Source organism: Telopea speciosissima, chromosome 9 (assembly GCF_018873765.1).
Source record: "Telopea speciosissima isolate NSW1024214 ecotype Mountain lineage chromosome 9, Tspe_v1, whole genome shotgun sequence".
NCBI lineage: Eukaryota > Viridiplantae > Streptophyta > Magnoliopsida > Proteales > Proteaceae > Telopea > Telopea speciosissima.
The window spans coordinates 2641168-2754724 of record NC_057924.1 but is presented as its reverse complement, the minus strand read 5'-3'; the positions used below and the strand labels follow the sequence as shown (position 1 = coordinate 2754724).

General features: G+C 38.7%; 7 protein-coding genes and 1 long non-coding RNA gene across 13 annotated transcripts; 3 read left to right on the top strand and 5 right to left on the bottom strand.

Moving 5' to 3' along the window:
* Positions 1-4758: 4758 nt before the first annotated feature.
* On the bottom strand, positions 4759-5514 carry LOC122640013. The gene is made up of 2 exons (XM_043833090.1): positions 5290-5514; positions 4759-5204 (listed from the first exon to the last, which is right to left on the bottom strand). Exons 1-2 carry the CDS (start codon positions 5441-5443, stop codon positions 5044-5046), a joined length of 315 nt encoding a protein of 104 aa, XP_043689025.1. The 5' UTR covers positions 5444-5514; the 3' UTR covers positions 4759-5043.
* A 241-nt stretch (positions 5515-5755) lies between these two features.
* Positions 5756-14004, top strand: LOC122640012 (transcription termination factor MTERF9, chloroplastic). 4 transcript variants are annotated; one of them, XR_006329613.1, is made up of 7 exons: positions 5756-6120; positions 11040-11115; positions 11198-11379; positions 11473-12162; positions 12849-13299; positions 13414-13458; positions 13864-14004. XR_006329613.1 is itself a non-coding variant. In XM_043833089.1 (5 exons), the coding sequence occupies exons 1-5, from the start codon at positions 5803-5805 to the stop codon at positions 13164-13166; spliced, it is 1584 nt and encodes a 527-aa protein (XP_043689024.1). In that variant the 5' UTR covers positions 5756-5802; the 3' UTR covers positions 13167-13484. The 4 variants fall into 4 exon arrangements, 1 of the variants encoding a protein (XP_043689024.1); XR_006329614.1 differs by lacking the exon at positions 13864-14004 and having other exon boundaries at positions 13414-13484; XR_006329615.1 differs by lacking the exon at positions 13864-14004 and having other exon boundaries at positions 13397-13484.
* Positions 14005-17909: 3905 nt separating this feature from the next.
* On the bottom strand, positions 17910-22759 carry LOC122640010 (zinc finger CCCH domain-containing protein 18-like). The gene is made up of 8 exons (XM_043833086.1): positions 22618-22759; positions 20544-21494; positions 20290-20457; positions 20019-20198; positions 19421-19497; positions 18893-19060; positions 18652-18778; positions 17910-18519 (listed from the first exon to the last, which is right to left on the bottom strand). The coding sequence occupies exons 2-8, from the start codon at positions 21479-21481 to the stop codon at positions 18450-18452; spliced, it is 1728 nt and encodes a 575-aa protein (XP_043689021.1). The 5' UTR covers positions 21482-21494; positions 22618-22759; the 3' UTR covers positions 17910-18449.
* A 13539-nt stretch (positions 22760-36298) lies between these two features.
* LOC122639781 lies at positions 36299-43934 on the top strand. Of its 2 annotated transcripts, none has more exons than XM_043832740.1 (4): positions 36299-36377; positions 36477-36553; positions 42680-42872; positions 43423-43934. In XM_043832740.1, the coding sequence occupies exons 2-4, from the start codon at positions 36500-36502 to the stop codon at positions 43551-43553; spliced, it is 378 nt and encodes a 125-aa protein (XP_043688675.1). In that variant the 5' UTR covers positions 36299-36377; positions 36477-36499; the 3' UTR covers positions 43554-43934. The 2 variants fall into 2 exon arrangements, with proteins under 2 accessions (XP_043688675.1, XP_043688676.1); XM_043832741.1 differs by having other exon boundaries at positions 36335-36358.
* A 2182-nt stretch (positions 43935-46116) lies between these two features.
* Positions 46117-57007, bottom strand: LOC122639780 (probable LL-diaminopimelate aminotransferase, chloroplastic). Its single transcript, XM_043832739.1, has 11 exons — positions 56951-57007; positions 56734-56820; positions 56543-56619; positions 55639-55706; positions 54256-54372; positions 53352-53414; positions 53140-53244; positions 52999-53049; positions 47430-47750; positions 46610-46816; positions 46117-46533 (listed from the first exon to the last, which is right to left on the bottom strand). The coding sequence occupies exons 2-11, from the start codon at positions 56808-56810 to the stop codon at positions 46240-46242; spliced, it is 1380 nt and encodes a 459-aa protein (XP_043688674.1). The 5' UTR covers positions 56811-56820; positions 56951-57007; the 3' UTR covers positions 46117-46239.
* On the bottom strand, positions 49520-52875 carry LOC122639783. Its single transcript, XR_006329570.1, has 2 exons — positions 52574-52875; positions 49520-49622 (listed from the first exon to the last, which is right to left on the bottom strand). It is a non-coding gene; the product is annotated as an uncharacterized LOC122639783 (long non-coding RNA).
* A 4690-nt stretch (positions 57008-61697) lies between the features above and the next one.
* Positions 61698-68760, top strand: LOC122641027 (pentatricopeptide repeat-containing protein At5g65560-like). Its single transcript, XM_043834343.1, has 3 exons — positions 61698-64878; positions 65033-65140; positions 68475-68760. Exon 1 carries the CDS (start codon positions 61928-61930, stop codon positions 64682-64684), a length of 2757 nt encoding a protein of 918 aa, XP_043690278.1. The 5' UTR covers positions 61698-61927; the 3' UTR covers positions 64685-64878; positions 65033-65140; positions 68475-68760.
* A 3812-nt stretch (positions 68761-72572) lies between these two features.
* Positions 72573-109122, bottom strand: LOC122640483 (putative DUF21 domain-containing protein At3g13070, chloroplastic). 2 transcript variants are annotated; one of them, XM_043833698.1, is made up of 14 exons: positions 108433-109121; positions 106280-106377; positions 106068-106161; positions 102561-102638; positions 102266-102369; positions 100188-100269; positions 91744-91883; positions 91581-91659; positions 91421-91484; positions 82645-82736; positions 81782-81847; positions 80249-80365; positions 75354-75533; positions 72573-73567 (listed from the first exon to the last, which is right to left on the bottom strand). In XM_043833698.1, exons 1-14 carry the CDS (start codon positions 108997-108999, stop codon positions 73385-73387), a joined length of 1944 nt encoding a protein of 647 aa, XP_043689633.1. In that variant the 5' UTR covers positions 109000-109121; the 3' UTR covers positions 72573-73384. The 2 variants fall into 2 exon arrangements, with proteins under 2 accessions (XP_043689633.1, XP_043689634.1); XM_043833699.1 differs by lacking the exons at positions 106068-106161; positions 106280-106377 and having other exon boundaries at positions 108433-109122.
* Between the last annotated feature and the right edge of the window lie 4435 nt (positions 109123-113557).

The following is a 113557-nucleotide window of genomic DNA, read 5'->3' as shown; positions in this document are numbered from 1 at the left end:
TTTTTTTGTTTTTAATCATTTTTATTTTGATTTGATGTCACTTCTCTTCCCTTTATTTCTTTTGCAATCATGGTTTCCTTGTCACCAGGGAGTCAAGCCATCATTTTCAACTAGTCTCAATGGATTCCTTTATATTGCGATGAAAAAGATACAAGAACCTGATTCAAGCCATCATTTTTCAACCAGGCTCAATGAATTCCTTTTCATTGCCATGAAAAAGATAAACAAGGGAACCTGATTCAAGCCATCATTTTTCAGTTAGCTTCCATTAATTCCTTTTCATTGCGATGAAAAAGATAAACGAAGGAAACTTGATTCATCGCAAAATAATTTTGGGTCTTATTCTTCTTCTTGACTGAATTGATCAACATGGAAGGATGACAGCATAAGTGTACTGTAGCTAAATTTTTTACAAGCCCAACCCTAGGAAACCAGTCTTTTTTACTTTGAAGTTGCCTAAGGTGCACTGCAGTTGCAGATATGCTGTACTCCAAATGAACCAGTCAGTCAAAAGCAACCAACCCATTATAGATGTGATGAGGAAAACCAAGGCTTTTACCCCCAACGGATGAAGGAACTATCAAGACAATTTGTTATTTCTAAGGCTGGAGACCAAATATTCTAAAATCAAATCACTGTGAAGCCCTTAAGATCCAATTTATGAGTTATCTCTGGTATTCAAAATTCCTAGCAAACACAGCCCTCTCCCTTTATCCAACAATTATAGCTCTATTATCACTTTCAGAAAAGATAGAACTTATTCTGGTTCATCATACAAACGAATGAGACAGGACTAAAACCATAAAACAGCCACTTGCCAATCCCCACACCTGTTTCTAAATCAGCTGTACACAAGATTAAATGGTTTTAACCCTACAAAATGGTAATCGAGAATCAAAGGGAATCAAAGAGTCTCACTTCACTCAAAATACTGCAAAATGAATCCTTATCAAGTATTTCAAAACATGTCAATCTGATGTTGCTTGGAATTTGATTCATGAATTCCAACTGAACATAAAAAAATTCTAGACATGTCTAGAGAAATTCATGAAGGCAATATAAAGCTAAGAACACCTAGTACATGCTAGCACACAAACACAGACACACAACCCAGAGAGAAATAATTAGATGCAGTTCACTGCATTGTTTCCAAGGATTCTCTGCACACAGTCTAATGTCCACGAATAGGATTCTGGTTTGTGTAGAACTTTTTTATAGGATAATTAACACAAGCTTGATGAAAGTAAGACAATAGCAGCAGCAACAACAACACAGCCTTATCCCAACTAAATGGGGTCGGCCACATGGATCCTTGCTCTCCAATCAGCTCTATTAGAAGTCATACATGATACGAGGCCAAAGCTAAGCACGTCTTTCCTCACCACTTCTCCTATGGTTATTCTAGGCCTGCCCTTGGCTCTTTTAGTTCCCTCAATCTGATCAAATCACTCCTCCATACTGGGGCATCTCAAGGCCTCCGTAGAACATGACCATGCCACCTCAAACGACTCTCTAAGCTTATCATGAATTGGAGCTACTCCCAACCCAGCTCTAATATGGTCATCCATAATTTATCCTTTCTAGTTTTCCCACACATTCATCTCAACTTCCTCATCTCCGCTACACATAGTTTATTTACATGACACTTCTTAACTGCCCAACATTCTGCACCATACATCATAGCTGATCGAATAACAGTCATATAAAATTTTCCTTTCAGTTTTAAGGGAATAAGCCGATCACACAATAATCCAGACACACCTCTCCACTTCATCCACCCTATTTTAATCCTCTAGGCAACATCCTCCTCTCTCACCTTCTTTATTTACGATTGATCCAAGATATTTAAAATAATCACTTTGTAGAATCTCCCTCTCACCAATAGTCACTCCCTCATTATCCGCCCTAATGCGTCTAAAGTTACACACCATATATTCCATCTTGGTTCTATTTATCTTTAGACCTTTTGATTCTAAGGTTGATCCATAGCTCCAACTTGGCGCTAATCCTTGCTTTTGTCTCATCCACCAAAACAATATCATCCGCATAAAGCATACACCAAAGAACCTCATCTCATATGCCTCTAGTTAAGTCATCCATGATAAGTGCAACGAAATAAGGGCTTAAGGTTAATCCCTGATGTAACCCAATTTTATTTGAGAATTCACTACCTTAACCCCCCCCCCCACAATTCTGACACTAATCACCACACCATCATACATATCTTTAATTATGTTCACATATTTAAATGACACCCTTCTCTTCTCTAGTATATTCCAGATTAACTCTCTAGGGACTCTCCAAAGTCTCCTAAGTAAGAAAAAAGCTTCCATCATGGATCTTCCTGGCATAAAACAATTGGTTCTTTGAAATAGTAGTTTCCTTTCTTAGGCGGCTTTCAATAACCCTCTCCCATAATTTCATCGTATGACTCATTAATTTATGCCTCTATAGTTATTGCAGATCTGAATTTCACCTTTATTTTTGTAAATCGGAACTATAATGCTTCTCCTCCATTCATTTGGCATTTTCTTTGTGGTCGTAATCTTGTTAAAAAGCTTCGTTAGCAAAGATAAACCACATATTCCTACGCTGTTCCACACTTCTATAGGAACCCCGTTTGGGCCTGATGTCTTGCTTACTTTCATCTTTCTTAAAACTTCTTTTACTTCAAACACCCTAATTTTGAGTATATATCTACGGCATGTGGTGTCAGGATCAGTAATGCAGCCTTCCAGGGCCTCATTACTTGAGAAGTCTTCATTAAGTAGGCCACAAAAATACTCTTTCCATCTCTCTTTAATGTCCCCGTCCCTTATTAGTACTCCACCATCTTCACTTTTAATACATCTAACATGGTTGAAATCTCCACTCTTCCTTTCTCTCATTTTAGCTATCCTACATATAGCTTTTTCCCCATCCTTTGTGTTTAGATTATTACAAAAATCTTTATATTTCTTCACCCTTGTTTTCCCCACAATCTTCTTAGCTTCGTTTTTGACAAATTTATATCTTTTTAGATCCTCCCCTCTTTAGTCCTTTGCCATGTCTTAAAACTAGCTTTCTTAGTCTTAATGGCTGCTTGAACCTCATCTTCGCACCACCAAGTCTCCCTAGAGGCATGACGTATACCTTTCAATTCCCCAAGAACCTCTTTAGCAAACTTCTTAATACAAGCCATCATGTCGTCCCACATCGTATTAGTGTCTCCCTCAAAGTCCAACATTCCTTGTTTGACCACTTTATCAGTAAATGAAATCAAGGACTCTCCTTATAATCTCCACCATCTTATCTTAGGGAAAATAGGCTCTCCTATCTTATGCTTCTGCGTAATGAGGCACATGTCCAGGACCACAATTTGATGTTGAGTGGTTAGGCTCTCTCCAAGTATAACCTTACAGCCCTTATAAAACAATCTATCAAAACTTCTAGTTAGGAAGAAATCTATTTGATTGATATGATGCCCACTTTTGTAAGTAACTAAATGCTCCTCTCTTTTCGAAAAAAAAAATGTCCACAATGGATAAATCATAAGATACTGCAAAGTCTAAAACTGAGACCCCCTCCTCATTCTTTTCTCTAAATCCATAGCCTCCATGTACACACAACCCCATAGCCTCTACGATCTGTCCCAACATGTCCATTCAAATCACCCCCTATAATAATCTTTTCTCCCTTCTAAAACCTTGTACTAATTCATCCATGTATTCTCAAAATTGTAACTTACTACTTTCATCCAATCCTACTTGGGGTGCGTAAGCGCTAATTATATCGACAACCTCTTTCTCCAACACAAGCTTGATGGATATAATCCTATCTCCAACTCTTTTAACATCCACCACATTACTCTTTAGATCCTTGTCCACGACTATACCCACTCCACTTCTATTACTTTGATCTCCCATACTATGCCCGCTCTACTTCTACTACTTTCATTCATCGTTGTGTTCCCAAAATTGTAACTTACTACTTTTATCCAATCCTACTTGGGGTGCATAAGAGCTAATTATATCAACAACCTCTTTCTCCAACACAAGCTTGATAGATATAATCCTATTTCCAACTCTTTTAACATCCACCACATTATTCTTTAAATCTTTGTTCACTACTATGCCCACTCCACTTCTATTACTTTGATCTCCCGTATACCAAAGTTTAAAGTCATCCAACACCTTAGCTTTCTTACCCTTACATCTTATCTCTTGAATATTGACGATATTAATCCATCTTCTCCTCATAACATCTATTAACTCTAGATTCTCACCCGTTAAGGATCCAATGTTCCAAGATGCTAATATGATCCTACGCTTTTGGACTAAATTCTTAACTTGCAGTTGTCCACTATACAAGAGCCCTTACCTACTTGACGGCGCATCAATTACAGGGGCTGCTCTTAAAAAAGGGTCGCTAGGACATGATACTAAAATAGTAAAGTACTCATGAAATATGATCCATGCAAAAGGTGATTGGCTGAATATAATAAATGAGACACCAAGTGGCCTAACTACATAATGTGTGGTGATTTGATTCATTAACAAAACATTTCAACAGAAATTTGGAGAGCTTGAAGCAATGCAATACATGTCAAATCCAGACAGTAAGGCTCTGAGTTTAAATAAAGAGAACTTATCCTTCTAATTACATTTTGTCTCTTGTTTCCCTATATTTCACATCAATCATTCAGTTCCTTATGATCAATGTGGATGAAAAGCAAAACCACCTTAGAACAAAAGGGGGGGGGGGATAAAGACAAATAAATTGATGGCTCAATCAAATAAATAATTCAGTACTATCTTTCAATACATGTTGACTGTGTGCTTGTGGAAGATTTCACACTTAATGAAAGTACAGATGAAGTCATTAAAGGAGTCCAACAGAACGGAAGCTTCAGACATTGGTTAATCACAAATAACAGGAAATCAAACCTCAACAACAAAGCCAACAGAGAAGAAGAATTTGATTATTGACAAAACCAAATGTCTCAGACAGGGGATGAAACCCAGAAATGCACCTACTTTTGTTCGTCTAAAATTTAATTAACGACTAAAAATTGTTCAATTTCTTGTACCGGGCTACCTCTTCGTCATTAGGGAAGAAACCCATAAGCCTCCCAGCAGAGTTCTGGTAAGCATACATAAACCCACCCATGAGACCGATCAGACCTCCAGTTACCATTGAAGGACCTCTAATGTTGGGCTTGATTCCTGCAAATCGATCCCCATTAAATAAAATAGAAGAAATCTGAAATCCCAGAATCCATACAGATAGACAATTACATAAAATTCTAACCAGAAAGGTATCCGACAGTGACGGAGACTCCAGTGATGGTGACGAATCGAAGGTAATCAAGTGCACTGAAATTGGCAACAGTCTTCGTGAACGGAGGGTTTCGATCCACTACTGGATACTCGGGCTTCACCGACGCAGTGATATCTGTGTTCATCTTTGCTCGCCGTGTTCTCTCTCTTGACGGATTTCGATTTTGATGGAGTTCTCTCTCCCTTGTGGAGAAAACCCCATCAAAATACCAATCTGATAAAGACCAAATCGAACCAGAGCGAAACTGAAACCAAAATTCGCCGGTTTAATTTCAGTTTAGCCCAATACAAACCTGAACCGACCAATTATTTCCATTTTAGGGGTATTTATGTAAATACACGAAATGGATAAATCACCCGCGTAGTTGCAGAGCAAATACTAGAAATCTAAACGAGAAGCTTAAAGCAAAGGGAATAATGGAGCTAAGTTGATAAAAGAAGATAAATGAGATATTCCGTTTAGGGTTTTGGGATATTCTCTTCAATGGCCGTTACTTGTCTAGACTTCAATTTCAGCTCCAATACTTTATCTTCTTCGGCTCCGTTCCTCTCTCGAACTCACTTTCTTGGCGAGGTTCTGGTGAAGAATGGTGTCGCTGGAAAGAGAGGAAGTAGAAGAAATATTAACAATAGCTTTGTTGTTCTCTCTACGCATTCAAACCCCAAAATTCTCAAATCAAATAGAAAATCTCGGTATGGACAGAGGCTCTCTCCCTATGATGATGATGATGATGATGGCGGTGAGGTTGGTGTTGGTGTTGCTAGTGACGATGAATATTCAGAGGATTCTACACCCTGGGATGTGAGCTCCTCTTTGATTTCTACACTTATTTCCTTTTCCCCATTTCGATGCTTCGTTTTGCTACTTCTGGCTTAGTGTATTGGCTTTGTGTTTCTTATTTCTGGTTTATACTACCCACTGTTTCCATTAGCTGCTTAGCTTGTGCTTTTAAGTTAGTTTGTCTTGATTTTTGCATGGAAATGGCAACTGATGGCTCTTCTCAAAGGAAATAATTTGAACTATTTACCCTCACACACGACATTGACATTCTTGAGCCACTCCTTCCTGGACTCGAATTTAATTTGGGGATGGTTATGCTGTTTTTTCGGAATCAAGTAAAGGTTGACTGTTTTATCATTTTGGTACAAAACAAGTATGCCTACTCTGGAAACTTCTTCTTTCTTCTGTCGGCTGTGTTTAGTTCCTTTTCTGTGAAGATGTGGAGGAAGGGATTTCCATCACAGTGTTTCCCACATTTTTTAGCGGGACTCTGTTTTGGAAATGGCCTTCCCAAACTCATTCGTAGGATGGCTGTTCCTTTCCCTGTGGGAAGGCAACCAAACAGACAATCCAAAATTTTGGATGTGGCTTTCTTTTTGTAGTCTTTTCAGGCAAGTAACCAAAATTTTGGTATAAAATATTGCTGGTTCTGGTGAACTGGAACACATTTTGTCCAGACTGGGGGATCTTTTAATCTTTAGACTTTTTTTTTTTGGTTAGACCTGCTCACAGAATTTTTTATTTATTTATTTTTTTTTTTTGGGGGGGGGGGGGGTGGGGGAGAGAGGGTTGGGGGATGGTTCATTTTCAAAGTCAATATCTCTATTAAGGGATTGTACGTTTTAAGAGCCTTAACCGGATGATGTGAGAACTAAGACTTCCAATTGCCTCTTTGTATTTTAGTAAATTGTCTTCCCATATCAACAAGAATTTTATGAAACACATCGAAGTGAACCCCGATTCCATTGTCTGTATGGACTTACCCAGTCCCTGATCAAATCATTAGCAACATATCATTACTTTAAACTCAGTTTTCGCCCCCCCCCCCCCCATGGGGAGACTCACTGTAAGCTCAGTTTAATATGCAGAGAGAAAGTTTGTAATATAAGAAAAATGCTATCATTATTGTTTATACCGCATCGGATATAATTAAATATCATTTCTTCTCGTGACGTGTAGATACTGCCATGTATCTGGTGACTGTTCTCCATGATGGTCAAACCTAGCTACAAAATCGTTGACCACAAGACGTGTTTGCTGTGGAGGAAAGATTCCTCAACCGCCATGGGGAAAGTTCGTTGATCGGCGACTTCGTCGATTACCCTCCAGTACCGGCCCAGGGAAGCGAGGAGTTCAGGAGAGAGCATCCTGGACCGTACCTCGTTGGATATTTCGTTCGGTGATGAGCTTAGCATTGCGTGCGAAGGTTTCGGGTCATGGGTAATAAACCATGACAGGGGAAAGGTAAGTTCTAGCCTCAAGACTTATTAATTATTCTTCCCTTGGTAACCTCGGGCGGGTCCGGGCTTGAACCGCTCGAGCTATTTCATGAGAGAAGGGAATAATTTAAGTTCGGGTCCCGTGCCTTTAGGAAGTACATTGGGGACTTATACCCATCTCTTATGAACCCATCTAAGAATGGGCTTTTCCCTAATTGAGGTTGTGGGCAGGCCCATTTAACCTATTGACCCAATGATGGGTTATTCCATCCACTTACCCACATAGGACTAATGGGTTGACCCATTAGGCCTCATGACCCATTTGACTAGAGGTACCCATATACCCATTTATTATAAATGAGTCCATGAGGGAGAGAGAGAACATCACTTCTCCTTCATCACCCTCTTCTACCCTAAATCGTGGAGGAGAGAAAGAGGAGAGAAAGAGGAGAGGAAGAGAAAGAGGAAGGAGAGAGAGGCTTGGAGGAAGGTGGAGACCCCATCTCTTGGGCCATAAATCGTGGAGCTCTCATCTTGGGGAAGGTAAGCTATTGAATCTTCTTCCTTCTTCTATTTTGGATTTTAAAAGGGGTTGGGTAATGGGAGAGATTGACCTGGATCTCTCTTGAACCTAGGGAGTAGATGGAGCTTTAAAGCCAAGCTATGGTGGAGTTAGTTCACTCCATTATGAGCTCTAATGTGAGGGTTCTCATTGCCATTTGGGAGATTTAAGGTTGGACCCTAATGAGCTTAGGATGGAGTTTTCTAAAGTCCTTGTGCTTTAAAACCACTTGAAATGGGGTCTCAGAGGGAATCCTTCGGATTTTGGACACGAGGGTGTGAGGGTTTACATGTGGTTTCGGCACTACAAGAAACCACTAAAATTACCTTCCCGAGAAGGATTCTGTGAAGGTCGGATTTACACTCGGATTGTTTTACGAAACCACATCCGCATCCGACCTACAAAAATTGTCCTGAGCCCTGTGAAGCTCGGATTTACACTCGGATTGATTTTAAAACCACATCCGCATCCGACCTTGACTAAACTGTCCCGAACCCCTGGTTTCCTAGGATTTACATGTGGTTGCGGAATTTGGGCACGAAACCACTCCTGCAACCACTTCGTCTCGAAACCTTATACTTAAGTGTTTATGGGAGACCTTTTGGGGATCCGTTCCTTTCGCTCGTGTAACCTTATTCCACTCTTTGTATAGGTTAATATATTCACTTTTGTGGCTTATTGCTTGATCGAGGCGACAACCGATAATCGTGATGCTTGGCGTATACGTTGTGAGTGGGTTTGGTTGTTTGGGCTTGTTATTATTATTCCTATATATTATGTACTCATTATAATTAATAAGCATGTTTGCGATATTGCATAATTTTATATCTATTTGTTATAATGTTGATTGGTAATGTTGTATCTTGATGGGTCTCGGTGCGGGTGGGTGCAGTCTGGGCCCCGAACTCTATAAACATTTATGAAGAAATTATGTTGAATGTCATGTTGAATCAGTATGCGCGTGCCGTCTTGCGTGTAACCGGGCACTAAACCGGATGAAAAGTTGATGCGCCGGATTACCTCTCGGGACGATAGGACTGCATGTAGTATATTGTGGCTAGGATTTCACACCCTTATGCTACGACCCTTACCAACAGGGGTTTAGGTGTTGGGTAATCGACACCGGATTCGTGGAGGTGGGAGAGGCGATCATGGTAGTATTGGTTATCGAGGGTGCCTGCCACGAGTGGTCTTGGAGGCTTCGATCGGCGTAGGTCCCACGTGACAATTGAGGTTTCATTGTGGCGATAAGTTAAGTGACCCACAGTGTCTCCCGAGTTGTCAGATGGCATATGCCATTGACTTAGTTTGTTTGTTAGGTGGAAAAATGGACTTAACATGTGCACGCATCATTGGACTATGTGAATTGCGTGTTTGTGCATTCCCATCCCCTCACCGGCTCGAGTGGAGCTAACCCCTCGTCTGCACACTTTTTAGATTATGGTGCAGTGACGGATATCTCGCGGGACTTGGAGTTCACCCTCGGGATACGATGAGATCGGTGAGGAGGAACCGGAGGCCGTGTTTGAGGAACATGGCGAGGTGTCCTTGCGATGATTGTGCCTACGGGCCGTGAGGATATTCGGGACTCGATCCCTTTTGATTACTTTTGAGGCTAAGGCCTATGGTGAAATACTTATCGTAATACCATTTTTGATAGTTATTAGATGGTCATTGGAAATGTAACTAATTCTGTATTTATCATCTAGTTTTGAACATCTTGTAACTATTCGATTTATACGCTCCATGAATACTACGATCCTTGGAATGTAATATTCCTCTTTTCGCATTCTAATGTTATATTGTGTTAATATTGGATATGATGTATGCGTTGGGATCTTGTGTCGGTGATCCGGCGGTTTAGTAGGATGACACGCGTCGTCCTAGTCACCCTTTATATGATATTATATTCCTTGTCTGGAATAGGGGCGTGACAATTATCAACCTAAAAGAACTTCTCAATAATCAAATTGTCATTACAATTCAATCTTCTACTCCCCAAACAGCAATATAAATTTCAGCAATGTACATCCATGTGTCTTTACAATAATTTTATTATGCACATTGTTTGTTTAGCCACTCTATTCACTTACATTTATTTTTTTTAAATCGTTCTCTTGCATGACCTCTATCCACTATGTTTTAATTTCACATTATTTAGCATATGTGTGACTACACAAATCTCACATTTTTTTCTCCATTTCACTATTTAAAGATAAAACTTATTACTTGTAAAAGAAAACTGGATAGTTGGAGATCAAACTGATGGAAATGAATATCACTATAGTAGAGTGCATGAGGACTTAAGATTTAAATGAAAATAATGGGATTCTTCTCAAGTTGAATTGTATTTAAACATAATTTAGACCTTTTTGCTTAAGATTCAAATATTATTCCAAGAAAAAAAAAACCATTAAACAAATCTGTCTCAATCAGGATCCTATCTCAATATCTTCTAACTGGGTGTTTCTTGAAAGGACAGAGTGAAAGTTCATGGCTACTTCTGAGGACAAAAATGGCTGGGGTTTAGATCTTACATATGTAGGGAACATCTGGTCCCCTTCACTGTGGGTTATGTATACATATAGAGATGAGAATCTGTTTACGTGTTTCTGAGTAGTTTCCTTGCTCAGTTCCTTTTCCCTTTACCTTGCCTTTAGTTTTTAGCTGGTTGACTTACATGGTACTTTATATAATTTATTAACTGTAAAGTTATTAAGATTACTCTTTCCTTGGACTTAGCTGTTGATTGCTTCAAGCCTATATTCACCTTTGAGTTTTGGCATTACTCCTCAGGAGTTTCTAGATCAACTAGTCAGAGGTAGGTTTAAGACTCTTCTTAAATTGGGGGGCGCAGGGGGAGTGGGGGGGGGGGGGGAAGAAATGAAATATGAATTTGTTTTTATCAAGATTAAGATTGTCTTTCTCTCTCCCCTCAGGATGAATTTGCAGAAATTGAAGAGTTCAGTGTATTACAAAGCTTTCAATCAGATGATGAAACGAACACAAAACAAGGTATTCTAGAGAGTAGAGACCCTTTCAGAGGTGTTTGTTCAGGGATTTGATGACAACTAATTCTTTACTTGTTTTCTTGTAGGCCACCGCAGACAACCAAAGAGGGAGTGGGAGAAATCATTGAAATCCAGGCAACGTTTGAAAATTACGGGCAGCAGATTGGATACTGGAAATCAGAACAACACTCAAGTGAATAGAAATTACCATGATGCTTCAACTGGAATGAAGGAAATAGATTCCATTGATATAGATGGCCGAGGAAAGGTATCATCTGGTAACATTACACAAGCCACTAAATCTCTTCCTGAACATGAACGAATGGCATGAAATATCTTCATTTGTTTATGTTGATTGCAGCTGAAGCTCGGAAAATCTACAGAGAGCAAGTACCGCCAAATGTCAGAAGAATTAGATGTGGATAAGAAATGGTATCCGCTTCTTGATTACCTGAGCACATATGGACTAAAGGATTCACACTTCATCCAAATCTATGAGAGACACATGCCCTCCCTTCAGATTAATGTGGCTTCCGCACAGGAAAGGTTGGAATTCTTGTTGAGTGTTGGTGTCAAACATAGAGACATCAGAAAGATGCTTCTAAGGCAACCACAAATTCTAGAGTACACAGTGGAAAATCTGAAGTCCCATGTTTCATTTTTGTTGGGTTTGGGTGTCCCAGACTCCAGAATAGGGCAGATAATTGCTGCTGCTCCCTCCCTGTTTTCTTATAGCATTGAACACTCTCTAAAACCAACAGTCAGATATTTGGTTGAAGAGGTCGGTATTAAGAGAGCTGATTTGACCAAAGTTGTGCAATTGAGCCCTCAAATTCTGGTACAGCGGATTGACAATTCATGGAATGCTCGCCTGGGTTTTCTTTCGAAAGAGCTAGGGGCACCTAGGGATTGCATAGTTAAAATGGTCACTAAACATCCACAGCTTCTTCATTACAGCATTGAAGATGGAATACTGCCCAGGATCAACTTCCTTAGGAGTATAGGGATGCGTAACTCTGATATTTTGAAAGTATTAACAAGCCTAACTCAGGTTATAGTTTGCCCTTCTCTTATATTTATTGGATTTCTATTATTCCCATTATAGGGTAGTAATGCTTGTTTTGTTTTGTGGAACATAGTATTTTTTTGTGTCTTTTTTGGTAACTAACAAGATTATACCGTCCTTGTTTTAAGTCCTTTTCAAGAAAGAGTCCATGATATCATTTGTGTTTCTCAATGTACTACCAAAATTAAGAGAACACTTTTTGAACTAGTTCTCTTGTTGGAGAGAACAACACAATCTCCTCAGATATGTCTGCTCTTTTTCAGAAGCCCACACTTTCAAGGTGTAAATTAAACTCTTACAATAATTTTTTATTTTTTATTTTTTGCAACAATCTTTTCCTCATTCAGATCATGTGAAATAGCTTGAGATTATCGCTTAATCTATATTTATAATTTCATGAATTCTTTTTTGGTGAGGATTATATTTTTAATGAAGTGAAAAAATAATCGACATTCTTTATTGTTATATCTATTTCTAAGGATTGCAAATTTTTTTCTTGATGGATCTTAGAACGAAATTTCAAAATTGGGATTATCTTATTTTTTTAATATAACTAATTGAAAAAAGAATAAACTTTCTGTAAGTCCATTTTTTCTATTCTCTCCTTCGTATGTGCTTTTCTTCATAAATCTGAGACGTAGGCTAAAGACAAACTTCTGACGTATTTACAGGTACTATCTCTTTCATTGGAGCAGAATCTTAAGCCTAAATATTCTTACTTGGTCAATGAGCTTCAAAATGAGGTGAAGTCCTTGACCAAATATCCCACGTACTTAAGCTTATCTTTAGATCAGAGAATTCGACCTCGCCACCGGTTCTTGGTTGCTCTAAGAAAAGCTCCAGAAGGGCCTTTTCCTTTGAGTTCATTCGTTCCCACGGATGAATGCTTTTGTCATCAATGGGCTGGAACTAGCTTAGACAAATATTTGGCATTTAGACAGAGTTTACCACTCAAGGAGTTCGCAAAGAAATATGAGAAAAAAAGATAGTGAATATACAATGTGCAAGTTGGTATCAGTTATATTACCTGAAGGTATTTGAAGGGACTTGGAGGGATCTCAATCAATTTCTGCAACTTCTATGAGTATTATACAACAATATTCAGCTCCATGGTTAATCTAGGTTTGTATCTCTATGATGAACTTTGTGTGGTTACACAGCTAGCTGGATTTACAGACCTAATTTTTCGTGGTTTTTGTTTTTCTGACACTGTTGTCAGCACTTCAATATGTGCAGATGCTGCTCCAGATTTATGTCATGGGCAAACCTAAAATTATCAGTGTACAGCATGTAGAAATGGGTTATTCAATTACAGTCGGTGAATGAAACCAATTCCTTTTTATTTCCATTTAAGATCAGAAGATTAAGAGAGAAAATACCTTGGAGAAGGAAATCAAGGTATACATCAGGTACAGCATAAGCACAGCTATCAATTGCATTCCAGTAGCACATATGTGGGGGGTTGAATCAATTTGGTCAGTCCACCCAACCTGGTTTCACACACCCTGCATGTGCACCACCTGAAACATCTCTCTCTCTCTTTGGAGTGGGTTTAGCTGAACTATGTTCTTCTAAATATAGAACCTTTATGTTTCACCTGTAGGGACTACAGTAATAAAACATACAGATATCAAAATGCTTGGGATGAAATCTTTATTTTCAGATTCTAGTTCTGTTTGATCACAGGCTGTAGCTGTGTTCTGCTTGCAATAACTTAGTGCCTCTCATTTATAAGTTTTGAAGCTGCAAGTTGGGCGTGACACGAGTTCCTTGGTTAAAGGGTCTTAACATGTTTTTTTCTAACTGTTCCTTTTTCTTCTTTTTTTCAAATGTTAAACTTACTACAATCTTACCTTTTTTCCTCGATTGTTGTGGAAGAGTGCCGTCGCCTGACATATCAACTTTTATAATTCAACATAATTTTGTATTTAACGGAAATGTATTGAAATGTTCCATTTTTATCTGATGTTATTGATGGTACCAACTGATGTAAAACATCTGAAACTGTGTTATTTAGATGCTTCCATCTAGTAGCCATAATTGTGTTGAGACTTTGTTTAAAATACAAACTGCCTTATCTGAGTCATCTCCTTGTCATGATACCTAAAAGTTTTTCCTCAGCTATTTATGGTCAGATACAACAAATAATGTTCCACCATTGGAATTACCTCGAAGACTCTCCTGGTTTGCCCTTTTTTTCCTTGTTTGGGATCAAGTATATTTGCTCTTCATATTGGCCAACTGATCAATGAGAAACTTGTGGATTGGTCATCATTCCCATAGTGTAATGGGGCATTCTAGTGTAGCCAGTCCTGATGTGAGTTTCTTCCTAGTATTACTGCCTTTTACTGGTAAACCCACTACCAAGTATGAAATGATACCAGTACCATTGCTTCAGATCCCTACTCTTGAATTTACCTCTCAAAATCTGAACTGCAGTCTGGCAACAGATTTTCACAACTGTCTCTTCTTGGAATCGAAGTGCCTCTCTCATGGTCTATATGGAAACGTTTCTATTCCAAATTAGTATTTCTGAGTCAGAAATACTTTTTTGTGTTTTCTGTTCATTTGGAAACTTCAATACAAAAAAAAATGTTGTATGGTAAAACTGAAAAAAAAAAGTATTTTTGCCAGTATGGAATGCATGTTAATAGAAGTATATCTTCTGTTCTGCGGCTGCGGTGGTGATGGACGTGGAGATGGTGGTGGTGGTGATGATGGCGGTAGAGAGAGTCAAGCTCGAGACTGGGTTTATTGTGTTGGTTTTTGTTTTTATAAACAACATTAAATCTATTTCTCCAATGACCAATAAATGTTTTTTTTTTCCCACCCAGTTCATTCCAAAAAACACAAAAACAGGCCGGATGTCATATACATGTTCTGTTCCAAATTTATTAAAAAAAAAACCGCAAAAAACATGAGAACTGTTTCTTTTGAACATTTCCATGCAGACTCCCACTGTCTGGAGTGTCATTGATCTAATGCCTGGTAATTGTGTTTTCTTCTTTCAATTTTATTTGAACATCATATTTTTTGATTGGTTTTAACTTCACTTGGGTGTCTTGGCAATTTTTTCTGTGTTATATGGAAATACTATCCCACAGATTACATGAATAAAATGTTTTAATACAGTCTAATCTACTCCAATCACACATCCATCCCTGCTATTTTTATGAATTTTCTGATGCCAAGGATCCTGTGTGACATGTTCATATAAAGCAGTAAACAACATCATCTTTGAGGTTTGCAAAAGCCCTTCCATATATTTTTGCTATTCTTACCAAGCACGCTAGAACCTTATCTAATCTGGCATGGGATTTAGGGCACCAAGCCTATTGAGAATTATGATATTAGTTGAGGACCTTTGCTTGCACATGTTTCCAAGTCCATATTAGGTTGCTGGTCAAAACTCTGACGCCCTTGTAGAGCTGACCTATATGGATCTGTATGGCATCGTTAAAAACACTGTTCTGTTATTTTAGTACTTCTTTGGAACAAAACTGGACAAATCCTGTATGTGTCGCCTGGTTCCCATTTTTTTTTTTTTTTTTTGTGGATTGAACGGGTAAAATAAATAGATTTGGTACAGTTTTGGAAAACACCAAAGAGGAGCTCAGAAAAAACAAAACACAAACTGAAAACAAATATGTGCATGATACAGGTTTGATATTCATGAATCAGCACCACCTCCACCACCACTACGATAGAATAGAAGAAATTCTCTTTTAATGTGCAATACATACATCTTTCTGTTTTTTCCCGTGACAAAAACAAATTTTTTCACCATACAACATTTGTTGATACAGAATTACTCCAAAATCACTAAACACAAAATACTGTTTCTGACTTAAAAACAAATATTTTGGAACAGAAACGTTCATATATAAGCAATACTATCTCCGACTCTAATACATATGAAGATGCCCGTTGCCATATAGGGATATGCATCTTCAATATGAAACTAGGCGAGGAGATTTCGACCTCAACCAGATCTATCATCTTTAAATTTGTATACGGGTTTATATCTAAATGGAACAGGGTTTAAAAACACGGAATCTGGATCCAGCGGATCAGATTCTAATCGGATGAACCGGCCAATCTGATCTCAATTCTTGAAATCCTGATATAGAATTACGGAAAAGATTCTTTGCATTAGGTAGCAATCGTAGTTATTAAAAAAAAAGAGGAGAAGAATAGGCACACCGCCTGTGTAAACTAACAGGCAGCACCAACGGGCTGGGAGATGGGGTATCATGTTGGAGGGGCAGTGGAAGGGTCATCTCAAATGGAGAAGAGAGAGATAAATACAATGGGTTATAGTTTACGACATACCGGCGGTGTGCCCAAAAAAAATTTTTCCTTCAACCATGATTCATGTGTTTTGACACTTCGGATGGGATTTCTAAAATATAATGGAGTGGGTATTTTAAACTTTTCACAATAAGGCGTGGAAGTAATGATGAGAACACAGTGGTGGTTGAAGGAAAACTTTTCACATGATATTTTAGATTGACGAAAGTTTTCATGTTTTCATTCACCCTATGTGAAGAGAATAACACCACTGGTATACCATATAGTGGTTTGCCCCATATAAGAATAGGGAAAAGTTTTCATACACAGCTGTGTAAACCGTGTATGTGAGAGGGTCTCTCACAAAGAATTGGAAAAGTTATAAATCCCCACCCATTAATTAATGCCTTGAAACTCCCACCCTCTCACATACACAGTTTACACCACCTATGAAAACTTTTCCCATAAGAATATATGAACTACCCTTGTCACTATTCTAGGAGATCCATCCAACCACTAGAACCTCTAAGTGAAGAGATTCTCTCTTCATCATGGATGACATAAAACTCGATCCTTTTAGATTTGATTATAAAACAAAATGTTTTGGTCAACTCTTTTTTCTTCGGGTTTAAGTGTTTAGCCACACTGCTTCCCTAAAATGGAATCTCCCACACCAAGCGAATGAAGACCCACATGTGAACGAGGAAAGAAAGAGTGAAAGCATGCTTGCATGGTTCAAGTAAGATGACTCACAATGGATTCCATCTCTGTGGATTCAGATTCCAATTCAGCTGGAATGGGGCAGAAACAGCTTCAACACCAAGGTTGTGTTTCATATGCATTCTAGATTGATTTTACATACCCAATTTCTCTAACCATATGATACCAACATCATGACCATCATTTTCCCTTATTTTAATCACAAGATTTATTTTTTCTCACAAGAAGAGCATTTAATCGTTATGAAAATATTATTTAAGATCACAAGTATAATGGAATTATGGAAGAGGTAGAGGGATGGATAAGAGTTATGGAGAAGTAATGGTGAGCATGTTCATATGCATAGGGTTGGTCCCCTCATGCACACCATCATTGCTATATGCTACACTGGTCCCCCCCCCCCCCCTTGAGATTTCAATCTAGAAAGCCAAATATATAAAAATACAGTTAAAATGCCTATATCTGATAGTCAGGCCCACCTAATACTGTAGTGTAGTCAACCCCATATATTATTATGAAGAAGCTCATCCATACAGAATTTATGGATGAAAATATCTATTTTTGCCATATGGAAGCTTCTTTGCACTCATGTTGACAAGAGAATCTCTTAAACCATGAGATCTGACCATTGAGCAAATCATTGACAACAGAGAGAGAGAGCGAGAGAGAACATCAAAATCAAACCACAGAAGAGATTGAAGACAAGAAGATGCTAAAAGACATTTTTGGTATAAAGATTCTACTACCACTTTGTTTGAAGTAAAATTATTTCCATCTGTTTCTAAGTGTTGCAGAGATTCTACACTTTCTTCTTTCTCTGAACTCTGCATATTCTGTAGCTTTTTTCTTCCACTAAGGCAGACTATGATACATTCTCTTCTAAGATCCAGACCTTTTGCTTGCTTTCTGTGATTATATATATATTTTTTTTAAAAGTGTAGAAACTTGTTACATGTAGCTTTCTAACTTTCTGTATGATTGGTTCCTCTATTTGAAACCTCCTCCTCCACCCCATTGTATCAGGGAGAAGAAGCTTCGATCTTTCTGACTTTCTTCCTCAGTATGAACTCGTACAGTACTTGATGGCTATGCTTGAGATGAATGCAGGGAGGGAGGGTAAAAGGAAAAAACTAAAATGGAGTTTTGGTTGGGAAACTTTTTTACATGTGGGGGAAGGGGGGGGGGGGGCTATTGTATTGCATTCGAAGCGTTAGACTCGAAATCCAGTACTCTACCTCTATATCTTGTCTCTGTTTCTGAATCTATATCACTGTAGAAATACTGCTTGGTATTGCAGATGCAAATGGACTCTCGGGGAGATTAAGTCCTTGGCTGCAACAGAAATCAGAATGACAAAACATATGTATCAGAAAAAAATTGAACACAACAGAAACAATTGAACAATTCTTCTAATAATTTGTGCTACATTACTTGAATGCAAATTTTGTTCTTATGAAAAGTTACCTCTCCTGTTCAGTATAATTTGTGATTGTGTGCCTTGCTTTGTCATCACTAGTTGAACCATTGTTTAGAACATTCAGCAAGTAATTGAACCGATCAGCTGAAGTCAACTCTTTGTGATCTCCAGAAGCTTTGGCATCCAACAACAAAAGAAAAATCATTAAGGCAAGTAAACAAATAAACATTTAAAAGCACTAGCAAGAAACAAATTTGAACTATCTCCAGTGTAAAAACTAAGACAGACCTTCTGACAGTTTCAATTCATCCATGGAGTAACCAAAATATGGCTGAGTCAATTGTTTAGCCACCAACTGCAATTCAGTGAGACGCCTTCTCTCAAGTTCAAGAGCTTGTTCATGCTCTTCCATAAGCTGCTTCCTGAACAGTCTAGAATTCCCGAAGATTCTGGGCACTGGAGCAAAAAGATATTAAGATGTTAAAGAAATGAAAATACGCTACAAGATTGAAAACTACAGAACTACTGATGCAACATAGGCATGCAAAAAAATACGAGGTGAGTACAGTAGATCTACCATCCAATTACTATCCACAATGAATCTCCTATGCAATGATTGCCTAAACTGACACCCTAAGCATCCAATCTCTACTAATGCAAGCTTTCATCCATGAAAATTAAATGTTGCAGTTTAGATATCAAGGACTTATGTAGGTAATAGATTAATATTCTCAAAATTCTCCAGAGAGTACAGCATGGCATTTCTTAATAAAACAATATAAAACAGGCAGTAACTTCATCAGGTAATCTACTCACTTGACTGAAGCTCAGGATCCATTTCAAAGAAGTGAGATGGGTAGTATGCCGGAGAATCAATTTTCTCAGAATACTTTCTGCATTGAGAAGAAAACTGTAAGAAGAATAATCTCAAACTCAACCCCAAAAAAATTAGGGAAAGGAACACAACTAAAGAAAAATAGGTTTCATCACTGTAATTTCAACCAACACAGATTTCCGTAATAAATTGTTGGAATATGGTATGCTTAACTTCCTATACTCGATGCAAGTAGTACAGATGTGGCATGAACACATGTAAGGACTTATAAATAATAGTGCCACAAGTTACTTTACAGAACAATAGCCCAAAAAAGCAATATGTGCCCATTTAAGGGCCAACTATGAGGTTAAAGAATTCTCAGAATTGATGTCAATACATATCAGTAGCATTTCAGCCAACGACTAGAACTCAGAGAAAGAATGAAAGAAATTTAAAGAAAAAAATCAATATTAGGTAGCCAATGCCTACAAGAATGCTGCTCCAACTCCTGCTTCATTTGAACTATTAAGAATTCATCGGTTCCGCGTAAACATTTGAAGAGTCAAGAGAACCATTTAAATAGGTGAGTGATTTTACCTGTCTACAAGTCTGGATTTTTCCCTATAGGGTTTCACAAGAACACGAGCACCGCATACAAAATGGGGGTTCCCCTTAGTCAAAATTATCTTCACGGTCTCTGGATAGACAAAAGTCACAAAACCGAACATTCTTTTCTGCTGACAGGGAATCCTAACATCTTGAACAGGCCCAAAGCTCCTATAGACAAAAAAATTTGACAGAAACACAATAAGAAACACAAACAATGACAAAATGAAAAGAAACCTGCAACAGTATCAAAATCTCATACTTAAAATAGTTGGAAACATCTTCCTCAGTAAAAGTGCTCTCAGCGGGAAACGTCAGATAAATCTGTCGAGACCCTGCAACAATTACACCTGGATCACTTCTCTCACCCCTATACTCCATGTATCTCGGGGCGTCTTCAGCCAAGACCACCGAGTGCTGCCCATGAGGTCTGTAACCCAATTATAGAAGTCTAACTGTTAGGAGTTTATCTCAAAGAACTCATTTATGGGACTCCATGAAAGATCAGTACTACACCTGTCAATAAGTCGAATGCTATCCTTCAATCGCGCAAGAAGCTTTGTCAAACTGTAACCAGCCTTCCCATGCCTTTGACTCTCTGTGAGGTAACCCTCTGCCTGTAGGGTCCTCCCATACTTTTCATAATACATCATTGGAAGAGAAGCAATCGATACAGGGACGCCCCGTCTGGATTTCAAGAGCTCTGTAAGCTCCAACTCTAATTTCTCAAGCGAACCCGGTGTGAACATATGATCATCATTAACCAGCTCATTCGGATTTGAGCTGAAGATCTGAGAGAAGCTATCTGAAAAGGATTGGCCATGGAAATACCTACAGTTGGTTCCATGCTTACAAAACCCTTTGTTGAAGTAGTGGCAAGCCTTCACCGGGAATTCAGGAAGGCTTGGAGATCTCCGACTGGTTCTTGCACTTAGAGTGCCCAATGAGGGTTCAGGATAATAATAATTGCTTGAAAAATCTGGTGCCACGTTGTTAACAGCTTCTAACTGATCCTCCAAGCTCAAAAACTGAGCTTGATTGTGGAGATATTCATCAGAGAGAGAATCCCCATATGTAGGTGGAATAAAGTCCATGTTTTGTACTCCTTGCTGGTCAGTTGTGACCTGTGGTTCCCAATAAGGAGCAGCAACCCTAAATGTGGCCGGCGATGAGAACGGTCGTGAAGAAGCTGGTGAAAAGGGAGTGAACTGCAGGGGCAGATCTGAAATGGGTGTTGGATTCATAGAACCAGGCGAGAGTAAAGCTGGTCCAAGTTCAGCTTTTGCCTTATTGATTAAGGAATGAATCAAACTGTCAGGACCAAAAGCCAACCGTATCATCTCCCGGTCCCCATGATCTTGAAGCAGTAGATACCCAATAATCTTAGAAACATTATCTGGTTCTAGTTTCTGGATTCTGTTGAAAACAACTCGTGTAGACTCTGAAAAATCCATGTCCTCAGTTCGGCTTCTGCAAGTCAATTTCAGTACAGAAGAAAGATGAGTGAATACCATACAACAAGAGAAAAACATGACAAATTAATCACACCAAACAATTAAGTGAGACCTGTAAATAGTTGGTTTTAAAGGAGTACAACCCAAAAGTCAAAGATCTAGTAAACGGAGTACAAGAACAGTTTTAACAATCAAAACCCTAGAGAAAGAGAAAGAGAAACAGCTCAAAACCTACAAGACCAAAGATAATTGTAGGGAAAGAAGACCCTCCCACTACTATTTTTCTTCATTGTTTCGCTCCAAACCAGTATCACTTCATTCTTCTCAATTGATACCATTAATAGGGTTTGAAAGCTTCTCCAAAACCAGATAAGGAAACACAGTCGCAATAGCAAAACAGAAAGAAAATCCAAGAAAAAAAGGTGGGGAATCACCAGTTTTAGAACAGTAACAGCTGCCCAAATAGACATTCATTTCCCTACTTGGCAGCCAAAAAAATTAAAGCCATACAATTCAACGGATTTGAGCAGAGAAATTCGTTAAAAAAAAGTAATCTCTTTTCAACCAAACCAGAGAAGATAGAGATAAACTTTTAAGTATATGAACTTTTTCCCAGCACCAGAAATAAGCAAAGACAACAACCATTCGCTGACTGAGAAAAAAACCCAAACGAATACTGTCCCTAATCAGCTTTGAAGAGAACCAAAAATCAAAAACACATTTTCTAAATGAAACCCTAGAGAAGTGAAACTTATTATCAAGAAAACAAATTTATCATATTCGAGCTAAATGAAAAGAGAAGTACTTAGTTGTTTTCCGTGGTTAAAGAATGAAACCATCTTGAAAACCTTCGTTGAAGACGAAAAATTGGGTAAAACGAAAACCCTCGTTTTTTTAGTTATATGAATAAAAACCCATATCCCAAAATACAACTTTTGCAGTAAATCTACAGGATACACTTACAGAGCAACCATGAACACTCGTTTCAAGCTATCATTAGAACATAAAAACCAGTTTCAGAAGACTTTGAAACAAAACTAAAAATAGTAACTGACCTCCAAAACTAATTATGAAAAAATTTGCAGATAAAAGTAAAACAGATTTTTCTAACCATGTGAACATAGATCTATGATTACCCACCAAATCTTACAGGCTTTTCCAAGTTCCAGATAGAAAAACAAGTCAGACGAACCAATCCAGAGCCTCGAACTCCATCAATACTTCTTCTTTTTTTTTTTTCTTTATAAGTTTCTTAAATGTCTCTTCCCTCTCTATTCTCTTCTCTCGCACCTCTATCGCTATAGACTCCTACACAGAAACAACATCTTAAAAAGGTTAAAATGACAGAAAGATAGCTTTAAAGGCGCCTGTCTAGAGTTTAAATTAACAAATAAATAAATAAATAAATAAAATGATTTAATCACAATTTCAGAAAAAGAATAAAAATTTAGTTTTTACAGGTTTTACTTACCTATAATAATTAATTAATTAATCTCACTTCAGATTCTTAGATCTTTTAGTTTTCAGAAGAAAAAAAATTTTTGTTTTTTTTCAGCAAATTACAGGTCGTATTTGTCGTTACAGAAAATTACGGGAATTAAATTAGAAATGGTCCTGGATTAGCGAACTATAGCATAACAGTTAGCTTTGAATTTACAATAGTACCCCTATTTAATTCCCAAAATACTAACCAAGATTTCTCCTTTTCTAATAAATCAATTTCAAAATGGAAAATACTAATGTGGGTTTATTGTTAGTTTTTGTTCAGTTTTTCTTTTTTTCTTTTTTAGTAAAAATTTATGTGATTAAATTTGAAATTTTAGAACTTGTAAGCCAAATGCCATGGTTATTGGAAGAGAGAGAGAGATAGAGAGAAAAAAGCCAATCAGCCAGTCGAGGCTGAGTATGATTATGGTTGATTCAGTTTGGATGATCTTTGTATGAAAACTAAACTAAGGTTAGGCCCTTTTTGGGTCAATTTGACCAATTATTCATTGTTCTTGATCAAATCCGGTTCAATCCATCACTCAGACCAATTTGAATCCAATTTTGGGATTTTAAACCCATAAGAGAAGAGAGGGAGAGGGAGAGAGAGAGAGAGAGAGAGAATTGTGTTTTAAAAATCATGATCAATTCAATCGATATAAAGAGTAATGTTTCAAAAATCAGGATCATGGACCCATTGAGATCGATTTTGATTTTGGTCTATTCAACTTTGGACAATTCCTAACATGGAAACTAGGGTTAGAGCATTTTGGGGTCAATCTGATCTATTCCTCACTAGTCCATATTGATTCCACTTCAATCCATTGATCGGACCAATTCAAATCCTGATTGTGGATTTTGAGATAAAGAGAGAGAGAGAGATATTGATGGAGATAGAGATGGAGATGGAGATCGAGATGGAGATGGTACAAAATGTGGAAAATTTAAGAACTTGCTAGAGAGATAGAGAGTGTTTTGGTACAAAATCAACTTATGTGGAAAATTGAAGAACTTGTAGAGGGGGAGGGGGTGAGAGAGAGAGAGAGATAAAAGTGTGAGTTGGTACAAAATCAACTTAGTTTTGTTTTATCATAAAAAAAGGTCCATCAAACATTGCAACATAACATGGCCACTTGCATGAAGTGGGATCCACTCTTCCCTAGTTTCAGAGATTTTGTTCAGTTGTGTTGGACACGTGTAATTAAATCCAACGTTTGATAAACGAGGTTTAGAGGACACATGTCCCACATGCAACCTCTCTCCTCCATCATTTTATGAGTCCTACCAAAAAAAAAAGCATTTCTGTTGTTCTTTACAATCCGGTCAAATTTAAATATATATATATTAAAGTATTAATTGCGGTAAGAGAAAAATAGAGAAATAAAAATTAAAGAAAATTAAAGAGATAAGGGTATAAAGGTAATTGTGATTGAGTTAAGGGTATTATGGGCCAAAAATTGTAGCACCTTTATCCTTGGGTGACCGATTCAACCGGCAGGAAAGGAGGAGATTACCGTCAACGGAATGATAGGAATATATATATATACAAAGCGATGCGATTGATGAGTAAATGATTAAAATCCCGTTTAGGTCCCAAGTTTTAGGACGTTTCGCATCTCCGTTAGAACCGGGCTTTTCGGTTATCATTATAATCTCTTCAACGCCCCTCTTCCACATCTTAGGGTTTGACTTGTGTTAATTTATACATAATACCATACTATTACTGATGAGAGAATGAAATTTCCATACTCCTACCCTTTTCAAGAAATTCTCATATGATGATACAATATGATCATGATTTCAAGATTCAGAATAGAACTGGTCGAATCAGCCTATTTGGATCATTCCTTGATCGATCCCTATTCTTGACATTCTAGAGCCATTGATTCTAAGGTTTTTGGGATCGATTGAGTTCTTTGAAAGTTAGAAACTATACCAAGGTGGACGATAGATCATTGTTGAAGGAATGGTAGTGATTAGTGACAATGACAACAAATGATTGAGATGCAAATTGCCATATCCAACTTGCACCCCCAATTTGGGCGAGCTCAGGTTTGGCAAGCCAAACTCGCAACACCTAGTTCGTGTTGTATTGTTCGTTCGATCCATATCGATCAGATAACAGTATTGGTCATGACCGATCCAATATTGATTCCTAGGGACGTCAATTGGTCGGGTTGGATCGATTTTGGTTCGATTCAACCAATTTCAATATGAGAATGAGTGAATCCAAAACATGATCCAATAAGGATGTATCGGTTTTGATCATTTTTGTATTCAATTTGGTTTCAGTTTTTCTTCTCGGTTTGATTTCAATTTACCATGTAAATATATACTCGTAAGAATAAAATTTTTATATGAATTTCAAGTTGCTATTGATTTCTTATCAGAATATTTTGATTTCGGTCAGATTTTTTAAGTTAGGTTCAGTGTCTTATCGCTTTTGGTGTAGTCTTGTTTAGTCTTGGTGTCACAAAACCTTTCCCCCAAAACATGATCCAATAAGTTCATATCTGTTTCGGTTAGATTCCCATGGTACACACTCTCTCCAAGTATATGAAGGCTGGAAATTTTTATCCTCCCAATGGTCATGCTTTATGTATTCCTAATTTAATAGCAACTCCCCCCCCCCCCCCTTCCCCTCTCTATCTCCCCCATTAATAATTTAACAATTATTTGTTTTCAGATAGTATTAATAAGCTTACTTTCTTTTTATTTTTTATTTTTTATTCTTATTAACTTATCTTGCCCCTTTTCATAGTTATCCGTTCCAGAAAAAAGTAGATTACACTTATAAAGATGTATTTTGGTATTACATCATACTTTCGGGTCATGTTTAACAGTCGGGTGGTGTAGAACCCGGATTAAACAATTGACTCTTTAACTTTACTGCATTACGTTATTCAAATTTATTATTTTTTGTGTGATTATTATATTAATATTTAAGAATGATCGATTGCTGTGTTGATAAGTGCGTGACGGTATTATTCCGTGTTTTAAACAAAACCGGTTTGGGCTGAATGGTGTCAATTTCCGGACAAAATTAGTTGGACCAACAGAAAGAAACCGGAAAAACCCGGACTGAACCGTTATTAGTGTACCGCTTATTTTTGGTTTGGACTTTCATGAAACCAATAGAAATTGAATTGGACCGAACGAACAGAATGGATGACCAAAATCGGAACAGAGTTGAAATTGGAAAAACCCAATATAAACTGTAAAACATTGTAAAGAAAATCAAATCGGACGAAACTAAAACCGAATTGAATGATTGACACCCCTAATTGTCAGTGTCTATATCGGTAATTTCAATATAAATCGGGCAATATTAGTTAGTATCGGATCGTATTGTACCTTTTAGTCGATAAAACTGATCAATATCAATATTGTTTCGACATAGATCTCTGACAATATTAATATTTATCGACGAATACATCGATACAATATCAATACTTAGAGCCATGATCTCGAATCAATTGATAATGAATAAATGGAAAAGGGGAAAAATTAACAAAACCTGAGTTTTTTCCTTTACCCACAACGTATAGGCAGTGAAAAAGGGTATTTCATTGTCTAGGAATCCAATCAAAGCATTTATATCACTACAGTGTAGAGATTCTATCTTCACCTTGATTGAAGAAAACTTTATCAAATACGAACTATGGTAATTATAAAGAGATTGTTGTCAGACTGCATGGTTCTTACATCAAAATGTGGAAGCTACTAAGAGTATGCGCAGAGACATCTAACAGGGGTGGGATTTTTCATTTCATGAGAATAGAGACAGGGACGGGGACGGGGAAATCATTTCCCTCTTACTCTTTTTGTGTATGAGCGCAGGAGCCACATAGTCTAGTAGCCTTCTTTTTCTCAATAATTAAATATGAATAAGAAACTAACATCACCTTACTTTGTTGATTCTCCATTCAATAATATCCAATAAAATAATCCCCAAAAATTTCCTATGGTTGTCATGTTTGTAGAGTATACCCTATTCCCTTTTATGCCCAATATATAATTCAAAATGTACATTTAATTTTCAACATTTTCACAATAGGGAATTAGCTTAGGACTTAAGTTTAGCTCAGTGTTAGTCTATCATAACCATATTATAGTAAAATAAATTAAAAATAAATAGATTCTTTCCCAAAGATAAATTAATCTAATGACGTTTCATCATTAAGGACCATGGCTTGACTTGGACGTTTCATGCGTAGAGGATGAGAAGCCAATCTAACATTGATGTTTTTTTTTTTTTTTTTCAATGCTAAGTAGCTAATAGGTCCACACTCCAATTGAGTGAACATGTAATGTTTTTTTGTTTTTTTTTTTTTAAATATTATTTATGTCAAGTAGCAATTAAGTCCACATCCAATTGAGTAAACATGTAATCTTTCTTTTTTTTTTGTTCCTATAAAGATCCGGACCTTTGGCCCGACTAGTCCCATGGGCACGTGCATACACCCCTCTACACATTCATTGGATCAACAAACTCAACACCAGATCCTATGAGAACCATAGAAGTCATGGGGTTGGTTCCAAGGGGGTAGGCGGAGTTGAACTCAGACCATATATCGATTTAGGCACACTGCCTTGCCAACTAAGCTACGCCCTTGGGGTTTAATCCATCATCTAATTATAGATTATTTTTTCTATCCAATTTAACTTCGCCATATGTCAATATAATGTTTTGAAATTATTTGAATCGTACCGAAAAAACTTAGATCCTTGAAGTTAAAAAAAGGTAAAACACTAAAATGATAGATCATATGATTGAGATTAAGCTTACTTAAAGGGTTTTCCATTTATCTTATAATCAAAATGATCAAATAATATTTTTATTTTTTATTTTTTATGGAAGATCAAATAATATTTTCACACTATAGAAATAGTTAACAGATATAAACCATCTAATACTACTGGTGATAGAAATATTTTTTTCTAAAATTTTTTTTAGGGCACAAGAAAGCCCCGCTAGGGAGAATATAGTTAGCGTCATTGGACAAAATGATACATATTATCTTAAGAAGATCCTCAGAAAAGGAGGTCATCCAAAAACCCAGAGAGGGTAGGAAAGAGCCCACCTAAAAATGGAGGAAACCCTACTAAGGCCAAGGTCAAGAGCCAATTTTAGGCCCATACGAATATCCAAAGCTTCTCTAACAAACTTGTTTGGAAAAGCTTGAGAGAAAACACGGGTAATTAATTCAAATGCTCATTTTATAGAGTAATTATAGTTTGAGAGAAAAGAATTCACTCATCTAAGGTGATTTGACATTATGATTGGACTCATAGAATAGTTATTATCATCATTAATTTACACATTTTTTTAACGAAAGTCTAAAATATCATTTTTTAATCCAATTTAGAGAGGTTTATCTCGTAAATTATGAGGTTCCCTCTCCACCATGGGTGAAAGGAAAACTTGGTCCTATAATTTGTAAACGATGCTCTATATCCACAAGGGATTTAAAAAAGAAAAACTGGGCCGATTCTGTACAGAAACTAGGGTTAGGATTTGAATACCGATTCCATGTTTTTAAACATTGGTGTCCACCATCTTCTACTTTTTATGACAAGGTGCTTTTTGCAATGCTTCATCACATGATTTCACCTAATCAATTCTAGCTTTCAGGCAATATGTGGTGCACGTACACACTCAATTAAGGCAAAAAATGAATGACAAGCAAGCACACACACACGCACAGAGAGAGAGAGAGAGAGGTGGAGGTAGAGATAGGAGTAAAAACAAAGATGGTGGTGGTGCCGTGGTAGTAATGAAGGTGGAGGTGCCCAAGAATTGGAGGGGATAATTATTCAAGTAGAGATTGGAGTTAAACTGCCCTCCATCTACTCTTCAACATTACGTGAATGTCGTTGACACGGCATCATGATCCTATTTATGATTTGAGATGTTGACAGTCGAGAGAGAGAGAGAGAGAGAGAGAGAGAGAGAATGAGAAACATATGCTTTGTCTGGTACTCTAGCAGAACTCGTTCAAGATTTATATGCTTTGTCTTGTCCCTTCGTGCATGTATTTTATGGATCCGACTCCTTTGTAGTGCGGGGGTGCACTATAGATCTTGTGGTGTGGCACCTGAACTCGTCACATGGATGAGTTTCCATTTGGACGGCATGGGTCGAATTGAAAATCTAGATTTCAAAATTAAGAAATCCTCTTTCAGCTTGATCCGCACCTTTCAAATGGGAGCTAATCTACATGGCGAGCTCTGGTACCATGCCACAAGATCTATAGCGCACCACGCGCAATAGAGGATCCCAATCCGTAACTTGTTCATTCATGCATTTGTCCTAGTAGTTGGGTAGGTGGGTTGATACATTATCATGTCTCGAATCTCGATCCATGGATGCCAAATCAAAACGATAGGAATCATAGGATGAATACCAATCATATGTAAGTCTTGTCCCTTGATGTCGATGGTTGCTCAAAGGGGTCCTTAATTTGTAAGTGCATATATCACTTATGGGAATTTTTTATGGACTAAGTTTTCCAAATATCTTAGGGTTCATGAATGCTTCTTAGATTTTAGTATATTCCTAAAATACCCTCTCGATACCTTTTCCCATCTTCTCCCATCTCGCAATGAATGTGGTCCCATTCAATCGGGAAACAACCTTTCTACGAAGTGGGGGTTGTGTGCACAGCAGGCCCCACATGACACACATGGCACCTACAATGCCACATGATGAGTATAGCAGCGTTGCAGTTAGAACAGCGGATAATGATCCAGAGACTTAGGCAGTGTTCTCTCGCCCATTATTTTTTTTATTTTTTTGTATTTTGGTAAAGGTAGTAATAATAGATTTTTTTTTTTAAAGAGGTATCTTTATCCCCTCAATTTACCTACCCCTCAATTTCTTCAATTTCATCTAATAGGAAGTAGAAATGATCATCCTGCCCCCTGCCCGAACACACTGCCTGAGTAAAGTCCACTTCTCTTTATTAGAGGGAATTGATGAACTTGACGGAGAGGCAGATTGAGGTGATAATTAGTAATAGAGTAATATCATGAGAAATAAAAGGTTTTGATTTATTTTATATGGTCCCACACTCCCACCAACCAAAACTTGTAAAACGCATTGGTACAAGGGAGGGGGGAGTAAAAGCACAGGTGGCGAATGATGGAGGTCGGTGTTATCGAAAGTCTAATCTTTCTTTTTTCATGTTTTAATGCTCCGAGAGTTGGGTCCAGCTTATATGTCATGTACCCATAAGCCAAACCAATAATTTAGAATTAGAAATCAATCCCCTCGTCTCGTCTCTTCCTCCCCTTTCCTAATCCTAGGGATGTTCAAGTTAACAAATGGTCCCCACTCTCTCTCTCTCAGGGTTCCTCATCTCAGATCGGATCGGTATTGGCCAAGACTCATCCAGAGACTGATCCGATACACCTGTACGGATAAAAATAAAAAGATTAAAAAAACAAGGGCAAATGTATCATATTTTACCCAAATTTAAGGAAATACCAATCCAATCCCAATACCGAGATTATGAACCATGCTCTCTCTTTTTTTGGAACCGATTTTACTATGATTTTAGTGTACAGTATCGGTCATATCGGGCGGGCTAGCTGAATTCATGTTACCTTCTAAAATATTTATATAAGTTTTTTTTAAATCATTTTGCCCTCCTCTGTTCCAATATCATCGATACAATATCAGTCATTGGTCAATATCGATACAATCCATAAGGCTGATCCATCCTAATACTTAAAATCGATAAGCTTGTCCTAAATGGCCAACTTATTTGTACCAGTTAGTAGGTTTGACAAGAATTAAAATTTTAAAAGGTAAAAGCCAAATGTCTCAACTGTTGGATATGTGTGTCCATCAAACTCGGTTCGATTCGGTTCGGTTCAACCCAATTTACCTTTGTATTGAACTTTTATACATTTTAGTTTAATATTATCACATGCGATATAAACTTTTTGAGCATTATGTGTCTGTATGTTATACTTAAAATGGTAGTCACGACTAGGGTTTGGGTTGGGCACCCTTATCATATGGTCGTCGCATTGGGTATGCCTAGACATGTGATGTCAGGGTACGAATGCAAGTACTCACATGTTGATGTGTGTATTGGTGAAGAATCTGCTTTGTCGATTCCCTCATGTATTACTGCCAATGTAGGAAATGATAGACATGTGTCACTAACACCCTTTTACCTGAGGGAACCCTGTCACTGCAAAGTGTGACCGCATGCTTTGATTCATCTATGACTGAGACACAAATGAGTCAAAGCCGGTGTTCTGGGAATGCGTGAACGCTTTGTGAGTGAAGGAGTTACTCAACATGGTTATCACTGTCCGATTGGGGAACACCAAGATAGAGATTGTCTATGTATGATCGGATCGGAATCTGGATCCAATGTCGTTTTAGAAATGGTTTTGCAAAAATCTATTTTACATAAAATAATAGATTCTTTATAATTATTTGAATAAAGTGTTTTATCGAATTTTACGGGACCCGATCAGATGCACATACGCTCTTATATGGACATGTACTATGGATTGGGGTTTGGTAGTACATGTGTGCATGTCCTAGATTCCAAAATGATGGTATTGATTAGTAGGGGGTTGTATATGATAAATTGTTATCATATAGGGAGTTATTTAGAATTTGCTATTTTAATTGGTTCTTTATTTAATTATTGGATATGGTGTTAATTGTAATTATCCATAAATATTAAATAAAATAACTAATTAATACTTTCCCTATTAGATTCTGCTTCTTCACCAAGTAAAGGACTCTGAGATAAACAGATAAAGCATATCTCAAATAAATAGATAAAGCCAATCAGGAGAGAGAGTGTCAGACTTTCACAGGGATTCTTCCCATCAGGATTTTGGAAACCCATCTATAAATAGAAGCCAAAACACAAGAGAGGTAGCAAGGCTTCCACGTTTTTCACTGCCACCCCCTCCCACGGTTTTGGCTCTCCCTCTCTCTCTCTCTCTTGTGATCTCTTCTTCTTGCTCTCTAGTTTTGAGAGCTAGGGTTTTAGAAACCTGAGTCTGACTAGAGATACATTCGGATTGGCTTGGAGAACCTTGGTTGCACCAGTGGAGGTTCAGATTTGTTTGCTTGGAGTGCTTCTTGGAGGAAGAACCACTGTCTATTGGAGGAGCAACACTTGAGGCTCACCAGGTTAGCAACATTCTGTTAATTTCTTTTGATTGTTATTAATTTTTAATATTCATGGGATGGGAAAGAAACCCGGATCGATTTATTTACGCTGTGCATTCGAGCATGGGATGGATCTCTCCCTTCATGTGATGGAACGGAGATGTTTGTTTTATTTCTGTTCGGATCCCATAATTATGGGGAACATGAAATAATGAATTTAGGGTACACCAGGGTTTCATGGGCAACCATGTAAAATCCTAAAAATTGAAATAGGGGTACCTATGGCTTCTCATGGATTAGCCCTAGGGTGCGAAACCCTAATTTTCAGTATATTGATTTTTCAAGGATGTAAAACCCTAATTGATTTATAATCGATTTGCCTAGGTGAACCGCCCTGATCCCATGGTTTGTAGTTTTGGCCTACACCAACATGACATGTTTTAATTCAATTAGAGTTGGCAATCAATGATAGCGTATATGATTGAATTGAGAATGAAATTTGGTTGGTTTCAACGCAAATTATTCTCCATATTTTTTTTAGAGGGAGGGATTCCTAAAACCTTGATGACAACATGTACTTTTTTCCCCATGTTTTTAATGATCATTGCCACATCATCCATCACACCGGGCACACCACATCATGTGGGATTCAATCTTAGATCTCCGTGTTAATAGTTGAGATCTTAACACCAGGCCAAGGGTGATCCCCTTTCTCCTGAAAATTTTTTTGTTGCTATCCAAATTGCAAGAATGTTCATGCCACCAAGGCTTGGAGCCAAAGAAATGGAATAATTTAATTCTCCTTTGGGTTTACAAATGCCTTCTTAGGTTTTGGTATTTTTCAAAATACTCTTTTAGATTCCATTTCTTTGACTGTAAACCTGATAGTAAGAACATTCTTGCAACTCTCTCTCCCCCTTCCCCAGGTCAGACGTACGCAGCCTTAACCTTGTTTCCAAAGAAACTATTTCCAAGACTTGAACCCGTGACCAAGCGTTCAGCAAGTGAGCACTTGATCAACGTGCTTGGACCTGATTAAACATCTATTTTATCACATTATAAATTTTATTTGGGTTTAAATTTTACATGCAAGTAGAAGATGTTGGAGTCAATTTTTTCACAAATTTTGGGTCCCATTGAAATTATCACGTGGTAGATATTTGGATTGTCTTGATAAGATTATAAAGGCGTGTCATTCTATAATATTTAATCATTCATTTTGGAACCCCGTGCTCTTGGTATGTCCTTTTTTAACTGTGAAGCATTATTTTCTGGCATACTAAAAATAGTGAAATTATTTTTATTTTTTATTCTTAATCAATTACAATGATCATTTAATTATTATATATAAAATATAAACTTACATTTTTGTATATTTGAGCAACTTCTTCCATCCCAATGGGATTAGAATTTTGAGAAATTAATGGGTCTGGATCATCTATCACATAGTCCATTTATATTACTCATTTATGCAAGAAATGCCTTCGTCTCCTAAAAGAAGTTTAACCCAACCCACGCCCTAAACCAATATATGATGTGGACTACAGAGATTAATCTACACCAGTTCTCACCAAATATGAGGCTGGATCAGGTTCTAGTACGAAAAACCATTCTCATACTCCTGGAGGCGCACATATGGAATCCAAGAGAGTGAGTGGATTCCATCTGTGTGCCTCCTGGCGTACGAGAACCTGAACCATTCTCATTAAATACAACACAAAACCATAAAAGATCAATTGAGGGATGAGGCATATGCACCACAAAAATCGTGTGGTTGCATTAAAATTAATGCAACCTGATAATAACTAATGGAATATTTGACACCTCAAGGGGTGTCAATAAAAAATTCCATTTATAATATCACATGTAAGGCTGGCTAGTTTTGTAGAAGTGAAGGGAAATCTTTGTTGTAATCGAAGTTGATGAAATTGAAGTGATCTTATATTAGGGCATCCTTCATATGGCATCCTCTTATTTTACCTCGGTTTCTTTTAACCACATTTCCAGGGAGATTAACAGCGTAGCTGACTCCTTAGCTCGGAAAGCCTTGTCTTGTGCGTATGAGACAAGTTGGCATCCTTCCACTCCTTGGTTATCTGATGCTTGTAACTCAGATATCTCGCATTTCTCACGCTTCAATAAATAAGTTCACTTCTTATAAAAAAAAAAAAGAGAAACAGAAGTGATCTAATATTTTTATCCACTTAACATATATATTTTTTTCTTTCAATGAAGATACAATTTAGTCATTTCACATGTATATTCGAAAAATACGCATAAAAATTAACAACTCTAAAGATTGTAAAAAAAAAATCTTTTGATAAATCCAGCGTTAGACAAAAATTATTCTGAAGCAATGGAGCTTTTATAAAGCACAAGGCCTAATGCTGACAAGTTATGAGAAAAACTGCCATGTTGTCAGAGTGCAATTTTTCTCTCATATATTTTTTTGTTTCAATATTTTCTCTCTCCTACTCTAAATATATAGGCCTCATAAGAATGATTCCTTTTTCAAGACATCTATTGGTATAGCTTTAGCATACAGAGATTCCTTCCCCACATTGGGAGAGTGGGAAACCCTCTCCAATAATGTATTATGGGAAGGAGTTTGTTGATAAGCTGTGTGATCCTTACACTAATGCGGGGGCCAATGGGAGTGTGCGCACCGACATCCAAGAGGAGGGACAGAGTGGTCATTTCATTGCCTCATCTAAGAGGGCGTAGGAGGTGTTGTTGCCAAAAAAATTTCCCATGACATCAGTGTACTGTCACTCTCTCACATGGGTTTTTTTTATATTAATTTTCCTTTTTTACCTTAACCATGCAAGGCCCATATGGATTATACTCCCCGCCACTGTTGGTACAGCGTGGAAGATTCCCCCACATTGGCATCTTGGGAAGGAAGGCTGGAGATGATCTAACTTGCTGTTTTGTAAACTGATTTGCTTTATACTCTTAATTCTAAGTCATTGGGGAAGCGCCTTTGGCGCGGTGGCGATGACCATCGAATGAGCTTGGTCTAAGTCCAGGGCGTTGAGAGATTTGACTCCGACCATCACACCCGCATCCGCACCCACACCCACACCCACACTCGATTAGTAATGGTAGTAGGTATTAGTAGGTTAATAATAGTGGCTCTCTTGGCCCTTATTTGTTCTCCTGTCTGGTCCATTTTGAGTCTTGTACCCAAAAAAATAATAATTTTGAAGTTACTATTTTTTAATAAGAAACAAAGAAAATAATGTAAATAAAGGTTTTCCACAGTCAGATCGGGTCCAATCGATTCTGATCCAATTCTGATAATATCGAGCGGAATTGACCGAAATCGATTCGATCCAATTATGATCAAGGTTTTGCAAGGGAATTGGCCAAGCCAGATTGACTAGAATTGAGATCAACCTTGACTGATTCTGATTTGAATTGGTATTGTTAGATATCTATAACACAAACCAACCTTCAGAGGGGGTTTGGATGAACCAAAAGATAACAAGTAATGAAGTAAAACTGCTATTGCTAGAGTGTCAATTGCAAATCAAAAACTGAATCGAACCGTTTAAATTGGAACCGATAAATCGTTCAATAATTGATTCGTTTTGGTTTTAAAATAGAATATCATTAATTAAACAAATTGTTTGGTTTTGAATCATTACACGGCTAATTTTAAATCGATTAAAACCGGTATGCTATTGAACTGATTATATATACTAAATCCATTAAAAAAACATGTTAATCATGGCATTCTATATACACTTTCTAGTTTTCTCGTAATGGATTTTCGTCTTTTCATGGGGGTGCATTGGTCATTTTGCGAAGCCTAGGTAATGTTCTTTTCCATCTAATTTATATATTTCATACTTTGAACCAAATCAAAATCAAACCAATTAAATATAATCGAATCAAACCGAACCGAACCGCACTAATAAAAGAGTGGGTAGAGATAAAAAATAATTTATTTCATAATAATAATAATCCTTCACAGATATTTAACAGTAGTTGATGCCCCAAATTCCGCTAAATACTGGAACTCTTGAAGCTGGCAAAACCCACCTCCATGATCCTAAAAAATATAAGCGGTGGACCCTCCGTCTCCCTCCATTAGAGAAGAGAGAGAGAGTAGAAGAGTACACAAAGAGCAAGAAGCCCTGTGGAGACTTCCCATCACTTCACTTCTCTTGTCTTCTCTTCTTTAGTTCTTCCCCTTAGTCTCTGTGGAGGACCCATCTCAAATGCAGAGAATTTTCTCAGTTAAGAAGTTATCAGACGGTATATAAATTGATTTTCTTTTTCAATTTTTCTAATTGATCTTTGTTCTTTTAGAGCTGATTTCTGATAAAGAAAAGCAATTTCACCAAATCTTTATAGGTTATTGACTGTCGATTCGAGAAATGAATAAAGGGCGGCCACCGGAGCCTCTGGACTTCTTCATATGGACTGTTGAGGTATGATCATCATGTCTCTTTTTTTTTTTTAACTGGTTGAGTCGGATGCGGAACATTAGAGTGTAAGCAGATCTTCTTTAACCATTCACTTTGCTGTTCAAACTAATCATAAAAGTCGGTCATAAGGATCGATTATGAAATTGGGAGATCTCAAGTTATCAGCTTCTTTCAGTAAATCATCTGCTTTTTTTGATATTTAACTATGATCTAGATTATCATAAAGTGCGTAAAGTTGAAGTCATAGCACCCTCTGTTGATATGAATGCTCTGTTTGGTGTCGGTCGCTATGTCTCTTCGGATTTTTAGTTATGGATATCATCTACTGTAGTCTTTTTGTGGAAAACCTGTAAAGTCTGTACTTCAGTAACCATCAAGGAGGGAAATTTGGCCTAATTTGCTTCCCCTGATTAATCTAACCATTGAAATGGAGAAATTTATTGTATTTTTGAGTGAGTAAATGGAGAAAATTGCTGCATCTTTGATGGATTTGGTTGGGGTTCTCGTTTTTCAGTAGGGATGAGGCTATGCATTCGATACATGTTAGCTTCCTGTCAAATTATTGCCACTCAACTATCTTTTTGGACAGTTAAGATAATTAATGACTCATGGGTGAGATTGTAAGAATAGTAATTGAAATGCCAATCTTTGGTTGAATAAATCCAAGTCACAGCATAAGAAATAGCAGAAATGTTAATAAATATACTAACAACAAAAAAATAAACAGAAAAACTTATTATCAAAGCAGCCCATCCCCATTGTGCCATGTGGAATGATGATGTGGCAATTATGACTGTTCGGATAGCTGGTGCATGGTCTGGATTAGCCATGTCTCAAAACATAGAGCATGATTCAATCAAATACCCTCCTGTTTATTGGCATGCACCTCATATATGTCCATGCACACCTATGCTACTCCGACCACTATTGTGCACTCTCCCATAATCCTTTAGCAAACTTTTTTTGGGCTGAAATTTTACATGTGAGCAGGGGACCTTACAGTCTATCTTTCCAAAAAATTGCGGCCCATCCAATCTGCCACATGGTAGATATTTGGGCTATCTTGATAAGGCCGTTCTGAAAAATTTTACCTAGAGAAAATGATAAATTTCCAAAAAATCAACCTAGGAATCCAAGAAGAGGTCTCAAAGAATCTATCACAAGTAATATTAAAGGAAAATAGTGTTCGCTCGTGGATTTGTATGTCATGGACAGTTGGGATTCTATCCAATGTCCATACAATGAAACCACTCGTTTATTGGCTTGGACCTCAATGTATGGATTTATTAGATCATGCATGACTGCACACTTGTGGGGCTAAGAACCTACCCAAAATCCCCTCCCCCTCTTCCATTCAGTTATTTATTTATTTGGATAACATGGATGCATATGGAATTGGATGGCCATTTCTTTCATAGGGTCTATATCTTGGAGACTTGGACTTCTAATCCCGGAAAATTAGAGTTTTTGTCAAACATTGATTCTTTACCTGTGTTTAAAGCATAAATTTTCATCATTAACTTTGGTTCACGAGATCCAAATCTGGTGACAAGCTTAATTGGATAACATTTTAATAATTCCAAAATCATGCTAAATGGGTTAGTATTGAGGCGCAAAATATTGGCTTTTCTTTGAATCTCTTAACACCTTTATATGGACGGTCAATGGAAGAGTTTGAAGATACATACTAGAGGAAACTCAAGATTTAAGATGTGGAAAGTCTCACTTTTGACTTGAAATTCATATAGCAAGGGAACACGTAAGTTCAGTACCTAGAGTTTGGAATAATCACTCAATTCCTTTGTTCCAAGGGGTAAATTCACCTTGTTCCGGGAACTCAGCTCATTGGAATACTCTCTCTCATTCTAGTGATGGGTGAGCAGACTTTACTTGAGGGAAACAAAATTGTTTCATGGGTGTTGGGAGTCTAGGCAAAGGTGACCTTTCATAGAGTATGTGTTTCCTTCCTTTCATTTTGGTCGGGTAAGTGCGAGGTGGTCGTTGGGAAAAAGGAGGTCGTGGTCAAATGCATCTCTTGGGTTTGATAAAAGAGAGTTTCCTTTGTTTGTTTTTCAGGTAATCTGTACTTCTTGGGAAAGATTTTAGTCGAGCAAAAGAATGTCAGACATCATTTCAACTCTTAGAAACAAAATTGTGGCAACAGAAACTAATAGAAGGATTAAAATTGGTAACCATAAGAAATAAACGAAATTGACTATATTCAAACTCAACTCCAGAACCGTATTAAACCCAAAATAATAAAATTATCCCAGTTGAGAAAATAAAATAAACAAAATCCGGTCTCAATACCCAAGATAGTTGCCTTCCATAAAGTTTATGCTGGGCGCATTGCGGTGTCCAGTAGATCCACCGAGGAACTCATGTCTCGAAAATGGTGGAATTAATTTCTGATGTACAATAACCTAACATTGAGAGTGGTTATGGTACTTGCTCGGTTGAGTTTTATTCTACTTTAACTTTTCTTTCATGCAAGCTCAATAGAAATGAAAAAGAACAATAAATCAAATGGGAAAGAGAGGAGCTAGCAAGAAGGATCTCCATATAGTCTTTATTGACTTAGAGAAAGACTATGATAGAGTCCCTAGAGATTTAATCCCGCTTGTGCTTGCAAAGAGAGGGGTGTCAACTAGATATGTAGAGGTAATTAAAGATATGTACGAGGGTGTGGTGACCAGTGTAAGATTTGTCGGAGGCCAAGCAAGGAATTCCCAATTAAGGTTAGGTTACATCAAGGATCAGCCCTAAGCTCTTATTTGTTTTATTTGTTTGTGCTTATCATGGATGAGTTAACCAAGAACATCTAAGACGAGGTACTGTGGTGTATGCTCTTCGCCGATGATATCGTTTTGGTGGATGAGACAAAAGCAAGGCTTAACACTAAGTTAGAGATGTGGAGATCGACCTTGAAAACAAGAGGCTTTAAGATAAGTAGATCAAAGACGGAGTTTATGATGTACAACTTTAATCACACTATGATGGATGATGACATGATGAAAATTGAGGAGAGAGAGATTCCGCCAAGTAACTATTTCAGATATCTGGGGTTTATCATACACAAAGAAGGTGACATAGATGATGATGTTTCACAAAGAATTAAAGTGGGATGGATGAAATGGAGAGGTGCGACCGGAGTACTGTGTACCGACACATTCCTTTAAAGCTTAAAAGAAAGTTCTACAGGACTGTTGTCCGACCTGTTATGATGTATGGGGAGGAATGTTGGCAGTTAAGAAGTGCCATATAGCGAAGCTATGTGTGGATAAAGTGAGGAACGAATGTATTAGAGCTGATGTGGGAGTTCCCCCGATCAGCTCCAAGCTCCAAGAATGTCATCTAAGGTGGTTTGGCCATGTGCAACGGAGGCCTGGGCACAACCCAGTAAGTAGGAGTGATCTGATTCTGATTGAAGAAGCCAAAAGAGCTAGGGGCAGGCCTAAAATGACCATAGGTGAGGTTGTGAAGAATGATATGCATAATTTGGGTCTTGCGCCAAGTATGACCTCAGATAGAGTCTATTGGAGAGCAAACATCCATGTTGTTGACACCATGTAGCTGAGATTTTCCTGATTTTCTGGGCTATCCTCTTACTTCATTTTTTTCATTTCCCATTTCTCACTTTTCTTAACTCATTTCTTCATTCCTCTTGCTTTCATTTCCCTTTGTGTGGATATCAGTTTTCCCTACTTTGTTTTGAAAGGATCCTTGTAACCGACCCCATTTAGTTGGGATAAGGCTGAGTTGTTGTTGTTGGGAAGAGAATAATTCTTGATCTTAGGTGTAGACTAACAATGAAATTGATATGTGTAACTTCTCAAAGAGCGCAAACAAGTTGCAGCAAATTTCTCCAAGGTTCATCCATAAGGAGATTAGAGAGTACAACGCAAAGTCTTCCATAATAGTGACTTAGGAAGATAATGGAACTTTATGGACAGGCAAACCAAAAGAAAAATTACAAAAGAAGTGAAAAACATAAGATGTATTGCGATATCCTTTTTACTAGCTTTCTACTACTGCACTCTGTCCACTGGAAATGTGCATACTGCAGTGGACTTCCTTGAGATGTGGGGTTGGGCACAAAAGGTCTACAGGTATGACCTTAGAAAATTTCTGAGTAATTCATGTATTTGTCATATTTTTAAGAAGTATCTTTTTAAAGACACAGATTTGATTATGGTCACATTAACTTCTGTCAGTGAGAGTTCCAAATTACTCTTATCTCATATTGTATTCTCCTGTCCCCAAATTTACAGTCTATTGGCATCTAACTGAAAGAGGAGGGGAGGGGGACAGAGAGAGAAAGCTAACTGCATTAGGTTCCCCTGATGTTGGACAATCGCAAGTAGGGGTTGCAATTCTCAGTCTTTCTGAACCTGGCCCTACTGTATTGGCTGTGCTCAGGCTGTCTCTGAATGAATGCGTTTCCACTTTCTTCAGTCTCATCCCAAACCCACAAAAAATCTGTCCTAACCTACTGAGCCTTCCAATTGGCAATAATACTTTTTATCAATTCAAATTATTTATTACTTTTTGTTATCTTTATGCAGGACACTTGAAACCACCTGAATATATATATACATGCCCCCTGCCTGGTTAATATGGTTTATAAAAGCCTAAAATTCTGCTAAAACCCAGCAAGTGCAGTACCACTTTATGTTTCAGGCTTGGGTGCATATACACTGAATTTATGGACACCAGAATATCCATATTTTTGGTCAGATGAGTTCCTCCTGATGTGCCACTTCAAATAATAAAACAGGGTGTTCCCAGTGCACGAGGCTCCTGCCACTGTGGGGTCTGGGAAGAGTCATAATGTACGCAGCCTTACCCCCGCTTTCGCACAGAGGCTGTTTCTTGACTGAAACTCGTGACCACTTGCTTGGTCACAATGGAGCAACCTTACCATTGCGCCAAGGTCTGCCCTCATGCCACTTAAAATTATGTTGAATGCATATTTGGAGGTTGTGTTTAGCTGAGCTGCTACCCTGATTGGCTACCATACTCTATGAAGGTGGCTCTGATTTGTCTATAGTGTTTAGATCCAGTTGTTAACAAACCATCATAGGGATTTTTTTTTTTTTTTTTTGGGGGGGGGGGGGCGCTCTTCATCTCCGTTTGTTTCCAGTTTAAAGGCATAAAATGAAAAATTTCAAGTAAAATCCCACTTTTTGTGTACTGATTATTCCTGAGTATTTTCCTTTTACATGAATTTTACCTAGAAACAAGCAGGGGCTTGGCTTTTTTTGTTTCTTCAATTAAGCATTAACGTATGATTGTCATGCTCAACCTTGTTCTTTTGTCCTGCATCAAGACCCAAAATATTCTCTATTTGATTTTTTTGTTTTTTCCTTCTATATAGAAAGCCTGACTTTCTGTTCCTTTTATATGAGTTACTCAATAAATTTCCTCAATAAATCTCCCCAGGGTTATACTTTAATAATTGTCTTATTTCTTTTCCTTATCCTGGTTTTAGGGAAATGTACATATCACTCATCTAATATCTAATCTAATAGTTACATTTTAATGGGAGTCTTCTACACATCAGCCTTATATTTTCAGGGCTTTTCCTAGTGTAGGTTGTATTATGATTTGAACAAATGATTTGGCTTGCATTTAATCTAAATTTAAGTTTGAATAGGAGTGAATTGTGATATCAACTCCAAATATCCAACGATGGTAATATTAAGTACTATAATGGTCACATGGTAGCTTTGTGACATGAAGATGGTTTGGGTGATTCAGAGTCAAATATGAGGTAAAAAAAAGGAGGGGGTGTTAAAGTTTAAACTGAAGGCTTGCATGATTGATGGTGGGAAGAGCTGGTCAATGGGGAAATAGGCTGAATTCCATTCAACCACCTGGACTGCTAGCCTTGGCTGAATAGAGAAGAGAGGTATTGAATGCAAGGTGGTAGGGGCCCGTCACCTATCCTCACTGAAAAAGATACTGCTGAGTTAGGTTTAGCTTGTTGACGGAACTCGAAGCTATTATAGCAACCGTAGCAACACTAAAACATTGCAACGCATTTTAACATTATGTTAATTTTATTGTTAGGATAGTGCAACCAAAATATTAATATAATGACCCAACATTGGGGAATATGTTTTTCAGGATGTTGGGTTGTGGTTGGAAGAGATAAATCTTGGTAGCTATCGCCAAGTTTTTGAAGATAATGGTGTCAATGGAGAATACTTGGAGAGCTTGTCCATGTTCACAACTGAGCAGATTCTCAGGTTTATAAGACGATGCCACATGAAATGGGGAGACTTCATCACGCTGTGCAAAGAGCTTAGACGCATTAAGGGTTCTCTCTCTCTCTCTCTCTCTCTCTCTGCGCACACACACACACACACACTGGTTTCTGGAGAACCATGGTATTCATTCAGCCATTGGTTGTTCACTCAGTGGTTTCCAAATGGTGATAACAAAAGCTTGTACCACTAAGCAGACCATCCTATGGTATATTGGGTAAATACCCTTGATTGGGAATATTTTATGTTTAAAGTCAGTTTTAGGATTTGCTTTCTGTCATATGACCATTAGATATGAAGCCACTGGTGCATTATACCTTCTACTTTGAGAAAGAGTTTCGAATTATATTATTTGGGAAAATGTATCATAACCAATGGGAATTTTTATCCTTCCATCCACCAAATGATGACAGGTTTAATATCGAAACTTGATAACCTGTCGTATGAGGTTGGACAAAACTGAGTTAAAAGAAAATGTAGGGCTTCAGAATACTTGTATCCAAGTACACTGTATGTTCTTTACCAAGTAAGGACGAAATTCCATCCCCTGGTATGTCATAGTACCTCAACTCTCCTGCTTAATACCAAGTGTTTCAACTGCAGTGGCTTGCTTGAAAGGGGAGCAAGAGGTCCGTCGGCCATGGTGGGCTCCATCCTGCCTCTCAGTAATCTTCATTAAAGCGGCAAAGCGCAACAGACACTCTCGGGTTGTTTCCTTAAAGCTGGAACCATGATGTGAAGTCATATTTGTATGTATTTAATTTTCTTTTCTTTCTGTTTTAAAGTTTGAAAAAAAGGGAAAATAGGGGGAAAAAACTCTTTAAGATCTTTGAAAATTAGGAACAGCTTCTGTCAGTAGTATAAATCTCCTTTCTATACCTTAAGCCTCTGTCTATTTATTTGTGTTCTTTTAGTTGTTCACTTATGATTGTTCAGTGTTGTTCACTGATCAAAGAAAAAGTCGGTGGTGGTGGTTTTGAAGAGCTAATTGTCGATTTCTGATGGTGCCATTGACGAAAAAAACCCTTCCAAAAACTCCTATCATTGTAATAATATTCTCCATTGGTTAATGCATGTTATGAATAGAAAGTTGAATGCTGGATTTTGTAGTACCATATGATCAAGTAAGCATTGTTACCAAGCTGATTGACTTATGTTTCAGAGTGGTGGGCAGTGCAGACAAGTGGGTGCTGGATCTGAACAGAACCTTCATGTCATGTTCTGGTTGTGTGGGTTCAACTTTGAAGTGAATCTCATAATTATTTTCCAAGACATTATGTGCAGTAATAAAATCATGGGGGGAGGGGAGGGGGTCTAAATGCAGGTGACATGTATTGGAATCTCCCATGCCAACCCAATGGGTGCATGGGAGAGAGTATTTCATGGTTAGGGAGGAGAGTGTGTGTGTGAGAGCGATGTACACACCTCCTGGTCGGTCCACTTAATTTGTCACATGGAAAGCTGATTTGACATGCAATTATTGAATAGAAAGTGCTTGGTCTAAATTGAGAACATGTCGATATGTAACCCCAAAAAAAAAAAAATTCAATAAATGTTTTGGTATATTTTTGTTGTATTTTTAGCCATTCATTTATTTTTATAATGAATCTTTAAAGTTTTATATTGTCGCGAGACCAACTTTGAGTGGAGTTCAAATTTGACTAGTAATCAGTGTATAATGGGACTTGTACCAAAATGATACTGTACATCATATGGTCTACCTTGAACTGAGTGATGAAGATTCAGCATTCTTAGGTTTGAAGATAACTGAGTGATGTAGAAGATTCAGCATTTCCTGAACAAGAGTGTTCCAAAATGGACATAGGTCCATAACTTCATGGAAGAACTTCCGAGTGCACAACGTGTCTTCATCTTTCAGTAAGATTGTGAAGTTGTTAAGGTTTTTAGTTCTGTTGAGCATCATGGTTTACCCTTGGGTTGCAGAATAGTTGAATCATTTCAAGTTTATACAAGTGGCATAAATCCTAAATGGCTTATAGAGGGAAAATAGTTGCAAATTTCTGGAACCAAGGACAGCCATTTTCCTTGGCTTTAATGATGTTTTTAACTGAATTATCTGATGCTAACATGATTCAGCTTAAGATATTGAAAACCTCAAAAAAACGTCATTCTTAGAGACCTCTCTTCTGTCATTTCTATCCATTGGTAGATGTCACGAAGGTTATCATACTATGTGGGAATTTTTATCACCTACGGCTCCCCTGCCCGGTACGGTTCCCTAGTGCCTCTAATAAAAGAGAGTGGATCTCACCTGAGCAATGTGTTTGGTCAAAGGGTGGAATAATCATTTCAAACCCCCTATGAGAGGAATCGCACAACCGTACCAATCAACGACCCTCAGGGGATAAAGGTCCTACTGTGTGGAGTATCTGCTGTGACCTAAATGATATAGTACTTCTCCAAAGTCATTTGGTGGATGTGATTCATTTGATTCAAAGTAAAGTAAATTATTAAATGGAAAAAAGATCGATCCGGGAGTGTAGCCTCCGCCAGCACTCCCATGATTCTATCTCTCTCCTCCCCATGTGACAAGACACCTCTACCCCCTTGTTTTAAGGAAGAGAGAGATAGACACATGGGAGTGCTGGCGTAAGCCACACTCCCGGACAGAAAACTGCTTCCCTTATTAAATATGGTAAAAGTTTTAGTTGGCTTTTACAATCATGATTATGAAACTTTCTTTTCTTTTTTTTTTTCCTTGACTTGAAAGCAATTTCAACAGCCTAGACAACCCCAAGTCCCCAACCCCTTTTCGAAAAATGACACATACCAACTTCATTAAGATATGTGTTGGCCAAAAATCCATGGTCAAGCACACCTATTTTCACCGCAAGAAAAGACGATGTGGCGATTTTGCAACTGTTGAATAGAGAGGGTTGGCCTGATGTAACCTTACACTCAATTTCAGGTAGGTTTTGGCATACATCCCCGTGTATTTGTGCACGCTGACTGGGATTTTGATCACTACTAGCTCTCTCTTAGTTATTTAATGCTATATTTTCCCACTTACCAAACCCCATTTGAGCTGAAACTTATATGCGAGCTGGGACTTGAGGTTTAATGTTCACAAAATTTCAACCCCATCCAACTTGCCAAGTGGCAATTATAGGCATGCAGGCCAAGTTCTAGTCTGCCAGTGCAGGAACCCCTTTTTCTGTAAAATTTAGTAATATTCTGTCTATTCTTATCCATAGTAGGAGAGTGTATCCAGGTATTTATAACACCTAATTTCTGGCAAATATTTTGAATCTGAAGTATTGAACATTAGAAAACTAGAGGAAATAGTTTAGCAGCAGTTTTAATTAGAAGAGGAAAACTGTGAAGAGACAAAAAACTAGACTACTGGAGACTATTATTAGCTCCATCCCAAGATACCATTTCTATCAAGCACAACTAAGCTCACTTGTAGAGCTGCTTGAATCTTTTACAGGCTTCTAAAATATTGCCCCTGTGACCAAAGGCACTAAACCTGATGAAGCCCTCACCTCCGGGGCCAAAACCACTGCCTGGTGTTGTAACTACATGGGTCTTCTCAAGAATCTCAGCAAAGACATCCCACGAGCTTCGACCAGGGAAGTGGACCCAGACATATGGGGCATTTTTCCCTCCATAGACCTTAAAACCAAGGGAGGTAAATGTGTCCACTATTATTTTGGTGTTCTCCTTGTAGAAACCAATCACATCAGACATATCCTGGGGCAAGAAAATCCATTACAAAATGTAGAGATGTCGTTAAAATGTAATGGAAACAATTACCACAATAACTTACTTTAAGACCTTCTGGAGAAAGGGCGGACAGTGCACCAGCTTGAGGAATAATTGATGCACCATTGAAGCAAGTACAGACAATGCGGTTGAAATCCTTGGCAACAGGAAATCCATCAGAAAAGGATAGCTCTTTGGGAACCACAGTCCATCCGAGACGCACACCGGTGAATCCAAGAAACTTTGAAAATGATGAAGTCTCAAGTGCAACCTGTAATAAATTGATTCTCATCTTAGTTTCAAAATTTATCAAGGGGTAATTTCATCTGGCAGAGGCCCTTAGGAATGCTGGTGAAAACATCTACAGCACTCACATACAGGCAGTCTTCAACTGTTCCCTGGGTCCCACACAAGTTAAGGTCTGAATTAGGATAACCTGATCAAGTCATCCTAACAATCAGATCAATTCAATACCTCGAAAGCAATAGCATGTATAGGGGGTCATCCAGGGAAAACATCAGTGTTTGAATCATTCCAAAAGATGGTGGAAATTGTGGTGAATGCACCTAGGTGGTAGAATAACCATCCTAACAGGTAAATCTTTCACATGAATTTTGCAACCCTATTTGAATCATTTAGAGAGGCAGAGGTAGTGACAAATAGGTTGACCTTCAACCTTTTTACCACTTAAGGTAGGTTTGACATTAAACTATAAACCTACCCCCCAGCAAACCCATTCTATTCTAAGTTTTCTGGTAACAATTTTCATGCAGATGACAATTGGCTAAAAAAAATACACCATTAGGCCCTCCCCCCCCCCCCCCCCCAAAAAAAAAAGGAATAGTAAAAAGGGAGGGAAGTACAGTAAACATTTTCCAGTTTACCTCCTTTGCTCCAGGAATTTCAAATATAGAATGAGGGCTGTCATCTGATATATACAACGCATACGCAGAATCAAAGATTATGATTGATCCATTGTCCTTGGCAAACTGTACCAGCCGTGTCAGCTGCTCTCTTGTTGCAGAGTAACCAGTAGGATTGTTTGGTGAACAGAAGAAGATGATATCTGTTCGAGGAACAATTGATAAATCAGGGAAGAAGCCATTCTCCGGAGAGCACCTCATGTATTCAATGTTTTCATACTTCTCAACATCCTTCTGGAACAGGCCAGTTTGGCCCATAATCACACTTGAGTCTACATATGCCTGTGAACATAACAGAGTTCCAATATTTAAATAAGTATGCATAAGTAGTTTAACACTACAGTGCGGCAACAAACAATATGCTTCAGACAAGATGGTGCATCAACATGAGAAGAATGCAGGGGCTACAGACCACTCAATATCTGGGAGATTCTCTACCCAGAAACCAGCCGACTAGATGATCACAACCATCTGATTGACTTTTCCTCCTAGGCCCACCCATTTGACGGTCCGTAAAGAAATAGATGCATCAAAGGGTCATATTCAGCTGTATCTTGGGCTCAATTTGAGCTGGAGAGCAAAACCACTGGAAATGCCCAAATCCAAAGAGCCTCTGATTTCAAGAACATGAAAAAATAACTTATACCATGGATTGTCTCCTTCCACTTATAACATGAAAAGAAAATACATCTTTTAGGGTTTCAGCACAAAAAATTTGGACTGTGCAGTACCGTTTTCTTTCCTTTATTTGTGTGTGTGTGTGCATGAGAGAGAGAGAGAGAGAGAGAGAGATTGGCTATTTGACGCAGATCAAATAGCAGGATTTGGTGCTGGCGGGCTTACTTTGCTTATATCTCAGGCTATATTCAATATCTGTGATGATAACCAGTACAGGAAACGATTCTTCAATGTTGGCAGTAAAAGCAGAATTTGACAGACGGAACATCCAATAGAACACTCGAGAAAAAAGAAAAGGAAGGTGGGAAAAAAATATAGGGGAGAAAGGAAGGGGAGCCTGTCAACAATGGTGCCACAGGAATAAGGGATGAAGGAGAGATCACAGGTGAGATAAAAATAATAACATAGAAAGGGAACCATTTGGAGAGAGAGAGACAGGAGAGAGAAGAGAGAACCAACCAAATCTTCAATAAAATCCCAAATTCTATTCTAATCGAATCGTGGGGTGGCTGCTAAACGCCTTACATACTTAAAGACTTGTCTTAGACTCACAAAAGGAAAGTAAGTAAAAGCAGAAAAAAAACTCTATCCTCAAACTGTAGGTTAAGAAGAAGTTTCCTAACCTAATCAGAAAAGCTGGAACATAGTAAATATAGACTACACATGAAAGGACTTTACAAGATTGAGTCCAATCCTGATTGACTGATTGATTACATTACCAGATAAGAAATAAAATAAAAGAACCAATCTAAAGAGACCTACGGTCTGCTGAAGATGAGATTCAGAAAATTGAGAACCCACGGAGCCGTGAGTAGTGTAGACACTTCGCATGTAATGGGTAAACCTCATCGGATTCACAAAACCAGATCTGAACTATCTCTTGGACCAAGGCCATGGTTTGAACCAGAATTTGAACCAAACCAGACCGACCCAAACCGATCCTGCATTATTATTGTGGCAATGTTGCTTTTCTGAAGCAATTCCGATACATGATAGTTGAGTTAATTGCCCACAAGTTAGTAATTCCATTTCACCCTCAGTCCTACGCCATGTGGTAATGGAAGTCAGTTTTATAGCCATGTTTGTGTAAGAAGAGCAAACAATATTGGTGGGCTATTGGTTGCAGAAGAGAAGTTCCAAAAAGTACAGGCAATAGGCTAATTATCTAACCCTCCCCCCCCCCCCCAAACCCCCCAAAAAAAGAAAGAACAGGCAATAGGCTGATATTGGCAGGGAACTGCACATTTGGCTAATCCAAAGGATCTGATCTGCTATGTCATCCCTAGAAAAGGCAAAGACCCCTACCCTCAAGGTTTCAGTGTCTAAATTTTTATTTTATTTTTTTTTGGTGGGGGGGGGGGGGGGTGGGGGGGGGGGGGAGGGGGTTGTACTTCAAAAGCAACACTGCAACAGTTTGTCGGTGTTTAACAATACAATACCACCGCACAGATGTTAGCAGAAAGGCCTAGTCATCACCTAGGGGTGTCAAGCAGTCGGGCTCGGTCGGGGCTAGCCAAGCCTCACCAATTTTACAGGCTGCACCGTGTCTGACCTTTTAAGGATTCAGGCTTGCATTAGGTGGGCATGGTAGTGTTTCATTTCAGTCAGTCAATGTTCGATCTTTAATCGGGCAACCCTTATTAGGGCTAAACGGGTCTAAACCGGGCTTAAGTCGGGCTAATGAGCCACTTAACTCTGAACGGGCTCAAGATGGTGTGAGCTTAAAGAAGCTATATATCCATCAGAAGCTATTAAGCCCACAAAATTCTAAGGAAGCAACAGAAAAAAGGGTCAATGTGTAAGCAGTAAGCCAGCCCTTTTAAGAACAGTCAAATGCAAGTAATATCTACAATAGAGAGACTAACCTTCTCACTAGTATGACCACTAAAAGTCAAGCTGCAAGCAGGTGTAGAAAACCACTAGAGCTTGTCTTTTTGAGATCCCAAAGCTTTAGGGGGTTGTCGCTGGATGCATAAAGAAGAGTTTTTGGATCTAAGAACTTCACATAGCTAATAGCCTTCCCGTGCCCAGCCAATGTACAGCAATGAATTCTTGTATTCCTAAGATCATAGCAGTAGGTCTTGCAATCATTTAAAGGCGTAAAACAATAGCGAGAAAATGAGTACTGAGAAGCAGTCACTCAAATGAGAACCATTGTTCGAGAACTTGTTTCGTTTCGGTATTTCGGTCGAAATATTGTATTTTTTCTGGTATGTTTCGATAGGTCATTTCGGTGGGTTTTAGGCCAAGTTAAGGCCTGAAACTTCATGGACACCCTATTTTAGGCTATATAAACACATTTAAATGTTCAAATTGCAAAAGTAGTCACCCAAAATGGTGTTTTGGATGTGCACCATTGATTGGCAACGTACAGTCGAACCCTAATGTATAACTTAGTTAATTACACATTTACACATACACATTGTACATTAAACAAGTAAATTGACTTGGAACTAAGTTGGAAACATAATGACTCATAAATTAAGACATAAATCATAATATTAAGTACATAAGACATCAAGTCAATAACAAGTTAACAAATAACAACTTAAGAGTTAAGATTTAAGAAGATGATATCAAACATTTCAAATCACAATATCCCCAATTGTCCCCTACAAGGCTACAAGTCAAGTAGTCAACTAGTCATCATTCATCTCAAATGTTTACAAATTTGCTAATAATAACTACTCCGCCGTCCAAGATCAACCCTACTCATGGTCCGCTGGAGCCGACGTGTGTTGCTCTCCGACTGTAGGACAAATGCATGCCACGTCATAGTCTGGAAGAATAAGCGAGTGTAGTCATCCACAGTGGCCATGTAAATTGCATCATCAACATGCTGAAGGTAACCTATCCTAGGATATAGGTCACCAAACTGTGAAGAAGTACTACCCACTGATCCACTATGATATGAGTCATATGACGGCTCTGGGAGCATGTAAGGGTTGTACGGCTGCGGCTGGTGGGTTGGGTAGCCAGGGTAGGAAAAGAAGTCATCCACAAAAGACGATCCACTATATCCCTGTGAGTAGGAGTCATACTCAAAACTGGGAATGGATGGAGAAGATATAGGCTGCTGCCCCCAAGGGTACTGCCCAGAATGCCCTTCGCCATATGGATGTGAATGAGATGAACCATGCTCTGATTGTGCTGGAGATGGACTGCTGTCTACATGAAAAGATGGGGCACGGAAATGCCCACTCGATCTACTGTCTCTATCGCCAATACTCAGTCCACCAACAGAGCCAGATAGGGCATCAATGTCCATAAGCTCAGCCTGCCTACTAGTACCACTACCACGACCACCAGGACGGGACTGGCCACGCTGCTTTCTCGAGTAGGTCGAGGTGGACGATGTGGGCCGTGTGGCTGGTGTGGGGGCACGGATTGCCTCTTGTTGCTCTTATACCACAAACGGGACTCGAGTTCCCTCATATGCTTGACCACCATCACCATCATCATCACGTCCATCATTACCTCCATCATCACCATCTCCACCAGGACCACCATATATTTATTTCATCATAAACAAACATGTATTTCCCTAAAACATCGTAGATCGGTTTCCGGTGTCTAACATATATTTATTTCATCACAAACAAACATGTTGATCATGCATTTCCCTAAAAAAAATCAATTTTGAGAATATGATTTTACCTGGAATAGTGGAAAGGCTTCACAGATGTGCTAAGAAGTTTGTTCTCCAAGTGATTCCGGCGTAGATGAGGCAAGGATTCAAGTGGGAAGTGGAAGAATGGAAAAGAAATGAGCAAAAACCTTCAAAAACCAAGCAAAAGTGCAAAACCAGAGCTGTTTCTTAGTCTCGGTCGAAATTTCGACCGAGACTGACGAAACATGTTCATTTATATAAAGCAATTTCTCGAGAAACTCGAAATCATGCGAAATTTTGAAAAAAATCTCGAGATATTTCGATCGATCGAATTTTTGTATTTTTTTTATTCGAGGTGGCATTTCGTTTCGAGGAGGTCGAGATTTCGCAAGATTTTGAACTATGATGAGAACTGGTGCCGTCTGTGGTGCGTTGCACCGTTGCAGCAGCGGTGAGAAAATGAGAACTAAGAAGCAGTCACTCAAAGACTCGAAATTAGGTTAGAGCTTAGTGCCTTACCGCCTTGGCCCTAAAAGTTTTTTCAAAACAAAACTTTTCGGCTTTGGGGGTAGAGTAGGAAATTCATTAGGGTCGGGCTTAGATGGGGCAAAAGATCAGGCTTTGGTCGAGCTACTATGCAGTCAGGCCGGTCGGGTGCCCGACAATCCTAAAGGCTACACCATGAACGACCAAATATAAACGGGTCGGGCCTAAGCCCGACACATTTACCAATTGGGCCAGGCCGGTTCGGGTATTGATCGGTCAGGCTCGACCAGGTCTGCTGGGCCGGGCCTGGGATTGACACCCCTATCATCACCCATGGCTGCAAGAAAATGTAGTAGGCAGTAATTTAGCATTTTTGGGAAAAGAGAAAGCAGATAGACTGATAGAAAAATTAAAAGAAGAATCCTATATGGAAAGCATGACGTTTAGGACCCAAAGACAAGTCCGTCGAAATATTCTTGTCTATTGAATTTTCGTGTTAAGGGTATAGATACTGCCCGCGTCACTATTGCATCTGTTTTTGGAGAACAGAACATGCTAGAGCTATGGCTACAAAGGACAACTCAAATCGAAACAAAAACCTAACAAAGAAATCATTCTTGAAAATTGCAACATAAAATTGTTATATTAAATAATTCCAGGAAAATAAATGGAGTCACTACGGTTGTAAGTTAAATTTCCAAGAACAAAAAAACATTTTGCAATTGGGTTTGCATAAAATACACTAAAAGACATTACCGGGTATGATGGGTCTTGAACCGCTATCCTCACATCAGAGCCAAAAAGAGTCTGCCAGAAAGGACGAGCAAATTGTCTTGATCAAGTGAAATGTATGTATATGGCAGACATAAATTAAGATCGATAGAAACTAAAACAAACCTGAAGACGAGATATGTCACATTTTGCACCATCTGATACAAATATATCACTTTCCTCTATACCAAGGTCCCCATAAAATGTTGATGCAATTGCAGCCCTTAAATGCTACACAGAAAAACAAGGTTTTAGTTATGGACTTTCAAGGGTTATCCCAGGAATGTGAGACACTTAAATCTCTCTCTCAGGAAAGCTGCAAGAAACTTGCTACATACTCTGTCACCTTGTTCAGGTCCATAACCGCTGTAACCCTCTAAAGTTGACAGCGCTTGTGCTCTCTGCAAAAATCAAAATAATTTGAATAGAAAATCAGAACACATTCAGGAAATCTGTACTGAGCTAATAAACCAGATGAAATAATTCAAGGGAGCATGTTGGGTATATTATATTACATAGTCCAGGGAAAACAAGGCAGCAGCAAAGGCAATATTCTAAAACACATTCATTCTCAAGATGTAGCATGCCCAGTACATCTCTGATAAATCCGTGAAAGATCATTTTGTTTTCTTTAACATGATTGATCCTAAAAGGCGAATGTACAGCCAGTTTGAAGAGTTTTGTGTGTTCAAACATGTTTTTGCACAACACTAACAAATGTCATAATTTAAACACATTTTTCCAAATATCATTAAAATATAAATATAAAAGGAAAATAAACAGTGGATGATGTTTGAAATGTCAAATCATATGCAAGCATCAATTTGATTACCTTATTACCCTTTGAACTGTTATACCCATGCTAAGAACCTAACTAATGACAAAGTAGACTAAACTGAAATTAGTGATGATAAATAAAACTTAGGTTTCTTGGAATTTCAATTTTTAATCAGAAACTGAATACATTACCCTCAAAATGCATAGAAGAATTATACTATCAGAGGGAAACAGAAGTCCAGTAAAGGAAGAACAAACTAAAAAGAATAACAACAGGGAGAGAGAGAGAAGCAAGGGACTCACATGAAGAAACTGACCATACAAATGCATCACCCCAGAGGCTCAACAAATTCAATCTGTATAATGGTATTTCTACCTAATAAGGTAGCTATCTCACAAGCCTTGCACTAAAACTGAGAGACGGGGGTTGGAGAGAGAGATGTCTTCATAAAAGGTAAGCATTACCTTCGCCATAGCGGATGTTATAAGTTCTGGAATAGGCTCTGTTGTGTCACCAATTCCAAGGCTTATGACCTGAGCATCGGGGTATTTCAGCATGTGTTGTGCCTTTCTTCTGGCAACCTAATTTCAGAGAAAGGATAAAAATACAAGAAGTGAATAATCTCTCTTCGTAATATATAAGTTAAATAAATGAAACCTACATAAAGAGTACATCAACTTTTTTTTAGGTGAATTAGAGTATATCAACTTAAAGTGCTTGGCACTATGAATGGGCAGACTTCTAAAAAAGGAAAGAAAAAAAAAGAAAGTGAAAAAGCTATTCCGCACAATTGTTGACAAACAACAGATGTATAAACAAAAAGGAAAACTAAAGATGGTGCAAGGGCACATTTTGGATCACTTTTCCATGTTTTTCTGAGGGGCTTCTGATTCTACAGAGCAATTCTAGTCAGAATCGTGTTAGAAACAAAACTGATACTCTAAGGTGATTTTTGAGTTTTCATTCTTTTGAATCTCTTTACTTTGAGCTACAAATTTTTTTTTTTGTTGGGTACTCAGGTTCAGTATTCTGCTACTGTAAGAATCAACAAACTGCATACCAGAAGAATCATTCTAGAAATCAGATTTATATTGAAAGCAATCTTTGTACTTTGTCCTTGTCTTTATTTTGTATCTGTATCTGCTTCTTAACCATGATGGAGAAATTTCATGGTCAGACACACAAATATATGATTGGAGAGTTAACTTTTTCCCCAGGGTGGGGGGCTTTTAGGTGCACCTGGTGTTATATAGTTTATTTTCTAATACATTAAACAAAACTATTTATTCTCTATTTTCTACCAACTTTTGAAAAAGAAATTGTAAACAAAATTCTCAAAATGTAGCTTAAACAGCCAAAACTACATGGTAGGAACAAATATGAGTGCTGTTGCCTTCAAGATGCAACACTATGTACACTTATGTAAGCGCACTGGAAGCATTGTATCAATTTGTCAAAGTATTTCTATGAGGAGTACACAAAATTGTGTCACTTACGCTGTGCTCCAGGTCCAAAAGAGACCTAAGCTTTAATCCTTGAGACATATAAACTAAGGTTCATTCTTTAATCTCCAAGTATCATGTGTCTCAAGTCCATGTGAGAAAGTAATCCAGGTTAACATATAACTAGACTCCAGTCTCCACCTAGAGGTTACAGACACAGTAACCCAGGACCCAGCCCAAGAATTTCAAATAACTGTTGTTCAGCACGAAGTTTTGTCCAGGCAACTATCAGGTACAATATCCTACTAAGAAAAGTCATTGGAACCAAAATTCGAGTAAACGACATCTAGCAATTAATAGAATGAAACATCATAACAATACTAGCCATAAGTGCTAGTCACAAACCTCTGGGAATAGATAACCAGCTTGAAGCTTTGCCATGTTAGCATTGCGAGAGACCTTTGTCTTGTAAGCTTCACAATAAGCAGCAGCACAGTTAAGTAATTTATATATATATATATATATATATAGAGAGAGAGAGAGAGAGAGTTTTCCAGAGAATGACATAAATACCTGAAGTGCCTACACAGCAAAAGCAACACAAATTGCAAAATTTTCACAAGAATCCTACTGCTTAGCTTTGGTTTTTTTTTTTTTGGAGCGGGGTCAATTAACTTTATTAAGATCAGCTAAGTAGTAAAATAATTTTTTTTCTGTTCTTCTCAGAAACATACCATCTGTTGTATCCTGACTACATGGGATTGAATGATCCTCTGAAATAAATGCCATCCAAAACTAAACCGTGGTTTTTAAAATTTGGCACAAATAGTGTAAAACTAAGAATATTGAATGAAAGCTTCAGCAGTCTTCACTGATTAACTGCTTGGAAACAAATGTATTGATTTAGTAAGAATTACTTTGTGCTTAGAAACTGTTGCATGACCATATGATACATGAATGCAGACGGTGCAGCTCCAACTCATGGCCTCACATGTGGCCCTAAGCCAATAGCAGAACACCAAGGTGAGAACCACCATCGCAGCATTGACCAGTTTTTCGCATCATCAAAAACAGAAGCAGTGTTGTTTAATTCACGCATTAATACCAATCCTAACAATTTATCAAATTGCAGTATCAACTATATACGCGCACCCTAAGCTAGAGTATATGAATGTATCAAGCTTATTAAGAAGAAGCTTCAGACACTCGGAAACTCAAATTTATTCTACGCCAAAAGATATATACCGATTTCCATACAGATAATTTAAAACTTTAAAAGAATTAGAGGGGGAAACAATGAGAAACACACCAGTCTTCTCAGCCGTAGGAGTCGCGACGCAAAGGCAAGTCCCACTCTTTTTCGCATGAAATGAATCCTTTTGAGTTCTGCAATAACACAACAGGTGAATAAATCTCACTTAAGATTCCCGAAATGAGAAGAAAAAAACTAAAAAAAATCGAGTGTAAGAAAGAGCTGGAATGATTAAATCGGATAAGAACCTGGAAATTATGCTGCCTTGACCTAAATAAGAAGACGAAGACGAAGAGATCGAAGCTGAAAGCTGCAGCAAAGACATTTTCTCCGAACTACATGCGGGGATTCCAACCAAAAAAAAAAATCTTCTCATAAGCAAAGAGAATTCAATCAAGGAAAAAAAAATGAACTAAAATTTCTTTACAGAGAAGAGAGTGACTTCAGTCGAGGTTTGAGGATCACCTTTGCAGATTCTTCGTAAGCAAAGCGCCGCTTGAAGCCCTGAAGCTCTTGGTGAATGGAGAAGCCGAGAAGGGAGTGTTTTAACTCTGAAAATAAAACGGAGAAACTATTGGGTATTTGTACAGTCAGTGTGGGAAAGTGGATTTACCCCAAAAAAAAATGAGTGTGGGAAAGTGGAAAAGTAGGACCTGCGACTGCGAATGGCCGAGTCGAGTGGGAGTGACCCACGAAAAGTAAAGAAATTTCTCCGCTCTTTACATTTACCTGGCGTTTGGTAGGAATATTCATTGGTCACGGCTAGGGGTGCAAGTTTGGCCTGGCCTAAACCCGCCCTGAGCCCAAACAGGGTCTGGGCTGAGATACCTAACCCAGAGGGCGGATAAGGGCCGGAAATTACTGTCCCTGAGTCAGGGTCGGGTCGGGTTGAATTAGGGTTGAGGCCTTGGGCTGAACCCGGCCCGGCCTAGGCCAATGATAGCCATTGAAACAATGGGACCCACTCTATATAATATATGTTGGGGGTGTCTATTATAAGCCCACACCGGTAGGACCAATTTGTCTCGATCAGTGAAAGCCCGTATCGGGTTTAAGGCCCAACATGTTAGCTAAATGTCTCGTTCACGATGCAAGGGGATGAACCGATGGACACTCGACTAAGCCCGACATGTTTAAGGACCGACACGTTTAAGCCCATTTATTAAACAATTGTTTTACCCCAATTATCCCTTAAATTTCTTATTTTATACAAAATATTTTCTTTTTCTTAATCTTCTCGATTCATTTACCTTCTCGCATTACGTAACCTATATATAAAGTAATATGAGCCAAGTAAAAACATAGAATTGATAATTGAATACTAATGCATTCTGAAGTTGATGAGTCAAAAATAAATGAAGCATATAATCAAGGCCTTTTATATTATTTGAAATGCCATAATATGTATGTTCATTAAGATTGAGGCCCATAGAAACCAAAAGCATTGAGATTTACTTATTTAACCGTTACCTCAATATGGAACATTCTCTCAAGTAAGTTTGTGTTTCATTTCAAAGAACTGAAACTTGTTTGGAGCTATATAGAGCAAACTTGTATAGTCCGATTGTAGTTCATTTAGTTTGAGCCCGTTTATAGGCACATTTAGCCTGTTTATAATTCGTTCAGTACGAACCCGATTATAGATTGGTACCCGACCGACTATTCATAAATAAAACCATGCCTAGTCTATGAGGATTGATTATTTAAATAAGTCGGTCACAGTGTGGGATGCTAAAGTAGAGGGCTGATTAGGACTGACCGAAACAAACCCGAACCGACCAATTGACACCTCTAATACATGTTGGCCCATGCTTTCAATGGTTGTGATACGATGCCCTATAAATCATGTCTCCGATGTATTCAAACTCAGTTGTCAATTCATACTATTCTTTCAAAAATCGGAATCGGATTGATTGAATCGGCCTATTCAAATCAAATTCGATCGCGACCGATTTTAATTTTGGACGTTTTAATCCAACCATTACAAGTTTTTTCTCATCGGATTGCTCGGTTTTCATATCAAATGGGCCGATTCTAAGGTTTACAAGACCAATTCAAGTCAATTCTGATCCAATTCGAATTAGAATCAACACTAACTGATTTCAATTTTCATTCATTAGATAAATAAATAAATTATCCCATCTTGATTCCCATTTAATCCAGTGAAAATCACCAACACCAATTATTTTCATCCAAAGTTATTAAAAAGAGGTCTTGCTTAGTGTAATCGCGGTTGGTTATCTCAAGCTTGGCACTAAGACAGTTGTACTTATTGGCTCGAACCTTTATACAATATTGGGTTATTTGGGTAACATAAAAGTTATCCTAGTCATTACTTTTTGTCACATATGAAAAAGATTTTTATCCCGTGTCTCATAGGATAATGATAACTTATTGTCACTATGCATATTACACCAAGCTTTACCCATTAAAAACATATATTAAACCTTTGCCATGTAAGTAGATTGTCCATATTATTCCATTCTCCTCCCCCTTCTTTTCCAAAGTCGGATTATCATAATTTATTGTCACTATCCATATTATACCAAGCTTTATCTATTAAAAAAAATATAGAATAAACCTTTGCCATCTAAGTAGATTGTCCATATTATTCCATTCACCTCTCCTTCTTTTCCTAATTAGTTAAAATTGTATGAATCACAACAATTGGAAAATGATGGGCAATCTTCGATTGTCATGAACCCACTTACGTTCTCTTTCTTCCTTGTCATGTGGGCCCCTTATATACGAATCGTGTGATGCCCTTTTGGTGCTCTCATTTGATTGGTCTGAATACATACTCTAAAAACCACCAATTTTGTGGGTGGATAAATAGTAAGGTACTTTTACGCAAATGTGTTATAGAGATATAGTTTTTTTAATTTAATAACTTGTACTAAACAAAATGTATTTTTTTTAATAAAATGATGAGAAGGTATTGGCACAATGCCCGTGTGTCTTGGTATCTATATGCTCCACCAATTGAGGGGGTACGAGACATTTCATCGAATAGAGGACAAGAGAATGAATAGAGTGTGTTGAGGGGGAAGGATAGGAGAGAGATTGCAAAAGCATTAACTATTTTCTCATAATAAGTATTCAGATTTTAAAAGATTCAAAGGCAGGTTTTGAATATAGAATTCCTTTCATCACAAGTAGATTGCAAAGATATTACAAGCAAACTATAAAGACAAAGCTTTCCAAGCTAGGGAGTGGGCATCGGAATTTGCCTGCCGATGGCAAGACATCAAGAACTTGCTAGTTGCAAATAAATCTGGTTACCAACAAGAAGGGCTATGTATATCAAACTTAGTCTATATAAAAGTTTGATAAATTAAAAAAAATAAATAAAATGGCTACCAATGGTCAAGTCTTCATTGTTTTCAACTTCCAACTTCAAATCCAAAAACCCATTTCGCTCCATCCTCCAAAATGTGGGCATATTGTATGTGTGTTTAAAGGAAGTTGAAACGGTTTGGCATGGTATCCTATCATGTGAGTTTTCTAAACTGATCCTGGTTGTTGGACTATGAGGTATTGAGGTCTAAGATCAGAGTTTTTCCTTACACTAGATATTTGTTACCTTGTTGAGTTGATTATCATGGATGCTACTACCTTGTCAAAATTTGATAAACATGGTTATCAACAGAGGTATCATGTTTTGTCATCTATGATGGCAATTATGTATCAACATCTGGAACTGCAATATGGGCTGTTATGTTATTGTTTCACTCTCACTTTGTTGTAGCCTACGTAGATAATGGTTTTTAAGGAATTTTCAAGAATTAGAGATACGAGGAGTATACCAGAGACTACAAACAGTAGTTTGGACAGATTGTCAAGAAATTGTAAATTGGTCAAAGCAAAAAATGCTAAAAAATGGCATTGAGAACTTATTAATTTGTTGTATGATGTTTCTCAAATCATGTAGTGTTTTAACTCTATATGTTTTGTTAAGAGATTCAGGGAAAATGTATCTATTGCTCATAAATTGGATGTTGAAACTGTTTTATTTGCCTAGTGTTGCAGCAGAAAAATTGCAATGACGGCTATATAACTAGCGGACATCGGCAAACCTACAAGATTCAGAGAACAGACACCAGAGATACATTCCAGGGGAACTTCCTAATGCCTAAGTTAGTTTTCTAGCAACAATGAAGAATTGTAGAGTGAAACCACATAGGATAGAGTTCGATCCATACATGTTCGAATGAGGCTCTATTTATAGTGAAATCTTGTGTTATAAGGCAGTGATGAGAGTCCCTCTTTAGATCATTGTTTTGCCCGAGTTAATAGTTTCTTTTTGGGAGACGGAGTACATGTGGAAGATTTTTCTTGAGTCAAGCTTTTATATTCAAAGGTCATGTGGGTGTGAGACCCCTTGTCTATTTAAGAACTGAGTTCCTGATATATCGAGCCTTTTCAGACCGCTAAGATATTACGAAACCGGTTTTCTATTCTGAGTAGAATAGAATTAGTAAGTATCATATTGAGAGTTGGTTTCTATTTCGGAGGATTTTGACTTGGCAAAAAAGATCCACATGTCACACTGTGAGTGGCTGATTCATTTTACCCGTATCACTTAATAATTTATTTATTTATTTTTCCATAAAAAGGGTTCTATGTTTGAAAATAACATTAAACTGACCTCTCACAATCAAATTAGAAAAAAGAAAGCAATTGCATTTCTGCTGTGAGTAGTGCCCCCCACCCCACCCCACCCCACCCCACCCCAATTCTAAGGGCACTGTCCGTTTTCTTACTAACACATCATGTGTATAATCATAATGCTCTAAAGCTATTATTCATTCTTGTTGATATGGTTGGATTCTTAATCTTATGGGTAAGAGTTCTTTGTGGGGTGGGGGGTGGGGGGTGGGCGGAGGAGGGGGGGGACCTGCGCGTGTGGCGGCATCAATATAACAATCATTATTGCCTTTCAAGGGGGTGGGTTGTCATTTCGACCCTCTCTGTGTGAGGGCGCAGGGCGCACATTGCCCACAGCGAACTATCTTCTTTCTTGAAATCTTATTGGTGTTATACAGGGGAGAAGGGAATAAAGGAAAAGAGATTCTCCTTTCACCTTGGGCTCGAACCTTGAAGGGAACCATTGAAGGTACCCTGCGTGAGATGCTTTTCTTGCATCCTCTGATTATCCACGCCTCCACGGCGTTCTTCTCACAGTATTTGGTTGAAGACAGAATGGTGCATTGTTGGGGGCGTTGGCATCAACAAGAGTCATTCCACAGTTGGACCTCGCCTCTCTCTAATTCTATCGGCGGCTTTCATTGACTGCGTTTTCATTTGGCTACCTAAGCCTGAAAGCCTGAGCTCGCCAATTGGCTCTTCAACGTTGCTGGATCTGCATAAGAAATACTAGAATAACCGGCACTTATTCAATGGCTTACATCTTCTGAAACTCATGAATGGTCATCGCTCGAAATGGTAAAGCCCCTTAAGAACCCATCTTTAATTCATTCCTGCAAGCACTGCACTCTATTGGGTTCACTCCAAATTTTCAGATTTTCATCGGAACCGAACGTGTCTTCCGAATTTCATTTATCTTCGGGGCAAAAAGATTTTTCCTACCTTGTTTCTAAGGTTTGTGGGATCTTAAGCGGCCCTCAATGGCGAGGCAGTTCTGAACTTAAATGTCTGAGTTCAGAACTGACACCCAATCACGTCTCCAGGATTCTCGATATTCACAAGGATTCAGAAACTGCGTTGCAGTTCTTCTACTGGGTCTCTAAGAGACCTTTCTACAAACACAGCTTGGATTGTTTTATTGTGTTGTTAAATCGGCTTCTTCGTGACCAACTCTTTCCGCCCGCTGATCATGTAAGGATATTAATGATCAAGGCTTGTCGAAACGATGGAGAAATCACAAGGGTATTGGGTTTTTTGAATGAGATCAGTGTAAAGGGGTTCGCGTTTAGTTTGTATTCCTACAATACGTTATTGCTTCAGTTGGGTAAGTTTGAGATGGTAGCCGCTGCTCAAAATGTGTATACGCAGATGCTGAGCCGCGGGGTGGAGCCTAGTCTTTTGACATTCAATACCCTGATCAATATACTCTGTAAGAAGGGAAAGGTTCAAGAAGCTGAGGTCATTTTAAGTAGGATTTTTCAGTATGATATGAAGCCTGATGTTTTCACCTACACATCTTTGATTCTTGGTTGTTGTAGGAACCATGATCTAGATTCAGCTTTCGGGTTACTTGATCGTATGGTCAAGGAGGGCTGTGATCCAAACTCCGTGACATATTCTGTCTTGATTAATGGTCTATGCAATGAGGGGAGGATAGAAGAAGCACTGGACATGCTCAGGGAAATGATTGAGAAAGGTGTTGAACCTACAGTATATACATATACTGTCCCTATTAGTTCATTATGCAAGACAGGTCGAGCCAAGGAGGCCTGTGACATGATGGCTGATATGAGGAAGAGGGGGTGCTACCCAAATGTACAAACCTATACGGCTCTGATCAGTGCGTTGTCTGAATCAGGCAAGCTTGAGGTGGCAATTGGATTATACCATAAGATGTTGAAAGATGGTCTGGCTCCAAATACAGTTACTTACAATGCCTTGATAAATGAGTTGTGTGTGCAAGGAAGATTTGAGTCTGCTCTCAAGATTTTTCACTGGATGGAGAAACGTGGTGGCTTGCCAAACACGCAGACCTACAATGAAATAATAAAGGGGTTTTGTTCAATGAGTAAGATTGAAAATGCAATGTCTCTCTTCAATAAAATGTTGAAGGTCGGTCCCTCTCCAACGCTAATAACTTATAACACACTCATCAAAGGATACTGCAAAAAGGGTAAGCTGACCAATGCGATGAGAATGTTGGAAATGGTGAAAGAGAATGGTTTTGACCCAGATGAATGGACTTATACTGAACTTGTTTCTGGATTTTGCAAGGGGGGGAAATTGGATGTTGCTTCTAATCTTTTTAACAAAATGAAGGAACAAGGTTTAAGGCCAAACCAGGTCAGTTATGGAGCTTTAATTGATGGATACTGTAAGGAGGGGAAGGTGGATGTTGCCTTGTCCTTAATGGAGAGGATGGAGGAAAATGCTTGCGACCCCAATGTAGAAATATACAATGCCATAATTAATGGTTTGTCCAAAGAGAACAGGCTATCTGAAGCAGAGAAACTCTGTAATAGAATGGTTGACCAAGGACTGTTGCCGAATGTCATTACCTACTCAACTTTGATTGATGGGCTGTGTAGGAATGGTGGCACCCATCTTGCATTTAAGATCATTCATGAAATGGAAAAGTGCAATTGCCCTCCAAATCTTCACACCTACAGTTCAGTAATTCATGGTTTGTGTCAAGAAGGTAATGCAGTGGATGCAGAGGCTTTAGTAAGAGAAATAGAGGGAAAAGGGCTGGTTCTTGATCAGGTTTCATATACTTCCATCATTGATGGTTTTGTTAAGTTAGGTAGGCTAGATCATGCATTCTCACTTCTACGGAGGATGATTAACATGGGCTGCAGACCCAACTACCGAACTTACAGTGTGTTGGTCAAAGGGTTGCTTAGAGAACGCCATTTGCTTTCAGAGAATTGTGTGCACCAGGATGAAGCAGTTCATACTTGCAGCTTGCATGAGAAGGATATGAGTTTTGATGTGGTATCTGATCTTTTGGTTAGGCTGCTAGAAAATGGATGTGAGCCTACTGTTGATACCTACAGTACCCTTGTGAACGGTTTGTGTAAAGAAGGACAGTATAATGTAGCAGATCAGCTGGTAACAAGCATGAAAGAAAAAGGCTTGATTCCAAATAAAGAAATATACGGTTCTTTACTAGTTGCTTATTGCAAGGATTTGAAAGTTGACCTTGCCTTAGAATTCTTTAATACGATGGAGTTTAATGGTTTTAAGCTGCATTTGGATATGTATACAGAATTGCTTTGTGCTCTCTGCAAAGCAAGCAGGGTGGAAGAAGCTCAAGAAATTTTTGACGGTATGCTTGAAGGACAGTGGAATCCGGATGAGATTGTTTGGACGGTCCTGATTGATGGGTTGCTGAAGGAGGGTGGGTCAGATGTGTGCATGAAGTTTCTTCACATTATGGAATCTAGGAATTTTCCTCCCAATTTCCAGACTTATGTTATCTTGGCCAGGGAAATCTCAATGGAAGATAAATCTATTGAAACAGGTGGGATTGCTGATAAATTGAGAGTTTGAAAGATATCATATTTTGTTGAGATGACCTTACTATGTGAGGTGTTGAAACATGGCACATCTCCGATGAAGGAGATCATCATCTGTTGATGGGCTGTAGTAATCTGATCATTGAGGGCTGCTTTTTCTCTCGCCCAAGAGATGTGTACATTAATTTTTTTGGATTAACCAGGGTGTGGCTCCATCATTGATAGCTGGTGAGTCGGAATTCCTTGCACACCCAAATGTCATCTCTCTCTCTCTTCATTTTCTTAATGTTTTAGCTCTAATGTTCGGATTTGTTAGTTTTCTGCTCCTGTAGGAAATCCATTATTCTAATTTTGGTTTTTTATATTTATACGTTTATTGCAGCGTGAGAGATGTACAGAATTTGTTTTCTCTGAAGTTTGGTACTGGACTTGCTTAAATATTGGAAGAGGCACAAGGTGTGGGTATATACTAAGGGAGGAATATTTTCAGGTAGCATTAAGAGTTCTTAGTTCCATATATTGCTAAATTTAGTTTCTTTAGTTGTGTTTTCTCTAAAATTGACATGAGCACATTCTTTCCCCTATAGTCAATCTTCCTCTTCTTTTCTTTGAGGAAACATTTATCTTTATTTTGAGAAGTCGATGTCACCAAACATATCTTTCGTATCTCTTCTTTCTACCAGAAAACTGTCATACAAGCGTAGTGCTGGATAAGACTAAAGCTTACCATTAATTACATATGGTTCATTGTGTTTTTATGTTGAGAAGAATTGATAGCTGTGTTCTATTGTTAAATTATTGAGAGTTATTTTTTTTTTTTGGAGGGGGGGGGTGTTCTGTTCATCCCTTTGTTTGAGCAGTCAATCTTGGTAAGACTTTCTAGAAGGGTGTGATAATAGGATCCAGTGTTATTATTTGGGTGTTTTGATCCTGTGCCCGTGGTTTACATTTTATTTCTTGGAGTGCTGGAATTGGTCCATGCTTCTGTCAAGATGTATCTTCTTATTTTATTTGACTGCTTCCTTTCTGCCCATCTATCTTCTCACAAGTTGACTGAAGGCATGGATTAGGTGAAAGGATCTCTTTAATCTCACTTTTGTGCTATCAATATGCCGTTATGCAATTCATTATCTTGGGCATCCTGACTGTCGGGACCAAGCCCCTTTGAAATGCCCCTTAAGTCAACTATCCTGATGCAGTCGCAAGTTAAAGCAGTATTTTGGAATTAAATGGGCTTTATTTTATTGGGTTTGATTGTAATGGGCTCAACTATAGCCTATATATAAAATCCAAAAGGGGGATATGGTTTTTGGTTATGTTTCCTTTTTTCTTCTTCCTGGGGGAGGCGTTAAGTTTTTAAGTATGTAATTGTTTTTTCTATTTAAAGAGGTGTGGTGAGTCTATTTGTGGGTCTTCTTTTTAGAAACTCAGTTTTCTATTTCAAAGAGTCCCAAGGTAGTTAGGAATTTGTACTTTATTTAAAATGAGTCTTATATAAAGTAGGGGTGTCAATTTGGAGGTTGAACCAAAAGCCCGACCGAATCCGATCAGAAACCATAACCGGACTGATAGTGATGTAGTCCTAGGTAGGAGTAATCCCACTAGGAACCAGGGTAATAGGATCACCAAACAAGGCTGGCCGATTGGGACAGCTTAGGCTAATTAGGGCAGAATTAGGGTTAGGGTTAGGGTTACAGGAATCGATTAGGGTTAAGTGGAGGATCAAGAAGAGGAATGAAATTGCAGAATTATAAAACTATTATAAATACAAACATTGTGAGGGAGGCTGTCATATTCGACAGTTCTTAATGTAGGACAGGATTGAAGGCTCAACCAGTCCCAAACAGGATCTGAAATCAGGGAAAAATTGGTTCAATTTGATGGGCTAAGGATGGGATGGTTTAATAGGGTATGGTTTAGTTCAAGGGTGAGGATAATACGGAGGGATAGGCCTGGGACAGTAGGAAAGGCAAGGGGTTAAGCAAACAAATCTGCAGATACTTGAATTAACACTGATCTCCAGCAGTAGCAGATTGAAGAAAAGCTAAGAGAGGACCTCCCGATCTACAAGATGCAAGGAGTCGATTGGAGATCCACCAATCCCTTCACCCTGATATTACTCACAAGGCAACCTTGATATTACTCACAAGGCACACTCACGATGGAGCAAAGGCAGCAACAAAGGCAGCAAACATAAAACTAAGTTTTTATTAATCAAAATTCGTATGTAATGCTGGCCTCCCTTACAAACTTATATAGAAGACTCAAAAATAGACTTAGACACTAAAAAGGAATGGCCTAACCCTATCCCTAACCTATTAGGTAACTTAAACTGACTAGAAAACTAGAATACTAAAGGAAATAGACTCAAAACATGGCTGGACTTATAGAGTCCTAATCCAGCCCAACTTACATCACATGACCACTTAACCAAGTCACATGATCACTTAAATTGAATCAATTGGATGTAACCAATTTGAACCGGTTCAATTAAAAAACATAAAAATAAACTAAGTATTGGGCTAATCCCGTATGCAACCTATATATCCCTAGTTTAGGCTCGTTAAAGTGGCCTAATACATAGAAAACCCTTGGGAACAAAGACCCAACATGTATATAACCCAACGCTAAGCTTATTTCTAAAGAAATAAGCCAATTTCTATGATAAACCTGCATCAGACAGAGTGCCTTATTTGTCTGGTTTCGGTTTTGATTTTAGAAACAAATCTACAACATCAGTCAGTTTCGGTCTAGCCCGATTGGACCAATAAGACCGACTAAAACCAACCGAATTGACCCAAACCAAAAGAACCAGAAAAAAACGAAAAAAAAAGTTTCTTATTTATTTATTCATTTATATACTTAGTCATTGGGTTATAATTGATTGTAACTACTAAAAATCATGATATATGACGTATATAGACCTATAGGAACTCAATTTAAAGTGGTAATTGAAATTTATACATTAATTATACTGATTTATATATATTGATAACTGATAAGAGACCAAAACCGATCGGACAGATAGCTATTCAGTTTCGTTTTTTTTTGTTACTCGAAAAAGGGGAAGGCCGAATACAAAAAGTGGACGTCCTGTTTTTATGTCATAATGAGATCCTACTGTGATCCTTCCTTGGGCATTATATTGTCTTTTTTTTTTTGAGAGACCTTACATTACCCTGAAAGTGCCATTCCGTGCGAACAGTATACAGGTGCAAGATTCGGAGTATCGGCAGTTTGGTATCCAGGGATTATTTTATTGCTGATATGTACTTATTTTTTGTAGCAAATCAAGCAAAGAAAGTGTCATTTTTTCTGTCATTGTCGAATTTTCTAAAGTCAGTTTTTGTATTCATCCGGTATTTAGTGGGTCACTCTTTATAACAAATCAGATATCATCTCTACATGGCCAAAGGAGACTTTTTCCATACATGGTTGGATCATATGGAAGTATGGCATTTATTTCCTTTTGTTGTGTGTTTTGAATCAGGGAGAGAGTGGTCCACTTTTCCTAGATAAGTGGTTGTCATTGCACTTGATGATGGATTGGAAACCTCTGAAAGTCTTGGCATCAGTTTTGTTTAGTTCCATAGGATTAATAGCGGTTTTTCCTTTTTTGGAACCTTAGCAGATCTCCTAGATTATGCTTTCTTGTGTTGATTCGCTTGCATGTGTGTGATTCTAACTTATATAGAATGTTAATATGGTCTATAGACTCTATATATGGAGATTGATTCTAATCTAAGTGATATCACCTCTTTCTTCATGCGGAGAGTGATATGTAATACTAGAAAGTTGATTTCCGTTGCCCTTTTACCCTGCAGGCTCAGATGTGTTTGATTTCTCCAATGCATTACAGTTATCTTTCGCCGTAGCTTTGCTGCCATGAACAAGAAGGTACATCACATTGAATTATTTGTTGTTTGTATTCGTCACTAACTATCCATTCATTTTTGAGTCACTAATAAATAGCATCCAGTAGCCAAATATTAATGAGGTATACACCAATTACGATTTACATGTTATTCATGTCGATATCACGATTCCAAATTCCCAGTTACAAGTGTAATTATGACTTGGGAAAATATTTATACTAGTGCATTTTGGCTTCTCAAGAGAACTGCAGTCCACATAAGGGTGACTGCATAAATTTTTGGTGGCACTTGTCATATGATTGGCCTTGTGATGTTATGCAATTGTTAATTCCTTCTGAAAAATCTAGTGCGCAACTCTAACATACTGTGTTATTGAATATATGTCTGAATGCATGCACTCATATCAATCCCAATATCAGGTGTTTGGTCATTGTAATAATTGGGATTATATGATGGATAAAAGAAATTAATCAGATTAAACTACCAGAATCATCTGTTACTGCATTCTTTTGGGTGCATGTTGTAGTATTGAGAAAGATGCTTGGAGCTGTAAATTTATTTAATCCAGATTATTATTATTATTTTGTGATTGAGTTTTATGGAAGTCGTTCAAAATCCTCAAGCATAACAGGCCAGTTGTTGATCTGGACTGTAAGATGCCATAAAGCCCATAATGCATTCAGCTTGAGCAGAGTATGGTCCACAATCTTGTAATTTCCGCAGTTTTCAACAACTGGAGTATCTTATCCAGGATCAAACTCTACGAGTGTTTTCATGCTGCTGGTCCCAAGCCTGAGAAGTATGGGTTGGTACATAGGTCGGCAGCCGGTATTGTAAGAACCTTACCAAACATTTTAACATGAATAATCGACATAACAAATACAGCTTTGAAAATAGAATTGAATGGCAGAGCAGGATCCATGTAGTCGACCCCACTGAGTTGAGTTCAATATCCACAGTCCCCCTTGCCTTGGATGCTCTATAGTCCATAGATTGAAGTTAAAGTTGTGGCAATGCAATATAGGTATCTGGTCATTAAATCTAAATGTCCAAGCATTTGGCTGCCTCTTGGATTGAACATGGTGGGAGATCGGGAAGGGGGTTAGAAATGAAGGTTAATGTCTATAGAATAATTTTATGCAATGTCCATTTGCCGATGAATAGTGTACCCACCCCCTGCTCCCCAGCAGTAACTCCTTTCATGGTTCAAGAAAAATCTTGATCGATTAGAGATTTGGAATGTGGTCAAAATGAGAGGCTGTGAAATAGTTTGGTTATGGTGGGAGACATGGCTAGTTGACTAAAATGCAACGTGAAAGACATCATCCATTCTCTTCAAGCTTTGATACTGAAAGAGATTCTGTGGTTGGCTTGGTGCAGGAACTGAATCATATGCTCCACTTAATAGGAAATCTCTCTTGAGGGAAAAGTTGAAAGGAATGGAGAGCTAGAAATTTTTTTTATAAATCAGACCTTTGTAATGATTTGACCATTTAAATCTCTTCAGTTCTATCATATTAGCGGATATTATTTGAAGGTTGGGTATGCCCTCTGCCCTTGTGGTATATAAATGCACACTTGCATGGACTGGGATGATGCTCCTCCCAGATTTTCATTGAACCTGAGGGAGTAGATGCAGGGGAAGCAAATTCCACTACAAAAGGGTCCTCTAGTCTGATTTTGGTCATCCATTTGTTGAGCCATCTTTCAAAACCTTTACTGGGAGATTTTTAATGGATTTTTAGAGCTTTATTTTGCCATTAGGTAAACTCTGTGAAGGCTTAATTCAGGGGATAAGTTGGCGAACTTAACCCCCAGTTAATCTGTCATCATGTGGCAAATATTAAAGCTGTATACGAAAATCATCATACGTAGGGTGAGGACTTCCTGGTCTTTGCAGACCACATAACAAATAACCCTACCTAGTCTGCAAATATTCTATGGCACGCGGTTGGTTAGATGACGTCGAAATTTTGTCAACCTTGTATGTCAAGTTTCAGCTTAATCAGAGTTTGCCATGTAGCAAATTATTGAATTTGAGACTAAAAGTTGACACAATGAGTGATCTATATAATTTCCTAAATATCCAATGTTCAGAATCTTTGCATCTACCTTCCAAATGGAATAACTAAATTCAAAAATGGGAAAAAGAATTATGCACCTCCTTTGTACAGGTTCCTATATATCCTTCTTATATAACCCCATATGGATGATATCATTTTCAACCCATCATTGGTGTAGCGTGCAGATTTCTTCTTATATTGTCCTTATAAGAAATTCTTTCCCTTTGAAGATTGGGTGAGTTACCGTCCACCATTTTTAAAGAGGGTAAATCTTTTTAAAGCGGCCTAAATATCTACCCAGTGATAGATTGGATCAGATACCTAAATTTTGTGAACAAGTAGACTCCAGATCTTTAACTTGTATGTAAAATTTCAGTCTAATGTCCAAGGACTGAAAATCCTAATGAAAAAGCGATCATCACAAGTTTGATCATCAAAGACAGCCATTTGGAGGCCACCATAACTAAGATTCTTCTTTGGGTGTGTGTAAATCCATTTCGAACCAATGATCGATTGAAAATCGGCAACAGAACCAGCCTCAGCCAATTCCAATTCAGCCGGACCGGATTTGACCAGGATCGGCCTGAACCATAGAGATCAAATATGGATCTGACGATTTGGATTGATAGGAATCGGGCTTAGACTCAGCCGAGTCGAATTTGCTAAGAAGAATATTAACGGTCTAGAAACTAAACCGTTTTAAGTAAACCATGGTTAAGGCAGTTAAGAATATCATTGATGCCCAGATTTGAGGTCGGACTTCTTCAATAGGAGCATGACAACTGATGAACAGAGCAGATAAATCTATCCTCAAGGTTTAAAAACATAGAATCGGGATCCGGATTGGGATCGGCTTGAGTGGACCCCAGAATTGGTGTTTTAATGCCCTTTAGGGTTTTCCCGTACAAAGATCAGACAAGCCTGATCGAACATAATGCTATCTGGTCCTGCGCTTAGCATGGCAACCACACCTAGACATAGAACCATGTTGGGGCGCTTGAAAATGACCACTTTGTCCTATGTAAAAGTAGAATTTCCAGACACCCCAAGGCGATTCTGTGTTTGGGCATGATCGCCATGCAAGATGCACAATTGGGTAGCGTTCTATTCCCCATATATGTATATATATATATATATACACGATGAGAGAATGCTAACTGGTTGCACACACCATGCCTAGCATGGCTCCCACACCTAGACACATACATCGCCCTGTCCCTTGGAAATGACCGTCTTGCTCTATGAAAAGGTGGAAATCTTATGGGGACAAGACAGTCATTTCTATGTCTAGACATGAGAGCCATGCTAGGTGCGCAACCGGTTAGCATTCTTTCTCCCACGTATATAGATTTGGTAGACAAGACGGATATTTGAAACCATGCTCACAGCAACATCGAGAGCTTAAAATGAATGAAAATTTAAAAAAAAAATGTTGGGAAATCAGGGAATGTTGGGTTGTAGGAGGAGGGATCTGTAGCGACAACAGCAGGGCTACAGGATCTACAGCTTTCTACAAACCATGCCATAACCTTCCATGAACTCAAAGACAAAGGGAAAACGTTAGGAAGTGTAAGGCCAATAGATAAGGCTTGGGTAGGTCTCTTTCTCTCTTTTTTCGTGAGCCCCCAAAAATCCCGGTGAGAATATGGGTTTTCTCTCTCTTCCCTGACCAGTGAGAGAGAGACAGGTGGGCCCTTCTTGGTGGGTTTTCATTTCTCTTATTCATATGAGGGTTCGAATGAAACATCATCAACTCCAAAAATTATTCCCTTCTCAACTTTTGTCTTGTCTGAACATCTCTTCTCTCCACTTCTATTCACTCACTAATAAAAGAGAGAGAGAGATATTAAGAAAATCAAAATCTTTACCAGCAGAGGGTTCTGGAAACAAGCCAACAAAGCAAGACTCAACCTTATATTCTTCTAACACACCAGTCCATAAGCTAACCTCCACCTTACCTTGGACTTTCTCTGTCACCCTTTTCTCCCATAAATAGTGCTTCTGGCCCCTCCTCACAACCACCAACCCCACACACTCCTTAGATTAACCATATAAACCTTACTTTCTTGGAGTTGGAACCTCAGCTGCTGATTCTACTCTATTTGAGATTATACAAAATCCACTATAAGGCTTAAAAATGATATATGTGCTAGATGACAATTTCATTTTCCTATATATGTATGCACACAGGATTTTAAGGTTCTGTAAAAAATTACTTCTATCAGTCTTGACCACAACACTAGTTCCTCCAATGGGTAGGCAGAGCAACGATACTACTGCTATCTGTTCCTCCATTGTTCTCCTGCAGGAGAGGTTCAGGAAGTTGCAGAGGGTGAAAGCGATGAGAGAAGAAAGAGAGCTCTTGAGATTGTTTGTTGAGTCTGAAAGAATCACTCCAACCATGCATCTCGAGACAGCCAAGCTATTCTTCCATTCTGAATTGATACTTCCTCCTGCGCCACCTCAACAAGGTTCCCTATCCCATCGAGCCAATTCACGAGTCAACCATGCCAATTTTCAAGCTGTTGAGACCCCTCTGCTGAACTTTTGGCTCAGAGATAAAACCAATATTCACACATCGAATAGTTTTAACGATGCTGACGTTGATACTTCTCTTCATCTGTAGACAAGACTTACATCCTAGTTTCCCTAGTTATTTTCTTTCTTTTTGTTCTCTCTTTATCTATTTTTGCTGCTGTATGAAAGGGATGATGGGGAGTATGTAACTACTGTTTATTTTCTATTATCATAACCATCTTCATGTTCAGCAATTACATCAACTGAGAGGCCATCCTCTTATCTCTCCTGAAATGCAATCTCAATGTAGTCACCCTTATCCAAGCCTTCATCGTCCCGCCATTTCCTTTTCATAATTCTGGGTACCAAGCGAGTTACTTCTTTGGTCTCTAATGTTGCATTATCCTGGTTTACTCGTTCAAATCGGACAGCACTTACCTTCCTCGCATTTCCTGCCAATATCTGCAACACACGAGAAAATTAGACTATGATAACAAAGTATTGGTGGAAGTCACCCCTATTGTGTTTGATTTTAGTATGATACTCAGTATACAGAAGAGCCGCTGATGATACAGGATTTGTTTTTTTCCAATAAAACCTAATCATCCCAATTGTTTGACAGTATGCAGGCAAATGAAACCCACTCCACAAAAAGATATGGATGATTTACTGATAATATAACAATTTGGGAGTTTATATTATGGGAAACCACATTTATTTTAACAAAATTTTCTGCAACAAGTTAACCCGACTACGATCATCTCGATCCATTAAATGGATGTTTGAGTGTTCCTTGGCGGGTTCTGTAGAACTGTAAGGATTACCTTCAATTGCTTTGCATTCTCCCCTTCCACACCCCCACACCTCTTTTCAAAGTTTTTAAAAACAAAAACCATTAGACTTTCTGGGTCCCCCATTTAAAATTTTTTTGAAACATCAGAACAGAAGTCAAGATGTGTTTAGAATCCAGTATTCTGTATAACCTTGCTTTTGGGGCTCTATATAGCTTGTGAACCTTTTGATAAATGAAATCATTTTTTATCAAAAAAAAAAAAAAAGGAACAAGAAAAAGAAAAGAAAAGAAACAAATCTAAAGTGACAATCAAGGAGTGGAAAGTGAATATAAAGAACCAAAAAATTAGGCAATCATATACAAAAAACTGAAAAAACCTCAACTAAAAGTTAAATTCAAGTCAAATAGAAAAAATAAGAAAATAAAATTGCAATATGAATGGGCATGGCTAGGAACTCTACGTTCCATCCCTCCACATTTGTGAAACTAATAAGAGTAAGGTACTTATGCATTGGCTTTAAAATGCAAAAAAAGGGGGTAAAAATTGAAGGCCAGTGTGTAAATAGAAGGATGGTTTGTAGAGTACGTAAATCACCCTTTTTTGCATTGCTAGTCTTCCTCAATATTAGCACATTCTGTGTTGTAGACTTGTAGTGACATAGAATCCACCAATGTAGGTGCCATCAAACTGTCAACAGTTGGATAGGCATCTGAGATGCACTTATGTAAATAGAGATGGTTAAGGATGTAATGGTTAGCAATTTAATAGCACCAAACCACTCAATTTATAAATCATTTACCAATTCCATTCTGTTAATCAAAACTTCTGAGAATTAAGGATGGATTACTAAATTATAGGTCTGGCAATCAAGTCCCATTTAATTTGTACCTAGGAAGATGTAATGCTTTAGCCTCATGGAGATCCAAGCAAGCAAAACCTTTGATTCCATGATACACCTGTCTGAGGCAACCTAATGGGATATGTCGTTCTGGCAGACATGATTTCTCAAACCAAGAATTTGGGATATGAATAATTCTGCTTGAATCAAAATCACACCGAAAGATTTGCATATTTTTTGGGAGGGTCCGCAAATAATTTGGTAAAAGAATAATTCAACCGAAAAATTCAGACTCTTAATAATTCAGGAAACAAATAATTCAGGCCATAAAACTCCTCCTCAGAGCTAATTCTCTACCATTTATATCCCCAGGGTTTTAGTTTTGGATCCTTCTACTTGTTATCTTCACTTAATTGATTTTCACGAAATTTATTCAAGGATCAAAATGAAAGCAGAAACGAGTATCGGACAGAAATCTACCATGATGGAGTAATTGAAGACATAGCCCGATTGTAAACCATGCTAAATAAATTTGAAGAAATGTCATGAAAAATGAACAATACGCTCTAGTCAAAGTATCAAACAACATCATCTACACTATCGTTATAAGCCATACCTCAAGTTTAAAAATATGATATTTTTCCTTCTGATCATGGTGATCAGATTCTGGTTCATTAAATTCATCATTCTCCTCGCGATTTGCATTTTCAAGTACCACTTTGATACTCTCACCTGTCCTGGGAATATATCCAAATGCCTCACAGATAAAACCTGATACAGTCTCGTACTGTTGGCCCTGATTGGAGAGGACATTATGTGTATGTCAGAATCCATTAAACCAAAGTACAAGTGAATATGCGGGTGTATATGGAGAGAGAGAGAGAGAGAGAGAGAGAGAGAGAATAGCAAAACAGTTATGGCTAACTATACAAAATAATACACAGACAAATAAGGCATGGACTTGTACGCACAACCATTTCTTGAGTTTCTCTTGACTAAGTGATGTCTCTCACCAGCCAAACATTCCCCACAGCTCACCATTTCTTACTTGGGAAGAAATGGAGTAAGAGTGGTCCTTCTCAACCCTATGGGGCCCAGCCTACTATTCCCGACGAAGGAATTGCATCAAGGCTAGCAATTTCTGCCAGTCAGGGTTGAATGGTTGTAGCTTTTACCTGCTCAATTCCCAGCTAATATGAAGCAAAGGCATAAGGGCAGCCCATTCAAATACCCACGTAAGATCTAGAGCAGCAACAACTGCCTCCCAATCCTTTCAGGATTGAAGGACTGCAGCCCAATCAACAGCCACCAAAACTATGGAAAGCACTTCCTCAAGGAGATTCCCAACTCAATATATGCCATGTACTTTGTATGCGCAACCATGTTAGCAATCATGATCTCAGTCAGATTAAAAGTCAGGATGAAAGACTAGTACATGACAGGGTAGTTCAAGATCCATAGACTCTAGAAGAGGACATAATCATGGTGGATTGTGAAGGGGCACAAAGGTAAACTATACTTAACCAGGATGACTATGGTCTATGAATCAATGACCCACCAGGATTATGTCTTACAATCATTTTCTTGTCTGTTCTCCAATCAGTTTGGATTCTTATCGTGATTTAACTGATATCAAGACAACAGTCATAGGATGAAAGCAACTCCTAAAACTTTTAACAGAAAAAAGTTAGAATTGTGGATTATATGCCAAATGCACCGGTCAAAACTGTGATCCACCTGATAATGTCTGTCTGAGATGGATTCTTCAAGTCTAATGGTGATTCAATGGAAATTATTAAATGGGAATTGTCTTAAAAGCAAAGAAAGTTACCACCTCCACCCCCCCCCCCCCAAAAAAAAAAAGGACCCAGAAATTATTTTACTGAAGTGAAATACAAAATTTGAGATCTTCCAATTCATTTTGGGTTTTCTTCCGTGTCACTACGCCCAGTGAAACAATTCACTTCACTACGATTTTCTTACCCTCACAAATGCTTTTGTTTTCAATTTAGTGGAGGGTAACGCTCGTAAAATCCTATTTAATCACCAAATCGTTTTTCTCCTCTCTCTGCCAGTTCGGACATAGACTTCCTCTGCATCTTTGTCCCTCTCGTCTCTGTCTCCAGCTTCAGTGCCCTCTCTCTCTCTCTCCATCCTCTGCTCCCTCCCCCACCTCCGCCTTCCCCTCTATCATGAGCCCCCAATCACCCTCCGGTCTCCCATCGGCAATCCAGAGCAATAGTTGTACATGTGATTTACAAGTAAGAACAGTCGTCACGGCTCAAGCACTTCCCTGCAAGAAAGACCCAAATTTCTTCTCCACCTTCGAACTGCTCCACTTCACCTCCTACTCTGCAACCCTCTGCTCTCCCCACATGTTTGATCAAAACCAGAGACCTCCACCCCCCACCTCCGCACTGCCCTCTCCATCGCTCTCTCTCTCTTTCTCCCCAACTCTTCTCCCTCCCACACCCCCTTCCCCGTGAGTTCGCTCCATTCCCCCTCCCCCCTCCCCCCCCCCCCCGCCCTCTGCTCCCTATCTCTCCCGCTCTCCCATTCCCCCCACTCCCTGCAACACCCCTCCATTGCCAACTGTTGCGCCCCTAACCCACCCCCGCCCCCAACTCCACCCCAACCTTCCATTCCCTCTCTTCTTTGGCCACTGACTCCCCTTTCCTGTGAACCCCTACCCCCAGTCTCTCGTCTCCATCCCCGGGACTCCTGTCTCCGCACCCACCCTCCAGCCACCGCCCTGTCCTCTGCTCCCTGCCATCACTGGCCTCCAGTTTCTCTTGCTATGCTGTCATGTCTTTCTTGTAGCTGCATTGATGCAGGGCTCACATCCAGTGAAACTTTCCCCCTAAGCTAATCAAACATACAAATAGGTGACGACATGATTGACCTTTTGTCTTCTTCAGCTGGAGGCCATAGTTTTCAGTTTGAGATCGGGAGTGTTAATCACTGGAGAGCTGCCCCTGATTCTGGGATCAAAAACAAGATCAATAGTGTAGGCAGAAGCAAGGTAGAAAATGCTGACAGTGCCATAGACATCAATAAAGAATGAATCATAGTCCACAAGATCAATCAGCAATAAACAGAGACACGATTCTACTCCTCCCATGGCTGCCAGGTGCTTTTTCTCTCTCTCTCTCTCTCTCTCTCGCCAATGTGCCTACATTGAAACCAGCTAGCACTCAAGTCATGGGTGGCCAACAACAGGTCATGGTTGTTGGAGTATGTGAACAGGTTTGGCTGATTCGGTGTCAGCTTCATTCCACTCTCGTACTCTCCTCTCTACAAGATTCCATCACAATTGATGAGTGGATTTACTAATTCTGTCCCTCCACTCTGAGGGTGTCAATCGGTGCGGTTTACATTTTGATAAGGTGAAATAAAAACCGAACCGGATTAGGAATCAGCTAAAATCAGAATCGTTTTGCATATGGTCCGGTTTTACCGGTTTCTATTCAGTTTTCGTTATCCGATTCACAACCGGATTACATGCGGTTTGTGTACTGTCGGTTTTGGGAAACAGTAATGAAGACAACCTTGGTTTTCAAAGCGTTTATATTCCTATGTTTTCCATTCTCCCCCGGTCTCCCTCACTCATCATATTACCCATGCCTATGTGATAAAAAATAAAAAATAAAAAACTTCCCATCTTCATCCGTCCTTTTCCTTTCCTATTCTTTTTTTTTTTCCATTTTTTTTTCTTCTCCACTCTCACATGATAAACAAACTATGTCTTCTATTAGCAAATAGGGTTTTGTTAATCCATTTTAATATCATCCATCATTTTCAATTTGTACTTGAACAAATATAATATATAGTTAACCCAAGACATTCTACTTATTTTATGTTTCAAGTATGTTGGAATAATTGTTGTTTATTAATTAATCCAATTGATGCATGGGCTAGTATTCGAGTAAGAGGTACCGGTTTCTATTCGGTTTAGAACCGCAGTTTTACGGTGCAAATCAAAACCGAACCGGAAAGAGAATTCTATAAAATCAAAACCAGATCATTTTTCTGTGGAGCGGTTCAATTGTAAACGGTCGGTTCCGGTTCCATTTTGACACCCTTACTCCACTCCAAGTCAGTAAATAGACTTAATGAGGATGATAAAAAAAAAATAGTATAGAGAGTTGATTCACTCTTCATCGTGCTGTATAGAACGACTCATTCATTTTTATGGACAATGTTTTCCAATTACCCAAAAAAGTGGTGGAAACTTGGTCAATGTTACATTTGTCACCCATGGAACACACCACCCATATCATATGGCTGGATTCTTTTCCCCACCCAACCATGCACAAATATGCTCCATCATGTACAAACAAAAAAAAAGGACACATTTATAAAATAAAAATTAATTTCCAGGAAACTTTTTTTTTCCCTAGTTGAGACAAAAGGAGCTTTATGAAATTCATGAGGAGGCCTTTTATCTCCCTTCTAGTCAAGCACCAGTTCTAAAATTTGGTGAAGTGAAGAAATGAGCCCAGATCCAAACCACAGCTTAAGCTCATAAAGTGCCAAAGAACTCAACAACTAAACTGTCCCAACTGCTTAAATAAACCAGATCTGGCTTTTATACTCTCAAGAAATAGTTTTTGTGGAGAACTAGAAGTTTTAAAACTATTTTACACTTACGCATTTGACTTGATTTCTTGAAAATATTTTTATTGACACACAAAAGAAATCATAAGCATTCATTGATTCAAAAATATAATTATAATTCTTTATTTTAAGAAGGTCCTACAATTCAAACAATCAAGTAGGGAGAGTAGGTAATTACTAAAGTAGAAGCGTAATCTCCTTTGCTCTCAGCAGCCATTAAACTCTTTTGTTCTTTAATTATTAGAATCTCATATTCCTGAGAGAGCAGGAACGGATTTAAGCATAAAATACTTTCTGACATTAAGAACAATTCTTCCAAACTCCATTCATCAATGAAAGGATAACTTTTCTAGACCAATGAAATTTGTCTTGATAATTATATAGGAACAAATTTTGGTTCCATAGAACTTGTACCAAAAAGTAGAAGGAAGCAAAAGCAGGGATATTAATGATACCAAATGCCCATTTGATATTACTAACACTTTAAGGAAGTGTTTCTAAAGGTGGAACCACAGCGTGAGCTGAAGAATGGGTGTAGATCATGAACAAAAGTATCCTTGTTCATAGTGACAACTACTAGTTTTCATATATACCTTCGATATTTTGGATAAGCAACAAAAGAAAGTTGTTGACTAATCCCTTCTCTCTCACACAACTTTAGTTTCCTTGGCATCAGTGTATTCCTTGAAATGATTCTACCTCGTATATAAGATTTTACTTATTAGACAGGAAAACAAGAATACTATGTGGCATATAACTTCGGTTGACAACCTCTTATAAAACTAACAACAACTGAATCGATAAGTAAAAGGATAATCACATCCAACATGCAAGAAAAAGGAAATCCCAAAATAACAAAAGAGAAAGTAAAAAATTAGCTACCGATACTTTAACCTCTGGCATTTTGACATTTAGGTCTTCAGAGAGTTGATCTATTGATGTATTTGCATCAACATCAAAAATTCCCTCTCCTCGCATAGCAACATAACCCGTTTTTTTCTGGATCTCCTCCTGTCTTATGGAAAGCCATATAAGAAAAAAAAATAAAAGCAAACACAACTGCAGTTTCATAAGTCAAGATAATATAATGTTGAAGGACACAGTCCAGATTTGCGGTAAAGGGAAGTTTGCTAAATTGTCTACTATGCATTAACTACACACAGAGATGTAGAAGTTGATGCCTTCTAAGCAATCAAAAGGAAACTACACAGCAAATTCACACCAGGTGCAACCACAGTTTACCAGCACTTTGTGTGAATATCTGCTAAGATAACCAAGATGGGGCTTTCTTTGAGCAAGGTTGCAGTTCATCAAAATTACATTTTTGGCATGGGAAGCTATAGATTTGATATTGACCATTTCTTCAAGGCCATTTCTCTAGTACTTTATCAAAATAACATTAAACTTGCTTAAACATTGACCGATCATGCAGTCTCTCACCCATGATTTTCAGTTATCTTCAAAGCTATAACAGAACCTTCTACCATTAACCTTCTATAAGGCCTATTTTCTCATCAGTTGTAGCATATTTTTCCTTGATTCTTTAATCCCTGAAACCCTAGCTCCAATTTGACCCCTAAAACACTCTCACCTGCAACTTGTAGTACTACTTGGAGTTTTAATTCTTATAAACAGTATCTGTTAACTCTCCAAATTCTCATAACAGCACCTATACTCTAGGCCAATTGCTTTCCTAATGCTACACTAGTACTTCCTTCCAGTCTTTGGGATATGAACTCCAGTCCTTCATAACTCCTTTCATTATTTATTTTCTTCTGTACTCTTTATTCAGAGCATAGCCACAGCAATTTCTATAAATTTCATCAATCAAGAAAATTCTGAAGTATTTATTCTCCACCTTAGGCCACCCTCTTCAAGTTTGAACTATCGGCTTTTACAGAATACTTACGTCATGTTCAAGTCACAGAATTATTTGCCTATAGCCAACTCAATTGCTGACTTTTACAGAATACTTACGTCATGTTCAAGTCACAGAATTATTTGCCTATAGCCAACTCAATTGCCCACTATTTATAGATTGCATAATAAATTTTGTTCGTCTAGCAAACTAGAATTTTACCATTATATTCTATATTTATTATTTCTTATGGTTTCATTGTTTTACAATCTACATTCTAGATTTTAGTCCATTATATATATATATGAACATACATTTCTGTTTGATTATGCCATTCCTTGATCCTACATCAGATCATGTCATAGTCAAGGTGATAGAGTATTAGCCTGTCACAAGGAAAATTAGAGTATTGTTATCAACAAGGATTTCTGATGATAAAGCACCAACACTTGGGCCCATACCTTGTAGGTTTGGTAAGAATCCCCACCAAGAGGACAATCAAGCAAAGGTAAACTAAGTCATTGCATCACTGCTACACAAATGCAGACAAAACCTACTTCAAGTCTTACCTTTGAATCATTCTCATCAAAGATTTCACCAACAATTTCTTCAACAACATCTTCCAGAGTTACTATCTGCTTCACCCACAAAAGAGAAGACAAATCTCATAAGGTTTCAACAGATAAAATGTGGCATTCCCTGCAAATAAGTTGCCAATAATATACATAGAGGTGCAAAACAGATTCTCAAGTGAACATTGCTGTCTAACGGTGGAACTTCCAAGAAAAATGACAATCAACTGGGATGATAGGGCCAAAATTTTAGGAAATAGAAGTCTTCACTAAACAAAATCTGTGAATTCTGGACTCAATTTGGAGCTACCTGTCTATGAGAACCAAGTGTGAACCTAAAGCATAGGGTGACTTTGGAATGAATTGGTAAAATATAAAGAACAAGTCAGACCTATCTGCCTAACTTGTGAGCATTTCAAAGTAATGGGTGCATACTGCATACCCAATTGGGTATAAAATCAAAATAGAAAGGAAAAGAAATTGTCTACACTCCATATTTTGAGGATGTAACAAATATCTCACAGCATGTCATCATATCTGACCATGGTACTTTGGGTAGAATGGAGGTGCAGGTAGCATCACAGATCAGCCATCATACCCTGGCGATGCAGTTCAGCAGGGATCGTGAAATTTATTTTTGAAGCTGTTACATATATCAAGACCCTAAAAAAATCGACTCCATATACATTACCTCTAATCACCTAACTACCTATGTGTTCTGTTTATCAGTTTTCTGGCTATCAGCAACGATGCAATGTAAATTGAATATTTATTTTTTGAAATAAAAAAAGCCAGCAGTATGGACAGCTTCAAAATATAAAACATTGATGTTCAAACAAACAGCAATGAAATGAACATACTCCCACAGTTCCACCATATTCATTAAGAACAACAGCCATGTGGACCTTCCTGATGCGAAACTCTCTAAGAAGATTCCACACTGACATTGAATCTGAAATAGCATTAAAAAAAATTGCTTAATAGAAGCACAATATGAGAAAGTGAGACATAATAAAGTTTTGAAATAACAGCCAATCCACACAAAGCATTAAGTAGTCCAGATGCCCTTCTAATGATGAACATCTTGGCTTCTATGAGTTCTATCTATTATGATCTTTTTGTAATTGTTTAGGGAGAATGAACTGCCTAAACACTGGGTGTGTTGGCGGAAGGTCTGTAGGCCACTTGAAGAGGGGGGGTTGGGAGTTAGGTTGCTGGAGGATGTTGGCCTCTCCCTCAGGCTTAAGGGCCTTTGGAGGGTCCTTGCTGACCGCTCTCTATGGACTGATTTTTTCAGGCAAAGTGCTTTAAAAATTACCATGTTGCTCTGGTTGGGTCGCATGGGGTTGGCTCAAGGTCTTGGCGTAATACTCTGGCTTTTAAGGGGTTCTTGATGGATAAATCAAGATGGTTGCTTGGCTCTGGCAATATTTCCTTCTGGCTTGATAATTGGGCTGGGGCAGGCCCTCTGATTGACTATGTTGACAATGGCCTTCTGGTTGATACGGAGTTGTGTGTCAAGGATGCTTTGGGGGAGGACGGCACCTGGAGGCAGGACATTTTAAATCACAATGATTCAGCATCAATAAGAGATAGCATTACTCTTGGTAATTTTGCTCTCTCAAATAGAGATGATGTTCTAGTGTGGGCCCCTTCTACTGATGGTTTTTTCACAACTAAGTCGGCTTGGAATGAAGTGCGGAGTGTATCACCTGTGATATCCTATGCTAAGTGGATTTGGAATCAATCTGTACCCTTGAAGGTGGTCTTTTTTTCTTGGCCACCTTCAATGATTCAGCATCAATAAGAGATAGCATTACTCTTGGTAATTTTGCTCTCAGATAGAGATGATGTTCTAGTGTGAGCCCCTTCTACTAATGGTTTTTTCACAACTAAGTCAGCTTGGAATGAAGTGCGGAGTGTATCACCTGTGATATCCTATGCTAAGTGGATTTGGAATCAATCTGTACTCTTGAAGATGGCCTTTTTTTCTTGGCAACTCATCAATGGAAAGATCCCCACAGATGCTTCTTTAATGTCGGTTGGTATTCCCTTGGCTTCCAAATGCAACTGTTGTGGGAGTCCAAGGAGGAAGACTACTGATCACTGTCTGGTTTTTGGTGGAACGGCTTCCAAGGTGTGGGGCTACTTTTCTCGTATTTTTTACATCTCTGCTCTTCCCTCACAGGATGTCAGAAGTCGGGTTTCCCTTAGGCAAGATTTGGCGAGTTGTAAAGCCTAAGTGCTTATATCACAGGGATCTTGCCTTCTTTGATTGTTTGGGAGCTTTGGAAGGAGAGAAATAATAGAGGGCATGGGAAAATATGCGTACTGCTAGTTTAATAGTTGAGCGCATTAAAGCCTGGATGAAAGATGTTCTGTTGCCCTCCAAGGTTGGTCGGTTGGGATCCTCTAGAGACGGCTTAATTCTTCAATGTTTTGGCCTCTTGGCTCCACCACCCCAGCTGAAATGCCCTATCCCAGTTTATTGGTGTCCGCCTTTTGCCTCAGTAAAGCTTAATGTGGATGGTGCTTGTAGGGGTAATCCAAGCTATGGGAGGGTGGAGGGGTCATTAGGGACTCGAATGGTGTAGTCCTGGCAGCTTTCTCTCACTTTTATGGTGTTTGCACTAATTCGATTACTGAGCTAAGAGCCTTGAGGGACGGTTGATTCTTTGCCAGGAATTAGGTTTCTTTGATTTAGTGGTTAACTCGGATTCCGCATCCACTGTCAGAATGGTTAACAACAAGAGATGTAACTTATGGAAGGGTTGGTATTGGTTCCAGGAGGTTTTGGCCTTGCTTTCTTCTACTTGGGCTTACATGTCCTTTGCTTATCAAGAAAGTAACAGGGCGGCTGATTGGTTGGCTAATCTTGCTTGTGATTCTGGGTCATCTATCACTCTCCAGCAGGGCTGTCTGCCTACGGGTGAATTACAGCGTATTCTAAGGGAGGACAAGACTGGTTTGCCTATTCTCAGAAATTAGCACTTGTGTTTTGTTTTCATATCTGTATGGGTTTGGGAGGTTGTTTTCAGAGGCCAAGAGTGGTTTTGCTCCTTGGGTTGGGGTAAGGTGGAATGTCCCCCCCCCCCTTGTATTCTTTTATTAATTTTGGATATTAATAAAATTCTAGGGGCTGGCCCGGGTCCTAGGTAATATTCGGGATAAATAAAAAAAAAAGGGGGGGAGAATGAACTGCTCTTATTTATTTGTTTTGGCTTTTGTTGGTTGTCTGGCTAGCATACCAGTTGTACTATTCTTACTTCAAATTCTTTAAAATAAAGTGAGTTATTCACCCAAGGATAGGACTACTATGCTTCGCAATTCTGACCTAAAAAAATAAAAGCATTCATAGAAAAATATATTCAGAGTTGTTACAACCGCTTATCCAAAAGCTCGAGTTGTTAAGGGCTACAACAATGTATATCAATACACAACAACACCCACCCACCCACCCACCCACTCCCTGCATGCAAGGTTTAAACTATCGGACCGTATCATATTGTATCAGCCGATACATATTGGTATCTGTCGGTATCGATACAATACTTTGTTTAAACAAAGGTATCATACCGTACCGGCCGATATGGCTTGATATTTAAGATACTTATCGATACATATTGATAAGTCCCATTAAACTCGACTTTAAGGTCTAGTTCAAGAACTAGAGACCAAAAGTGGACTGGTTTTCTCAACCTAAAATCAAATTTTAGACCCTCCATTTGTGTTTCTTTCAAATTTGTGATTTGGGGCTTTGAATCAACACGGAAAAGAGATTCTAATTCTGCAAACAAACTTCAGTTTTGACAACCATCAGAATCTTAGATTGAAGGAACAGTGAGCAAAACAAGTAAGTTTCAAAGATCTTGAAATTTTTGCTCCTGTTTTTCGCTATGGCTGAGTAGAATTAAGTAAAACTAACTAAATCACTGCATTAAACATGAACTATTGCATGAATTTGTGCATTTTTTATTTTTTTTTTGGTAGAAGCATGAATTTGTGCATTGATTCTTGAAATTTCCAAGAAAATCGAATTTACATGGAAATTTTTTTTCTTACAGAAAACAAGGGATATGAATTGGGAAATTTATATGTTTGTTACAAACATTAGACATCAGATATATGAAATGAAACTATTGAAGCAATTTTTCTGTATTTTTTATATTTTTTTCCTATTTTCAGGAATTTCAAAATAATGGAAAAAAAAAACCAAGGGTTTTTCATGCAAATTACTTCAATGTAGTTTGAAAAACCTGTAATGAATGAAATGCATCATTAACCTTGGATTGATGTATTTTTTTTCAATTTTTTCTGTCATTTTATGGATAAAAATTATTAAAATAGTTTAAAAAATGAGATAATTGATGCAAATTGGTTCAATGTAGTTTGATTAATACCTGTAATGAATAAAATGCATCATATACTTAGATTGATGCATTTTTTTAATTTTTTTATATTATTTCAATTGTTTTTATTTTTTGGAAAATAAAAAATTAAATGAAAATAATTGAAAAAATGGGATAACTGATGCACATTGGTTCAATACTTCAATGTAGTTTGATAAATACCTGCAATGCATGAAATGCAATATGAGCTTTATTTGATATATTTTTATGATTTTGATGTGTTTTTTATTTTACGATTTAATTGTGTCTATTTATATATAGGGTCCTTCCATACAGCATGACGAAGAGTGAAATGGATTGTTTCGCTATTTTTTTCTTAACCTTGTGTTTACATTCAACTATGGATAAGAAGATGGGTAATTCTGTAATTTCCATACATTGGAATCTCTGGCACTCTATGCTTTGTCTTCTTCCTCCTTCCCACTTTCCCTTGGGCAGTTCGGCTGGATAGTGGATTCCACGCACTTGAAATTGAAGGTTCGCTGTCTGCCCCACCCCACCCCACCCCTGCGGCCCTGCCTTGGTCCTGGTGGATACTCACGTTGAACGGAGCAAATCAGAATCTTCGTTTGCTGTGAAGGAACCTGGTGCAGTCTTCAAAAAAACCAAGTGCCCCCGCAGAGAGGCTCTTCACTGGCAAAGGAAATCAAGATATCAAAGGAAATCAAGATATCAGTGAATAAGGAAGCAGCAGATTACAACAATGCTGACCTAGAATTTCTAATCTATCTCCGAATCCGATCATTGAAAATTTGAACTACTTTGGGCCTCTTTTTGCTGCATCGCATTTACACAATTTGAGCCTTGATCAGGTACTGGTACCACATGATGTCGTCCAGTTCCAATTCACAGGAACAAAAGCAAGAGAAGAGGAGGACGAATATGAAGACGACGATGAAGGAGAATTGAAGTAGTAAGAATCAGCAGCAGCTCCTTGCAAGAACCAAGCATTGGTAGCAAGTTTGGGATAGGGACACAGAGACTGAGGGACAGAGGTAGGGGAGGAGGAGAGGATTGTATTTGTCATGATCGTGTGTCGCGACCAAACCCATTAAAATCCACTTCAGAATTCCCTGCAAGAGAGCCAAACCCATGTCCTGAAATCTCCATAAAAGAGAGCCCAAATCGACGGAGGTTAACGGAAGAACGCACTAGATCTTCTCGACCACAACGTCAGGACCCTAGTGAAGTTGTTGTTGACTCCTCATCTCATCCGCAGATAGGTAAGAAAAGGGTAAGGAGACTGTTGGGTTTAGTAGCAGCACACCCAGTGTCAGGGAAATGTTTGACCGGTTTGCAAAGAGTGACAAGGATAAGAGGAAGAAGAGCCCAAACATCCATGACATGGATACTGCTGCCTACAAAGCGAGGATGAAAGCCAACAGAGGATAGAAGAAAGATTTCAGCCAAAGACAAGATAGGTAGAGCAATCTCCAGATGGTTTCATAGTTTTTTTATTCCATCTCACAAGGCCAAAGATCCTTGCTTCAAGGCCATGGTAAGGAGATTCAGCGTTGTGGAATAAATGTTAAGCCACCAACGCCTTATAAGATTGTCAAGCCTTACCAAGATGACAATGTGGAAGAGGTGAATGAGTATATTGAGAGTTTCAAGGAGAATGGCCTCTATATGGGGTGATCATAATGTGTGATAGGTGGAGTGGACGGACGAGATTGTCCATCGTCAACTTCCTTTTTTTTTGTGCTGGCTGAATGATCTTCCACAAGTCCATCAATGCATCTAGTGATATAATGCAATATATTTGTATAAGTTAATGGATGAGGTTGTGGAGGAGATAGGGGAAGAGAATGCTGCATAAGTAGTGACTAACAATGCAGCAAATTTCAAGAAGGCCGAACATATGCTTATGTTGAAGAGGGGGCATATATTTTGGACATTGTATTGATTTGATGTTCAAGGACATCGGAGATATAACCAAGGTCAAAAGGTGGTTACTGATGCAAGGTGGGATCATCAGCTTCATTACAATCATAGTTGAGTTTTGGCATTGATGAGGAGCACATAAGAGGGGATTTAGTGAGGCCTGCAGCCATAAGATTTGCCACAAATTATATTGCATATAGCCTGCGTTCCCAGAAGAAAGGTCTACTTCAAATGTTTACCACTTCCAACTGGTTGTCTAATTCTGACGCAAGGTCTGAAATTGGGAGATATGTTCAAGACCTCGTCACATTCACAAAGTTTTGGGAAAGGGTGTGTGACTTTAAAACGTTGTGATGCTACTCTTTTTGTCTTTTTAGAGAAGTTGATGGAGATAAGGAGCAAACCATGGGTAAGATAGAGGGTGCCAAGAGTGTAAAAGCAAAAGATATATGCTCCAATCCAACAGGAAACAAGAAGTTTTTGAAAATTATAGAAACCCGATGGGAAAGAATGTTGGTTCAAGATGTTCATTGGACAGGTGTTCTTATAATTCCTTTCAAGTAGATGACTTAGGTTTTCATTTAAACACTTACTATTTACTAATAAGATAGTAATATCAATTGCAAACCATGTGCAACATATTATTTGAATCCAATTATTCAGTATAACAACCCTATAGTGGAATCCTTATGTAAAGCACTCAATAGATTGGAGCCGGATGTTGCAAGGCCACAACTGCCATGAATGAGATCAGTAATACATTGTATAATGTTTAATAGATTGTATCGAAGACTCTTTGAGTGACTAATTAATATTTGAGTGCCTCTTTAGGTGAAGTACTTTCGAGAGATCTCTTATAGGTAGAGGGCATTGATAGGGTATTGGTAATGGATCAGTTGAGTGAGGACCGACAAACAACCACACCTGATCCAGTCATAGAAAACATCATTAGACAAATGGATGATGATGAAACACAACCACCATCATATACACATGCACAAGACCCAAACACCAGTAGCTCTGACAATGGTGACACTAGGAGGATGAGGTCTGTTGCTCAGTTAGGGATGTAAATGGCTCGAATTCAGCTCGAATATGACAATTCCATTTCCGAATCCGCTTAACAAGTTCAATATCCAAATCCATCCGTTTATCCGAATGGATATGTAAAACCTTGATCAGATTCGAATTCGTTAACATGATGGATATCCTGGACATCCGGATATTCGATTCGAAATGTGATTACCCATCTCCTGCAACAAGGTTCCCTTGAAGAGATCCCACGATTCTGACCACCAGGACCTGCAAAGCATACATTTGAAGATGGCTCATCTGTTGGAAAGTGGTAAAAAGGACAAATTTGTGAAGTAGAGGCGTTTGTTGCTCATCATAGCATCTAATTTCCCCAGTAAATCATCATATATGTAGCAAAAATTTATCAAACTTCTGATGCATGGGCTTGAAATGCATTTTGAACAGAAAATATTGCAACTTCGATGCCTGCAAAGGAGTTAACACGAGAAGGAGAGAGAGGGGATGCAGACGCGACAAGAGGGATTCCCACCGCAAGCTCCTCCACCCAATAGCAGCACCTCCTCCAGATCAGAAACTTTCCAAACCAGTTTAGACCAAACATAATAGGGTCCTCCTGCCTTCTCCCTCTTGATATTAGGTCTGATATTGAGAAGATGAAGGAACACCGATATCAAAAAGGGTAAGTGAAGAAGACGGAACAGAGGAAAGAACACTGATTCTGAAGTACGAAAAAGAAGGAATGAATAAAAAACCCTAGTGCTCCACTCCACTCCACATCTCAACTATGGTTTTTTTAATTTAAAATTAAATTAATGCTGTCTAGGTGTCCACTTACAAGTTTTACCATATATAATATTAATATTTACTTAAGTCTATAAACGGAGAGGTAAACGAATCGGATACTATCGGATTGAATATTGGGATCTCCGAATTCGTATCCGATTAATTTTTCGGACGGATACGGATAGTTTCCAGATAGTAATTTTCCAAATACGGATACCCCCAAACGAAAAAGAATGCAAATCGAATTTGGATTTTCGACTATCAGTTTACATCCCTATGCTCAGTATGGAGGAACCCAACAAGATAGTGATGATAATGGTGGTGATGGTAGTAGTGGTGGTGGTGGTGGGGCTTCACAGTCTAATGCTGAGTTGCAGTCCACATGTGAGGCAGGTTACACACATGCAACCCAAGATGAGGATCACGGTGCAGTGGTGCTCACCCAAAGCCACAGGCTTACAATCAGAAGGGTAAGCATGCCCTCGATCCACATGATCGTGATGTGCTTATGAGGGGCAAGGAGTCACTAAGCGTGAGTTCAGATCACGTTGGTGCTTCATCAGGCCATGGATAATATACTTCTTCGGGTTATGGACATAGAGCTTCTTTGGGGGTATGGAAGTTATGGACACGGTCAAGCACAACCACAACTCAGTACTTTACCAACATTGGTAACTCCAAATCAGTACACACGATTCTACTATGAGTGGGAGACGCATTACCACCACTATTTCGATGGGGGTTAGTATTGTGCTTATATTCGGTCTGTGCACAACATCATCCAAGTTGCTCCTATGCCTAAAGACTTCCACATCTGAGTTAGAACCACCCCGAAACACTTTATGGTATTAGACTATTACATGTAAGAAACCTCCTCCTTACAATTTCCATTGAATGCACTTGTCTCGTGATACGTTGTTCTCCTTTTTAGTGTTTTACATGATACATATTATATGTTGCTTATTTATAGCCTTTTTTGCTCCAAAAATGTACTTCCATGCGTATCTTGACCATTTCCATGTGTATCTCCAATATAACACAATACAATACATCTCGTAAAATCACCCCTCCGATACAATACCCGATACCAATACTTAAATTGTGCCTGTATGCGCAAAGCCTTGTGTGTGTGTGTGTGTATGGGGGAGGGGGGGGCTCCACGTGTAGGGATGTTGTGTATTGATATACATTGTTGTAACCCTTACTTAAAAGCTCGAGCTATTAAGGGCTACAACAACGTATATCAATAAACAACATACCTCCACACGTGTAGACCCACACACAAACACACACATGGCTCTGCACGTGACACTATTGTGCACCAAGGTGCACAACAACACATAACAAAAACCCCTCGCACTTACCAGGGATCGAACACTCGACCTCCTGGCTGTGATACCATGTTACAACCACTTATCCCAAAAGCTCGAGCAGTTAAGTAAGGGCTACAACAATGTATATCAATACACAACAACAAGAATCATCATCACAATAAAACAAGATGGAACTACAAACTGATACTTACCTGGAACAAAATATGCAGGCTTGTGTGCAATATCTTCCACAAAAGAACTTTCTAGTAGCTCACCCTTTAGACCAAACATAATACAATTCCGCATGCAATGAGAATGCCTCTTAAAGTCATTAAATAGGTTACATAGTTTTGCGTGAGAAAATTAGCTAACCTTTTGGACATAGTCCAGCAGATCCATTGCATATGCAATACCAACTATATTGTCAACACGCTGCTCAAAAACAGGCACCCTAAGAATGTGTCCAAATAATAATTAGGATATAAAATAAGTAAGAATTCACAGTAACTGCATACTATATACAACTCTAAAGTACCTCGAGTATTGATGAGTCACCCACAAGTTATGGAAATCGGTAAGTGTTGCACTAACATCAATTGCAACAACATTTACCAGGGGTGTCATCACTTCCCTGACATGGGTATCTTTTATCTCTAACACATTTTCAATCATATCCTGTAAGAGAATTGCCAAAACAGTAGCACCTCAACACCAAAGCCAAAGTAAAAGAACATTCAGTAAATAAAGCATTTTGACAGCCATACTGCATGAGGAAAATAGGATACACCAAAGGTTCCAACCATTGAAAGCTCATACTTGGTGTCCAATACATGTGAAGGAGTCTTTTCTGAGTGCTGGTGCACCATTCTCATACTGTGAGCTTCTCTCAGAGGACTTTGATGGATGTGCCCAACATCTGCAAGGAGTTTTCAGAAACCAGCCAGATGAACTCATGGAAAATTGGATTTTTCCATGTTTTTGGGATGTGGTGAATGTATATGGCTACGCTTGTTCTAGACTTGTTTTACTTTGTTTTGTTTCGGAATGTATATTTGCCTTCCCGTTGTTTCTTTATATCCCGCACAAGTAGTGAATAAAAATATTCTTGTAGGTAAGTAAATAGAGGTTCTTCCCTAACGTTATTACCCAAATCAACCCCATTTCTTATATTTTATACACAAGTATCCAGCTTGGTTTAAAATTTCAACCGAAATATCCAAATTTCGGCAAAAAGTTTTGGTTTCAACAAAAACCGAAACAAAAGGATATGCGAATTGAAAGACTTCCACATTTCAGCAAAACGATACAAAGCTCCTATATAAAACCCAAATTTCGACTCATTACGTTGAAATTTCAAGTCTTTCGCTAATTTTACCCGCAAGATCTGGAAACCCCGATTTTTGGCCAAAATCCTTTGTTTAGCTGCTAGATCAAGGCTTGGTAATCGACATTGGAGCATCCATTTCAAGATTTGTGTGTTGCATGACTAAATTACTGTAGAATAGGTTATAAAGGGGAAAGGATACAGTAGGCTACACTACACACTAGCAACCAAGGGTTCATAGTTAAAAAACCACTGGGTTTTCTTTTTTTCCTTTTTCAATCTAATGATTCAAACATGTGTAATTATACTTAAATAGGCACTCTCTGAAGTTTTAGAGCAAAAAATCATTTTTTGGGCACCCAAATGGACCAAATTTCAGTGGGATTTCGGCCATTTCGGTTTGCCAAGGGTTGAAATCCCACTGAAATCCAAAATTTACAACCTTGGTATCCAGCAGCTGAATAGTACTCTTCCAAACCCCCCCCCCCACACCATGGGTCAGAAGGCCATTACCAGTATGGCAGTATCCCAAGCACAGTTCATACAATACTTTGTGATAATAATCTGTTTCCAAAGGCTATCTTCCAGACTTTTTTACACCTCCACAGCCACTTCATAAGGAGGTGATTTAGTTCAAGAGAACAGAAAGGGCAGCAGCAAACCAGGCCATCAAACTGGACCAAGAATAGACTAATATGTGTTATTTTGAGTGTCCAATGGGTTGTATGGGCCATGGGCTTTATATTTTTGGGTTTGCATTTGTAATGGGCCAATTCTATTCGTCCAAATATTAGGGATTTAAGTCCTATACGGGATTAAGTACATAGTTTTTATCCCATCAAAAAAAAAAAAAAAACATAGTTTTTATTTTGTAATGTTCTAGAATAGCTTCTATTTTGAAGAGAGACTTAGGTTGTAAAGGATCCCACCTACCATTCATAGGGGATTCCTATTTTGCTATTTCCATGAAGTATAAATAAAGAGTAGGGGAATATACCCACTACCATTGATTTGAGAAATAACTTAGCCTTGAGCTTGTGAGTTCTGTAAGAGATGAAGCATGGTTTTATGGGATCCAAAACTACTCTACAATGGGATGCTGCTGTAGGACAAAACATGAAGAAAAAGAGGCTAAAACACTTTTCACGTGAACAGTGTCACAGCCCCTTATTTTGACTTGGTGAGAACATTCTTAGGAGAACCGTGGTGGTATTTTAGCCTGTTAATGTGCTTTGGGTACTGTTCACGTGAACAGTATAGTGAACAGTACCGCATACTATTCACAGTAACTAGAAGATGAGAGTTGTTAGTCAGGGGCAGTTTGGGAATTTCTCTTCTGTGTCAGCTCTACCCTATTATTAATAATATTGGTGAAGAGGGGAGAACAATTTCATTCGATAGTTCTCCCCAAAGGATTACAGCCACTTCTCTTCTTCTTCATCTTCTTCCTCTCCATCTTCTCCATTAAATCTGGTTTTATTTACATAGCCAATATCAATTAGTCTTAGTATCTATGTGGGGACCACATGAGACTCCAGTTTTGACAAGAAGGAAAGGATCGGCTGCACTTGAGAAGATTATATTTAGTTTCCATTTTCATGTTTCTATATATTAGTTTCTATTTCATGTGATTCCTAGTTACTAAATTTTGTTAGTTTCTATTTTGTTAAAGCTTGAGGGGCAAGTTATGCCTTTTATTTATATGTAACAGCCCTTAAGAGGCTCCCCACGATTTACTGTTGAATGAAAATTTGCTTGCTGCAAGATATGGTTTCCTTTGTTAAGTATGAGCATGACTTGAAGGGCTGTTAGGAGCCTGGCTGGGAGAGCCAAATCCCATTATCGTTTCTCTTTATTTCTTCTTCCTACTCCCTGTTCGAGTATCTGCTGCTGCCTGTGACTGTTGCTGCTACTGAAGATCACCACCCGAAGGCTGAAGACATCCCTCCACCTCAACTGTTGCTGCTGCTAATTGATCCTCTGATTGAAGCTGTTGCTGTAACCCTGCAAAACCCCTTTGGCTGCAAGTTTCTAATTTCATAACTCCCCATTCCATCAACAAACCCTGCTAGGTTTTGAAGAACATCATCCCCCTCCCCCCCTTCATTCCCTCCACTCAATCCTCACTCCCACTCCATTACATAGGCTGGAACCCTCCATATCCACTTCTGCCCATCAAGATTGACCCAAACTTGCAGGCAAGCCTGCTACCATCAAGGCTACACTTGGTTATCATTGGAGTCCAAGATCAGAATTGTTTTGGGGGTTTTCCATAACCTTCTAATTTGGTGTTTCTCTTATACCTCAACATCCAACCATGACAATTGGATAAGATTTGGAGCCAAGGATCCCCTTACCAACCTCTACACTCAATCCAAGTTTGATCACTATCACATGACTGATTTGGTTTGAAACCCTAAGTTTCTAATTCTTAGTTTATTCCAATTTTTTTATTTTGTGGGTTTTTGGGACTAGTAACCTAGCCTTACATTAGATGCAGTAGGGAAACCTTAGTGGGATGCCAAGGCTGGAGTTGGTGAGAGACCTTCTCCATAGTTAGATGAAAGGCCTAACATCAAGGATAAAAAAACTGGGAGCCGACCTAGGTTTCGACCAGCCAGAAACCGAAATTTGGTCGAAACTGGTCTAAACCTGGTATTTTTTGGGCAAAACTTGACATGTGATGGGCTGGTCAAAAGACCCAAAACTGGTTGAAACTATCGAGATTTCCCGAAATATTGTCGAAACATGTCGAAACCTGGTCGAAAAAGTACTACATATAGATTTCATCTCGTAAATTTGGGAATCCGAGATATCTCAGTCGAAACCAGTGGTTTCGACCGAGTTCTTCCATGCCTAACATATCCTTCCTTCCTTCTATCCTTTTTCTTCATTATCTTTTCTATTATTGTTCCATCTTCTCAGGTCAGTTTGTTTGCATACTTTGATCCCTGTGCATACTAGAGCTGTTCTGTCCTGTTGAGGCTTTAACTATACAAATAATTGCTACTCAGTTATGTCTTCTATCAGTTGCATATTCTGATATCTACTCTTCTACTCTATTTCAGTTCCAGAATCAGGCCATCAATTATAGCAATTACTTGTTATCCTGTCTATGCATCTTGTCTTAACCTGTGGCTACTAGTTCTGCTCAGTTCTATTGCCGGTTACTATTTTATCAGTTCCTAATTGTGTCCAGCACTGCTTTCTAAATCTGGTTACTTTCTATTTTGCCTCTATTTCTATTTTCCATCAGTTTCTGTTTTCTGAACTTGGTTTCTATTGTTAGTAACTGCTAAATCTGAGAAGTTACTATTTTGCGATGTTCCTATTTTGATAGTTGCCAATTCTTGTTTCAACCTCGCTATTTTTGGTTCTGCTGCTAGTCTGTGTAATTACCAAGGACGGACTGTACGAGTGGAAAGTTATGTCCTTTGGTCTTACCAATGCTCCGAGCACTTTTATGCAAGTCATGACACAAGTGCTCCGACCATTTATTGGCAAATTTCTCGGGTTGTACTTCAACAACATCCTTATATAAAGCAAAGCGCAAGATGAACACCCAGACCATCGGAGGCGTCTGATGACTGATGAGAGTGTTGCGTGCTGAAAAGCTCTTCATCAACCTTAAGAAATGTTCATTTATTTTACTTAAGGTGGTTTTTCTTGGTTTATTGTGTTGTCTCAAGGTGTGGAGCCTGACGCTGAGAAGATCAAGAGTAATAAATTGGCATGTTTCCAAAATTTTGATTGAGATCAGAAGTTTCCACGACCTAGCATCATTCTATCGCTGTTTCATTCGGAATTTCAGCACTATTACGGCACCTATTACCGAGTGCATGAAGAAGAGTAAAGGCAAATTCCAATGGACATTGGCTGCCATAAAGGCCTTTGCATTGATGAAACAGGAGATGGCAGAAGCTCCAGTGCTTCACTTACCCGATTTTGATTGTATCTTTGAAGTGGCCACTGATGCATCCCATGTTGGGACTGGAGGTGTTTTGATGCAAGCGAGGCACCCTATCGCATTCTATAGTTAAAGTTGAATGAAGCTACGAAGCAATACTCCACATACGACAAAGAGTTGTATGCCATAATTCAGATTCTCAAGCATTGGAAGCACTATCCCATTGGCAAGGAGTTCATACTCTATTCAGACCATGAGGCTCTATAGTACTTACACTTACACTCTAAGGGGTCTATAAGAAACCGACACACCAAATGGATTGCTTACCTCCAAGAGTTCATTTTCTCCATAAAGTATAAAGCTGGAAAGGAGAACCAAGTAGCTGGCGTTAAGTCGGAAAGTGCTTATGTTGAATACTTTCACAGCCAATAGCACGAGCCTTGATCATATTAAAGATGAGTACTTATCTGATACCGATTTGTATATGAAATTTAACAGAGAGGTACTGATGCAAAGTACTCAATACATGATGGCTTTCTTTTCCTAGGGACGCACCTGTGCATTCCTAACACATCTTTGCGGTAGCACCTTGTTCAAGAGCTACATTGAGGCAGCATGGGTGGGAACATTTTGGCAAGGACAAGACCTTGTCACAAGTGGCTGATTTGTACTATTCGCCACGCATACAGAGAGATGTTCAGCATGTGATACAATGATGCCGCATTTGCCAACTTGCCAAAGGAGAGAAGCACAATACAGGTTTAAATCTCTACCCATACCACATGCACTGTGGTTACATATCCGCATGGACTTTATCCTTGGCTTACCGTCAACACGAGAGTGGCATGACTCTATTTTTGTGTTGGTGGACAGGTTCTCTAAATGGCCCACTTCATACCATGTCGAAAGACGTTCAACACGAGGCATATAGCCAAACTATTTTTCAAAGAGGCGGTATGAATACATGGGCTGCCGGAATCCATAGTGTCTGATCGTGATGTGAAATTTGTGAGTTACTTTTGGAAGACCCTTTGAATGAAGACGAACACAAAGTTAAAATTTTCTTCGGCATTCCACCCACAGACGGATGGTCAGATCGAGGTAGTAAATGGAAGCCTTGGCAACCTTCTTCGATGTCTTGTTCGCGATCATGAGAAAACATGGCCCTCAAGTCTTGATATTGCCAAGTTCGCCTATAACAGTTCCGTCAATTGCACCACCGGTTGCACACCTTTTGAGAACGTGCTAGGTCTTCAACCACGAAGACCCGTTGACATGGTACCATTACCCCCTCACGTACGGGTTAGTGTTGAGGTGGATGAGTTTCTGAGACACATCACATAGGTTCATACCGATGTTCGTTGTCGCATTGCCATTAGTAATGATGGATACAAGGCAGCCGCTGACCGACATCGTTGTTTCGTCGAATTTCATCCAGAAGATTTGGTTATGGTCCGTATAGCTTCGGAACGACTTCCTCCGGCTGCCAATCACAATCGCAAAATGAATCTGTTTAAAGTGCTGAAATTGGCCTTAATGCCTACATGTTAGAGTTACCACCAGATATGAAGATTAGCAAGGTTTTTAACGTGGCTGACCTTACTCTATATGTGGGTTATCAGTCGGACGAGGGTGACAACTGTGCAAACTTTACAGCTTCCCCAATTTACAGCTCCAATCGACGAAGAGATAGAAGATGTTCTCGTCAACAAGTTTACTACGATGTGGGGTGGCAAAGGCTACTACTCTTTCCTTGTCAAATAGAGAGGATGAACTTAGCTTGACTGTACGCGAATCCATGCCGACGATTTCAGACGTTTATACCCGGATATCTATGAGCGCCATATGTCATTCCTTCATCCGTCAAAGTTAAATGATTTTAAGAAGGGGGGAGCTGATGTAGATAGATTCTTGGACCGCAAGTACAGCCGCAAGAATCATAAGGGTCTGGCCCATGATCCACCATAAGTGGACCAGACCCATGGGCCCATAGGGCCAGACAGCCTTGGGCTGGGCCAGCCAATCAGATGGGTGTTTTCTGGATCACCCAAAACTAGTTCATGGGCAAGAGCTGGCCAAGATTTGAATGTGGTTTTTTGATTTGTTTTTCCTTCTATTTTGGTCAGCCTAAAATCTTCTATTTTATTTCTCAGCCATGAAGTTAGTTAGCTTAGCGTGCAAGTCTCAAAGTTTCTTTGTAAGAGACTTCTAGCGCTTTCCTAGTTGCTTCTATTTTTGTTTTTAGTAAGTATTGCACTATATGTAATCGAGACCTTAGAGTCTCTCCCCATGAATTCGATTAATTAAATAAGACTTGCTTTGTGCAAAGGATTCCTGTGAGATGCTGTAAGGTGAGAAGCCTTGGGTGAGATGCCCTAGTCTGAGAGAGACTACCCTTCTTCTTCTTCTTCTTCACCCAACTGAGACACTTTTCTAGTTGCATGTTCTGAGTTCTACTCCCTGTACATCTAAGATCAACCAAGATCTAAAAGCTGCTTCTGAGATTCCATTGGTTGAACAGAATATCTATTGTACTGCTGACATAGTTGCTGACTGAAGAAAGCATCACCCTACCCCTGCGGCTCAGGTTTCTGAAGGTTTCTCTGCTGAAATCTTAAGGCCATTGATCCCCCTATCTGTGCTCAGTTGCTGCCCATCTTTGGAGGTTCAAATCAGCAACCAAGCCCTGCTGTTCGATGGTGATTTGGAGTTAATCGAGTGCTGGGTTTGCCTCCCTACATTACTTACTAATTCTGGGTCTGACATCAAGAACTGAAGTATCTCCATATCTGGCGATTAGTTTGGCTTGAAATTTGGAGGGTTTATTCACACCCGTAGAGCCTAAACTAGATGGGAGTTTGAGTCCCATCAGATTGCTGATTGATGCTGATCTGGTGTTCATGTAATTCTGGGTTTTTGTGACCTATTTACTGCCTGTGATAGACCTATCTTGGTCTTATTTGTTTGCTGCCTATACCTAGGTATTAGACCTGGTTTATTTACTGTGTTTACAGTCCAAGGGCTGCTAAGTCTGATCTTTATGTTGTTAGAAAAATTCTGTCTGTCAGTTGTGAGTGTTTGATATAATTTATTGTCAACAAGTGAACCTTGGCTGTTAGCTAGACTAGCTTTACATTAGGAGGGTTCATGAGAATCGCCTTGCAAACCCCCAGCTCAATTTTTATGTTACAAACTAAATCCTGTTCCACCAAGTGGAATTAGTTCATATCCTCCCCACTGTTCCAGAGAAAATCCCCCTAAATTTCTCCCCCCCCCCCCAATTAGCAACAAACACAGGTTAAATAATGACAGGAAATAGTTGGGATGCTGGCCTAACAAGAATTTATTAGCATCAATCTGTCACCTTTTGACAAATAGTTGCCTTTCTAAGAAGCCAAACTGTTACCCACATATTCAATCTTAGGCTCCCTAAGTAACTAGTCTAGGTAGCAAGCTGCAAAGGGTTAACCACGAACTTTGGATAGTAAGAAGCCCACTTTGAATTGGAAACTCTCCACCAGCTCCCCCATATCGTGGACATATTATTACAATTTGTCCCGATTAGCAATAATATGCAAGCCTGCAATAGCTTTTTCTATTTTTATTTTTTGTCAGTTCCTAAATTTCTGTAAGGAATTAAATTCTATAGATATTCGAACTAGAAGAAACCAAGAAATAGCATACAATTAACCAGGAATAGGCACAAACTTAAGACTAAAAACTCACTCAAACAAGTCTACCCAATTACCTGTTCTTCCTCCTCTATTGCTCCACTCAACTCTGCCCCTCGCAAAATCAACTTCAACTCATCTTCAGTAACAGATGGTTCGCTACATTAATAGAAGCCAATTGTGTGAGAAAATAGCACAAGTAAAATGAGTCACAATAGCCTCTCGAAGAGAAGGTCCATGAATGACAGCTAAGAATTATCACCAAAAATAATACCGTTTTCAAACTAAAATACTTCCAAGGGATACAAACCATACATGCCTAAAATTTAAGCAAAACGCAACAGGATATGCAATTGAGCATAATAAAGTTAAGACTGAAAGACAGTCTATGATGCAACATTATCCTCTCCATTCTAACAAAGCTAGAGGCCAAAAGGAATATTTGTGATGGGGCACCAAACACAAAGAGGGTCACACAGACGAGTCCGGATCATCTCCTGGACCAAGGAGAATAGTTACTCTTCTGTAACCCTGGATAGGCAACACGTGGCACACACAACACTGGCAACCTTTGTTCCCTTCTACTTCTTTCTCTCCCATTAATTTCTTTTTTTTTTTTTTAATCAGAGGAGTGGGACCCAATCCTTCTTTATTTTTCTTCTTCTTCTCGCTCTAAACTGGCCGAGACTCCCATCTGTCACGACCACCACCATCCTCCCCTCTGCGAACCTCTCCTTCCACAAATGCCGCCCAGCCCTGCACCCTCCGTAGCCCTCCCTCCCTATACCCGACCCTTCCCTTCCCTTCCCTGTAACCCCACCCCGCCCAGCCCTGTCCTCTGTTCTACAACCCCCCACCATACTCTGCAACCCTCCCCGCGACCCCCTTAACCCCACCCCATCTAAAACCCACACCCGCCACTACGATTTGTCATTCTTTTCTATTTTTAATATTAAAGGAATAATTGGAATGACTTATCAATGTGATAGCCCTCCATGATTTATTTATAACAGATATGAAGAATGTTCCAAAATAGGAACTATTACAATAATACCCTCCACGATGTATTGGATGAGGTTTTTTATGAGTTAAGGACTCAGTAAAATCCTGTATGTGGACGAGCTAACGACTTGATAAAATCATGTATGTGATACGAGAGCGAGATAAGGAATCGGTAAAATCCTGTATGTAGACGAGTTAAGGACTCAATAAAATCCTGTATGTGATACGAGAGCAAGCTAAGGACTCGGTAAAATCCTGTATGTGGACGAGCTAAGGACTCGGTAAAATCATGTATGCGATACGAGATTACGAGTACGAGCCGTGTCATTCCTCTCTCTGGCTGCAATACTGGGATAAAGAGTTGAATAGACGATAGGAGGCCAAGCTAACCTCAACTATTATGCGCACAATCGATATTTCACAATATTGACTAAGATCTAACCTAACAGTAAAATGTTGTATGCTTATCTGTACATTGTTAATGAAGCACATGAGCACTTGATTGTATTGTAATATATTTTCCTCACTGAGTTGTTGGCTCATCCCTTTATAAATATTCTTTTCAGATGATGAGTTCAAAGGAGAGGTGTGCACAGCTCCAGACTCTACAAGCTGTGAGTGCACCTGGTGCACTGACCTTAGAGATAGGTCATGAGAACTTATGATGTTTGGATCAACAATATGATAATACAATCTTTTGATGTAGTATAACTTTTACTAACTACACTAAACTTTAGTATTTGCCACCAGTAGATTGTATCTACAATGCGTAAACCTTAAATCCAGCTCCAAGTGTTGTTAAGTCTTCCGCTCTGTATGTATGTGATGGATGGGAGTTGGGTTATTATACAAATGTGAATGGTGATTTCTGACCAGTGCCCCTGAGGGCAGTACCTTATACCTTGTCCGGGTTTGGGGTTGTTACACCTGAAATATTCTTTAGACTCTAGTTTCATAGTTCATTCTCTGCCTTTCAAAATTATATACCGTTTTCCACCAATATCAATGAAATCAAACAAAATTATGCTCAGGTATAATCCAAAAGTAAGAAGATTTACCTACTAAATAAATATTTAAAAATGTATATTACCACTTAAGGAATACCTAAAGAAGAATCATGATAACATAAAGAAGGAAAAAACACATAACACACCTTCTCCCTTTCAACCCGAGCATTTTAAGCATTCCCATCGATAAAAAAGTGACAACTCTTCCCACAGGATACAATACCAAGGAAAGCCATGCCACTGGTCTGACCTAGAGGAATTGCAGACAAAACTTGTTAAATAAATTGTACAATCCTCGTATATGGAAGTGTGATAGTTAGAAAGGAAAGATGGGGGGAATCAAAAAAACACAATAAGTTTAAATTAAAGAGCACATCAATTACCATTAAATGCAATATTTTATTTCAGTTTCAAGAGGGGGGACCCAATTTTGAACCTTACCACAAACCTAGCAACCTCTGTGGCATGGTGAACAGCAATACTTTTTGGAGTGATTTCTGTAAGGAGCAAAACGGCAACCTGACATCATTCAGGAAAAAATTTAGTTTAGTTGAGTTTTTCAATGAATTAAACCACGACCTTATTTGATGCTGAAGATTTTCTCAAAATTAAAAAACAACTACAAGAAGAAAGTTTCAGTACTTTGGGGTTAAAGAAAATACTAATCAAGAAGAAGAACTTTTAGCTATCTTCCTTGAAAAAAAAAATGTAGTTCACGTCAAAAGGAACCTTTTTCTGTTGTGGTTTGATGAACCAGAATTCACATGGAAACCTCCTCCCTTTCCATTCTTATCCATAATGGTGGTATCATGCATCTCTGAGGAGAGTGGCACAGCCAAACATCATCCTAGAAGCGAATCAGCTTAACATTGCCCAACCAAAGTGACGCACTGATATATGAGCACTCAACTCCCTTCTCTACTAACAAGCCAAGCTACGCACCTTAATTCACTGACACAATGGATTTTCTGCTAACAGCGGATTCTATTCCGACAAAAACATCGAGAAAGAGAAAGATAACTCTTATAGGCTTCTTAGGCGTTTGGGAAGCATGAGCAACCTATGAGCCGCATACCAACCTATTGGAATCCTAGGCAGTTCTCCTCTAATCATTTGTGACCACTTGCATTTATGCCCGGTTCTCCTCTATGGCTGGGGGCAGGGAAATGCTGTTACAGAAATGGTAGTCATGGACTGGTACCGCAGTACTGCCTACTTTGGAAACTCCTTATTGTGATCCCTCACTCTTGGTTAAGATAGTCTCTTAAGTGCTAGCGTAGCGGGAGAGCAAATAGCTATGAACCTTAAATACAGCATTGGTTCCCTTGGCCCCAAGAGGAGGAAAAGATGTTTTTGAAGTATTAGGATGCCACTTTAGCACACATTTTAGTGTATAAAAACTTTTCTAAAGTACCCCAAAAAAAAAAAAAAACGTTTCCAAATCATGGCCATTGATCCCTGTCTAGGCCTAGGTGCAAGATGGTTTTGGGAGCTGATCCCACTTGCTAATCTATGGGGAAGACGGAAAGAATGCAACTACAGTATATTCTTCTAAGAAAAAGAATGTCTCTTCGGAAGATTTCTGCTTCAGTCAGCACCATTTGTTGGACTGGGTCTTGGCCCTAAAAGAGTTCAGGGAGCAGGGAAGAGGTAAATTCAGAGGTAACTATAACTCTATTTTTTGACAAAGATGTCGATTATAGATATTGTCCAACCATCATATGCTGTTTTCTTAATACTAACTAACAAAAGGGTGGGTTTGGAGATGCAAAAAATTCGTATTAACAGAGATCCTAAAAGGTGAAGAGGGGTAAGCATAGCTGTCATGATGCCACAGCATGTCAAGGCAGTGGCCAGCTGCCTGGATGCCTAGGCGATGCCAAGGTGAGCACCATATTCACTTGTAATTTATGCCAATTCCAGTTGTCTTCTACTTCTTCTCCTATTTTCCCTTATCCCCTTTTTCTTCTTCATCGTCTTTCCTGTTTTTCTTCTTCTTTCCCTTTTTACCCTAGGTCAGTAGGTCTGGTCTAGGTTCGTTGACACTCAAGGCAACCACTCACTAAGGGTGCAAGGCAGGCAGCTGGACTGGGCTTCTGAAAACCCAGACCCAGTCCTAGCCTGACCCAACCTGAGGATAGGCTGGGATCTCCCAACCCTAACCCAGCCCAACTTCAGGCCAGGTTGGGTCAGCTTCAGCTCAACATGAATGCAGTCAAAGCACCCCTATTTCATACTTCTTGCAAACTGCATATCAAAAAAAAATATTGTTTGAAAGTAAAAGTTCTATCGACAACATGTGCCCGGTTGGGTCATGTATGTAAATGTTTGTTGTTGTAGAAGTTCTATCATATCAAGTTGGGTCTTCTCTAGATACTTATTCAATGGCACATGTAATCCCATATTTATACCATATTTTATATACCTAATACCTATATGAATTCAGGCTAGGAGGCCAGGACTGATGCCTCAGCGCAAGCCAGCCCAGCCCAGACCAACCTTTGGTTGGGTTTTCTCAACCCTAGCCTGGCCCACGGGCTGGAAATCCCAGCCCAAGAACAGAAGAAATAAGGAAGGCTCGGGCTTGATTGTGGTTTTTTTTTCCCAGCCAAACTTGCAGCCCCAACAGTCACTTAGGGCCTTAAGGGTTCTTTTGTCATCTAGGTGATGCCTTGACAATAAAGAGGTAAAGCTCACATAGCTCCACAACATTAACGAAACCCGAACTTCATGCCATAAAAATTGAAAAATAAAAATAGGAAAATTTCAACTCTATGGACTGGAAAGGACAAGATTCCACATCAACAGCCCTAGTCAGTTCAAAATACTTCAACTTGTTTAATAACTCAGAAGAGAGACTAATACAAAAGCGGTACATATGTTGAGACATTACATTAACTATGTTTTTAGTGATTACTAACTTGTGTTTGTTGATGAAAAAGCCTAAGTATGACAGGACAGTTGGTATCCTCTCAACCATCAAGAAGTTGCATGGAAAACAAGCCCAAGCAAGTGGATGTAGTCGCCAAGCAAACTTCACAAATTAGAAGATCCAAATCAAGCATGGACGACATCATGGTGGCATGAAGTTGAAAAGCCTATCTGAAGATCAAGCTTCACTTCTGTAAGACCAAGTGGAAAGCAACTCAAAGCTTAAGTGGCTAGGACATCTCCATGGATGTTCATCATTGGCGTTGAAGACTTGAGAATTAGTTTAAACTTGTAATGCATGTTATTTTCCTAAGTTGTAGAGTGATACTCGTAGCTCTTAGACCCACAAGACTTAGCCTCATAAGTGCCCAAACATGACTTAATGAAAAGTCCAAATGCGGGTGGATGTAGGCAAGAGACCGAACCATTCTAAATCTTATTGTAACTCATTGTCTCTTTCCCCCTTCTTTCAATTGTGTCTTGCATTGCCTTACAACATTGCATTCATCTTTTGATTTGAGCAGTTAAGTTTTAACTTACTATTAATTCCATCATACACAATTCATCCAACAACATAATGATTAGGTAATAAATTCAGGTTTCACATTCTTCCAGACAATGGAAAGGTAAGATTAACGCGTATTAATATCTAAAATTAATCATTAGAAAGATATAATTTACTACAGTGAAACAAAAAGGATGTCTGAAGACGGTCAAGGAACTACATGCAAAGGGATTATAGCAGTATTTCCTATCACTCACAAGAGTGAGTACTAAATTCCTAATCAAATGGTATTCACAAGTAGTAGTAAAATGCAAAATTGGACAAAGCATGTAAGGTCAAACTAAGTCTATGACCCTTGGGAGGGACAAGGAGCATATTGAAAAAGATCTTTGAGCTAGATGGTAGGAACCAAAAACCATGCCCATTCAAGCACCAAAAGAATGTTCAACATTGTGGGAACTTGAACCATTCACATGTTTGAGATTCAATTGATGGAAGAAATTGTGACGTACAGTCATAACTCCAGTTGCAGCACTAACACCAGCTTCACCAAACATTTTTGTTGCTGCCTTTGTGACTAGTGCAGTAGCTCCAATATTAACCACACTGAGTAGATAAATCATAAAACAAACATATAAGAAAGCATTTCCGAGGTTGGGATGAAACAACAAAAGAAATTCAAATGTAAGAAAATATAAAAATAGAATTTATGTAAAAATTGTACGTGGTGCCAATAAGAATAGTTGTCAGGAACCGGGTTACATCACTAGAAAGCATTCTGAAGACACCATTTTCAGGCTCTTTTTCAGCCAATTCACGCACCTGATAAAGAAACATATACAGATCTTATATAAACAATGTGACCAAAGAACTCAATAGGGTGGATGATGGATCATCTAAGAAAAAAGAAAGAAACTCATCATGGCCTGCTTCACAAGCAACAACTGCTCTCATTTAGCATACAGAAATTTTTCAGCAGATCAATACAGAGTTTTGAGAAGGTGGAAAACAATGCCTTTCTAGAGGAGCTCATCAATTCCAAATCAAAAATTTTAAATGCAAATCAAATTGAGCATTTGGCATAGCTGCAAGTAACAATATAAATACATGGGATTCAATTTTGTGGAACATTATTACTTGATAGTAATCTAAATCAACACACATGGTATGTCAACATGTTAACAAAATAAAGGATTATGAAGGAGACACCAATCCTTGGAGGAAAGACTGGAGTATGATAATAATATCAGCACATAGAGACAGTAGAAAGTCCCACTCTTTAAAACCAAATTCAGACTCCACCGATAACAAATCCTAATCTCAAATCATCTGGTCGACAGGTCATCAAAATGGGAAAAAATCTACGAAAAGCACCTGAGCACCTCATCCTTGGACCTAAAGATATTGAGTATTGTCCTCCTCTCGCTTCTTTCAATTTCAGCAATCCACATTTACCATAACTATTACATTGGTAGAACCACTAAACCAAAGACCCAACACACCCATTCAACTGCCAAATCTAATAGATCTAGACTCCCCTGTTCTTGTTGAGTCGTTGACATTGTCATGTTCTATTTTCTAAGAATTACTAAATAAATTACATGTCCAAAATGTATGTTCTATCTCCCACTTCATGTTGCAACTAAAACCCCCATATTCCATGATGCCTACTAAAATAATTTTTGCAGGCGCAATCCATCCTAAGTTCTCAAAGACTAATCCTTTAAGATCCTTCTTCTCTCAAATCATTGGGAAGAAAACATTTAAGATTCATGCGTCCCATTATTTAATTTTTCTACATATTGATCCTATACTAAATCTGTTTTTTCCTTCTTTCTCTTTACCTTTCTGTCTTATATCTAATTCTTAGACAACTTTTTATGTTCTTCGGTGTACTCATAAACATCATGGTCCAATAACTTTTGCCAACTCTTCCAGCTATATATCCAGCCAACCCCCCCCCCCCCAAAAAAAAAAAACCCACACAGGAGGAAAATAATAATTAAAGGAGGCAAATTAAACTAGTTCAGGAGGGTTGAGCTAAAGGGTCTAGAGTTACATGTCCATCAGAAAACCCAACTATTAAACGGGCTGCTCTGGCATGCAGAGCAGAGCATGTTTATTATGATTGGGCGGGTTTGGGCAGTCCTCTACATGCCCCACTCCATCTTAATCAGGTCAAATCCAGGTCAAGGTTGACAGCTCTGATAATAAAGATTAACATCTCTAGACAATACCAAACTATTCCAAATCCAACACCCAAAAAGTCATTCTGGTAGGACACGTCTGATTATGTGCTTCTGAAAGGAATAAAGCTTCGTAATAGCTTCAGCAATTATTGCTGCAATGTATATCCTAGTTCAATTTACTTCTTCAACATGTCAACAGTTTCCTTCCAGATTATTTGATTGCGGGTACAACTACAGAAGATTTGACTTGCCATATCAAGCAGGGAGGGAAGGAAACTGATTTGGCAATGACCCCATTTTCACATTAGATTGTGGCCGACTTCACACTTAAGGCCCCACTGAGCCTCACTGGGGAAAGTCCCCTCCAGCAATCTAATGGCAAAGAAGAACATTGACAGTAGGTTATCCTCACGGAAATCACAATGTGATAGGAGCATTAAAAGGAACTGGGTTATGGAATAAGAACGCATGAAGCTTGTTTCCTCATTTTTAGTCTGAATTTCAGTAGTACTAGGCTTCTCTCTTTTTGCTACTTCTGTAGTTTGTGGTGCATGCACATGCTTATCTGCTTACCTATGCTGATGTGCGTGCATGCAGGAATGAGGTACCTCTCACGCCTCCTTCGTTCTATGAACACCATCAATAAGAGAATTTAAAAAGAAAACCCAATTCTGAGAAATTTGCGTACCTTCCAAGGCCATAGAGTCGTTATCGAAGTCTCAGCCAATGAAAAAAATGCAGAGAGACCCAAAAGCGCAGCTAACACCAAACCTTGCTCTTTGAAAACGCATAGAATTTTCAACACTTTGGGCCAAGCTCCTCTCAGTAACAGCCCGCTCTGTCCAAAAACTCTGTAGCCCGCATCAACAACCACTTCCATCGCAAGAACTCTTTGGCAACCAAGCACAAAAATCCCACAAACCATTGCACCAAAAACAAATCCACGCTTGAACAAAAGCTCCAATAAATCAAAGTTCCGATCCGTAATAGAATCTCCAACCATCACACCCTCGTTTTCTCTATCCGCTGGCTTCAAATAAAGCTCGCCATTAATCACCTTAGCTTCCTGTAATCTCGGCGTGCATGAAATTCTCGAAATAAAAGGGTCGGGGCAATTTGTCCTAATTCGACTACGATAGCACATAAATTTAGGTGGTGTGCTGACTGAGATTTTCAGTTGACGACAGCGGGAGACAAAGAACGACGATTTTTCGCCATAAAATAATCTAGATCGACTGATAAATGGAGCTTCCATTCCTCAATCCACGGATTCCAAGCTCTACAGCGTGTTCAAAACGAACTGATAGAGATGCAGATAAACTAAAATAAAGCCCTAGATTTCATTTTAGAACAGCAAAGCCCTCCAAAATCTGAAGAACCATTTGATAGTCTTCTTCTCAAACAAGCCGAAGCTTTGCATCTTTTTGCTGCATTCTGCAGAAGCACGCACAACAGAAATTTCACCGAAGTGGGTGGTGGAATGTCAATTGACTGATTCGACCCTACCTTTCCAGAAAATATCAAAATAAAAAATAAAAAGTGCATTAACGTTTGGGATAATTTTTTTTTTCCCCAGGATAGACCACGAGCAGGATTGGGCTCCTCTATGGTGCACCCCCATAGGTCGACACGTGGCCGAGGTGTCATTCAGACGGTAAGGATGGATGTGCACATCTAAGTGTGGTGTATAATCAATGAAGATAAGGATTTCCAAGGTGTGTGCGTCAATCCTCGTCATTCAAATGGCACCTCGGCCACATGTTGACCTCTAGGAGTGTCAGACATCGTTGAGCTTAGGGGTGCGTCCTAGAGGAGCTCAAACCCTAGGAGCATAGTCTACGTCAGCATTCCCATGTATCTCTCTCTTCTCCCTTTATGAAATGACATATTTGTTATTTGAAGGACGAAAGAGATAGGCATAGAGAGTTGTTGGTGTAGGCCATGCTTCTAGACTAAGAACACTCCCCCGGCCCCTTTTGTTTTATTATGTTTTCTTTTTTGTCATCCATGAACTTTCTTCACTTGTCTCTTGTCCAAAATGTCTTCCTTGGGTTCATTTCATATCCTGTGGAATAAGAGGTTCTCTATTCATTGTGTGTGAAGGGAACTCATCGTTTTCTTATATATTAAACGGAAATGAAAGTTTGGTTGTGGTAAGATGCACGTGGCTATGTGCTTGCCAACCTTTTTCTCACATTCTGATTATATTGATTTGGCGTCAAATTAATCTAAATTGCTCATTGAATTTTGACATGGTTATCCATTTTCAACTGGCCAAAAACAGAGAAGGAAAAGATGAATAGGGTGGTTCCTTTGTGGGACTTGGTTGCAACTTGTCCTATTTAGGCATAGAGGAAGATCTAGAGAGGGGGACATTGAGGCAGGGCTGGGAGAAAGATGGTAGGGCAGGCAGGGGTGTGGAGAGAGAGGGGAATGCAAAGGTCGAGAAGGGGAGAAAGGGCAGGGTAAGTGGGAGATGCAAAGAGGGGAGGGGAGGGGAGGGGAGGGGAGAGGAGGGGTGGGGTGGGGTGGGGTGGGGAGGAGGAGACAGAGGGGTTGGGGGATTATGCAAATTAAAAGCTTTATGCAAATTAAAAGTTCAATAATATTAAAATATAATTGTTGAATGGTCTTTCCAATTGAAAGTTACATAAATAGTTACCAAAAACAATGTTTTATAAATTTATTAGCAGACTAATATTAGATCAAGTTGTATCATTGTGTTTACAATGACTTAAATAACAGCTGAACGACCACAATTCAAATTAATCAAAATATTTAAAAATATTATAATTGAACCATATCTTTCTAATTGATATATTTATTTTTTAACTATTAATGGTACGATCTTAAACTACATTGTTCAATGATGTTCGTGACTTAAAATGCTACATGAAATATTCACAATCTATCATTCCAACTATAATGTTTTAAAGATTTTGATAAATACAAAAACCTCTAGTGTTTTGATCATTTCATGCATTATGATATGGTAATATATAGTAAAATGTTTTTTCTCGCTGTACTTAAATATAAGTACCTTAAATGTAAATACCCTAAAGTGAGGTAACTCTATTATAAATTGTAATTTACCCCATTATGAATGCCAACGATATCTATGTCCCCTAAAGGATATCCTTCCTAGGATCGTCTCATCAATCCAATCTGCTTTCATTCCAGGGCGTATGATTTCAAATTATATCTTCCAAGTTCATGAAGCTTTCCATTATATCAAACGAATGAAGACAAGGAAAAAAGAAGTGAGTTGTTCTAAAAATTGACATGAAGCGTGCCTATGATAGAATTGAATGACCTTTTTTAGAGAGGTTGTTGCTTCATATGGGGTTCAACTCTAAATTTGTTTCTCTTAGTATGAAATGTGTGACCATGGTTTCATACTCAATTCTATTTAATGTTGCTAAAAGGTGCAAGGTGAAGTCTTCTAAACGATTAAGGCACGGGGATCCTCTTTCCTCTGCCCTATTCATTTTATGTTTACAAGCTCTTAGTAGCCTTCTTGATCAAGCAAAAGCTTGATATCTGATTCATGGCATGAAGATTAGAAACTGCACGACCCCTTACTTATCTCTTGTATGTTCGCAGACAATTACCTCCTCTTCTCTGAAGTCAGCTTAAAGGAGATTCACAGCTTGAAAGACTGCTTGGACATCTACTGTATGGCCAGTGGTCAAAGTATTAACTTGAAGAAATCAAGTCATTGCTTTAATCTAAATACTCACAACTGTTTGAAGTGCTGGTTCTCCAGGACCTTGAGGATATCATACGGGGAAGGCCCCTCCAAATATATTGGGCTTCCTACAAGAACTAGAAATACGGATTAAAGCCTGTCTTTCTTGTCCTAATTCCTTTGAGCATATGGAGTTGTCGCTTTCTGGTACTACCCTTCTTCCCGTAGGAGTCTTTGGTTGGCAACCACTGCAATATCGGAAGCCATCACTAGGGGTTAAGAAGTTAGATCTTTTCCATGAGATTAGTGATAGAACAAGTCGAAGGATGCACGGTTAGGCTCAAAATTACCTTTCCCACATGGGACGTGAGGTGTTTCTGAAATCAGTGGTATTTTCGAGTGCCAACTTTGCTGCAATGCATGTCAAACTCCCATCTTCATTTCATAAAAGACATAGTAAGGAAGCTGCTCAGTTTTATTGGGGGCAATATTGTAGAGTTTAAAATCCACTAGCTTTTATGGCGCAAGTTATGTCATTCAAAAGATTACAATGGCCTTGGGTTCAAAGGTACAACTCTTCAAAACAAGGTGCTTTTAGCTAAAGCCACATGGAGGTTATGGAGTGAACCAACCTTGGATTGGGCTCTATCCATGAAAGGGATTTATTTTCCAAAAACCGATTTATGAGGGCTAAGTTAGGGAGCAGCCCTTCGTGGGCATGGAGAAGACTCTTAGATTGGAGGAAAGTTTGAGAGAAAGGTTTGGCATGAAAAATTGCGGTTAGAGGTCAAATTCAGATGTGGAAGGATATATAGGATCCAACACTCCCATATTTTGTAGTCTCAGATCTACAAGGATAGATGGGTTCCCTGTTGAAACAACAACTCATTTTGTCTCTGACTTACTTTTACGGGACTCTATGTAGCGGGACAAAGACCTGATTCTCAAACTATTCAGCCCCTTAGTTGCAGTGGCCATGCCATCATCAACATTCCACTCTGAAGATAGACTTGTATGGGGTGTGGAAAGGAATGGGGTTTTCTCAGTTAAGGCAGCTTACCATATTTTGATTTCTAAGCAATGAGCAAGATAACCATAATCGTTCTCTCCCTTCCACATCTATTGTTAGTTGTTGGGCTTCTACTCCTACCTCAACATGGAGGAAATGCTGGGCATCAAAACTAACAGTAAAAAATGCATTTATTTGGAGAGGTTGAGCAAATGGTTTAACATCGGTAGAAGGGCTTACTCATCGCCAATTTCCAGTTGATCAGCATTGTCCCAGGTGTGGTGCTACAATGGAATCAATAGATCACATTATCCTACACTACCCTTTTGCCAAGGTGGCTTGGTTTGGATCCTCACTAACCTTCAAAGTTCCAAATGCTACTACTTTTTTATCTCTTCATGGATGCTATCTCGGATAACTTTTCAAGGACTGGGAAAGAGAGAGACCAAGAAAAAAATGGGTCCATGTAGCTTAATAGCATGGAGCATTTGGCTAGCTCGTAATGATCTATTGTTTGGGAGAAGGACTTGGACCCCATGGAGCCCATCGAGCATATGAGGAATTCTCTAAAGTAAATACCCCAAAGTAAGAAGAATGCTACTTCAATGGTAAGGAACCTTCCAACCTTTTCTTCTTGGACTCCTCCTCCCTAGCCATTTGTAAAGTTGAATTGTGATGCAGCTTTGATGCCCAGGAAGAACGACATTGGTCTTATCATCCATGACCACACTGGTACTTCGTTATTGACCAATTCAGATCCTTGCAGTTTCGATGACATTCTTACAAGTGAGGCATTTGTGATTTTGTTGTTTTGAGTATTGAAATACACACAGATTGTTCTTGTAAGGCAATTTTGTCAGGTAGCTTCCGTCGCCATCAAGTAGGAGACATTCCTAAGTCTCATACGAATCGAAGAAGAATTGAACTGAATTTGAGACTGTACGTACACGAACCAAATGTAACCGAATAAAACCAAACGATTTGGTTTTGCTTTCGATTTGTATATATTATATCATCAATTGAACCCAAACCAAACCAAAAAACCAGAAACCAAACCCATTCACATCCTTGACTTTGACAGCTACATGGGTCAACCCGTCAAATCCGACCCGATAA

Excerpts from the sequence above, each read along its gene's own strand:
- LOC122640010 (XM_043833086.1), bottom strand. The coding sequence starts at position 21,481 with ATGGATTTTTCAGAGTCTACACGAGTTGTTTTCAACAGAATCCAGAAA. Across the intron at positions 19,061-19,420 it reads GGATCCTGAGCTTCAGTCAA|TGCCCAGAATCTTCGGGAAT; the intron begins GTGAGTAGATTA and ends TTTTTGCTCCAG. Across the intron at positions 18,779-18,892 it reads TGAATTGAAACTGTCAGAAG|CTTCTGGAGATCACAAAGAG; the intron begins GTCTGTCTTAGT and ends TGGATGCCAAAG.
- LOC122641027 (XM_043834343.1), top strand. The coding sequence starts at position 61,928 with ATGGTAAAGCCCCTTAAGAACCCATCTTTAATTCATTCCTGCAAGCAC.
- LOC122640012 (XM_043833089.1), top strand. The coding sequence starts at position 5,803 with ATGGCCGTTACTTGTCTAGACTTCAATTTCAGCTCCAATACTTTATCT. Across the intron at positions 11,380-11,472 it reads ATATAGATGGCCGAGGAAAG|CTGAAGCTCGGAAAATCTAC; the intron begins GTATCATCTGGT and ends TGTTGATTGCAG. Across the intron at positions 12,163-12,848 it reads TATTAACAAGCCTAACTCAG|GTACTATCTCTTTCATTGGA; the intron begins GTTATAGTTTGC and ends ACGTATTTACAG.
- LOC122639780 (XM_043832739.1), bottom strand. The coding sequence starts at position 56,810 with ATGTCTTTGCTGCAGCTTTCAGCTTCGATCTCTTCGTCTTCGTCTTCT. Across the intron at positions 56,620-56,733 it reads CAAGGCAGCATAATTTCCAG|AACTCAAAAGGATTCATTTC; the intron begins GTTCTTATCCGA and ends GTGTTATTGCAG. Across the intron at positions 46,817-47,429 it reads AAATTCCTGGAGCAAAGGAG|GTTGCACTTGAGACTTCATC; the intron begins GTAAACTGGAAA and ends AATTTATTACAG.
- LOC122639781 (XM_043832740.1), top strand. The coding sequence starts at position 36,500 with ATGAATAAAGGGCGGCCACCGGAGCCTCTGGACTTCTTCATATGGACT. Across the intron at positions 36,554-42,679 it reads TCTTCATATGGACTGTTGAG|GATGTTGGGTTGTGGTTGGA; the intron begins GTATGATCATCA and ends TATGTTTTTCAG. Across the intron at positions 42,873-43,422 it reads AGAGCTTAGACGCATTAAGG|TGGCTTGCTTGAAAGGGGAG; the intron begins GTTCTCTCTCTC and ends TTTCAACTGCAG.
- LOC122640013 (XM_043833090.1), bottom strand. The coding sequence starts at position 5,443 with ATGAACACAGATATCACTGCGTCGGTGAAGCCCGAGTATCCAGTAGTG. Across the intron at positions 5,205-5,289 it reads CACTGTCGGATACCTTTCTG|GAATCAAGCCCAACATTAGA; the intron begins GTTAGAATTTTA and ends ATCGATTTGCAG.
- LOC122640483 (XM_043833698.1), bottom strand. The coding sequence starts at position 108,999 with ATGGAAGCTCCATTTATCAGTCGATCTAGATTATTTTATGGCGAAAAA. Across the intron at positions 106,162-106,279 it reads ACTATTCTTATTGGCACCAC|TGTGGTTAATATTGGAGCTA; the intron begins GTACAATTTTTA and ends TTATCTACTCAG. Across the intron at positions 81,848-82,644 it reads AATATGGTGGAACTGTGGGA|ATAGTAACTCTGGAAGATGT; the intron begins GTATGTTCATTT and ends TGGGTGAAGCAG.